Genomic DNA, 118,142 nt, shown 5'->3' on the forward strand with positions numbered 1-118,142 from the left:
CCGTAGTGGTGAGTCGGACGTCCTCGATACCTCAGCGTATCAAAGAGGAAAGTTTATAATAATCACCGCACAAAGTGCATCTTGGGCGATGCAGTTTTGTAAATATTTCTAATAATTTATAAACATTTTTTTTACTAACGGCCTCTAACGAAGAGGTCATTTAAAACCAGAAAACTCCTTATAAATCATATTCTAGTTGAGATATTCAAAATCTATTGCCTATTTGGTCTGTACATAAAGCACACATTCATGGTAATTATGATTAGGATCGCGCCACAAGTAACTCTGTAATGGCACGTTGGTATACGGACGTTGCTCGCACACACACCTAGCGGCGAACATCGCAGTACAAAGTTGCTGTACAGTTTCGAGGCGCTGGAATTCCCTAATATCGCGCTCCTTATTAAACCCTAAGCACTTCTCGTAAAAAGCTGTTTTGCATTACGTTGCTGGGCGGTAAAGCAAAAGAGAGGCCATTTTTTCTTGTTCGGAGTACTGGGGACACGATGTGAATACTTTTTCTTCATCCCACGTACTACTTCAGCTCACCGCCATCCCACATGCGTGACAACCTGAATGGAAGCGAAAAATAAACCGTGCACTGGCGTCTCACCGTAGTATGGCGTGCCAGTTGTGCATGCGGAGTGCTAGGTCTATGCCCTCAAGCGCCTCCTGGGTGGGGGGGGGGCTGAGGAAAGTAGCGAGTTACTGTAAGCGCTGTAAGGCCGTTTGAGTATGTTGAAGCTATTGACCAGCGACGACAGGATTGTTTGTCCATTTCACACAGAGACAGTAATACAGGGCTTAGGTGCGCGTGGGCTTCTGCTGTTCCAACTAGTACACGTTACATTTATTGGACGTAGGTCAAGGCACAGAGCAAGGGCATACGTATGTTTGCTAACATGAGACATGGTTCGCCTAGGAACCACTAACTGTGGCTGAAAAAGCTGAGGTATTCTCTCAATACCAGTGCTAGCTTGCTCCAGTCAAGCTGCACGTTCGTCTGCACCAACGCCTGCAGGCTTATTATGTGATACATTTGTCACGAGCTTGACTAAATGCGCTGTTATTGCCGACGACATGCTGTCGCTCTTTCGTGCTTTAGACCACTCGGCCGCAAAACAAGCATGGTGTAACACGCCTCTTTGTATTTTTCATGCTGGCTATTCCGGTACCTTTCACAGCCTTACACCTGATGTATGAAACGGAGGATTCACAGCCAGGTATACAGCATATAGCTGTGCCACATTCAGGTAGTGCACTGTGGCAGTTCATGATTGGCTGCTCGCATGGAGAAAGAATTCCGGAGATGTGGTTACGTCACATTCATTAAGCCAAACATGGCTCTCGTCGCTTCACGCTGCTTCCTGCAGAATTCAATCGTTCACTTCCAGCACATCGCCAGCGCGCAAACGCAATCCATGCAAAACTGCAACCTAGTCAAGCTTGCAAAAACACCGTCGGCTGGATTCTCCGACCGTGCCACCGATGCGCCCATTTTGCTATGCCAAGAGGACAATTTTTGCCTAATGAGGCAGTCACAACGAGACTGAGTTTTGCAGCTTACAAAGCACTGCCAGTCAATCTCGTGTCATTTTTGTGCATCTCTGGGAGCCTCCATCTATTTACTACCAGCTTATTTTACTTGGTGCCATGTAGCAAGAACCGCTACTTAAAGCCGAAGTGAACGAAAAACCGGCCTTTATTCCTCCATCCTCTCTATGCTAGTCTTCTCTCTCCCTTTCTGCGCCGAGAAATTTGTGCTGCGCCCGCTGGGGGTGGGTCAGTAATTTTAACTTCCGATCCTAAGGTCGTGGGTTTGGTTCACGTTTCAATGCAGGCGAAATGCAAAAGGCACCCATGTGCTGCGCGATGTCAGCTCTTCGAAATTAACCCGGAGCCCTCCGCTATGGCGTCCCTTGTTGACCAACCACCACTTCGGGACGTTGAACTTCACGTTATTTTTCTTTTGCAGTGCCGAGCCACAATACAAAAAGGTTCTCGGAAATCAAGCGCCGTTTCCCCCGATTAGCTTCATCAGCAGCACTACCAATGCTCTTGCGGTAAAGGCACCAGGTTGCATCACGAGATGCAACTGCCAGTATTCCATTTCCACTGAGTTCGTATCATCCCAAGAGGTGCAAGGGTTTCTTTGAACTGAGCGAACAAAGCTGCGCAAGTAGTACAGATGTTTGAAATATGGCGGTACCTGCCTGAAGCATTGTCTCCAAGACCGTCCCTTATGTAGGCGGGATTCCTGCACAGCTGCATTGTTACCACATACATATGAATCCGTCTAGCGACCTGCTCTGCTCCATTACAATTAATGTTGTCACATCTTCACGCTATCCAAGAGCACAGGTAGGACCAAGGTAAAACACGGCACCGAAGTCCTGTCCAGTCCATGTTTCTTGAACAATAGTGAGATGCAAGACAACGCAAAAACAACTAGCCCAGTTTGAAACGATATAACACTTATAACATTACATATCAGGCATAAGTGTTCAGAAATGCACTGAACCTCTACTCTGCTTAGCCTTTGAACCGTAGGCACCCGTGTTTTGCTTGAAGATGCAGGCAATGCATACTTAAAAATCTCCCCACCCCTCAATTCCCTCCTAATAAAAAATGTAAAAAAATGAACCCTGTACACCCCTCTTTTGTGTATCTTAGTCCTGCAAAACTCCTAATAAAAAATGTAAAAAAATGCACCCTGTACACCCCTCTTTTGTGTATTCTACAGTCCTGCAAAACCCGCCATAAACTAGGAGGCCTACTCAGTCTGTCCCCTTTCATGGCACAACATTCCTTCCAGAGCCACCAAGGGTTTTCAAGAGAAACTTCCTGCCTTACGGTCCCATCATGGAACATTATTAAGCGTAACGAAGATGATGAAAACATAAGCCGAGGTACTGTGCATCTACGTACACACAGCAATGCTTCAACAGAGTTCTGTCACCAGAAATAGGTGACCACTTTGAACTCAGCGGCTGGGATATATTCCCAACAGGTCAAGCTCAGATGAGGAAAATGATCAGCGTGCATCTTTTGCACAGCTCTATTTATTGAAATACATTCTCCATTTCAAACGGTTAGAAAAAAAAAAGGGGCGTCTTCCTTTCTTTTCTATCTAAAATACGCTGCAGACACTCTCCCATCAGCTGTGGTTTGGCAATGGTATTGGCATCGACACAAGACTGCCCTAAGAAAAGTGGAGACACACTAATGTTTGGTTTAGAAAAAAACATGCATATTGTAACTTTTTTTTTCTTCTTCAACAACAGTACAAGCCATATTTACATAGATTCAAAACCACACGCACTCTCTAGCGTGTTAGCGTGTATGCAGTACAGCGCTTTTTCTGGCGACACCATTTCTCAATTCACTGATCCCTTTTTTGTGTAACCTGCAAAGCCACTTTTACCGACCGAACAGAGCCCGCCTGCTTCTGCAGCTTGAGTTAAAAATAGGGGTGTGCGAATATTCGAAATTTTCGAATATATTTCGAATATTATTATATTTTTAGTATTCGCATTCGATTCGAAATCCAAGTATTCGTGTTCTTTCGAATATTGAACCCGGCGCGAATATTCGTATCTAGCCGAATATTCATTGTGAGCACCGGCGTTCATTTCGGTCCGCAAGCCCTATCGACAGAGACATAACAACACGGCGGCGCCCAGAGCAATGCACATGGATGAAGGAAAATTTTTCCTTCGAATTTTTTCTTCGAGGCAGGAAAATTTTTCCTTCCTCCAAGGGCCAAGCCGTAGCTGGCTGCGCTGGTGAGCTTTTTTGTGGCTATACCTAAGCTGCTATGGTCAGAGCTGTGCACGAAGTACCTTGCAATACGTGCCAGGTCAGTGCCAAGTGAGAGGGCATTTTCTGTGGCTGGAGGAGTCGTTTCAGCTAGAAGGGAACTTCCGCCTGACCATGTGGAGCAGCTGGTTTTCTTTCACGACAACCTTTTATGTTCATCCCAGCAACGCGTTTTTGTGCTGATGGAAAGCTAGCCTTTTGTGTTCATTTAATCATCGATAGTTGAACTGTGATGTTCTTGGGTGCCCAAATAAATGTTTTGTAGTGGTTAAATGAGTCTGTCCTTGATTATTCGATATTCAATTCGATATTCGGAATCAAGTATTCGTATTCGATTCGTATTCGAAAATTTTGATATTCGCACACCTCTAGTTAAAAAAAAAAAGTGAAAGAACAGATAGAAGGTTGGAAAGTACTGACAGAGTTGCCACTAGTGCATCAACAAATACCCAAAAGCAAGCAAGAAGAAAGTAAGAAAACCACCAAAATGACGTAGCTTTCATTTTCGCTGCTCCGTCCCTTCAAGAGAAAGGACCTGTCCAAGAAAAAAAAAATGGGTGCGACCTGTTTGCTTCGATGTGCATTGGTGAATGATGTGTGCACTTCGTTGACAAAAGTCGTCCAGCCCAATCAGGGTAGGAAAGGTACCGAGTGCAGCGTTCATACATAACTGTGTGAGCACAGCAGCAGGTCCGTGGAAAACCAGTGGCGCGTAGCTAAAAGCAAGAAACAATATGCGAGATCATGTCAAAAAGAACAACACGGCTGCATAGGTTGCTAGACAGCATCATCGTTACAGTGCAGTGATAACACACCAGACGCAGCTGCAAAATATGCACTGCAGAAATAACGACCAGACGCAGTCAGGCCACAGTAATGCTCGCATTTACACCAACTGCACCGGTTAGACGGCATGGGCACGAGCATAAAATCGAGCCTGCAACACCACTCTCTCCTGGAGCATACACGTGCATGACGACGATGACCACTTTCTTCATTCCATCGTTAACACTTAAAACAGGAACAAATGCGACAACTGGTTTGTATTGTAAGGCCTGTTCTTTGACACTCCGACATTTCAGATGCACGCGCACAAGTAGTCTACAAGGAAACTGTTAGGTAAAGACCCAAAAGATGTCTGTTGCATCAGGCATGCTACTCCAACGTATCCAAGAAAGAAAATGTGACGAAGTGGGAAACTACTGATGTGCTGTGCAATGAAAGCACACAAGCAGTGGCTCTGCAAGCCTTCTCCAGTCCTGTTTCAATGTCTCTACACACACATACACCACTAGTGATTGCTTTGTCAATTATTGCTAAGACCCATGGTTCGGCACCAGAGGGGTGCGCTGCGCGCAACTTGCAGTAAACGTGCACGGAAATCTACAAGACAACCACAGGGAACGCACCGCTAAACCTTGCAAAAGGAAGCATCAACACTGCATGTCAGGCCTTTCATCTCGTGCCCTATCCCAGTAACCACGCCCGAGTGGGCAAATTCACACGGCCAACAGTCCGAGAGGAAGAGAAAACAGTTTTGCATAGGATAGACTCTCCATTTGCTGCACATACACCAAGACAGCATCCCTATTTTTTTTTTCTTTTTTACAGGTTAGGAACAAATGTACACACGGAGGCAAGAAAACACGGCTTCTGCTGCTTGCCTCAAAAACGCCAAAACTGTCGACAACCCACGCACGCGCACTTACACAGACACAACATCAGAAACTGGCCGAGTGACCGGGGTGATAAAAAAGGAAACGACCAAACAGGGGGAAGAAGTTTCTGTACAGGTGGTGTTTGTGTTATTACTAATGTTGCTCTACAATGTTTCTCCTCCTTGCCTTACTTTTATTTTTACACTGTGGCTGACGCTTTGGCACATAATCTCTCCTCTTGCAACACCTCTTGGAAACCATCTTGACTGCGGTCTTCAACAAGGCCGGCCTGCAGCGAGTCCCTCCACAAACAAACAACACCTGTCCTGGCAGAAACATAGTGCACGTGTAATACTGCGTCCAACCACAGTTCTTTGAGCTTGATGCACCTACCTCTCGCTTTCATATAGATGCGTCGTTGCAAATGAACTCTGCGGAGTGAAATCGTCCGCACCAACACTGCCCCTTTTATGCTGCTGTAGCGGCTGACAAAATAGAAAACGCGAAAAAAAAAAATCCGCAGTGCACAGAGAGCATGAACGCATAGACGAGAGCTTCAACATTTGTACAGTCAAATTCAAAAGTAGGCAAAAACTGCGTCATTTCATACAAAGGTATGCACAAAAAGCAGCAGACACGTTAAACTGAGGCCGACTTGTAGCCATCTAAAACTAGCCAGCCCAGGGACGCAGATCAATTTTTCTTAGTCTCACGACATTCACATTCTAGAAACATTGATAAGGAAGCAATGAAACTTAAGCGCAAAACATCCAAAGTGTGCCACTGCATTTCTTACTCCCACACATCAGTGCTGATCCAACTAAACCAAAGGCAAAAAGCATCTGCAAACATCAGGCTTTAAGTCTTTTTCAAAAACAAGCCTGTGCTCACACTACAAGCAAAGCGCATTACCACCACGCACAACCAAGAAAGCCCACAAGAAAAAAAAAAACGTTTTCCAAACAGAGAAAGAAAGAAAATCTGGCTGGTGACAAAAGCACTGGCAATCGCATGCTGAACAACACTTGGCTGCTACTACAGGTGACGCGGAAATAAATCATCACACTGAAAAGCACGAAACAAAGAATATTCAGGAAGCAACCAGAGTATGTGCGATATCAGCCACTGTACATTAAAGGTGCACTGAAGAGGAATCTGAACTTGTCTTTTTGCCGCGGGAACTCGATCTACACGTTCCTAGCATTCTTAGAAACTGCGACTTATTGCCCTGTGTGGCCGATTTCCCAAATTAAATCGAATTAACGGCCGGCTCCCGCCCTTTTTTTTTAATTCTCCCCCGTACGGTGGGCGGAGTCGACCAACGCGTGGAGTGCCTTTCACCCAGTCCCGTGGCGGCTTGCCGCTCTGCCATCGGCGGAGTTATACGTAGTAGTCCGTAGAAGCAAATAGTCCGCGCGTATTTTTATTTCTGCGGGCTTATTTTGCGGATGTATCATCTGCGAATGAAACTATTTATTCATAGAAACCTAAAAAACAAAAAGCGAAAGCAAAGCCTCCACGGAGCTGGCTGAAAGGAACTTCACGCGTTGGTCGACTCTGCCCATCATACGAGGCAGAATTAAAAAAAAAGGGCGGGAGCCGGACGTTAATTCGATTTAATTAGGGAAATCGGCCATACAGGGCAATAAGTTGCAGTTTCTAAGAATGCTAGGTACGTGTGGATCGAGTTCCCGCGGCAAAAAGACAAGTTCAGAATCCTCTTCAGTGCACCTTTAATAGCCAGTAGTAAATGAAATGAAATGGAAAAAAACAAAAAACACAACTGACGTTTGCCTTCAACATGAACTTCCCACTGCAACGCGCAGTGCTACATGTCAAGAGGACATTATGCTCTTTTTATTTGTATATGTATACAATAGTAATAATAATGTGTGTGTATAATATATATATATATAGTATTTATATTCTATCGCATCTGCAACTATGTATAGTGCAGCAAGCAACGCTCTGTATGTGTCATATATTACAGCTGTCCACCGTCTTTTCCACGTATTATTACTTTCACAGGGCAGCACTGTGCACTGCTGCTGCTTGTCTCTATACACTCCTGCCGTTGTCAAGCAAGAGGGGCAGCCAACACTGGTATGAGCATTCTAGACTTCACTAGCCCGATCTACACAAATAAGCGAGACAGAGTGAGTGAGATTGTGAAAGAACTACAGAGCGACGAAAGAAAAAAGAAAAATTCAAACCTAACAAAGACAACCGCATGCTACAGCTTTGCTTGCATGCTTCAATGATCACACTGAAACTGTGCGCGCTCGCTCCGGAAACGCCACGAAATGAAAGTGTTCGGAGCAGATCGAACGTAAGGCAGCAGCGCTCCAACGAACTGCTCCCACCTAGATGAGTGTTATTGCCCAGAAGAAGATCCTCCCCATGTCAACTACAAAAACAAAACGAGACGAGAGAAGACGAGAGCTGCGTCCTGCCATTCTACTTAGCCGCTGGCAGGGACAGGGGGCTCTCAGGCGATGTTAAAACGAACGTATGGAGCTCCAACGGGAGGGACGGGGAATGAGCAAATGTGGACACTACGGCTGTGCGGCTAGATGAGGTGAAAGCATGCTAGAAAATAAGCAGAGAGAACGGAGAGAGTGTATGTGTGTGTGAATTTTGCCAACCTGCACAGATGTAAAAAAACGCAGACGCTTGAACGCAGGCACATACAGTTCAACCCCGTTATATAAGAGGCACAGCTGTAACGGACAGTCGGGACCAAGAAACCTTTTCCACACACCTGCCTAGCTGCCCTCTCTCTCCCATTAAGCAGACCTCTTCAGTAACGAAGATTGGGCATAAAAAGATGTTGGCAATAAAGGACAAGCTGTCTTTGAATTTTGACCAAAACCCTCGCTTATAATAGACATTTCAACTTTACTTGTTGGAGTTCGTACCAACTACGCGGATGCAGCAAGAATGCAGCGTCATCACTAGCAAACCACGGCCGCGTCTGGGCTCGAGGGTGACAACAAGGAGTAATCACTCGCATGGCGTGTTTATTACAACAACCGCAATTAATAAAGTGGTCCAGCTGCCCGCAAAGCACACACAAGGTGCTCCTCAACTGCAAGCGCTGCACAGAGAAGGGCTTCCAACTACCGGCAGGTGTATGAGTACGAGGGCGTGAGTGTCTGCCCACACCGAAAACGGTGAAGGCACACGGTGGGCTTTTCCGTTCGCGCTGCTCTACGATTACGAAATTTGAAACTCGGCAAAAAGGCCATCGGCCAGTGGTTTGCGTAACCAGCAAGTCACGCAGCAACCATCAAGCAAACTGCTACCATGTTTCAATGCACAACCCTCGCTGCCACTCACAGATTTCGGTGCCATGCTGGTAAGACTATGCGCGTTGCCTCCACACTGATTCGGCAAGCTACGAAGCCAGCAACAGACCTTGGAGAACCTGCGGCCGCCATATCATTGTCATCGCACGTCCAAATGTCGGCCATGTTTTCTGTGCTGCAAGCATAACATGGCGCTCCTTTTATTATAAGTTCCTGGTTTGCGTAACAGACTGCTTTGTGTAATAACCCCGAGAAGTCTGAAATTTTTACCATTCCTGATCAGTTCACTAAACAATTCTGTACTTCGCATGCCTCGGAACTATTCACCAGAAAATTTCACCGTTCTTGCAACTTCAAGCTACCGAGACCTAAATGTACTTCTCTGAAGCAGATCAGTGAAAAAAAAAGAGAAAAAGCTTGCCAACATGTCGAGCCGCAGAGCAGTGGAACGCATGAACTGCTCTCGGGAACACCACATGCCAAGCAGACAAAATTAAACAGCTATTTTCGCACCCAATAAATTAGTACAACATGTTTATATACGTCTTCTTTTGTGAAAGTCTTTGTCACTGAGTGACAAAATCAAAGTAGGGGCAGATCAGCAAATATTGAAACTATGGAACCAGAGCCTCGCTTTTAAGAGCCTTCTCATTCAACAGGAACAAAGACAAACTGCTTTGTGGTGTGTGCCTGTTATAAAGGGGTTCAACTGTACTATGCAAAATAATAAAAAAAGAAAGGAAGAAATATAGCGTTCACTGCTCGTTATCCCCCATATAAACAAATAAATAAAGTAAGAAAAAAAATCCAACACTATGAAGAGTCTGAGTTCAGAGAGAGAGACACAAAGCAATTGGTGCTTCCGCCACAGCACTGAAGCCAATATCCTGGGGAAAAAAAAAAAAAAACCTACGCGGAATCGGCGTCAGCGGACTTTAACAGAGCCCTTTCCTTTACTACCAACGGTGATGAACACAATTACACTTACTATCTGGCACGGAGGCACAAGTCTTCTGGAATTACTGCCTAGAGCAGATGTTCATCCCAACTCCACAAAATGAACAACTGCAAAAGTGCAGCAAAGTAAGCAGTTACTCACAGGCAGCTGTTAGCTTCGCAATTTGCAAAACTTCGAAGTGCAGCGTTTCTAGACAGTTGTGAAGGGGTTGGCACAGCTGAAGAGTCTCATTGCCTCAGGAGAATTCATGGGAGCGCACTGTTACAAAGATTTTGAAAACAGACCAACATAAGAAAGGTGGGGGGGGGGCACAACTAGTTTGGAACTGGAAATGGCGTGGGTATGTTAACGTCAGCAGTGTCTGCCCTTTTAGCCACATCCGTTGAAGAGCATATCAAAGAAACAAAGAGAATTAAAAACCGCCACAAAGAAAAGGCTGCATGTTAAAGTCTACTAACGCTGGCAATAAGCCACACACGGAACATACTACTAAGGAAAAATAAACAGGAGAAACAAAAGCAACGTGATGAGGACAATTACAAAAGGTCATAGCAAGATGAAGTGTCAAGCAACAAGCAAACAAACAAACAGACAGCACACGGTATGTGCCAGGGCGCGCCTCCAACACAAATGGGTCTTGCAGGTAAGTGTCCAGAGCGCCGCAAGAACCACATTCAAAAGGAGACACTAACACGCACTAACGCAGAGAAGGGGAGCGGTTGAAAAGAATACTTGTATTAAAAAAACTTGACGCATACTCAACGTCAAATCTGCAATTGCTAGTGTCATGTAAATGGTCAAATTGAACAAGCTTTGCTTCTTTTCGCTCCACGAGTAAAAATGCATGTGCACTTGCTTGATATGAAATGACACAAAATGCCTCCCGTGTCAACAAGTGACTCAAAATGCTTGCCACATCCACCCACAAATCATGCATCATCGCGTCAAAATAAGACATGATAAAAGGACTGTAGCTTTGACTTGACTGCTACCGTAAAACTGAGGTATCATTTGAGTCCGCTAGTGCACACAAACAGTTTGCGTCCATAAAGCTAACAATCCATCAACAATCCAACAATTCCCCCATTACTGCCACTCACTGACTGCGCTTACTACTTAATGCTGACTTCCTCACCACAGCAAACAAGACCTCTCCCACTCCACATTTTTACAGTAAAATAAAAATGTTTTGTATTCTATGCTACTACCTTTGAATGCAGGCGAAGAAACGAACGAGAAACAAGCAATTCGTTCTGCATTCTCGATTCCTTTTAAACACCTTGAGGCACTTAACATGACACTTTACACTTAAAACAAAAACTAGATACTGCCACCTCAATCTGGTTGTCCAGAGGTACGCGCAATCTCTGCTTTGATGAAAGGCCGGGAAGCCCTAAAGCAGGAAAATATAGCTCGAGCTGACAGCAGTCCGTCTCACAGCCTGCTCAAGAAAGGCAGCCCGAGCTAGTTTTTAGCTTTCCAGCCGCACCATTAAAGCATTGTGCCGTGTGCTACACTGAAACATTTGTACCTGAGGCAAGGGATTTGTGTCAGGCCATAACTGCAGTCCCAGCCACTTCCTTTTGAAGGTTACATAAAATAATGTTATAAAATAACTAAGCCCAGAAAACACAACACTGAGGCAAGGACAAAATGAAAAATGACAGCCCCACCAACAAAAGTGCAGCCTGTATACGATGGAAGCCTTTGCGCCAACCACCACCTCGTTCTAGTAAAACACATCAACAGTTCTTTTAGAAGTTAGCCCGGCTGCACAATGCCCCAGCTGTGACAAACCAGCCCCCCCGCTCCCCTTCTCTGTGCTCAGCGCTAGGAGCCGCTTCCTGTCACATCCCGACAGAAGCAGCATCGTCATCATCATCACCGGCCAATGGCATCATCACCGACGTTCCCGCGCCCCTGCCGATGAATTCTTGCCCTGCTGCAGTATCAGCTGCTGGCTGCTGGCGACTTTAGCAAGGTTGAGCAGAGCATGCGCCGCCCCTTCGGCCATGTCGTCACTCCTGTCAGCACTCGCGGATGAGCCCGGTGCAGCGCTGCCACCGCTGCTCCTGCGCGTAGTGGCGGCAGCGGTTGATGCGGTGCGCTTCGATTTGCGCGGAAGGGCTGCAGCAGCAGCCAGGGCGGCTCTTCGCTTGCGCGGAGGCACTGATGACAGCGGAAGCCTGCCAAGTCCCCCGCCCCCGTTACTGGAGGCGGCACTGCCGTTGCTGTTCTCCTCCTGGGGATTGTCGTCGTACGGCTGCTCGGAATCCTTCCGCGGGCCTGGCGCTAGGCTTCGGACCGACTGAAATCACAACATGCAAGGCGCGAGTGTTATGGTTCTCGTAGATCTTCTCTGATCGTAACTGCAGGCTGAAGGCAAGAACCATACCTGACACTTAAAAATGACTCTACCTATGAGATAAAACCCCCAGCAAAAACAGGTGCACATTCATTGCCCATATTCCATTTTCATTTCTCATGCAAGATTACGAGGTTACGAAATGCAACCTGTTCAAGCTGCACACACTGGGAGTCCCACACCATGTTAAGTTAGGAAGACAGCAAGCTGCAACCTGGGGCCGAATCTACGAGACTGTTTGCTTCCAAGCTGGCCGCCGTGCGTGATCGGCCGCGTGTCGTCGCCGGCATGACGACATCTCGTGGAGGCAGGACCGCGGTTTTTGTACACGTCATACGAGCTGTCAATCAGGTGAAAGTGAACCGGTGAACCAGCTGTCCACGGAATCAAGACGCTAGTGTTCGCTTCAATGTAAACACGGTGTCTCCTCCGTTTGCCTCCTCGATGTATGCGCTGTTGAGGGGTCGTTATCGGTGCCCGAATGTATGTGAGGATCCCTCCGACATGCCTGATGCTTTTATGCTGCATTTCATGCTTTCAAAGGGATTAGCATGCCGGCGGTCCACCAAACTACAAGACCAACTCGGGCCGCGATGACTAGAGAGAAATGTCATCAGTGCGCTTGTTTTTTACGATCCTAGGCTTCTGAGTGAACGTTATCAAGAGGACATTGGGCACTGCTTCGCATGAGCGTGCTGACGGCCGGCTTATACCTGTGATACGTGCAGAAAATGATATGAAGAAGGTGCCGTCGAGAATCTGCCTGTGCCTGTCCAAGTGTCTCCACCTGAGCTTGCCGAGTGAAGAACGTACGGTTAAGAAATCGCTGTCATTGAGCTCTGTGTCATCACAAACGCTTCGTCGTTGTGCGCGTTAAGGCTTTCTCTTCAAGAACTTTCGCTGTTTCACTGCAGTCATAGCAGAAGAGTTCATAGCGTTCCACTTATCGGTGGCCTCTTGACACAATTGAGTCTTCTAGGTCAACTGGTTGAGTCCAAAAGAAGCCTTTACCATGTAACGCTCCTGCTTTTCACTGAGCCATACTCTCTTTGCTAAGTTAACCATAAGGCATGGTAGATATCATGCGTCTGCCTGGTAGTAAATCAGCTCCTGTTTTCTTGCAGTAAGCATTACCTGGATCAGTTGTGTTAACGCTAGTCTCAGGAGTGTGTAAAAAGCGGATGCCGCACGCTTCTAGCGAAAACTAGCATTTCACATGACCGTAAGTGTAAGTTTCACTCGCGAGCTGATAGAGGCATATATAATCATACAAAGTAGCAGCGAATGTTTGGTTTGTTTTATGGGGTTTAACACCCAAAAGCGACTCAGGCTATGAAAGACATCGTAGTGGAGGGCTTCGGATAATTTTGACCACCTGGGGTTCTTTCACGTGCATTGACATCGTAAAGTATCCAGGCCTCTATCATTTCGCCTCCATTGAAATGCTACCGCGCGTCTTTCAGGTTAGCAGCCGAGCACCATAACCACTGTGCCACCCCATCGGCTTAGTAGCGAATGTGGCAGCCAGCCATCCATAGTAGACAGTGAGGTGCGATTCGTGGACGCTACATGAACTGTAATGGTACGTTACTTTGGGCCTTGTTTCCTGCTCGTCTGTTTTCTTTGTTCCTTAGGCGCAGTGTTAATATTCTGCGATATTCATACAGTTAAACCTGGATGTAACGAACCTCTATGTAACGAATTCCTGGATTTAACGAAATTTTTGAATTCCCCAACGCTGCCCCCATTGAAGCCCATGTATTTTCGACCTCGATGTAACGAAGACGTTGCGGCAGTTAACCTTGATGTAACGAACTTGCAAAGCTGATCAGTCATTACTTTTCGCACTTTTAAGGAAAATTCGACCAAATAAATGCACTTTATTAGTGAATATTAATATTGTACGGAGCCAACAGCTACGCGAACGCCTGGGATCACCGCGACTGGCCGCGACCAAGCGAACTTAGCAATGATGATGATAGCGACGGCTAGCGCGCGGCTAGCGCGCGGCTAGCGCCGCCCCGTGGCTAACGTAGCAGCCTGTTCAGGCTTTGCTTGTGTAGCGTGGCACCAGGTGGCATTTGTAGCGGCGGTTGATTTTTTGTTGCATTTTTTATGTATGGATTTGAGGACAAGCACTTTTATTTTGTGATTTCCATTTGTTTCAATGGCTCAGACACAGTTATGTGTAAGAATTAACTTTAAAAGCAACGCTGATGGCCGGTTCTTTCATTACCAGGGCCACGGCCGGTCTCGAGGGGGGCGCGCGCTCTTTAAAGAGCGAGCACGCCCGGCCGTGCCAGGGCAAAGGAAGGAGAAGGGGAAAGGAGAACGAGAGGGGCAAGGAGGACGAGACCGACGAGACGACGCGTTGCATTCACCATTTTGTGTTTGTCCTGCGTCTGCGCTTGTCAGCTGTGCTCTCGTGCTGGTTCGTTGACTTGTTTTGGAGGTGCTAGGCCTACCGTCGGCGTGTAGTCGTGCGTCTCCGCTTGTAACTGCATCGTCGGTTGGTCGTGATGAGTTCTGCTGCCAGAAAACGAAAAGTTTTGTCTTTCGAAGACAAACTTGCAATTTTAAATGCAGTCGCCGCGGGCGAGAAGAAGAAGGACATTGCCGCCCGTTTCAGCATTCCAGCGAGCACCCTATCAACGATTTTGAGTGCGGAACACAGCATCAGAAACGCAGTGGAGTCGGGAACAAGCTCGAAGAAAAAAAGGCTGAAGACGTCGACATATGCTGATGTGGACAAGGCAGTGTTCACGTGGTTTTTGGACACGCGAGCCAGAAATGTGCCCATTAGTGGCGCGATTTTGCAACAGAAGGCAAAGGACTTTGCGTGTATCTTGGGCCATGACGATTTCAAGGCAAGCAACGGGTGGCTGCAGGGTTTCAAGAGCCGACACGGTGTCGTCGGGAGAGTAATCAGCGGCGAATCTGCCTCCGCAGACAGCGATGCTGCTGCTTCATGGGTGGCTGACAAGCTGCCTGGAATACTTAGTCGCTTCGAGGCGGCCGAGGTCTACAATGCCGACGAGACAGCCCTGTTTTATCAAATGCTTCCGGGCCGCACGCTAGCACTAAAAGGCGATGACTGCCGCGGCGGAAAGCAGAGCAAGCTCCGCATAACGATTCTGCTGTGCGCCAACCTCGACGGCACAGACAAGCGAGTCCCGCTGGTTGTCGGCAAAAGTGCCCGTCCCAGGTGCTTTAAGGGAACGAAGCGTATGCCCGTCAAGTATGTGGCGAACTCCAAGGCGTGGATGACTTGGACAATATTTTCAGAGTGGTTAAAGGAATTTAACCAGGACGTCAAGCGGCAAGGCCGTCAAGTTTGCCTACTGCTGGATAATTGCTCGGCGCACCACGTCGAAGGTCTGCAGCTCTCGAACATCGAACTGCACTACTTCCCGGCCAACTGCACGTCCCTAATACAACCCCTTGACAAAGGGGTCATTAACAGTTTTAAATGCTGTTACCGACGCCGACTAATCCAGAAGATTCTTCTCGACATCCGGCTGGAACGAGAGATGAAGATTGATATTTATCAAGCAGTCGAGATGCTTGCTGCCTCCTGGCAAGAGGTCAGGGCAGAGGTTATTAGGAATTGCTTTTTAAAGGCCGGAATAGCAAAAAACGCACAGGCTGGTGCCGATGACGAGGAAGACGTTTCTACTCCGTCCGATGTGGCCGAAGCGTGGAACGAGCTACGCACTAACGGTGGTGTACCCGACGATGTTGAACTGGATGACTTTTTGTTTGCCGACAACGCCGCCGTGGCTACAGAGGAAATGACTGATGCAGCACTAGCTGAAAGCGTGCAAGATGATGGTGGTGATGGTGCTTGCGATGCAGATCCGTGTGACGTGCCTACTGCAAAGGAGGTGATGAACGCAATGGACGTTATGCGCCGTTTCGTCGGCTCGCGCGACGATGAAGGAGCTCTACACGATTTAGCTTCTTTGGAGCGGCGTGTTCTGCCTGCACTTGTACCGAAGAAGCAGGCAGCAATTACGCAATTTTTCAGTGTAAAAAATATTTGAAGGCTGCCTTCACCGGCCGATCCGTGAAAAAAAAAACTCCTCGCCCAACGCCGCCTCTCCTCCTCCCGTTCGCTCAAAGCTGCTTTGGCAGCTTTTTTTTTTTCAACGGTCCCTCTCGGGGCCACCAATCGCGCTTCGGCAGAGCATGCGGGCGTTCCCGCTGCGTCTGACTCGAGTTCCTCTCTCTACACCAAGTCGCCTGTGCGCAGACACATGGTGCAGTCGTTTCGCGCCACGCACTTTCACGTGCGCGGCGACGTAAGAACAGTCGTGTCACGTCATAAAAACAATTGTGATAATGAGGTATAAACAGTGTTGTAGGCATAGTGTTGTGGGCTATTTGATTTCGTTTCTGCATCATTCGTACGAGCCTTCACGCGAAACCTGCATGTAACGAAAACCTGCATGTAACGAAAAATCGGGAGCTTTCTTCAACTTCGTTATATCCAGGTTTAACTGTACTAACATTTGGTCCACGCGTTTTTTCGTCCCGCTTCTGTATACGAGCACCATTTTTTCTGCATTGCATATTGATTAACTAGCCTAACTTCAACTACACTGCTCCCTGAGCTCAACCGGCAGCTCAAGCTGACGCAGCGAGTAGTACAGACCCAGACTGTCACCGGATCATGTGAAAACAACAACAACAAAAGGTCTGCAATACCATAAGCTTCCCACGCAAGTTTAAAAATCAGCAGCGCCCTCTCGGGAATGCAAAAAAAAGCTTGCGTGAGTGTAGATTGGCTGCCGTCTCGCCCTTGTCTTTGCACAATGTTCGCTCCACCCATGTCTACGTCAAAATAACATAGCGGCAAAGCGAACCGGTTCCAAAGCAAACTATTTCGTGAATTCGGCCCCTGTGTTCTTACCAAAGATTACTTTCTGTATGCTCTGCGAGCGTCGCTTGAAACCACAATATTTTCATTTCGTTCCAATAAGCCAAACCTCCCGTTTCAGAGTGCAAGACAGATTTCCTTCAAGCACTGCCTCACTATGGTACCAAATCATTCTTTGCTCTTTGTTCGCATTTCTCTTTCTTCTCCACTGCGTTATAAGACAGTTGCTTTGTCGCGGTGTTACGGGGTCATGAACACATCAAGATGCCCTTCAGCAGCTTTTTTTACTTTAATTTTTACAGCAGACCCTCCATTTCATGTATTTCTAGAGCAGGAGTTCTCAAACTAGGTTCAGTGAAACCCTCAGGGAACTGAAGTGCTTCTTCAGTTCCCCAAGCCCCTAAATCCATGCATGCCTCAAATCGAACTCATTTTACGCACTTCATTTTGGAACTAATCATGCTGCATATGCTCATGGTGGACCCTTTCACTCGACAACCAGTCATTATTAATTGAATCTGACCATTTTTGAGGGGCCATGCTTCTGTATGCTCTTTTTTTTTCCATGCACGTTAGCCACGAAGAGATGGATGCCAAAACACCCTGATTAAAGAAGGACGAGGGTCTTAAAACTAATTTTTTATTTATGACTAGAATCTCATGAAATTTTGCACACAGATGCATTTTTCTCTTCTGATTCCGAATATGTAATCATAATTGAGCTGGTGGTCATAGATCTTACAGAGTCTAGAATGTAACTAGGTAATTTCATACGCAGCTTTAATGAACTTTCTCACTGCATTTTGTTGCTTTTATTTACATGAATTGATAGCCGGAGAGTTCCCATACCCGATGACATTCTTCGTTTTTCTCTAAAGGCATGTCATCCTGACATACTATGTCGAGAGTAAGAGGTTACAGTATTTTACACTGAAACTCGTTAAGCTAATTGTAATTGCTATATATATGTGGCCTAAACAAAACAAAGTAAGAATGTCATCGAGTATGGGAATTTGCTGGCTATCAATTCATGTAATTTAAAGCAACAAAATGCAATGAGAAAGTTCATTAAAGCTGGGTAAGAAATTGCCTAATTACACTCTAGAATCTATGATAACTTTTGATCTAAGATCAGCAGCTCAAATATGACTACATTTTTGAAATCAGAAGAGAAAAACGATCATTAAAAGCAACAAAATGCAATGAAAAGCTCATTAATGCTGCGTCAGAAATTACCCAATTACACTCTAGAATCTAAGATAACTGTTGATCTAAGACCACCAGCTCAATTATGACTACATTTTTGAAATCAGAAGAGAAAAACGCATCAGTGTGCATAATTTCATGCCATTCTAGCCACAAACAAAAAGGCCTGTTTTAAGACCCTCGTCCCCCCTTAAAGGGCTACCTACTGAAGCAGTTTTAGAATTCGATGAGTTTAAAGTTGCCGAATGTGTAAAACGTGCAGATAAAGCCTGCAAAATCGTTCAGCTCTAGCATTTTAAATGGTGGCGCAATTGCCGAATAAAGTCGTCATCGGCGTTCAGGCTTCTCTGAAGTGCACAGCGACGAGCAGAGGCCCCGATAATGACGTCACATATGACGGCACTACGTTTCCAGCGAAGAAACGGTTATTCCATGAAAGAAAACCGACGCCATCGAAGGTGAAGCTCACGATGCATTGTTTGGCGCCCTCTGACGACGCACAGCAGCATGCAGCCGTAAGCAGTGGACATCTGAAATTTTGGCAACAATGACGTCACTGCCGAGTTTCCCCGCACTCCTCCAACGTAGTGAGAAGAAGCCTAAACATCGTCGCGGTTTTAATCGATGATTACGACACCATTTTAAATGCTAGTGCAAAAATACTTTCCATGCTTTGTCTAGATGCTTGATAGATTCGAATTCCTGAATAACCTCGAATTCTCAAAAAACCCTTTCAGCTTCCCTTTGAGAGCCTCATTTCTACTGGGTGGCGGTAATGCTTCTGATGTGAACGCAGAGCAAGCCGGCAGACTTACAGAGATGGCAATGCTTGCGCCATTGCCCAAGTCCCCGCTGCTGCTGTTGCCATTGGCGAGCGAAGCGCTGTACGTGTGATCCTCACTGGGGCTGCTGGTGATCACCGCCGTTGTGCTGGCACCGCCACCCGACGAGGACTCGCCACTGCGATTTCTGCCCAGCAAGCAAAGATATGAAAGATGTGAGACTAAGGAGACATTGAGAACAACTCTTGCCAACAGACATTCCAATCACAGAGAGGCCATTTTCACTGAAAACAGGGAGCCTCCATAAAGTTGGAAAACTGAACACAGGCGTCTCCACCACTGGCTGTATTCACAAGCAAACTGCGATGATGTCAGCTGTGTTTTCTGACACGAATCATACAGTTCGAATTGTCTGGAAATTTGAATTAATGAGGTTTCAATTAACGGGCTTTTGCTGTAAACAGTGCCACAGCATTGATGGGGAAAAAAATGAGAGGAAAAGTGGAACCCTAGCAAAACACACTGTAGGGTAGGCAAGTTTGTGCAAAGCTTGGGGAAAACAAAAGGACAGCACACAGACAAAAAAAACAACGGGAAGTGCATGTCCTCTCGTTTTCTAATCTATGGGCTCTCTTTTAGCGCTTTATGTCATCCAACAAAAGGAGGAAGTGTTCATGTCACACCACCGTACTGTGCCAACTTTAAAGGGACAGTGAGGAGAGCACTATTATTTTTTTTATAGCAAAATCCGATAGTTCGGCATGTCATGGCTTTGTTGCCACTTGGCCGGCAGCGAAAGATGCATTTATTTCTAAGAAACTTGGATTCGAAGTTGAAAAAGTTTTTCCCGCCGCTCTGATTCAAACTTGGGATTCTCCTATGACGACACAGGACTAAGTGACGTGAAACATGACGTGCGCATGACGTACCGCAGACTCCGTGATTTCTGGCGGCCAGCAGTGCGGCCTAGCAGCAGCTGAAACGAAAGCTACCGCCGGCCGCACGTTGAAGGCATCTATCGGCTATTGCAGCTGTCGCTACAGTCGCTTCGCTTACATTTGCACTGGCGTTTTTTTGCCAGCGTTACGATGGATCTCGTTCTCGAAGCCGTCAACGAAGTTCTCGCAAATAGACACCTTTAGCACACCGTGTACCTTGTTACCGCTAGCGGAATACCGGGAGCCCCCCTAACGCCGGTGAGCAGGCGCTGATTGGTCCCGATGCTTCAGGCGCGCGCGTAGCTGCCGGGCACGTGGCGCCATCTGGCGACGTCAAGGAGATTTGCACATGCATTGGCTGCGCCTCAGTGATTTGTGGCTTCTCGGGTCCTAGAGTTGCTAGAATCATTGGTTCTAGCAACACTGCTTTGTCCTATGACGTCACCACGCTTGTACTTGCGAGTTTGGCCTGTGGCGGCGATACCTGTATTTTGGTTCTTGCTCTTTTCTACGTTACAAGAGCTTTGTTGTCAGCATGAGTGGCGTTTCTGTAATCAGGAGCTGGTATTCTGCCGATACAAGCCAACTTCAATTTCTCCTCAGTGTCCCTTTAACGCCTACCCGGATTTGGGGAAGTAGAGTTCAAACATGAGTAAGAACGGAATGCAAAATAAGTACCAGTTTCTGTCACGACTACATAAACAGGATGCGCATTAGAACGGGGGCATGCAACAGCTGAGTGAATTCCCTTTCCTCTCTCTACCTCAAACAGCTGATTAAATGAAGAAAAAAAAAAAAAAGGAGTCAAACTCACTGTAGCCTGAGGTGCTTCTTGGTGAACACGATGGGGCTTGGGGGGGAAGAGTCCCGATAACCTTCCTCTTCATCGTCCTCCTCCTCGTCACCTTCAGTATTGTCCAAAAGGCACAACCAAATGAGGAATTGCCGACTCCACCATTAAAAACAGCAGAGACATCAAAGCTCCAGCATTCGCTGCCATTTTAATTTTACAGCAAGAGTTTAGTATCGGGTGAAAGAAAGTGGGCGAGAGTGGAAGGGGAACTTGGCAGTGCAGGCCTAGCAGGTGAGAGTGAGAGAAGGAAGCCGGTGCGTGTGCACACTGGTGCTGTCAGCCAGCGAGCCTCCATCTGAGGCCTGACACTCTGTGCACGGTGATACTGCGGCCCAGAAAATCTAACGCGCGGCCCCAAGCTTGCTCACCTCCTCCACACTTCACAGACCCCACAGCAAGCAACTGCAGTTCGATGCTCCTTCTGACCAGACCCCACCACCCCACAGCTAAAGCTGAGCCTTCCCCACTTTCTCGCACTCTTTCTCTATCCTACATCCTCTTGTATAAGGCCTTATGTTTTATTCTGTGCACTAATGCGAGAGCATTAACGGCCCCGCGTCACAAAAAGGCCGGCAGTTTGGTTTATTAGAGTTTAACGTCCCAAAGCGACTCAGGCTATGGGGGACGCCATAGTGAAGGGCTCCGGAAATTTCGACCACCTGGGGTTCTTTAACGTGCACCGACATCGCACAGTACGCGGGCCTCTAGAATTTCGCCTCCATCGAAATTCAACCGCCGTGGCCGGGAAAAGCCGGCAGTGTCGTCATTAGCCATGAGCAAAGAATCCATGAAAAACCCTCAGAGGAGCAACCTAGGGGGCAGGTGGGCCGGTTAGGTCACGTCACCTTGTGACATCATCACAACCTGACAACTGGATTGTGAGCAAACTGCCCACTGCAGCAGGTGGCAGTTCAATAAATGATCAGCTGCGGCACCTGCCATTCCCCTGGGGCAGTGGTGCATCGCTGAACTGCTGCACCACTGCGTCATGAGTGGTAAGAGGACTCCCAAGGATCCATGAATGTAAAGTATAGAGAATGACGAATTCCGCATATATCGGCACTAACCCATTAACGCCAACCATTAACCCATTACGCCAAGGATCCATGAATGTAAAGTACAGAGAATGACGAATTCCGCATATATTGGCACTAACCCATTAACGCCATAATGTCATACCCTTAACGCGGAGCTCAAGTGCCCCCTCCAATTTTTATTGCGAAAGCAATACTACGCCAGGTCTAACCACTCGTCGCGTGGTCCATGGACCCCCCTGCTTTCAAAAACTAATTGGCCAACATGGGTGGCACATTCTCTACCGTTGGCTGGGATAGAAACAGCCACCGGCCAGTGCAGTAGTGCACCATTTAACCGCAGCGCCACTGGGATGGTAGCAGTATATGAGGGCTCTCCGCATCTATGAATCGTAAGTAGGAATTACCAATTCAGCATACATGGGCATTAACCCACTAAAGATATTATGCCACACCCCTAAGGCGGAGTTTAAGTGCCCCCTCCAACTGAAGAATGAACACCTGCTTACGCAGGTCCACTCGTTTTAACTATGTTAAACCCCTACCAATTTTTTACTTCCTTCATTCGCGCAACATTGTTGTACACTCCTAAACTTTCATGAACCAGTGTGCACTCTTGCTTCATTCCCCTACCCACTTCAATATCAATAGTTTTTGTTCCCACGTTACATACATTTATGCTTCAAAGCCTGCCTGCTGCAATTTATGTTGTCTGCTATTAAGCTTTGTTGCAAGTGGTTTTATTTGTTGCCGCTTGACTCAACGTCAACGATTCTGTTATCATTTTGCTGCCTCATGCCACCGGTTAGCAGCTGATTAGGCTTAGCGGCCCAAGCTTTTCTTTTTGGCATGCAGGGTGGAGTTGTTTATGCTCAACCCTCTCCAAACCTCAGGAGATTGCAGCGGTGGGCATGTCTTTATAAAAATTGGCACATTCTGACAGAGGGTGAGAGTTTGCACAGCCTTGAATCTAGGAGAGATAGTTTTCGTAAATGTAACACAAAGCTGTGAAAAGCACACAGCGCACTAATCCAGCAGAACTCTTGCCGAGCTCAGCACATTACACAACATGGCGTAAACAATGCATAATTTCTATGATGCCTGTACCCCTTTTGAAAATGTACAGCCTTTGTCAAAAGTTTGAAGCCCAGGGGGTTTGCTTCTGAGCCTCACTGTGTGATTTGTGATGCATCTCCAGCGCTCCAAATTTCCTCTGGTTTGGTTTGGTTTATGGGGTTTAACGACCCAAAGCGACTGAAGCTATGAGAGACGCCATAGTGGAGGGCTCGGGAAATTTCGACCACCTGGGGTTCTTTAACTTGCACTGACATCGCACAGCACACGGGTCTCGAATTTCTCCTCCAAAGAAATTCAACTGCCGCGGCCGGGATCGAACCCGCGTCTTTCGGGACAGCAGCCGAGCACCATAGCCACTGAGCCACCGCGGCGGCCAAATTTCCTCTGGGTAAGAATGAAGCATTCTGGGAAGTCCTACCCATTGAAGGCGGCAGGACCGGAAATCTTCTTACCGGAAATCAAATTTCCTCTGGGTAAAAAGATTTCCGGTCCTGCCGCCTTCAATGGGTAGGACTTCCCCAAATGCTTCAGGAGTCAAACTGCAAGGCTAAAAAGTAAATGGGCTCTCAACTTTTGACAAAGACTGTACATGCGCACATGTCCATCGCCATGAAGCTGCACATGAAAGCCATCGCCTCAGATGCACGGTTGGGCCAGAAACAAATGCAAATGACTTTAACACATACCCGGCATGATCTATGTTTCAACCCAGAAGACCACAACTAGTGCGCACTGATCTGGTGAAATGTCAATGTCAACAAACTGAGCACCGTGGTAATAAAGCATAAAGTGCCATCAACATTTATTTACCTATTCCTTTCATTCATAGATAACAATATCGGAACATGCATGCATGCCTGTTATCATTGACTAGGGCAAAATACCTGCGCAACTTTGACGATCACGTAAAGCCTTTCACACTCACAAAACGACAACAGCAAGAGGGAACACAAAAGGACAGGAGACGTGCATAGTGCATTATACAACAAAACCCCGCTGTTACAGTTTTCACGGGACTGCGGAAAAGGTTTGGCAAGATTTTAACGTGGTTAAACCGAGCAGACTTGGGAAAGCATGCGTTTAGCCTCGTTTGCTCATGGTTTTGCTTTGCTGGGTCGTCGGCACGCCTGGCGACGATACTAGACTCAGGTTAAGCTGACGTGATCTGTTCACGCAACACATGGAAGTTGGTGAAGACAACGATGTGCAATGCAACCACGTGAGTGTGTGTTGCAGTTTAACACGAGGCATGATCGGCTGCGGTGATTAAGCAAGCAGTAAGTAGTGCTTTCGTGCTAAAAGAAAAAAAAAAGTGCCGGCTTGGAAACTTTGTACCCAGGCAGCTTATGTGAAAAAATATGTACATCGTTGCCTGCCTTCTTTTGCATTTGTTAACGGCAACATGCTTCTCTTGAATCTGCAAGGCCTAGTGGCTCTTGCGACCATTCACGCACTGACAGAATGTCCTGAAAGCCTAGCAATGGCTCTCAGTCTGAATGAGCAGCTGTTGGTTTAAGGAACCCAGCAGTGAAGAAGGTGTGCACATGGATTGCACATGGAAGTTTGGGCATGCGTGCGCACTTGTGCACTGTTCTTGCTTTGCCCACCTTAACCCTACACAATCCTTGTCTATTGCAACCATGAAACTGCCTTTTTAAGCTGCAGGCAACAAGGAAAACACGGATGACAGAAACATGCCTCGGAGCCAACGCGCTCAACTGCACCTCTTCTGCACGTGCGGCATTTGCTAGGCCATAGTTTCGTTTCAATGTAGGTCGTCAAAATGCCGCCATGTAGTAAAGCACTATAGGGAACCTGTGCTGCTCAGGGGGTGCACCAAAATCTGACACCCAGCGCCATCTGGCTTCAAAATAAGTAATCAGATGGTAGGAAGAGGCAGATGAGTCATTGGAGCGTGGCTGGCGTGGTCGCTGCCTCATCAGCTTTCCGTTGGGTCCGTAGACATTCTGCCTCAGCTTTACTGTTCTGAAGAGAAAGCTTTTCGAGATTAGTTTAGCAACACGCCTTGATCACCACAGTTGCCTGCCAACTTAGATGTCAGCCATGTCGTTGCAGTATTGCGGGAAACATGCCACCGTTGATACTGCACTGCTGGTTTTGAACTAAAACTCCTTTTTAGTGTTTTTCCTCACTCTGGTTTGCCTGAAAACGACGGAAACATTTCTACAGCAAATTATGAGTACACCGGTGAGAAAACTCTCTCAAACAAGCAAGCTTCGTGCCAGTGCACGGGGTCAACGTTCAAGTGGACTTCTGCACACTATACACACTATGCACAGCAAACTTCTTCAGTTTTTATTTGTGCCTTAGGAAAACTACATCCTAGGGGTGTGCGAATATTCGATAATTTCGAATATTCGATCGAATAGCACGGTATTCGATATTCGCTTCGAACCGAATTCTCGGTATTCGAAATTTCGAAGTATTCGCCTCGCGCGAATAGTGTTTCTGGGGCGCTTGCTTCATGTGGTTTCAGTTCCGAGTATTGCCGCATAGATGGCTTTTTTTTATCGCGCTTTCAACGCTCGGGGGTCAGTCAATACACGAATCACAACCAGGTCGGGGTGCGAACCCAGCTACAAACGAAATAAAGGTGAGGGCGACGCGCTCTTGCGGAAGATCCTGCGTTCTGGCCGTCTCCGAGCCTCCGCACTAAGGCTGCCATAAGCCGCGTCGCTGCCACCGTGTCGAGGCAGACGCAAAGAAGGAAGAGCACAGCCATCAGTCGTCTAAGCTTCAAAACAAGAAACCTCAGTTTACTGTTGTTGTTGTTGCGACTGAGCGAAGGATGAAAAGGAAAGTGTACGAGCCTGCCGACTGGCTCTAGCCGAGCCACCACCGCTGCCACGTGCAGATAGAGGAGAGTTCAAAGATAAGAGGAAAGAAAGAAAAACGAAAAAAGACGCGCGTCACACAACGCAACAACCGCGTCCGCCGCGGCGTACGCTGGCTGGAAGATCAGATAAGCACCGAAGCCGCGCCCGCTCCACCGCCTCTCGATTTTTTTTCCCGTTAGAGTTGCGGAAAAGATTACCAGATAGGACAGATGCGAAGATAAACACGCAGCCCTACCGCGCTATCGCTTCACCCTGGTGACGAATCATGCGTACGGAACATGAGCGACCGTTCTCGGCAGCTTTCAAGCAAGCCATCATATTACCGGCGGAGGCGCGAAAAATTCAGCGGCAGCGCGGGGACTCGATGTCGCCGAAGTGTATACTTACGTCAATGGGAAGGGCGCCTTTAGCGTGTGATAACGCTAAGCTTATTGTGCACCCGTGGAGGATTACTGCCGTTAACGCTCGGCATCTACGACTGGCGTCTTTTCTTGCTATTCAGACTGCTTGCGCGTTGATGGGAACGGAACGCCGCCGTAATCAGGGCATTGAGCCATCTTCGGTGGTGTGCCGAACTCCGTCGCCGCAACTCGGGCACTCCCATACGTTGGAGGCTGAGAGCATTCTTGATGGAAGCGCGATGCTGAGTGCTGCTCGGAAGTACTACCGGGGACAATTTTGCCAGGACGCGCGAGCGGTGCGAATGACGTTTCGCTTGCGGCGCGAGTTTTGTACAGCCGTTTCCATTCTTGCTCGAGGGAATGCAAGTCTGGGAATGTAAAAGTTGTTCTTCCAGTATAAATTGCCAGTAAAAATTGTTCTTCACTCTAGGTGTTAAAATTTTGAAGTGTGGTTTTAAATAAAGCCTCAGTGCAGTGTGTAATGGCATCGTGTGTTGGGAAAATAAATGGTTTTGGAAATGCCTACTGTCACTCAGCCTCTTTTTAGTGCCAGAAGTACTATTCGAACTATTCGCTTCGAAATTATTCGAAGAAAATTGCTATGCGCTTCGAATTCGCTTCGAATCAAAAAACCACTATTCGCACACCCCTACTACATCCTTATCTTAACCAGGTCCACATTTGTCCACTTTGGTTGCACTTCGCGTGTCCTGATTTGCAATGTGTGCAGTGTGTGTGACGGTAAACCAATGAAAACATACCTGGGCCTGAAACAAATTCCTGCCCTTGGGCCTCAATACATGCGTACTAGCTTATGATTGTGTATGACTGCGCAGCATGGGTTTCACCCAGGATCTCGCTCTTTATGCTTTCAAGATTAACAGCACGCAAGAATATACGGGGTGTTTAACCTAAGACTTTACGGAATTTTTAAAAATAGGCTTTTTGAGTTAGAAGAGTGCTTTTTTCAGCATAGTATTGTCGGCGGTGTATTACATCAGAATACAGCTAACATGTGCTAACTAACTAGCAGGCTGGTTAACTAATATTGAATAGCTAACTTCTTAGGTTTGGTTTGGTTGGTTTATGGGGTTTAACGTCCCAAAGCGACTCAGGCTATGAGAGACGCCGTAGTGGAGGGCTCCGGAAATTTCGAACACCCGGGGTTCCTTAACGTGCACTGACATCGCACCGTGCACGGGCCTCTAGAATTTCTCCTCCAAAGAAATTCAACCGCAGCTAACTTCTTAACTACTACTGTTAGGCTCCTTAATTATCAAGAGGCGTGCAGTCCACTGTAAGTAATATCAATATCAGCTTTTTAAATTTCGAAAACGCAATTACCCTTGGTGCTGAGCACTTTCATGAAGCCTGCAGTCAAAGCAACCTACCTCTCCAGTGCAGGTAACTCGTTGAAACAGCCAGAATTTGTTGGGCCACAGAGCCAAGGGTAACTGCACTTCTGAAATTCTAAAAACTGTTATGGACATTACTTACGGTGGACACATGCCACTTAATTACTAAGAAGACTAACAGTAATGGTGAAAAGGTTCTCTATTCAATATTAGTTAACTAGCCTGCTAGTTAGCATGTCTTAGCTGCACTCTGATGTATACTACACCGCTGACAATGCTATGCAAAAAAAAAAAAGCTCTTCTAACAAAAAGTCTACGTTTAAAAATTGTCTTAAAATTGTCAAGTCTTAGGTGAAACACCCTGTGTAATGCCACTAAGATGCCGCTGCTGTGATGCACAGCTGTGGTCGGTCGCACCGAAAAGACGCAGTCATGCTCTCTTTAGGAGTCAAAAATTATCCAACATTGGAAGTCATTCCATTCAGTATCATACAATGAAATAATGAATCAGTGAAGACTAGGAAAACAGGTCACTGTGTATCATTTGCAGCGCTATGTGAAACTTGCGACTGGTATGAGAGACTGCCCCATAGGCCATGGATCACATACCAGTATGATCCAAGGATTTCAACGCGCTGCAGAACTGAAATTCCTGCATGTTGAAACACGCATCCTTTTCTGGGCAGACAGTATAACAACTCTATTTTCAGTTTTGGCGCAAACATTTTTTTTCGGCTGGCGGTGACGTAGGATGAATTTTTAATCGAACCTGGGTGGTCTCAAATGCCAACAAAAATAGTGTCGAGCTCACATAAAGGAAATTTGCCGTGCTTCGCGTGATTCCGCTGCTTCAACTTCAGTTTTCCTGGACGACAGCAGCAACAATGTGAAGACAACATCTCGAGCTCTGCATTCAGTTCCAATGATGGTTCAAGCGCCAATCAGCCGGGAATTTCAGCTAGCACTCTAAAGTGAGGGTACTTTCATATTAAGGCGGAAGCCTTTAATGTCTCATCGTTGTAAGCAGGGGTTGTTGACAGAAATGTCGCGCTTTTCAATTGGCCGAAATGGTCGTGACGTCACAGTGCGCAAATTTCAAATGGGGCCAATTGTACTTTGGCTAGTAACCATGCAACCAATTAAAGGGATCGTATAGTGATGCTCCAAGTAAGTGGGACTGAGTTTAATTAATTGCTTAATTAACCAATTAGCCTAATTAACCTTTCCAGTCAGACCAGATAAATAAATAAAACCTAGTAGGAAATTGGTCAAGTAGAGGAATCGAACCAGGGTCTCTGGAGTGCGAGACGAGCACGCTAACCACTCCGCCATGCCAGCTCGCTGGTTTGGAATGAACAAAGGCGCGTGTAGTGATACAGTGTCTTCGTTCACTCCCATCTTCCTCCCTTCCCGTTATCGTGAGGTTCAGCTGTCCACCGAGGTAAGCAAGACATTCCCTTTCCTCAAAAACCAATTTACCGACGAGCAAGGGGTAGAACCGAACAGGCGATGGCGTTCTGTGGACTCCCTGGCAGCGTTGCAATACACTGTCGCATTCCACTCTTAGAGGCGAAGCTTAACATCTTAACAACACATCAGTGACACAAGCAGCAACACCACGCTTAAGGCTTCCGCCTCACCGCACAGTGCCCCCCTGAATTTTTTTGGTTCACTCATGAGCGGTTACTAGTGCTAATTGCGTGTACTCGCTGTATTATCTCTATTTGTTAGGGTTTCAACCACCTATGGCGGTGACCAACTTTCGCCGACACAGAAGTGGAGGTGTCTTCACCACTTAGGGAACACAGCGTGTACCTGGGCTGTGATGGGAGGATTGCACTGAAAAGCAGGGCAAGGAAATTTCTGTCAGCCTTGGATTTTTTCCGTTTTTTTTGTTCAACTGGGTGACTGGGTGATTGAAGCCGTTTGTGTAAACACGAACAAATATGCTTGCACCTGGAATACGCCTTCACCTGCGCTTGACAACAGCACGACACAGTTTCGCTGCCTGGCACATGAGCCATAGGTGAAGCCCCCCTTCCGCAATCACCACAATAGGGGCCACCGGTGCTGAAGAGCACTAACAGGAGACACATACGGAAACACGAGCCATATCATCACATATGAGAAAAGAAGCACTGTGGCACATTTCTGTATAATCTGAATTTTTTATTACTGTTTCTTATTTCTACATTCATAGTTTTTCAACTGTTTCTTCATTTTTTTTTTTTTGCTCCAAAAGTTCGCACTGGAAGATCTTTTTTCATGGTATGTATAATGCCCAAGTTAAATATCTTTTGTATGAAAAAAAGCAAACAAGGGAAGGGGAATGAGGGGCTCGTTATAAATATGAAAGAAGCCAACAGCCACAGAAACCAAGGGGCACAGGGGATTATTTTTTTAAAGTTCATTTATTTATTTTGTGGTGTTGATCAATTTAGAATATTATTGAGTATGTTATCGCTTAAAGCTAATCGATTAGAAGAGCAGAAGAAAAAACCACATGCCGCCGGTGGGATCAGAACCCACGACCTACATTTTGGTACATTTTGGTATGTTATACTAGGGCTGTTTAAACACAGCTTTTAATGAATGTGTTTTTCAAATGCCCCTCAGAATCGCCCATTTTTTTCACGGTCCCGAAAGAGTTAACATGTCTTCCCATTTAGTGCACCTGCTACGGTCAAGAACATGTCTCCCCCGCCCCTCCCATCCCCAATTAAAAAAAAAAAGCGCGAAAGGTGTATGGGGGTTTAACATCCCCAAGCGACTCAGGCTATGAGAGACGCCGTAGCGGAGGGCTCCGGAAATCTCGACCACCTGGGGTTCTTTAACGTGCACTGACATCGCACAGTACACGGGCCTCTAGAATTTCCCCACCACCGAAAATGTAACTGCCGCGGCCGGGATCAAACCTGCATGGGGTTGAAAAACGCTGCAGTGCGGCCGTTAACGGCAAAGTTTCGTTGTAAAGCACAGCCTCCAGCAGCGCATTTAAATAGCGAAAAGTTGCTTGGGGTAGATGTAAAATGAATAAGGCTATGTAATCCCTGCAGATTAGCATGTATCGGGCAACAAATACTGCATGAAAGTTTTCGCGCTGCGTACACAAGTACTATATAACATTAAAGGTGCACTGAAGAGGAATCTGAACTTGTCTTTTTGCCGCGGGAACTCAATCTACACATTCCGAGCATTCTTAGAAACTGCAATTTACTGCCCTGTGTGGCCGATTTCCCCAATTAAATCGAATTAACGTCCGGCTCCCGCCTTTTTTTTTAATTCTCCCCCGTACGGTGGGCGGAGTCGACCAACGCGTGGAGTGCCTTTCACCCAGTCCCGTGGCGGCTTGCCGCTCTGCCATCGGCGGAGTAATACATAGTAGCAAATAGTCCGCGCGTATTTTTATTTCTTCGGGCTTATTTTGCGGCTATATTATCTGCGAATGAAACTATTTATTCATGGAAACCTAAAAAACAAAATAAAGCGAAAGCAAAGCCTCCACGGGACTGGGTGAAAGGCGCTCCACGCGTTGGTCGACTCCGCCCACCGTACGAGGCAGAATTAAAAAAAAAAAAGGCGGGAGCCGGACGTTATTTCGTTTTATTTGGGGAAATCGGCCACACAGGGCAATAAGTCACTGTTTCTAAGAATGCTAGGAACGTGTGGATCGAGTTCCCGCGGCAAAAAGACATGTTCAGAATCCTCTTCAGTGCACCTTTAAAGCAATTCAAAAACAAAAGTAATCTGAAGACTGCTGAAGCAATGTGGGTTTTATTTGCTCAGCGTGCAACCTGGTCAATTGTTTTCAGAGTGTACAGCTTACTTGTGCCTCTCAACAATCCCTAAGAACTCCATGTTGGAGCAACGAATGCAATAATGCGTGGGAAATTGTCAACACATGTCGGATGCACCACATCGCTTGGCATCCCCGACAAAATACTTGCTCCTTCAGGCGTCGGTCGCTGGCTTGCATGGTTTCCCGTCTGGTCTGCACAGTGATTTAAACACGTTACCTTAAATGCGCCACAACTGGCGAAGCCGTACTGCGTTAAGCAAACCACAGCTTGCGTGGCAAACCAACGAACAAATGAGCCACATGCGAATTTGCCATACTCGCCTAACTGCCTGAACCTCTGAGCCACTCTTATTAGCGTGGTAACGATGGAAACAAGTTGAAAGCACTCCTATCGTAGCCCTCTTCAACGCGGTATTTGTAAACGCCACGCTATGCCGATGATTTCGGCGTTTTTTTTCAGTTGCCTTTCCACACTTCTAGCAGCGGCAGCAGCCTTCGTCCTACCACAAAGTGCGGGGATGGCCACTAGGCGGCGCCAGACGTAGGCGAGAAAACTCCGGTTCACGTTCCGTGCTGGGAAGTGACATTCGTGACGTAGCATGCAGGAGAGCTGCCTCAGAGTTGACCTAAGAGCCGGGTTTGCATTGCTTGGGTTTCTATGGGAGCTTGGACGGGACTGGCTTATGGAAACGTGGGAGCCAGGAAAAACACGCTACTGGGGGGAATGTAACAGCGGGGTTCTACTGTAGTGCAAACAAATCGACCGTACTACCGACTGGTTCGACATGGAAACTCACTTGGAGGGGGCAGGATGTTGGGGCCGTTTTGCAGTGACAACATTGTCGCTGCAGCGTCAACGTCCTGATCTGTAAGGGAAATTGACAAGGTGGTGGTGGTGTTTGTCCCGTTTCCAAGAAGCACAACAAACATGCAAAACAAACAGACATAAATAAACAAGCGGTAGCTCATATTGTAGAAACACTGTTTTGGCAAGCACAGAAGTATGGAAAGGAAAACGTAATGACAATTCTACTTGTCACAGAGAACAGCAGCAACCAAGAGGTGTCTCATTTTGCAAAGATTTCTGGCACTGCACAGCTAAAATTAGCTGCAGAGCACTTGATGCTATCGCTGTACTCTATTTTCTGGCTTCAGCAGCTGTATACTGTTCTGCTACACATCGCGCAGTTTGGAGCAGCCAATCAATGGAAACTACTACTTCAAAAAGACACTACAAAGAAGGAAAACAGGCCCAAGGACAGTGCTCCGCCTTAAAAACGAAATATATATATATATTTTTCTGCCAACTGATTTGAACTTGCGACAATAATGTCGAAAACGACTTTATAATAAGCACAATGGAGGCATACGACGGTGCAGTCCAGCACCAGAGATCCGCATATAAAAATCATTCTTAATGTTGCCGCAGTTTGTGTGTAAGAATGGCCATTGGCAGCGACACTAGTGCCTTCTCATTCTTTAGCCACTTTTAGCTCGTATAACATCCAGTTCTGAGCAGAAGTAGCCTCTTTCCCATTGCAAGGTTGTGATCTATCCGTAGAGGCCAGCTAGTGTTCTTTTAATGCAACACTCCAATTCCAAGAATGTGGTAGGCTTACAGAAGTGCTTACAGCTAGCTCAACCTCATCTCTGCGATTTGTCCTCCTCCACTGAACTTTCTTCCTTGAGCCTAACCCTGTTCTCTGAACATCGTCACAGTGAATCAAGAAAATTCTTGCACTGTACTATAAAATCTGCAGTTAGGCTGTCAAATAACAGTTATATGAATTTGCAACAGAATCGTCAAATAAGAAAACATCACACCCTCAACTTGACACCTTACTGCACATGTATTGAAATAAGTAGAGCACTGCACGGGCCTTAGTTATATGGCCCGGGCCCGGCCTGGTCACAGTACCCTGTACCGTTACCCGCCAAAGCCCGGCCCGGTTTCCCTAATACATGCCTGGTTAGGTGCCGGGTAGGTGATAGCTTTCTTGGGCTCCAGCCCAAGAAAGCTATCACCTACCCAGCCCGGCCAGACAAGTGAGCAGGCTCGGCTCAGGTCCGAAATACCACAAAAGCTATAAGCGTGCTACAGAAGCGCAAATGTTGTTACTTAGAATTTTAGTTAAAAAGAGTGGGCCGTTGTTAGAACAGATGTCTAAAATTCTCTAGTTTCTGTTTCTGGTTTAGTAATAGAAAAAAAAAAGGTTTAGTTTGACATATGCAGCATCCTCATGCATTCCTCTATCGATCACAACCATTCATTTGATGCTAGCTCTTCTGAGAACATCACAACTGCTGCAGACATGTTTTGCAGAGATGTTTTGGTGACATATTTTTGTGACACGACCCCGCCGACATAGCCTAGAAATGCTTTTGCATTAAAAATTGACAAGATGCAGCAGAGCCTCATGTTGAGGAGTTGCACAGAAAAATGATGATGAAGCAGGCTGACCTTTCGTTGATGATGCAGCAAGCCTCTTTGACAGGAAGGGGAAGAGTGCTGGAAAAGCAACAAGCTCAAAGTCAGAGTTTGTCTCGACGAACAGGGACGATGACGAGTACTACCACTACATAAGACAACAAAACAAGCCTGTCTTGGGGTCTGCAGGGAATAGTGACTGCAACTTGTCAAGAGAAACAGCTGTACTCTCATACAATCACAATTGCCAACATGTTTATTTGTACAGTGTGACACAACCAGTGCACCGTGGTCAAGGACAATTGCACATGTAAAAACAAGTCTTACGTCACCAGCAACATTTCAGGAAAAAGCAGCGATGGGTCGGTTTGAGAACGATGGAGAGGAAAGATGCAATGAAAGAGCCCTTGTACATGGAAAGCAACTGCTGTGTGAGGAGTGCCACGAAGGAAGTGTCAATGTGATCATGAGAAGTGTACAGTACGGACTACAATTAGGTGGCACTGCTCATTCACTCAGTTTTTCAAATAAAATAGACGTAATTTGCATGCAAGCTCAACACTTCCCCAGTGCTAATGCATGTGTTCTACAGGACCAGTGACCCACGAGGCTATGGTGCCCATCTCTCACATGGCTCTGCAGCTTGTCCACTCTGGACAAAGCTCTCCCATAGCCTAGGTGTTTTTTGCCAGCCGTGAAACTTAGAAGTAATGACAGCTCTGTCCACCGTCGAGTTGATGATGCCATGCTACACTGCAGTGTGGACTGACACGGGCTGTTCCGCTGCGCTGCCAGGAAACAGTACCGAGTTGATGAAAGGCACTACAACACAAAGGCACTCGAGTTTGGTTGTGCTCAGTGCTGTGATGACGGAGGTCTGTGAGACAACGAAAGGCACGGCAACTGCGGGACGAAGCGCAAACACCGCACTTGGGTACTTGAACCGGGTGACTGCTACTGCAGTGAGGGGGAAGGGAGAGGCACGTGCACCCAAAAGTGCCCTTCAAAACCAAATGGTGGTGCGCAGCTGCCAGTTGCAGACATATTAAAGGTGCAGTGAAGAGGAATCTGAAATCGTCTTTCTGCCGCGGGAACTCAATCTACACGTTCCCAGCATTCTTAGAAACTTCGACTTATTGCCCTGTGTGGCCGATTTCCGTAATTTAATCGGAATAACATCCGGCTGTCCCACTGATTCTGGGACAATCTGTTAGACACTGTGTGTTCCGTCTGCAATCGCCTGAAGACCGGAAAAAAGCATGCAATGTCTTTTACTCTCTTTTGCTTGTGATGCCAATGCGCAAACCGGACAGGCCACTCCAAGGTCACTGTGAACGTTACTTGTGTCATTCGCAGGCTGTCACACGAGAAGTTCAAGCTACACCCGTGAAAACACTCACCAGAGTGCATGTCTGGTAAACTCAATGCTTCTTCTGACCTGCCATCTGAGCACTTGTCGGGCCAGCGCATAAGCTGGCTTGCACAGCACAGGTGCAACCAACCACTAAACCAGCTCGAAATTCTGTTGCAGCTCTTAGTGCGAGCAGCTAGCACCAGCAGGCTCGCCGCTCAAGAACACCACGCTGCGAATGCTAACAGTGCGCAAGACATATTCTTGAAATTAATGTTTTGTGAGCAGATAACGATGCAGGCAAATAAGCAGGTGCTACCGTTTCACATGAAATACGAACATCAGGTCTGCAATGTGATAATACGCAACCCCATTCACATGAACAACGCATGCTGTCATTTCCCACTCGCATGCTTTATGTCTGCATCGGCTGCTCATGCTACTAATAATGTCGCAGTGTTCCACTGCAAAAGGTCTTAAATCATTGTGAGTATTGGAACTCAGCATCACCATCCGTCTGACTAAAGACGAAACTGTGGAAGGCCGAGTGCTAACTCCATGGCGGGGGAAAAAAAAATAAAAAAAAATAAAGAAAGATTAAAAACTGTGAGTGCACGAACGTCTTTGTGCATGCATATCTTTCATCTAGGCTTTCTTTTGCACAGTGTGAGCCCGGTACTAAAATGAATGAAATAGGTTCGGCAACAACTTTACTTGGCAATGACGAGAAAGCTACAGGGGCAGAACGTCTGAAACTGTGTCACTCAGTCCACAGTTTGGCTGGCACCATCTATGCAACTTCTCTGGAAATGCACATGCATAAAAAATTTGTTGTAAATTCTTGCTGTGACTGTTTAATGCTGAAAATTTAGTGCTGAAAGGTGTACCTACTTCAACGCATGACACGCCACCTGTCAGCAGTGGAAGGTGACGTGTGAAGAACTGCGCTCACATCTCGCATTGCCGACTAAGGTAATCGACCGACAATTTTTTCTTTGAAGCATGAAACTGGTTTGGGTTAGGGTTATGGGGGATTAAAGGTGCACTGAAGAGGAATCTGAACTTGTCTTTTTGCCGAGGGAACTCGATCTACACGTTCCGAGCATTCTTAGAAACTGTGATTTAATGCCCTGTGTGGCCAATTTCCCCAATTAAATCGAATTAAAGTCCGGCTCCCGGCTTTTTTTTTCAAATTCTCCCTCGTACGGTGGGCGGAGTCGACCAACGCGCGGAGCGCCTTTCACCCAGTCCCGTGGCGGCTTACTGCTCTGCCATCGGCGGAGTAATACGCAGCAGTCCATAGTAGCAAATAGTCCGCGCGTATTTTTAGTTCTTCGGGCTTATTTTGCGGCTATATTATCTGCGGATGAAACTATTTATTCATGGAAACCTAAAAAACAAAATAAAGCGAAGGCAAAGCCTCCACGGAGCTGGCTGAAAGGCACTTCACACGCTGGTCGACTCCGCCCACCCTACGGGGAGAATTCAAGAAATAAAGGCAGGAGCCGGACGTTAATTCGATTTAATTAGAGAATTGGCCGCACAGGCCAATAAGTCACAGTTTCGAAGAATGCTAGGAACGTGTAGGTCGAGTTCCCGTGGCAAAAGGCAAGTTCAGAATCCTCTGCAGTGTACCTTTTAAGGTCCCAAAGCAATTCAGGCTATGAGCGTCGCCGCAGTGAAGGGCTCCGGAAATTTCGACCACCAGGGGTTCTTTAACATGCACTGACATCGCACAGCACACGGGCCCCTAGAATTTCACCTTCATTGAAATTCGGCCGCCGCGGCCGGGATCGAACCCGTGTCTTTCGGGCCAGCAGCCGAGCGCCGTAGCCACTGAGCCACCGCGGCGGGTGCTTTGATACAAAACAATTAAGTTGTCAGTAAGGCAGCGCCATAAGTAGACTATCTAGTATTGTGTTGGTCAATTCAAAAGCGCCGTCCACTGTGGCTTCGATACAAAAAAAGTTAGGCTTAGCAATGACTAGGGAGTCAGAGCACTGCCGCCCACCGCGCTCGCGGGCACCACCATTGCGGTAAGCGCGCGGAATCTGGTGCTGCGAGCGTTGCAACTGTGTCATCTAATTTAACGCTACGGCAGGGACCGAACATTTTTCGGCATAATGGCGGTAAAATGCGCAGCTTGAGCGCCGCACGACGTTGCTGTTGCACGCTGTTGCTGCATCTTGGGAGAAGATCAAAGGCTGCATAAAAGCGCCATCGCACGGCATTATACAAACTGCCTATATCTTGGTGCGTTGATCTTTAAACATGATTTAGTGCGAAGAGAGTACTTTCTTGAAGTGGGCCAGCTCATGCGCTTTTCGCTCTCTACTTTCTAAAGAAGGTTAACGATGTAAACCGAGGTCGCCAAGCTGTGTTCGCGATAACCGCGTTTAGCAGCGTAACCGCGGGTAGCGCACTTGTGTGACAAGGGTAGTCTGACCTGCAAGTTGTTTGTGTTTTCGGGGCTCAAATATTTTTTCTAGAAAATTAACCCCGCGTAATGATTGCACCCATAAACTTGCTGAATTTTTAAAAAAAAAAAAAAAAAAGTGCTATCATTATTAGAGTAAATACGGTATTTGCACATGCCTACATGAAAGTCGAGGTCATCTCAGGTACTGCTAAGATGGGTTGGCAAAAAGAGAAGGAAAAGTCTGTGAGGCTTACAGGGTGACGGAACGTTGTTCTGGGCTTGCGATGGGTCTGCAGACAACGTCTGATCGCTGGAAGGAGCACGAAAAAAAAAGTGGCTTACTATAAAACAGCCAGACCGTGGCACACACGATAGGTACAATAAGTTCCTATCAACAGGTACTGACACATGCTGAAATGACGTGGCAGTGAAAGAAACTACAGATGGCTCCATGAAGCCACAAGAGCACGAACCAACCAGTGCAAAAGTGTACACAAGTGTGTCAGAGCTCCCATGCAGGTGTTTATCTTATCTGTTTATGTTCTCATAGCTGCATCATGTCACCAGCAGTTTTTAGTTACTGAGTTGTCATTTCAGGTTTAGCTTGTAAATAACTCTACCTGTAATGACTGCATGCGATATACAGTATTGTGTGTTTTTATCGTGAATATTTTCAAAATTTTTCCCGCCTCAACCTCTAGCTTGTTTGCGGTGAAACTGCACACAGAGCTTGTGTATTATGGTAACTTTTGTATCGTAGCAAGTTTTACAACGGTACTTACTTAATTGAGCCTTGCATGATGCGAAAACGTAATCGTCTGCATAGAGATCGGTGAACAGAAACCCGCAAACACAGTTTTTTTCGCTGTATGGCGACAGTGGCGCCATCTGTTTCCTGCAGTGGACAGTGTCATGACAAAATGCCGAGGGGAGCGTTGCAAGATGCGTGACCCTTTGAACATGCCATTCCGGCATTTGCGTCCGTTTCAGCTGTAGCGCTTCCAACGTTTTCGGCTAACTGAGCAGAAGAAAATATCATAACTGATTTAATGAGTCTTTACAATTCAAAGGATATTGTTTGCAACACTCACCTCGGCGTCTTGTCGTGACACTTTCCACTGCAGAAAACAGATGGCGCCACTGTCGCCCTACAGCGAAAAAACTGTGTTTGCAGGTTTCGGTTCCCCGATCTCTACGCAGACGATTACGTTTTCACATCATACACGGCTCAACTAAGTAAGTACCGTTGTAAAACTTGCTATGATACAAAAGTTACCATAATATGCAAGCTCTGTGTGCAGTTTCACCGCAAACGAGCTAGCGGTTGAGGCGGGAAGAATTTTGAAAATATTCACGATAAAAACGCACATTACTGTACATGCTCTCAGAGCGTATGTTGGGCTGGAGCATAAGCTGAGGGCACAGACCAGGTGCCAACAACCACTAAACCAGCCAATATTGTGTCGCAGTGTTTGGCACGAGTGGCTGGCACGACAGCTATGCCACTCAGGAACCTCGCACTGCAAGTTTACTCTGTAAAATTCCTTGTCCACGACCTTAAGTAATAGGTAATTGGAACATTAAAATGATAATTAAGAAATAAAAACTGATTCCCTGAAGCTTCTCAAGCAAAAAATAATGCTGTGAACCTTTGTAATGTTTGCTGTTCAAGCTTGAACCCGCCAGCACATGGCTTTATCCCCAGATAGGCATCGACAAGCTTTCATGACACACATAGAAACCAGGCAGGGCTATTCGTTAGAGAGTTTCTGAAGATTAGCACCTAGAAAATGTGCCACAGTCTACTCCAGTTTCTCCTTAACTGGAACAGGCTGTGGCAGACTAAGTGCGCTTTAAGCGCTTAAACTGCTACGGTAATGGTGGAAAATGCGATTTTACAACTGCCTAAGGCCAGCGTTTGACCAAAAGAGTAGACCTCGCTGTGCAACCATACCTCTACCACAGTTTAGGTCGCTATATATACCAAACGATATCAACTAAAAGGCAAAGCTAGTATAGCGACGGCAAACAGTCAATGAAAGCCAGGTGAGCCCTCATGTGATTTTGCGTGCAGTGCCGCCATTTGAGAATATGAATGTGGTGGAATGTTTTGAAGGCGCAAGCCTTTAGTGCCTCATCGTTGTAAGCAGGAGTTGTCGACAGAAATGTCACGCTTTTCAATTGGTCGAAATGGTAGTGACGTCATATGGCGCGAATTTCAAATGGGGCCAATTGTACTTTGGCTAGTAACCATGCAACCAATTAAAGGGATCATACAGTGATGCTCCAAGTAAGTGAGACTGAGTTTTGTTATTTGCTTAATTACCCAATTAGCCTAATTAACCCTTCTAGCCAGGCCAGATAAATAAATAAAATCGAGTAGGAAATTGGTCGAGTTCGGGAATCGAACCCCGGTCTCCGTAGTGCGAGACGAGCATGCTAACCACTCCGCCATGCCAGCTCGGTGGTTTGGAATGAACAAAGACAGGTCTAGTGAATATGGTGTCTTTGTTCATCCTCATCTTCCTCCCTTCCTGGTGAGGTTCGGGTGTCCACCGAGATATGGGAGACAGATACATTTCCTTTCCTCAAAAACCAATTTACCACGAGTAAGGCATAGAACCGAATGGGCGATGGCGTTCTATGGACTCCCTGGCAGCGTTGCAAGACGCTGTCGCGTTCCACTCTTGGAGCCGAAGCCTAACATCTTAACAACAATTTTGTGACTTTAGTTTTCTGCATTCTCATCTTGGAGCGAGGACACGTTCCGATTTTGACAACCAACTGTGACAGAGAGGGGGTGGTGTGCCTTGGCCCATACTGAAGGCTAATAGGGTTCCTTGAGGCAAAAAGCTTGAGAGCCCCTGCTCTATGCGAAAGCGATGCCCACTGCAAGCAGGTGTGGTGCGTACCCGTTGTCTTGAGAAGGCACTGAGTGAGGTGTCGAAGGAGCGCCAGCCCAGTTGAGCTGGGTGTAGGGGAAGCAGGGGGTCTTGCGCATTGCCTGCAGGAGGTTGGGCCGGAACTCCGGGTCAATGCACCACAGGGATCCCTTGCCAATGTTCTGCACACACACACACACAAACACCTGCTGTGAGGAAGGCCACGGGCAGACCTCTGCAAACACAAATCGGGCAATCACACTCCGCCCCCACAATTTGTTGACACCAGAATGGAACTCTCGTAAGTTGCCGATTACAGTCGGGTCCACTTATAACAATACTGGTTATAACAATATACCGTATTTACCCAATTCCAACGCGCACCTTTTTTCGGGGAAAATACGTCTCAAAATAGCATGCGCGTTGGGTTCGAGTGCAAACCGAAACTGCCCCATAGTTGCCCATCGTCATCGCCATTATGCGATGTGGGAGCTCACTAACTGCCGGCAAACGTGGGAGCACGCTTGCTCGTCGTTTTCTGCGTCGCAGGAGCCGTTTTCAATCGGTGTGGCGCTCGTCATTGGTCGCGTGCTCAGCGACCACGGACCACGTTCACGGCGACGGTATCCCGTGCACTGCCGCGGGCGGACGCCTCATCACTGCCTTTGCACGATCGAGATACGCGGCTCGAAGAATATGTTGATGAAACAACGGTTGTCGGAAACGCGTCATTTTGGCGGTAAAGTTCCAAAAACGATGAGAGTCCTTTCTGTTTTGCGGCCAATTCTCTGACAGAGATTACATCGTCCGCAGGCGGGACACGCCGCGCCGCTGACGAGGTCGTGCATCATGCCGATCTAACAGATAACAGCGCTTCCGCGCTCGTTTTTTTTTACGCTTGTTTTGGCCGTCGAACATCTTTATCTTTCGCTCAGATGCACTGACGAAGTCATGGATGCTCCGCAAGAAGCTTGAAGGATCCAAATGGTGCATCGCCGCTGCCGCAGTTACGCCTAGCAGCAGACGAACCTCCCGTCACCGGAGCTATCCGCTTGCGCTTGGGGCGTCTTCCTTTATACTGATGCTTTGTCAGGAACTTGCGTGAAAAAAAATCTCGTTTCTCAGTCGCATCCATAGCGGAGAAAGGAGAAAAACCCGGACAGAAGCGTTGTTTCACGTCTCGGTGGCGGCAGAACGAAGAAAGAGCGTCAGCGTCCGACCGTGCGGTGGAATGCTCATAGCCAATGGAAGGGCTCCGATCGTACCACGTGATTTGAAGGGCCAGTCGCGACGCTCGACTCGGGCGGGAAACGATCTTTTTCTTCGTATTTTTATCAAGAATGCGCCGCTGCCGAAGTGGCTTCTGGTAGGGGTGGGTTAGGCCTACATCCCCGCGAAAATTCAAGAGCGGGCGACGCCGTGGAGCGAAATGCCGCGTTCCCGAAATTCGGTCAAATTCGCACTTTCGCGAGCCACCGCGAGTGCTTAAATTGCATTATTTACTAACTTCCCATTGATTATCGGCTTGATTTTTTTATACATAAATGAAGAGTCTTGGGGGAATACAAAACGTAAGAAAATACAAAATCGACTTTATCGAAAAAAATCGCGGTTTTTTCACCCGCATCTCTCCTTAAAATACAAAAACGGTTGCAAATTACTTTCATTCGTGGAAGTCACATGCACGTTAGAAGCGGGGCTTGTAGTTTTTTTTTTTTTTTCATTACCAATATCGGGCGCGCGTTAGAATCGGGGCTCGAATTATTTTTTTTTTGGTGCCGTAAATTGGGTGCGCGTTGGGATCGGGGGCGCGTTGGAATTGGGTAAATACGGTACTCGATATAACAATGGTCAGTCGTGGCACCATCAGCTTTACCATGTATTCGATGGTAAAATAAACTGCTTATAGCAATGTTGTCAAGGCAAATTATTGGTTATAACAATTAAATCTTCTAACCGAGTGTCAACCATTGTAGAAAAAAAATACAAGGAAATGCTACAACCACACCTGCAAAACCACGCTTACAACATAAAAGCGTGCGCGTGTGGGGCCAACCAACGGACTGAGCCGGTGCAGCGACGTCACGAAAGCAAAAGAACTCGTGACCACGCACCCAGAAACGATGCTACCGGGCGTGCCGAGGATGCTTGCGTGTCGCAAATACACAGGCAGGAGAAATGACGGATGCATTCCCTTGAGCAAAAGACCCATGCAGAGAAGAAAGTAGGGAGCATGGTAGGGAGTCTTGGCGGAGCAGTCCATTATTAACGTTTTTGAGGGGTGCGCCGCTCACAGAAAAAAATGCGCAGACACATTTTTCTTTGTTTTTACACTCCGAGCTACGGCTGACACCGGCAGCGCATACGTTGCCCCATCTTCCCCTGTTCTTCACTAACTTCCCTGCGCTCCCAGCTTCACAAATTTCACGCGTCCCAGGGGCAGGGGTTATTATGCCAGGCGAGCTGCTGCATTGCTGCATTGGCTACGTGTGCCATGCATACTCCCAATCAGTCAGTGTAGTGCGCGTGCATGCAGCCAGCGTGGTTTTCCTCTTGTCAGCTGTCACCACACCCTTGGTTCTGCATGCTTCTTGAATTTCCCGTAAGAATCACTTCCAGAAAGCCGGCTTGATTCGTGTGACGTGGAGGTGCGCGAAGCTCCCGCCGGTGCATGCAGTGATGGCGGTGCTTTGGTCATCGGTGAACATTGTTCCGGTTCCGTGAAGTTCAAATTAACGAGCTTTTACAGGCATTATAACAAGCAAACCGCTCCAGGTATTTACTGTCAATAAATGCTCTGAAGTTTGTCATCTTTTCTTTTTTTTGGCACAACCCTGTTATAACGATTACTGGTTATAACAATGGTATTTCCATGGCACTTGAATATTGTTATAAGTGGGCTTGACTGTACCGTATTTACTCGCATAATAGGTGCGCCCCAAGTTTGGTGGGGAAAAATCAGATTTTTTTCATTTCTGCGCATAATAGGCGCACCTCGAATTCGGCACTCTGATCTATACTGTATTTACACGATTGAAAAACAACGCAACCCCACAATCTTTATTTTAAGTGACGTTGTTTGCCATCCCAAGCATATCGCTACTAGTACATTTAATAGCACTGCAGGGCCTCTTTAAAGCTGCTGAGATGCCAAGCTGACACCCACCTGACCCTTGTCCTTGTCGACCTTGCGGAAGCACTTGTTGAGGGAGAGGTTGTGGCGGACCGAGTTCTTCCAGCCAGTGGGGGCCCGCTGGAAGTAGGGAAAGTGGCCCAGGATCCAGGCATAGATGTCCTTGACGGGCAGGGCCTTGCCGGCCGACTCCTCGATGGCCATGAAGATGAGGCAGCTGAACGAGTAGGGCGGCTTAGATGTCACGTGCACCTGCGCAGCACGTGGCACAAGATTCTTTGCAATCAACACCAAAAGTGCCTGCAATAAATGACAGTTACTGGCAATGTCAGTGCAAGTCTGCCATGCAAGCCCCAAAATGCATTTCTACTAGGGGTGCGCGAATATCAAATTTTTCGAATACAAATCGAATACGAATACTTGGTTCCGAATATCGAACCGAATATCGAATAATCAAGGACAGGCGGATTTAACCACTGTAAAACATCTATTTGAGCATCCAAGAACACACAGTTCAACGATTAATGAGTAAATTAACACAAAAGGTGTGTGCGGTTGCACAGAAAGTATCAAAGTCTAGAACATTATTCTTAGAAGAGTGGAAATATCACCGAAAATGGCTAGTACACAGCATTGATTAAGGCTAGCTTGCCATAAGCACAAAAGCGCGTCGCTGGGATGAACATTAAAGGTTGCCGCGAAGGAAAACCAGCTGCTCCACATGGTCAGGCAGGAGTCGTTCCCTTCGAGCTGAAACGACTTCTCCAGCCACAGAAAATGCCGTCTCACTTGGCACTGAAGTGGCACGTATTGCGAGGTATTTCGTGCACAGCGTTGACTATACCAGCTTCACAGGCAAAGCCACAAGGACGCTCACTAGCACCGTCAGCTACAGCATGGCCCAACATTACACATGGCTCTGGGTGCCGCCGTGTTGCTATGTCTATATCTACAAGACTTGTGGGCCGAAATGAACACCGGTGCTCGCAACAGAATATCGGCCAAATTCGAATATTCGCGCTGGATCGAATATTCGAAACAACACGAATACTTTGATTTCAAATCGAATACGAATACTAAAAATGTAATATTCGAAATGTATTCGAAAATTTCGAATACTCGCACACCCCTAATTTCTACACTTGAGAAGTGCCATCGGCTGTTTCTAAGAAAGTCCCACCTGAGGGTTGTAGGGCACCTGACCCGGGGGACCCCATTCCCGGGACTCCTCTTCCTCGCCAGCCGACATGACTGATGCCGCACTCCCCGAGCTTCGGCCGCCCGCCGCCATCATCCCATTGCCCTGATGGTTGGCCGCCGATGGTGGCCCCGCCAGCTTGCGAAGCAGGTTTGTGTCCTGAGAGGGAGTGAGTAGTGAGAAGCGTAAGAAACCCGCAGGCACACATGCCAAACGTTGGACGCAATGTCTGCAGAAGCCCCTGTATTCTGTCAAGGCTGACTCTTTCGTGTGCTACTATGCCTCCTTTTCAGCTCTGCCGGACAATGCTTCTTGGCTTGACGCTGAGGTTGATTATCTTCAAAGAGCATTAAACTATGATAACAGTTAGATTCGTCGTGATGAACGTGTGTTACTGCCTATCACCTTTGTAACCTTGTTCTGACTGTGCATGTAACCATTTGTTTTGTCTATATATTTTGTGCTTTTAATAAATTTGTCAGTTGTTAGTGAGCACTTGTGTTGTCGTCACTCCGTCTCCGTCCCTGTCCTCGTGGTGCCACAGTAGTATGAATTCGTACCAACTCACCCAATTCTCAACCCTTTTGAACTTTATATCTGCTAGATAACATGGATAACCTATCCTCCCATCTTCGTAGCTGTGTATACAGTGCATTCCTACAAAAGCACAGGGTACTCCTTACCACTAACCTGACGAACTTTGCAGTGCAGAACCCAAGTGGACGCAAATCTGGCACGCAAGCCATGGAATGCATTTCTGCCTCAACGTCATCCAGCCTGTTCTCTCTTAAGCCCACACAACAAAAGAAATACTTATCACTGTTACTACTGCGATACAATAAGAATACTTATCACCAGCCCCGTACTCCCAGCCACAGGTGTCTCTGACATGAACATATCATGGTGTATTTTAAAAACACACCGCCTTTGCAATGCAATTTCAAATTTTCAAAATCAGCTCTAGGATACATAATACCAGCTATATGCAGGAATTTAGCAAAAATTATACCTGCCGTTAGTGCTGCCCAAGAGATGTGCGCCATAGTGCTAGATGCAATAATGTTTATTGCACACTGAATTCTGCACTTGAGGTCCTGGCCCTTTTTTTCTTGAAAAGGGCCTTTAGCTCACACTCGGCTCAGCACAGCTCGAGCTTACATTCTGTCATACTGTAGCAGCACGCAGCAGGGTCAGCCTTGTGGTGCAATTGGTACATCACCCCCAAGAGTGCAGGAACAAGACCAATTCAAATAAGAATGTACAGCCGGCCAAATCTTTAGCTGGCGTGCGTGACGGCTGCTTTTTGCTTTCTCCTGCACTTTATGACGGAGCAAGCTTGCGAAAATGTCGAATATAAGGACAGGCTCAGCAAGCAAAAAGCGGCCGTCACGCACACCAGCTAAAGCTACACCACTCCTTGCGATGGTGTCAAAGTGGAAAACAACAGCCTTAACAAGTAAATGAAACTGCTTTACTCGCACAACCACCACACAACAAGACAGCTTCCTATTTAATAGTTAAGTTGCACATAACGCCTAGTGACGCTCGTTCCACTCTCCTGTTCACCAAATGGCATAACCAAAGCAAAACTGGTGAATTTGTGTGCACATGCAAACGAGGCCATCACAAATCCAACAGCACTTAACACAGTTGTACAACAGGCAATGGGGATAGGGAAGCCACAGCTGGGGGCGGGGTGGATGCAGTTGCCAGGGTTAACCAGTATCAATGGGAGACGCCTGGAAGAGTGGATGATGATGATCACCGACCTGCAGCCAACTGAGGCTGGTGAGCTCGTCGTCGTGGCCGGCCCCCTTGGCGCTGCCGTCGGGCAGCAGGGGGGCTGGTCCGCGGGGGGTCAGGGCCCCCGGAGGGGTGGCGCCCCCTCCTGGCACCCCCTCGCGGTGCTGGCACGGGGCCACCTGCGCTGCGTCCTCCCGCATGGGGGGCTCCTCTACCGCCATGCCCTGCGCCCACCCACCTGCAGAAGAGGACAGAACAGTGTGAAAATCCGTCTGCTACGCAAAAACACCTACCGTATATTGCCAATTATAAGTCGGCTTGGAGCATCACTATACTTCCTGCTTCACTATACGATCCCTTTAATTGGTTTCATGGTTACTAGCCAAAGTACAATTGGCCCCGTTTGAAATTCGCGCACTGTGACGCCACGACAGTTTCGACCAATTGAAAAGCGTGACATTTCTGTCGACAACTCCCGCTTACAACAATGAGGCATTAAAGCCTTCCGCCTTAAAAGTTAGACTCCGAATTTAGGTCGATGCTGCCGCACCCTGCGGTCCTAGCTCGCGCCAAAAAGTTCTTCAGAAGGCCGAGTCACAATGAAGCATTCATTCGTTCAAGAGACATCTCTGACTCGTCCTCGCTTGTGAGGACACGGCCGCGATCATCATCTTATGAGCCACTGCTGCCGCTGGTTTGTCGGAAGCGGTGCCGAGATGCAGCACATGAAAAACACGCAAAGACCATGTCTATTGGTAGTCCATACCAGGCATCGTTGACCCATTGCGCCTTTGGACGTTTTTCCGTGGAACGCCCACGGTTTGTCGATAACAAGTTGCTATTGTATTAAAACAAACCTTTGGTGCATATCTCAATTAAATTCAAGTTCTTTTAGGCAGATCCACTTTCGCACCGTGTCTGACAACTGTTACGGAATTACGAACGCACGGGGCGTGATATTATCTGCGACTCGGTCGAAATTACTTTTGACCCCACATATAGCCTGATTTTAAGACTCCGCATATACGTCGACTCTGATTATAAGTCGACCCCCCAACATTGGAAGGACATTTAAAAAAAAACATCGACTTATGCGCGGCAATATACGGTAGTTCAAGACACAAACGTGTGGGTGCCACAGGTGTTATTCAGTTTCACGGGGAGTCATCTGCACATACAGTGAGGCAGGTGCGTGCTGTCTGCAGCTGGCACTCACACACCTGTCACCAACACAAACAGCACATGTGCGCTAGAAGCGAACAGTTTGTCTTCAACCTGTGATATGTGGGAAACAGCTCAAGAGGAGAGGTGCACACGTGCAGAGCGGCCATGTGAAAAGGGCTCCTAATCGATGGGCCAGTTGGAACACGCTACTTTCTATCAGGAAAAATAGAAAATAATAAATTTATTCCCACAGTGTATGAGGCTTGATATAAGCTGTCCGTGTGTCTAAGTTCTTCCTGTGGCTTATTTACTGAACGCTAATGCATGAGGCTTTACATGAACCTAGCGCATCTTGTTTCTCCTTGTGAGTTACGGAGTGCTGGCCAGTAAGGTTGGACATAAATGCTCTGTACAACTAATTCTTCACATTTTATTTTCGTTACTGCGTGTACAATGTTTAGAATAAATGTCCAGCTGTTACTCTACACCATGTTTTTAACTCTGCTGTCTGTCATTAGGTCTTCTGAGTGCAGTTTTCTTGCAAGAGTTGTAAGGCAACAAACTGCCTGCATGCAACCAATGATTAATACCTAAGGTATGGGAAACAGATAGGAAGGGTGCACAGTCTCGTCCAATACGAAAGGGAACACCTCACCACTACAGAGCCAATGAACATATATCCTTAAAGGTAGTATGGGACATGCTTCCACGCATTTGCAAGAAAGTTTCACTGTGAACAAGTGCTGCTTTTAAACTACAACAGAGCAGAGGGCGCCTTTGGCCCTCTAACGCCAAATAAAAGTTTCTTTTCCTACAGGAATGGACAGCAGCCGAATGCTTGCATGCCTGTCTTCCATGTGACGTCAGTTACCCCCATGTGTCAAGAACATGGAGCATGCATTTATTTACAGGAGAAAAGAACTGCAAGTAATGCAGGCACAGGTGGCACCTAGAAGTGCAGGATACAAGCTTCGTGTGCTGCATGTTCCTGTGGAAGCCTCATCTGAATGGACCACAAGCCATACTTTAAAGAGCTTGCATGTGCTGCCCTAGAAAGTGGTACCATAAAAGAAGCAACGACTGCACGGTGAAGCTCGGCTTCTTAAGCCAGCTAGCAGATGCTGCCACAACGCAACTGCTTCTGGCTCACTTCAAAGGTGCACTGAAGAGGAATCTGAACTCGTCTTTTTGAAGCGGAAACTGGGTCTACACATTCCGAGCATTCTTAGAAACGTCGACTTACTGCCCTGTGTGGCCAATTTCCCTAATTAAATCGAATTAACGTCCGGCTCCCGCCTTTATTTTTAAATTCTCCCCGTGCGGTGGGCGGAGTCGACCAACGCGTGGAGTGCCTTTCACCCAGTCCCGTGGCAGCTTGCCGCTATGCCATCGGCGGAGTAATACGTAGTAATCCATAGAAGCAAATAGTCCGCGCGTATTTTTATTTCTGCGGACTTATTTTGCGGCTATATTATCTGTGAATTAAACTATTTATTCTCGGAACTATAAAAAACAAAATAAAGCGAAAGCAAAGCCTCCACGGAGCTGGCTGAAAGGCACTCCACGCGTTGGTCAACTCCGCCCACCGTACGGGGAGAATTAAAAAAAATGAAGGCGGGAGCCGGATGTTAATTCGATTTAGTTAGGGAAATCGGCCACACAGGGCAATAAGTCGAACTTTCTAAGAATGCTCGGAACATGTAGATCGAGTTCCCGCGGCAAAAAGACAAGTTCAGATTTCTCTTCAGTGCACCTTTAAGCATCAAACACCTGCTGCTCTCAAACAGACAACAAAATTTCCACTCCACTGTGTTTTCTGCTATAAACAAGCCTAGTTAGGCACACTCACTAAGGAGTGCATACATTTTGCCTCTGGGTGTGGACAGATGAGAGTGTGAGTGGATGCGACAGTGAAGTTTGCCGTGTGTGTTTCACAATGACGGTACCTGCTCTTTTTTTTTCTTTTTTAGCTGATAGCTAAGAGAAGCTTTTTGATGCAGCCGAAGGCTACTGAGAGTGTGGTGATATGCTGGAGTCTTCGGATGAATAAAGCAAAGAATTCTTCTGCTGGCCTTTCAATCTGGTTCTCTTTGCTAATTCAACACGGCGTGGGTGTAGGCCCTTTGCTGGTGCAATGAACTGCTACAGGTTGTGTTGGGTCCTTTGAATTTCTAGTGGCACTGCTAGAAGGATGGGTTCTCTCTTGTCATGCACCCTAAACCGCTTAAAGGTGCACTGAAGAGGATTCTGAACTTGCCTTTTCCCGCGGGAACTCGATCTACACGTTCCTAGCATTCTTAGAAACTTCGATTTATAGCCCTGCGTGGCCGGTTTCCCTAATTAAATCAAATTAACGTCCGGCTCCCGCCTTTCTTTCTTTTTTTGAATTCTCCCCGTACGGTGGGCGGAGTCGACCAACGCATGGAGCGCCTTTCACCCAGTCCCGTGGTGGCTTGCCGCTCTGCCATCGGCAGAGTAATACGTAGTAGTCCGTAGTAGCAAACAGTCCACGCGTATATTTATTTCTGGAAGCTTATTTTGCGGCTATATTATCTGCGAATGAAACTATTTATTCACGGAAACCTAAAAAAACAAAATAAAGCGAGAGCAAAGCCTCCACGGAGCTGGCTGAAAGGCACTCCATGCGTTGGTCGACTCTGCTCACCGTAAAGAGAGAATTCAAAAAGTAAAGGCGGAAGCCGGACGTTAATTCGATTTAATTAGGGAAATCGGCCACACAGGGCAATAAGTCGCAGTTTCTAAGAATGCTCGGAACGTGTAGATAGAGTTCCCGTGGCAAAAAGACGAGTTCAGATTCCTCTTCAGTGCACCTTTAAGCCACCATTATGCAGAGTTGCTAAGATGCAGGGGTGGAAGCAGGCTCCAGCTTTTTGGAGCAGGCATGGGAGCAGCAAAAGTTTTATTTTGGAGCAGCTTTGGAGCAGCAAAGGTCCCATTTTGGAGCAGGTTTGGAGCAATTTTTAGGCTATTTTGGAGCAGTTTTGGCGCAGATTGGCGACATTTAAATTCGACCGAGAGCAATTTTGTTTGCAACTAGTCCAAAAACTGCATAAATATTGATCACGGATCCCACAGGCCAGAATTAATTAAAAGCACTGCAACTGTTCTGAAGATGTTTGCTAGAGTTCATAAAAAAAATAGACATGTGGCAGCTACTACAAACAGTAGTTGCAGTACATTAGCTGCTATTAATTTCAGTTCAGAAAAAAAAGAAAACAACATAATGGGGACAGTTCATCAAAACTGTCAAAAGAGTGCAGCAGAATCTCGAATATACTATGTCAGGACCGAAAAAAAAATCAATACCCGCCAACCGGTGGATTTTGAAAATACGGAATATTACCACAGCCAAACCAACAAGGAGGTACTCGCATAATTTGCGCCCTCGCGTAAATTTGCACCCAGAATTTATTACCCAAGCATATATGAAAAAAAAATGCACCAGTGTGCACGCGGGTGCACGCAAGGCAGGTTGTGGAAGATTGGCACAAACATGTTACGGTGTACGGCTGTGAAAGGTGAGAGTAGCGAGGGGACACCGGCCGCGTCACTGTGAAGATGTAACCACGTAACTGGCCAGGCCAAGCCAAAGCAATGTCAACTGCGTGCGAGGTGCTAGCACAACAGCCCGGTGTCCATTCCCTGGCAGCTCCACGTATAAGGTGTTCGTAATTCGTTTGTTAAATTAGCTCTGGTAAAGAAAATTATATTCGCGCGCTGTTTACCCAGCCCAGAGCCGTGTATTATGGCTCTGACCCGGCCCACTCGCGCTGGCGGCTGTTTTCCACGACAAGGTGTCTGAAATCCTAAACAACAGCGATTCGGTTTGCCGTTAGTCAGCCGGGTCCATCGCGAGGACGCCGTTTTAGCGTCGTTTATCGCCTCTGGCTCCTGACTGCTGGCTCTGTGATTGTATCGTTGCGCGTTTATTGCTTAGAGCAGCGCACGCGGCGTCATGACATCCCGCGGGTACGGAGGTTGCGTCGACAGCGAGGGGTGCAAGTGTGGGGTCGCAATAATGTAGGGCATATATGCGCGTTACGCCCTTTATAGAGTTTTTTTTTTTTATAACGTGTTTCACGAAATCTCCACATCTCTTTTAGCAGCCCTAAATTACTGAAAAAAGTGCACAAATTATGCGAGTGAACCTGGTACCTCGTCCGCACAATAATTACAGCTTGCTATGTGAGGTCATTTCCCAATACCGGCCACACTAGTGTTATATTACCGATAATAGTTAACAGTACTTTTACTCATGCTTGCACAAGTCTTTGGTGACAGCCGCGCTGACCGCCACGAGAAGGGACCACACCACGAGCGAACCCAACTGTCGATGCGAATGCGGTTGCGTCCGTTTCGTCACGAGCACCCAGTGTTGCCCAGCCGACAATAACACTCGGCTAACTTTGGCTCTGTATACTTGCAATGGGAGTAAATTGCAGTTTGGGCGCAGCTTGGCGCAGGAGATCAAATTGGCACAGCATGGCGCAATTGGCGCAGCACTTCCACCCCTGAAGATGACAACTGTCTGCTTACCAGCACTTATTAGCATAAGCTCAAACACTAAGCACTGCTGTGGATACTTGGGGTTTTCTGCGTACAGGCTTGTGCGTGGCACAGCACCATACGGGCTGTACTTGTTTGCCTGTGCCCAGCTTAGAATAGTCAATGGCCACTCGTCCGTGGAGCAAAACATTCACTATGCAACTCGCTTATCTGATGCGAGACATGCAACAATCCACACATCTCACCGTGACAGCTCTTGCCGCAACATATCGGACAACGTGTAGAGACAGCATGTGAAAGAGTACATGATGGCTTTTCTCTACATGGCTTTTGGATACAGGTGTGAACTGAAGCTTGGCTGATATAAAAAGCCTGCTTGCCACGTCTTGGAAAAACTCATCACCTCGCATGATGCACACACTCTAGCTGACACGACAGACCAGAAGATCGCAGCACAATGCTCCCACTAACTGGCCATAAAAACTGAGAACACAATTAGATATCAGCACATAACCCACAAGCTGACGCTGACAAGGTTCAGGAAAAACAGCAATTAGATGAGAAGCCAAATAAGGAAAACTTAAAGCACACATAGCGGAAGCGGGAAAATGTGCAGTTAAGCAGTTTAAGATTGTGCGAATAGTGGGGAGGAGAAGAAAACTCGAAAATTAAACACGAGGACGGCTCCCGAGCAGTGGTGGAAGGAGGGGGGGGGGGCGCTTGGAGACCGGGGTTCTCCAGCACGGAAACAAACCATTACTTAGGCAACCCAACAACAGAAACCGCCGCGCCGGCGATAATTCACCCCCGCGACACCGGGCACGTTCGCGCGACAGGGCTATCATAAATGACAGCTTCCAAAACGCAGGCGAGGACCAGGCGACGAGAAGCGCGAGCGATACGGGCTATAGCGTGAAAAGAAAAAGAAACCGCAACGCCTCTCAACAGCGGTGCTATGCGCGCGCCCGATTATTCTGGACAGCCAGCAGAGGAAGCGTGTTTTTCAACAACGGCCATGAGGTAGCGGCGCGCTGCCCTTAGCAACGGAGTCGAGCGTCACCCAGGAGAAGGAAGGCACACCTCTTGGATAAAGAAAAAAAAAAAATAAGTGGTGGGGGGCATGCGATCCAAGCCAGCCAGCCAGCCCGCCAACCCCGCGCACGCACTTCGCCGCCTCGGATCGCCGCTGCTCACCTACCTACACTCCACCCGAGATGGACAAAGATCCTCGAAGCCACGGCGGAAAACGCTCGGCTGTGTCGCGAAAAAGAAATCTCATGAAGACACACACGCACGGTAGCCACCACAACAACGGCGAGCAGACGAACGCCGAGCGCGTCCCGTCCTTGCGCGGGAGGGGAGGGCAGAGAAACGGGGGGGAATAAAAAAAAGAGAGCGCGGCGAGCGCCCTCGTCCCGCCGAAGCTCGCAGCGCGCGAGAACCCACGTGCATAGCGCGTCGCGGCACTGTTGTCATGGGAACGCGTGCGTGCGCCGCTAGAGAGAGAGACGAGAGGCAGCCTGGGCTCAGTGCGGGGAGGTCTCTTTTCAGTCAACGCGTTTGTACTACCCCCCTCCCTACTCTCAGACCTCACACTGCTACCTACCTACCCCACTCCACATCGGCGCCCGTTACAGAGAGATTCCGCCACTGCGGTGAAAGATGAGAAGTGGAATGCAACGGTATCTGTGACCCGAAATACGCGGGTTCGATCCCGGCCGCGGCGGCCGAATTTCGATGGAGGCGAAATTCTAGAGGCCCGTGTGCTGTGCGATGTCAGTGTGGTCGAAATTTCCGGAGCCTTTCACTACGGCGTCCCTCATAGCCTGAGTTTCTTCGGGACGTTAAACCCCAATAAACCAAACCAATCATTGCCCAAAGTGAAGCTTTGGGACGCATATCCTCGCTGGCCTACGCTACTGCCGGCTGTTTCAGTTACATAATGCGCCGCGTGGGGTGATGAGAGAGAGAGAGAGAGACGTGGGCTGCATGTGTTAGCGCTGACAACGATGAGCGAACTCTCGCGATCAACCATTAACTTCCACCTGACGCCCTCGGGACTGCAAGGAATTACTTACCACTTATGCGGGAGAACATCCCGTTCCTCACGCTCGTAACGCCTCCTCCCACGGCTGTGACAAACTCGCGAAATACTTGCGTAGACCCCGTCTTTGAGAACTAGGCATTGGTGCCATTTGGTGCAGCAAGTCGAGCATATATCCATCTATTTCTCCGACCACAAAGCTTCCTTCATGACAATCAAAACTGTAGGTGGAGCGTTTCTTGAAGAAGGAGTATGTGCGAAAAATAACAAGTTATCTATAATTGTACATTACATGTCTTGCCCGAATTCTTTGCCTCAACCTAAAACAGCTGATGAGCTGTGCTCAAATTTCGCATTAGGAAGTAACGTAATCGTCGGCATTTTTTTTTTAAATTCCCCCACCCCCGATGTAGTAACGCCACTAGTTTCTTTCTTTTTTTTTTAATAACGCGTCGAAGGCTGCGCACTGGGCATTTGACAAAGCCAGACTCCACAGCAACCAGGACCCAGCAAACCAAAAACCTCTCAGAGACGTCTAGCGAGACGTCTCTGAGAGGTTTTTGGTTTGCTGGAAAGGCGAAAGGGGGCTGCGGCTTAGTCAAGCTGTCTCTCAGCTTTTTCTGCGCCTCCGCTGTCTGTACCTTTACAAGGCAGAAATAAAGAATTTGAATTTGAAACTAGTCGGATACAACTCAAGAGCGAAGCGGCTTTTCCCTGTCAAAGGACCCCCTTCCAGCTAATGGTGTCGGCCGATCCTCATGACCCTGGCTAGCAAGACAATGCAGGGAGTGGCAGAAGAAAGCGATTGCATTGTCACGCTAGCAGGGTCATGAGAATCGGCCGACGCCAATAGCTGGAAGGGGGGGGGGGGGGGTCCTTTGACAGAGAAAAGCCGCTTCGCACTTGAGTTGTATCCGAGCGTAGGGCAATCCAGGCACAGCCCAGCAAGCCAAAAACCTCTCAGAGACGTCTAACCAAAAACCTCTCAGAGACGTCTAACCAAAAACCTCTCTGAGACGTTTTTGGTTTGCTGGGAGAAAAGGTTGCCCTGCAGTGCTCTAGACGATCTCTCCTGAACTGCATCTGCGTTGGATACACCGCGACACATTGGAGCGCTCCGCTTTTCACGATGGCGGTTTCCGAGCAGCCCGACCCCAGAAGAGCAAGAACGGGCGATTCTGCCGCGTCATCGGCCAAGAGAAAGTCTCTGCTAGCGCTCGTTTTTCCTCGGCGAGAGCAGCCACTCGGCAAACTCACCGATAGCGACGGCGCTGCACTCGGTTTGGCATACGCCAGCGGCAGATAGTGGACCACAAACAACCCGCTACCGCGAAACGACGCGCGCACGGGCGGCACGAGCGATGGCAGAAGAGGAGGCCAACGAAAACGTCTTATAGATAGGCTTAAGAAGAAGATGGGAAGGCAGGAGGAAGGAAACCGCCACAACCAGAGTACAATAAACAGTTCCTCCCGGCCCACTGCCCGGTTCGCGAGCAAAATGAGACAAAGAGGAGAAGGCGCCCAGCACATCACGTACGAAAAAAGGTGTTAAGAGTTCCTTCTAGGCCAAGCCGTGTGGTTCGTTATGCATTGCCATAAAGTGAGAGGAACTTTCATCCTCACCACTCCAAAACACAGGACTTTCAGGGCTCCTTGGGCTTTTTTACTTTAAAAAGAAAAGCTGTACAAATGCTGACAGTTTTCGTTCATGCCCTCAACAGAATGTCAAATTTCGCAGCATATTACACTGACACCGCGAGGTGCTGTAATCAAACTGTCATTCCACATTTTCACTAGATGAAGTTACCAAGGTTATCGCACACCGATATCCACGCATCGTGCCAGAAGACGATAAGACCAAAATGAAAAAGTGCGTGTAATGGAAAGGGGGCAAGAGGGGACACATGTATCGCTTTGCCACATGTCCTGAAATCTGCGTCTACGGCAGCACGGTTTCCGAGTTTCGACGTAAGCGGGCTGTCGCGAGACCCGCCGAAGCCGTTGTCTCTTTGGCCAGAGGGTGACAAAAAAAATTAAATAAAAATAAACACGCCACTTTGGCAGCCTCCCCAAGCGATTCGCTCTGGTCCCCTCTATAGACTACTCCTCCTGGCCTTCCTTTCGCCACTACCCGCTGGTTGCCGTGGCTACCGCGTAACCATGGCGACCAACGGGACGCCACAGAACCGCCACGACCACAACGCCGCCACTGCCGACTCGAGAGAGACGCCGATATATAGGGCGCGATGTCCACGGAGGGAGGGGGAGGACTGGTCAAGTTTTCGGGCGAGAGCCCCGTCAGTCCCGCGGCCGGCAGAGCGTTGTGAAAGGTCGTTTCCCTTCCCAATTTCTTCTCGGATGAGGAAGAGGCTGGGGAAGACGGGATAGGAGGAGGGGGGAGACAGCCAGGTCGGTTGCCAGGGGCAACCGCATTGCCAAGCGCTCCCCCGCCTGCCGATACAGAGCCTGTAGGAGGCCGAACACCAACAGTGCACCCTTGTAATACGCGAGATTCCCTCCCTAACCCCCAGCACCCAACCCCAACCCGTTATCCCCCGCCAGCGCGCCTTTGGCGGGTTCCTATCGGGAGACTGAACGGCTCGCGAGGAAGCGAAGCGGTTTTGCGTTCCCACGCCGTGGTGGCCTTTATACGCCACTTACTTTGCATACAAAGGGAACCGCTAGACTGAGAGCGATCAACAGCTCTAATAATGGCAACGTTGACCCCCAAATGCACTGTCTCCTTTCACAGCGGGACGAAGATGCGAGAAACGCTGACGTTACCAGTTAAGATTGTCATCGTACATCGTCGGTGGCACCAGAAGGAATATCTGTTCAGCACAAATATCTGAAGAAGCGCTACACTTAGTGTAGTCGTTTGGCTGTGTTCAGGTGGATGTTAATAGCTGCTACTGTTTCTCTCGTTCCAATTCTACTCCACTCTAAGAGCTTCCTTTATGCACATGGCGCAATGTGATTACACCTCGATAAAACGCGAAGTTGGGTTTACGACTACACAGTATCACCAAAAATCCACGCAGCTTAAAACTCCTTCTTGCTTGAATAATAAATCCAGAGGTCATTTGGCTGCTGTGCACATGCAGGAAAGTGTAAAGGAAAGGGATCAATTTGAAATTGAACCGAGAATCAATACGGACCGACTCTTTTTCACCCCTTCTTAAGTACGAACATAGTAAGACATCACTTGCCTTTCTCCAAATTATTGCTTGTCGAAGGCTTGTGTTCTCGGCGTGTCCAGACATAGGGGCCAGCTTCAGGACCGCTGCAACCTGTGTCGATGGAGAGTAGGGACCAGGAGACAGCGTAAATATTCAAGAATGTGTTGACAAAGTTAGCGGATTCCACCAATCAGGTGTAGCAGGTGACTAATGTTAGGTGTCAGAGCAACACCCTATAAATATACAGTTTATGGCTGTTTCTTTAATGACTCGACAAAATCATTACCTCCTCCAGGCGGATATTTGAAAAAGTCAACAGTTACTGAAAACAAGAAAGGCACAATGAAACGTTACTTTTGTTGTGGTGCTGAGTGGAGTGGAAAGCAGATGTGCGATTGTTTTTGGACAAAAGATAATTTCTTCAAAAATTCGAGAAGACAACTACATGCACTTGTGGCATCTCCACTCAAAGCTTTTGCATGCTGCATGTCACGTACAGTTGCTTACCAAATGAGTTATGGCAGCAGCTGTCACATCTGTCATGCAAATCGTCATTCATCTGCTAACGACTCGTGTTTCTGTCACATTATTTTAACAGGCTCTGGGAAAAGGTATAATTGCCCCATCTAGTAATTATAAAACATTTTGTGTTATTTCAAGAAAAAAAAAATCTGCACAAGCTGACTGGCAGCAACCAATCGCCTGTTTCGACAGCACTACCCTTTAATTTTCTGCATACTTTACTAAACATATTGCCCCCCCCCCCCCCCCCCCCTCTCCCAATGAAGACTATATTCATTTGCAAAGGTCATGCCCAGATTAGCCCTATAAGGATGCGTCAAAGCTCTACGCTACCAGAGTTGTATCGTGCCTTTCTTTTTTACATATAGAAAAACAGTTCAGGACCGGAGAGACCAGCAGAACGATGCTATCTCCAGTAGCCTTCCTCCAGACGAAGTTTAGGAATAAGCCCACTAACGATCAGCCGCAGTGCCGCGAGCGGCATCATGGCCCACACCAAAAACCGAGCCAAAATAATCAACAACAAACAGAGATGGTGAGGCGAGAGAAGGCGTACCGCTCCCTCATTTTCCAGTCTCCCAATACCGCTCCCGCATTCCCTTCGCGACCCGGAAGAACAGCCGTCGAGTAAAAAGGGGAGGAGGAGAGGAGGCGGCCGCGCGTCACCGCCCCGGCGCATGCGCAGACGCGCCGCCGTTGCCATGGCAACGCTCCGCGGCGTCCCTTTTGCAGAAGGGAACACAAACAAGACGTCACCGGCCGGGAAGGAGACGGAGGGAAGAGCGGGGCTGAGAATAAAGGGAGAAAATTTTCCAGCGCGCGCGAAACGGGGACCACGTGTCTGCGGCGGCGAGCGCCCAGTCTGATGACACGCGCGCCAACTGTCGAATCAAGGCTGGCCGACACGTCAAGAAGGCGGCGCCCAAGACACCGCGTCCTGCACCCACTGGAACGGGGTCTCACGTGGTTGCTCGACAGCACAGAAGTGTCGACAGAACGGGAGGCTAGGAGGACCATCCACACGTGAAGCGTCAAAATCGAGGGTAAAATCGAGCGACACATGGCGAAAAAAAAAAAGGAACAGATGGAGGAGGAACCAGCTATTTTGCTTTAACGCAAAGTACAGTGTTTGTCAAAAGTAACCAGGCTGCATGGTTTGCTTCTCATTTGTATAGTAGAGCCTTTACGGCTTTCGCCAAGGTCGAAAAGTTCTTTGAAGGTGAAGACGGGTTCTCCTTACCATACAGAGATTTAGAGCTTCAGGACTGGCATAATAGCTTTAATATACGACTGAGAAGCAAAACCATGCAGCCTGGTTACTTTTGACAAAGACTGTACACACCAGCAGAAGTCGATATTCTTGCTCGCTCACTCTCACCGACCGCTACTATCCATTACACGCGGCGACACGGACTTCTGACTTCCGCGCAGAATTTGCACTCTTCGTATCCTCTCAATTCGATGCAAAGCATTTTTTTTAACTGGCACGAAATGAGAGTGGACGTCTGGCGGAGGGATTCAGTGTCACACGGGGGGAGGGGGCAACCAATTTTGGCTTCCCTAATGCACTGCTATTTCGCAGCAATCAAGGGAAACCGTAGGGATTTTTTTTAGTTACATCTTGTTCCGCCAGATGGCGTTGTCCGTCTCAGCGGAGTCTCTTGACTTGGAACAAATTCGTCGCGTTTTCTGCGTTGCTCGGTGTGTGATGCACTGCACTTTCGCTGTCTAATCAGTGTTGCTGGCATAATACACCGCGAAGCTGTTTGCGCCTATAACAAGAGTCGCATTATTTGCAAGGATTAAAATTTTGGGCACAAAAATGCGAAATAAAATGTGTTTACAGCTTTGTCATTGAATACAGACTGTTTAACGGAACGCTTACGTAAACTTTTGGTACTTGGTTGCGGAGTTTTGGTTTTGGCGGTTTTCTCCCCGCTGTTTTCCCCTTCTGAAACGAAGCGCGCCTTATAATTTTTTTTTTTTTTTGCTGCAGGTCCCAAAGAACCAGCCCGCACTCCACGGCGTCGATGAGCCCCTCATTGAAGCCTTGGGATTGGGCGTGTGCCATGGTAGTGCAAGTGTAGTAACTACGAGCTCTCGAAAAAAAACTTGCCAACTCAAAATGCGGCACTTTCGAGAAAGCGCGCGAAATTACCGGCAGTGACGTACGCTGCCGGATCAGCTGCTATTGGCTAATCGCGTAAGGAACTTCCGGGCGACGAGCGAAACATTCTGTGAGTGCAGATCCGAGCAACACGACACGCGAAACCGGCATTTCGTTTCTCGCGACGGCGTCGCTCGTCGCTTGCCGCTGTCGCGTGAGTTTTCGCGTACATGGGAGTTCAGCCTTTACGGTTTAACGTCCCAAAGCGACTCAGGCTATGAGGGACGCCGTAGTGAAGGGCTCCGGAAATTTCGACCACCTGGGGTTCTTTAACGTGCACAGTACACGGGCCTCTAGAATTTCGCCTTCATCGAAATTCGGCCGCCGAGGCCGGGATCGAACCCGCGTCTTTCGGGTCAGCAGCCGAGCGCCGTAACCACTGAGCCACCGCGGCGGGGCCCTAAGCCTAGCTCCTACTGCTTGAATCCGGTGTGAAACGTCGACACGTACGCGTTAGGGAATGCAACCAAAACACGTTTCTGGCGCCATTTGCATGATTTGAACAATTAAAACCACCAAAGAAAGGCGGCTTTTATCAAGTTGACACTGCTCGCCCTCAGTGGCCTTACTTCCGGACGCCGCATGCGCCAGGCGTTTTCAAGGGAACCCACCTACGATAGGCTGGGCACCTGTTTAGGATGCCTGCATACGCAGAAGGCCGAGAATGCGGCTCGTCGATCTAGAGGGACTTCACTCTGATTTCCTTCCCGTCAACTCCCGTGTCCCACGGAGGTGTCCTTGAACTAGAGATGCAAAACTATTGGAAAAGTTAGGAGAAGGTAAGTGACGCCAACCAAGTAAAATACAGTAAAATACAGGAGGCTTCTTCTCGAGTCGTGGCACATACAGCAAACACGAGAGAATGTTAATCGTTCCCTGGGGACTCTCCCCTCATCCTACGTCCATGGGCTGCGGCCATTGACCCGCAGGTCCTCCACACAGGGGCTTAAAAAGCCAAGCTGCGCTCGCCCGTAGTCACACCGTGAAGAAGGGGCCGAGCCGGTCCCGAAACGTCGTGTTTTTCCTGTATTTTACTTGGTTGGCGTCACTTACCTTCTCCTAACATTAAATTTCCCAACCAGACAGACTTCTGTCGAATGTTTTCTTTTGAGTCTATTGGAAAAGTGACTATCGATAGTGTAAAAAAACTATCGATAGACTTATCGATAGTCTACTGTCGATAGTAATACTATCGATAGTAGCAATATTGATATTATGCATTTGTTGGTCAGCGGTAAAAAGCTATCGACAGTGCTACTATCGATAGACTATCAATAGTATTATCGATAGTCTACAGTCGATAGTAGCAATATTGATATTATGCATTTGTTGGCCAGCGGTAAAAAGCTATCGACAGTGCGACTATCGATAGACTATCAATAGTATTATCGATAGTCTACTGTCGATAGTAGCAATATTGATATTATGCATTTGTTGGCCAGCGATATAACCACAAAATTTGCGATAGCTAATTGGCATCACGGTCTCATGAGTATTAACGGTCCTAAGAGACTCATGCTATGAGGGATGCCGTAGTGGAGGTGTCCGGGTAAATTTCGACCAGCTGTGGTTCTTTAACATGCACAGGGACAGTTCGGAAAAATGCCTGGAACTGCATCCGATGAAAGAACAAACCGCACAAGCTGTGCTGGCTTACACGACACCATCGTGCACAGCAGACGCCGTCTTGCTGACGTAACGGCTGCAGAAATGCTTTTCGCACACATGCTTCGCAACTAGGACATTCGCACGCTAACATTTTATCCAGCAACTTTACGTAGCGAACGTCTGCAGAGCTCGGTGACGCGTAGGCCGCGAAAATCGGCGAGTCCTGTCAGATACTCATAATACCACCTCCATACCACACACTCGGGAAACCAAGTTTAGGATGCAGTGGGTACGCGTGGCTGATTTTATAGAATTAATAGACCTATATATAACAAGTGGTATCGATACGGCTATCGATTGTACTACCAACAGAACTATCGAAAGTACTATCGATACTACTAACGAAAGTACTAACTATCGATAGTACTATCGATAGCGCACTATCGATAGTACTATCGGTAGTCTTTTTTACCATCGATAGTTCGATAGTGAATCAACTATCGATAGTATCGATAGTACTATTGATAGTTTTGCATCACTACCTTGGACCGTTGCTTCTTCTAACATACATCACGATTTAACTGCCTGCATCGATGACGGTGTCACTATACGCTGCCGCAAGCTGGCCTCCAACTTGACTAGCACATGTAAGCTATATAAAACGAGAAATCGTACATCACTCGGAACGCTGTACGACAAACGGTTGGTTGCGTCACAATTTTGGCACGCGAATGTCCGGAAAACTGGCGCCAGATGGCGGTCAGCAAGTGGCGGGCACACATAGACCAACGACATGTATATGAGTGTCTGAAATGGCGGTGCAAGGCTTGTGCGTCATACGGCAGCTTGATGACGTCACCCTATTTTTCGTGCATCGCTGGGATTTCCTTTTCCACCCTCTGGGAAAGAAGAAATCGGCACCTCGCGGCTGTCATGGTCTCGATCCTGGCTAATAAAACCCATCACGGGTCGTCACGTCACGTGGGGTGGACTTTCTTATAGACAAGCGTCATGTTTGTAAACAAAGGTGGCGCTGCGGTGGGCAGCGACGCGGGGTGTAGGCAAAAACGTAGCATGCCTACCCCGCGCCAAGCGATGCTGCCTTCGAAACCAACTCGCGTGCGCGCATATTTCAAAGCGTGCGCGTCGTTTGTGGCTAGAAACATTTCTGTTGGTGACCCGTGAGCACTTCAGCACTTCTTCAACCTGTTCGCCAGACGGAATTATCTGGCGAAGCGCTGCACATGGCTTCCTTCCGCGCTCCTATGTTTGACAGCAACGGCGCGGCTACGGCGGTCGACTAGGTTGACTTATTAAATGAAACCGAGAAAGCACGAGGTATACAGGTCTGCAATCTCAACATTTGGGGCGATACAGCATACCCGATCGCTAAGTGCAAGAAGAAGGACGACGGGAGGCAGCTTTTTCCCATGACGAACCTTTAACTGTGATGTGCCTTGCTCTCGTCCAGCCACTTCAGTGCGGAAAACGCCGAACACTACTGGACACTGAAGCCATGCAGTTACTTTAAACGAGTCATGGAATCGTGATCTTCGCTGGCAATGTCAGAAAAAAATGATTTTTTATTCGCTTGGCTTTAAGAGAGGTGCTTAGGCGAATGGATAGAAGTTTACCTCGAGCTACAACGAATTTAATTTTGCTCTGCAGAGCTAAATATTATAAGTCATTCTGATTGCAGGCCTTATTCTGCTTGATAACTGGTTTTGGTCTGGTATTTGCTGTTTTCGCCAGATTCTGATTGACCAGTAATTGTAAAATTCAGGTAAAATTGGAAATAACACTGCATGATTTTGTTGATACCTTAGCGACGTTTAATCGTTTTCTAGGATAGGTGGGGAAAAAACGTACTGTAGTGAATTACAATGAACGCGCCTGAACTATGATGAACACGCCTCATGTTGCCTCGATGGCAGACGAATAAGTTGACGACGAAGTGCCGGCGCGCGGCTCCAGCTCTCTGGCTGTCTAGACTGACTGTGATTTTGCTGCCGTCCGCTCAGCTGTTTGGTGAACTGTATCGCCGAGTTCACTAGTACGCGAACCCCCTTTCAGTACAAGTTGAAGCTCGTGGAAGCGAAAATAGAGAAAAAAACTACGCGTCGTATATTCCTACTACCGGACTACAGTGCTGCTTCAAACGTCGCGCTTAGTGGCCCGATGAATGCTGAAGGCGACTGGCAGCAGCTGTTATTTTTCTTTTTTTTTTAGCGCGAAGAGATGGCCGGGACGTAGTCCGGGTGATTGTCACCTGAAAACGATCCCCTGCGTTCAATTTACGGTCACACCCACATGGAATGTCGCGTCCAGACTTCTCATAATGAGAGCCCGACAGAACGCGAATAAGCTGCAGACGTTGATTCTTGCACTGTTCGCCGCGCGACTGAAGAGCAAACATGCGGATTAAGAGACGCAAACTATCATATTTAGATGCAGAAATGTAATACTAGCCGCGCAGCCGATCCGTCGCCGAACTTTTCCCGCTCCACGGCCGCTGCGCATCGCTTTGGCCCATATCTAAATGCGATAAATTTGTGGAAACTTGTGCCGCTGCCTTTCTTCAACATTGTGGTTCAACCACCCGCACCACAGCTCGCCGGAATATTGCAAAATGCGTTCAAAAACGCTCAAGCGTGGCATACCCCAGGCACACGGTACTGGCTTTTGCCTACACAAAGAAAGTCACTGCTGACTCCAGCGCCGCCGCATCTCCGTGACGTCACGGCCTGACGCTTGTCTATAAGAACGGGATGAAATTGCCACGTGACGCTCTCTACACAGTAATTTTTTTTTTACTGTTCCATGAAAGAGGTGACTGGAGCTAAGTGGCAAAGCACATTTAAGAGGAAAAAAAATCCCGAAATCTTCGCCCTCTTGAAACCGTATTTTATTTGAGATGCGTCACAGGACAGCAGAGTATGGGAATGAACGCCGAAAATTTTTAGGCAGGTGTCGCGAGCGTTTCGTCGCTTTCAGGGCACGGTCAATGTCCTCTGCAGAAAAACCCACTTCCAAAGCTTCAAACCCTGAAGAAGACAACAACCTCGAATTTCGCGCAACAATCGGAAACTTTTAACGCCCTGGCGGAAAATTTTTATTCCGGAAATGGCACCAAAATGGTCATTTAGTACTCGTGCTGCCATCTGTTGGAAAATCAAATAAAATGCTTTGGACAAGCCTTACTCGCCTCAAACCAGACACAGAATTCCAGAAACTACACGACAAGCTGGACTTAACATGAGCCAGAATTAAGAGTCTGCTTATGACGAGCTAGCTTGGGTCGCAACAGTGAGATATATATAATATATATAATCATCCTAACTGCGCCCACTGCAGGGCAAATGCTTCTCCAGTGTCTCTCCAATTAGCCCTGTCCTTTGTCAGTTGCGGCCACCGTATCCCCGCAAACTTCTTTATCTCATCCGCCCACCTAACTTTTTGCCACCCCCTGCTACGCTTGCCTTCTCCTGGAATCCACTCCATTACCCTTAAGGACCACCGGTTATCTTGCCTTCGCAATTACATGCCCTGCCGATTTCTTCCTCTTGATTTCGACTAGGATGTCATTAACCTGCGTTTGTTCCCTCACCTACTCCGCCCGCTTCCGATCTCTTAACATTACACCTATAATTTTTTCTTTCCACAGCTCGCTGCGTTAAACTTATGAGAAAAGCCAACAGCCACAGAAACCACGGGACGCAAGGGATTTTAATTTATTTATTTTGTGGTACTGATCAATTTTGAATATTACTGAATATGCTATCGCTTAAAGCTCATTGATTAGAAAAGCAGAAGAAAAAAACAACCACATGCCGCCGGCGGGAACCGAACCCACGACCTCCGAATAACGAAGATAAGCAAATGAAGATAAGCAAGCTTATCTTCATTTGCCTCTCAGTGGTGAAAAAAACTCATCGCATTTGTGTTTGTCACCTTTGGCCGTTTCATAGCTAACAATGCCCGACGCATTCGCTGCAACTTGCACCGTCACGCTTGCAGACTGGCTCGCGCGGGCGCCGCAACCACCGTTGACATATCGGCCTGCCGGAGCATTGAGGTCATCGCGCCTTGCCAGCAGCTGATTTCGTTCACTCAAGCCACGGCTGAGAGCAGCCCAATCGTGGCGCGGGAATGCGCTAGTGACGTGATTTTTTTTTGTATTTCGCCGGTTTTCTTTGGAGCCCGGAAAAAGATACACGTGATGCTTTCTTTATCGCAAATCAATGGAATGAGGGTTTCTGAAGGTGCTCTCCAACTTGCTATTCACACCTGCTGTCTAAAGCCACAGCCTCTGCTCGAATAAACAGGAATTAATAAGATTCCACTCTATATGAAAATTACATTTGCTCTTCGGAAATGTTACTTCGTTGATGTTGGCCATGACACGGACGCGGTCGACAGGTGCCTGACAGTGCGGGCATACATACAGACGGCCTAGACCTCATAAGTTCAGCCTTGTCGTGGGGCTGACGTCCCTTCACCTCAAACTTGCGCACACACTGAGTTTGATTCGAGGACGAAATATCTATAACTTCGCAAAGTTAATTTCTAAGCTGACAGTCCCTTAGGGACTCCCAGTGGAGTTACTATGTTTGCAGAGGAACTCTGTAAAAAACCGTCACCAGACTCGCATGCGTAGCACTTAAAATAACTTTAAAACAATGCACAGGTGATCACAATATGTGACGCAACAAATGTATTGGTAGTACTGAAGGGGACAAAAGTCACCAGGACGCGTCATCGGGAACTGAAGTTGATAGCTCTGTGATTATCCGCTGGCTGGAGACCACACTTGTCGAGGCAAAAGTCGTACTCGCGTGCTGTGACAGCAGGCGATACCTAACAAACATGGCAGCTGTTAGCCAAAATCGCTTGTCGTGCGTCCCGCACAATTTTGTCCCCAATAATGAGTTCCGCTTCTACATTGATAGCCTTTCGACAGTCTTTGAATTATATTTCGCCGTCACTTATTTGTTCTGTTGCTGTAGCAAGGAGATGCATTTTTACTGCGTATCGGTGCCCCGATCTGCTCAGATTTGATGGGGTGAAGGCTTCTCTCTCACACGCACACTTTTCACCAAAAGGACTATACTGCAAATGCAGTACAAAAAAAAGTTAGCGTGGCTAGATCAAATGCGCATTAGGTGTGCTAGCACGTAGGTTTTCAAGGTCAAGCAATCTTCAAAGATTGGCAAAATCTGTGAGTGGGGGGCCTTAATGCTGGCATTCTAGAAACCCAAGGTATGCACTGGCGCCTTGCTTGAGGTGCATGTAGCAGACGAGCTCCTGCTCCGCAAGCATGTTTTCATCGCGTGTCATACTGCCGTTTGGGATCTGCGCTCATCGGCAATTTGGCTACTAGTCGCCGGGCGCGACAGCCGCACGTAACTACCAAAACTGAGGTCAAGAAACCGCGTGTCTGGCTTACGTGACCGCAGATGGCACTCTTTCATTGTTGAGCAGGCGACCGAGGCAAATGCTCCGCTACCATTGTTCAGAAGAGGATCATGCGATTCCGTATTAGTGTGCGTGTGTACGTCAGTGTGTCGTCACTATCATGTGGTGTGACAATATTACATGTGTTAGCCGACGCCGAACCGTCGGTCCTGCCGATCCACTACGACTACCCGCAGATAACGGTGACCCCAAATAATCGTCAAGGCTGCCCCCGGAGCGCGCAAGTTCAGCCTGAGAGAAAAGTACGAATGCCGAGAAAGCTGCAAAGCAAATCTTTCTTCTTTTTAGGTCCATTCGATTCGCCTGCACTAGTGAACTGGTTATCGCAGTGTTGCGTGCTGCCCTTCGCCATTCGTTCCAGCGGTGCAAGATGGCGCCGTCTGCATGACGCCATTCGTTTCAAAAAAGTGCAGACATTGTGCAGGTCTAGTTCAGGAAAGTTCAGCAAAACCGTGCACCTCCTGAGTGGTCGGTGCCGAAATGGTGCAGCTGCAGCTGCCATGGAAGCAGACGATGGTTTGCGCGATGATGACCTGCGCTTCGCGATAAACGGTGGAGATACTCAAATTATTCCACTGGTCAATGAGAACGGTGCATGTGCCCGACTCTGATGGAACAAGACTGGCCACCCGAGAAGGCGGCAATGGAGGTGGGGATGGCAACCATGACCGGCACCTTGCATCTCTTGACCACCGTGCTCTCGACGCACCCGTCACCCGTGTTTCCTTTGGACTAATAAAGTTATTACACCCCTCGAAGCTGGTCAAGTTAACTAAAAAGTAAACACATGCACGCAGCATGATGCACGTTGTTGCAACAACTGCTCAACATGGAAGTTGGCGCGCGCACACCTCAGTCATGTTCAATAAAGAACACACGTGCGTTTCACTTAGCCGCCGCGAGGTTGCATCAAGGCTGATTCATGGCAACACTTCGCTGCGATGTGCTGTTTGAAAATTATTCACGCGGTTCGGGATGTTGGCGGCCGTTGATATGGGCGCCACGCTGCTGGCTGCAATTTGGTGGTGACGCCAAGGCTAGCAGACGACCAGCAGGCCTGCACTCGACCATTTGTTTTGGAACAGGCCAGCGTCAAGCTGCACTTGAACTGCAGGAACTGGCGCTGCACGCTCGCGGCATCACCAAGGCACGGCCGCAGAACTTTACAGAGCTGGTGCAGGGAGTGCAGGCGAATCGAAGGGATCTTTTTAACTGCGCCTGGGTATTCGTGCATTGTTCGCGTAATGCCAAAGAAACGGCATAATCTAATCTAATCGAATCTGGAACAACGGCAACCTGCTGTCATCTTCACGACAACACTGGTATTTCCACAGAAGGCATGGATCTTGCAGCCTGACGACACCCGAAGTCACCGTCTCCGGGCAACACCTGCTGCGTTAGCGAGTTGACCCAAGTGTGGAGGGGCTTTGACAACACAGCCTCTCAGTGAATCGCCACGCTAGCACGGCGCACGGCAGAAGAGCAACGCGAGGGCCGCATTCGATCCTTGAACACTCAGTCGACCCAACATTACAAGGTTACGACAAGAGGTGTGTGTGTGGGAGGGGGGGGGGGGGGGGTATGCGAGAGAAGAAGAGTTTAATTAACGCTCCGCGTGCAGCCGCCGCGTGCTGTCGTGCGTGAGAAGTTCGCTGAGCACGCCACCTTAGGAGAGCGCCTAATTTCAAGGCGGCTCGCCTGGCCTCACCCTCCCAGCCACTCGAAGCCCTGAGGGCACAGCGCCGAGACGGCACTCGACGGAGCACGGAACCACCTCCGGCACGATCACCAACCGGCCGGTCAGAGGGGAGATTCCGCCGGTTCGCGGTGTGCTCAGTTCGCTATGCAGAAGTCCAGCGGCCCAAAGATGCCAGGGAGGGAATAACGAGAGATAATAAAAGGAAGAGAAACGAAGGTAAAAAAACAAACAAACAAAGCACGCAAAGCGAGACGACTCCTCGCCACAGCCCGCGAAGAGGATCGACCAATCCAAAGCGCGCAAATGACCGTTACCCTGGCAACCACCTACGCGGCGCTGGAGGGAAGGCGAATGAGGAGGTAGAAGCTGCTGAGCAGCTGCAGTGCAAGGTACAAGGTACATGAGGAAGTGAGGACGCAGAAAACGATGACTTTCACGATGAAGCCAACTTTCAGTTTCAGTGAGCCTTGAACGAGAACGAGGGTGGGGGTACCGGTATAAACGGAGAGAGGGAGGGGGGGCTATAATTGCGCCTCTTCTCATAAAAACGCAAAAAAACAAAACAAAAGGGAAATCCCCGTCCTCATTGAGAGGGAAAATGGGAGGAGGAATCAGTGCGCGGAATCGCACGGACGCCGATGGTAGAGCAAGAACGACGCGGGGAGAGTCGTCTGATGACCGCACCATTTGCACAACGAGCTGTTGGCAGACCGCGCAACACGATAAACACTGCCGCCGTTTGAGAAGGGCAACGTATCTCCTGGAGCAGTACACCTGTAACCGGCACACGCAATCCCTGCGTCTCGACGCAATTACAAGACGAAGCGATTCGAAGAACACCGGAGGCGGTTGCCAGCTCATGCAAATTCAAACGAGGTGCGATGGTATTAAGGCGAGAGTCTAATTGGTCGCGGCGCGAACGAGGGCGAAAATGTGGGTGAAATGTCCGTCACCGCCAGGAAAGAGCTGGGAAGGGGTGGAGGGTGTGGGAGCGACAGGAGCTAAAACCGTCCTGGGCGCAAGTCGATAGATAGGCAGCGAAAAGTGAAGAAAAGAAAGGTTTAGAGCCGCTTACGACAGCATCCCGGATAGGCTACAGTCCTATCGGCCAAGCCCGCTAGTACATACTACCTGCCTTCCCGCTGAGGCGAGCAGAGAAGAGCAGGAAATCGGCATCGACGGCATGCAACGCCCGCACGCGCGCACAATCTAGCGACAAGACTCGCTTTTCAGGAAATGCTAGGCACTCTCCGAAGAGCAAAATAGTCTGAGGGGGACTGCTTTCGACAAACCGGCAGCGATAGTGACGAAGAGACAAAAAGATATGGAAAAAGAAAAGAAGCATCGCTAGGCGAAAGCTGACGACGACGACGAAGGCAAGAGCTGCGGAGAGAGAGACGGCGGGCGCGTCACCGTTCCCATAGCAACCAAAGATGGCGGACGCCGGAAAAAGACGCTTGTTGCCACAAAAGCACCGCCGGTGCGCAAAAGAGCGAGCAAGACCTTTTTTCTGTTGTTCCCATTCTCTCCCTCACACTAACTGCTTGCCCCGCGGGGGAAGCCACCGCAAGAACTCACACACACACACACCCCGTCGGCCCCGCTCGTTTACACCCGCACACTCTCTTTTTCTTGTCCCGAAAAACGCAGCGCAGCATGAGCTCGACCCGTTGCTTTTTAACGCGCCGTGGCAGGACAATTTCGGACGCTTCTTCAAGCGCGCCACGCGGCCTCTCCAGTCACGACGCCTCGCAAGGGCTTCGCCGATTGGAGGAAGGCCAAATCATGGGTGGCGCTCGCCAGACCAGCACGCACTGCCGGCTAACAACCACGCTCCGGCACGCACGCACCCCATTATTAATGCAAAAAGGGGTCAACAATGCGCATCATCCCCAAAATAAACCCGGCAAGTTGCAGACGACAATCACGTGTGAACGCTTCCAAAGTCACGGGCCGGCTTACTTTTTTTGCTTTTAAACCGCCAGAAGAGAAACACGTGGCGTCAGTACCGGACCCGATGCCAGTTAACGAACGTCGAACTTCGTTACGTTCGCGCACATTCACAATACAAGCACCACCTGACATTTACCAAGCTGCAAATCAAAGACCGGAGATGTCAACATCCTGCGAGTCAGCCAGCAACGCCGAAAACTCTCTCGACCACCACTTACCTCTGCGAACGTAACGAAATGCCAGAAAATAAAATGCGGTTGATTAGTCTTTTAAAGATGTCGACACGTTAAGGGAAGAAGGCCCAGGACCGACCCAGTCGCGAGTAATCGCGTCCAAATTGTCCCTCTATCTACGCTCTCACGAGCGAGGCTCGACCGTCGTAGCACAGCAGCGGGACGTTGTCGCCTCGATTATCATCAGGTCACATGGAGACGCCATAGGGCTGGTTCATTGCGCAAGCAACCCACCAACGCGTCTTGCGGCGGGTCCACACACCACGGAGAAGGCAAGGTTGTGGCGACGCAGCCCGATCAACCGAAAAGAAGCGAGACCGCATGCGAGCGCCGTAGTTTAGCCCCGACAGATCGGAACAGCTGTAACCGACGCCAGTTAACGCCTTCGCTAAGGCTGCGTGCAGCATGCCGTATACATATTTTTTCCCCCCCTTTCCTCGCGGTCAAGAGGCAGTTGGAGAAAGACTCTTCACACGGAGGCGTTTATTTTTTTGCTTCGTGATCGTCGTTGCTCAGGAAGGATTTTTACTGAACAGGAAATGTTTACACTCAATGAGGCGGTGGTGTGGGAAGTTACGCCGGCGCTGACTCTCGGCAGAGGCGACTTCGACCTAACTCGCGTTGGTTGGCGATCGTGGTAAGCCACGGACACACATTCGGACCAGATTCGACGCTTTCTATTAGCTTGACCTTCGGAGATCGCGTACCGGCAGCTCGTAAACACACTAGTGCAGCTAGACTTCACTCGGGACGGATGTGCAGACCGACTACTCTCAAAAAGCAGTGAAGGCGACAAATCGCGAGTAAATTACACGCTCGCGTGTCAACCGCTGTCCGTTGGATCACGGACAGCGGCAAAACGGGCAAGAGCTGACGCTTTTAATAGCTCGATCATCGAAAGGGGAGAAATGTTGTTTGGAAGGGGGGGGTGCGATCAACATTTAAGCCTCGACCCACATGTGAGAGCTTGGGGGCAACCGCTGCCTACGGCGCCGTTCGATTACTGTGACATTATTTTGGCTCGTGAACGGTTTATCGGCAGCGGCAAGGCGCAAGGAAAACATGTTGAGCACTTACAGCAAAACGGTTCGACGAAAGCGGCAAAACATTCCTAAAGTTGTTCCACCTCGTGTGATGCTCTGCTGGCTTGTATCCTTGTGTACGTAGCAGCGTTGGCTCTTCCGACAGGCGCCGCTCCTCACCCGTCCCCGGTTGTGCCGCCAAAAACAACCATTTTTGTCGCAAGAAAAAAGCGTGATTCATTTATAATAGCAAAAAATTCAATGTCGACGGAAAATTTGCAGTAATAAAAATGTAATACAGCCAAAGTCCCAAGTTCTTAGGGTTTACGAGAAAATGGGGAGTAGTACTCAGTTTACGGTAACAGCCAGAGTCGAGCGCACGACGCAGCTTCCGGGAGCCCATGTTTAACTTCCGGTAACCTGAGATCTAGAGATGTGGTTTGCGGGAAAGCCAACGAAGAGAAAAATAAAATAAGCCCGTGGAGCAGTAAGTTCAGACAGTGCGACATTAAAGCTATTTTGAAGCCTAAAAATGGCGTTAACCTAAAGATATAGTTCGTCAGAATTTGAACCGTTAAAGGTATATTATATAATTTTTTGCTTTTGATGCCCTTCGGCGCCTTGGGAACACGCGCTTGGAGACATTACCACATGCAGTTTATTGAACCCTAATCACCCGTATAAATCACCAAAAATAAAGTAGCTGGGATGAAAGGAAAAATAAAGAATTGTACAGCTGTACGCCTGATGACTGAAGACTTGCTGAGAGCTTTGCGACGCTATGCATTCTGGGTAGTCTGCCATCTTGTCGTCCTTTGTAGCAGCCGACGCAGCCAGGCCAGGCAGATGTTTTGACGCGGTGCCGTATCGACTTCCACAGTCATCAAAACAAACAAGGGGTTGCATATGCGCCGCCCCGGCGTACTTAGAAGATGTCGGCAGTTTCGTCAGAGACCTACGCGTCGACATTGCCCGAAAGATCGGGCGCACTACGAGGAGAAAACCGAACAGTGTGGTGTGGACCCATACACGCTACGCGCGGACGACTGCACTCTCGATTTCAACTTGTGGCCGCCCGTCGACATTGCCGATATTCACGAATTTCTAGTTCTGAGAACCAGTTTTGTTACTCGGCAGCAGCTTAAAGCCAGGAAAGCTTTGGAAGGGCACAACTTCCTCACAAGTGGTACGCGAGCCATGAATGAAAACAGTCGTAGCCGACACCGTGATCCTCAAAACACAGGTAAGGACATAAAACTTTTTTTGTTTGTTCGTGCAGTACTAATTCATTTCGTCGCCGTTGTAAAAAAAGTCGAGATGCAGAATGAAGGCAAACACGATTTTTCATTGTAGAAAACAAAGCGGGCTTACCAGCAGAACTGAATTGGCGATAGGATCGTGCTTTGCGACGATGATAGCGCGACTGATCTGGGGTTTTTAAGGCATAACCCATGTGCAGCGATGGGGTCCAGTCGGGGCTGGAATCGTCGAAAAGTTTCGACGGCTGACCTAGAAAATAAAATGTAGGCGTGTAACCAAGAGTGATCAGTTTCGGCAGCAGTTCCTAACTTTCAAACTACAAGAGACGCGTCGCGAGGTGCCTGTTTTGCAAAGCGTAAAACGCGGGTGCAGAAGTAAAAAACAAACTCGCAGTATGTCAGAGATCGTTGTACGCACCTGAAACGAAGTGGAGTGCACAGACTTGGTACTTGTCTGGATTGGCGTCAGTCTCACGCCTGTTAATACGTGCCAGCCACTCGCGTCGGCGTCGTTCTGAAAGCTGCTTTGCCTTCTCGCACTCGTGCAGGCGTATTTTTGGGATCCTGAAGAACCTGCAGTCGGCCTGTCCTGTCTTCAGTTTCTGCACTTTGCTTTGGGTTCTGCTGGTGCAGCCCACAACAGCACAGTACACCATAACGCCAGCACTGTTGCACGCACTACGCGACTGTAAAAACCAACGTGCGCTGCCTGCGTCGGCTGCTGTCTAGGACGACAAGATGGCGGACTACCCAGAATGCATAGCGTCACTTTTTTTTTTTGCTTTTGATGCTCTTCGGCACCTTAGGAACACGCGCTTGGAGACATTACCATATGCAGTTTATTGAACCCTAATCACCCGTATAAATCATAAAAAGTAAAGTAGCTGGAATGAAAGAAAAAATTAAGAATTATACAGCCGTATGCGTGATGACTGAAGACTTGCTACTACCTTTACAAATGAGTTGCGCACATTGAGGAGTTCTCAAGATATTCCCATCTACCTGTAAGGAAAAAAAATGGGAATAAAAGATGGAGGACTATCATATTAAAAAAAATGATGTCTAGTGAATCAAACCCAAGATGTCAGATAACCTGGCTTCAAAAATGCAAATATGACACCCTGAAAGCAACGAATGTACAAGAACATAGAAACACGACAATTGCAAAAAAAAAAAAAAAATGGTTCCCTTTATTTAGAGACAATTCCTAAGACAATGAACTACTTTGCAGTTTGGAAAACCATTTTTCAAGGGCAACTCCTGCAAATTTCATAAGGAGGTGATATAACCTCCAAATCTAAAATGAAAAGTAAGGTCCGACTACCACACATTACTATGTAGGTATGACAATTTGGCTGATACCGTATCTAATGACTGCATACGATGCGATATGCAATGAGCGATTAATCTTGCTAAAAAAGCAATTCAGAGAGCTATCACAGGAGACATTCCCTCCACCAAACTAAATGCGTATTCTACAGAAAATGCGAAATTTCATTCCTTGCGAGCTATAAGTTTATCCTAGAGACGTGTATTAAAAAATGTTTAATACAAGTGCCATGTCCATCCTGTACTACTGCTTCAGCCTGCAGGGGTGCCAGTTAGATAAAGCACTAACCATCAGCACCGATGACGTCATAATCAGCACTAGACAGAAGAAACACATAGCACACCTGTGCAATGAAGCAGAGAAAGATTGGACACTATTTTTGCAAATACTACACCTTTAGGGAGTCGACCACCTGCCCAAGGGACATCTTAGCATGCAACAAAAGCCACTTGGTTGTTAGTAATACCACAATCCAAATCCAGCACATCCTGCATATAGAGAGGCTGACCTGAAACTAAGCCACCACTGCAGTGTCTTTGTCTTGAGCACAGCAAATTTTTATCCCCGTGACACCGTTCAGGGTGAAAAAGCTTATTACTGTAGTGGCTTTGAATCATGACTGTGTTGATGTATTCTTTGGCCAAGTGAAAAGTGTAAGGAGCTGTGGCAGAAGTATTATAACAAAGGATAGCTTAGGTATTAATTTATTTCACTCATCCATTGGTGAGTTGAGCCTATTCCCTTGAAGACTGTGAGCTGCTGAAAAAAATGTATGATTCAACTTACACACTTGAACAAGCACATGATGCTCCATCAGCGCTTGTCAGACAGCCAAGAAAGTAGGCGACATCATTTGAAGAGCAAAAGCCTTAAGTACAGTTATAACATCTTCAAAAACCTATGGATATTTATGGACATCATGAAAAAGGAAAAATGCACGAATTCATTTATGGAATTAATGGAACGCACCTTTCTTCTGTATCGGAACACAAATACCTCGGCATATGCATCATCTCTAACCTAAGCTGGCAACGTCATGCAGACTATGCAACAGGAAAAGCTTGTAAAGGAGTCACTTTTCAAAGCTAATGTTCACTCAGTTTTAGACTATGCTTGCTCTGGTATGGGATCCTTGGTATAAAGCAGATATAGACAAACTGGGGAGGGTACAAAGAATGGCTGTGCAATATATCTCAAAATTTTATAGCAGGAACTTTAGCGTTTCATGTGCAAAAAGCGCTTTGGGATGGCAGTTGCTAGAAAAATGCTCGAAAGTCGCTATAAATTTTTCCACAGCATTTACCATTGCAAGACTGGCATAAACCATGATAAGTATATCCATGTTCCTAGTATGTTTTCCTACGATTTGACCGGTAGACCTGACACGTTTAAAACACTTTTTTGCCCAAGGTGTATAAGAGATTGAAATAGGCTATTTGAAGAGGTAGTGTTGATTATGTCCCATGATTCGCTTGCTTCATTTCTGTAAATCTTTTGCTCCTGCCCGGTTGCATTGTTTTCACAGCAGTTTGCTGCCTGTTTTCATTTGTATGATTTACTATTCCCCCTCACTCTAATGCCATTTTTTTGTGCATTGGGTATTACAATAAATAAATAATTGAGGGCCTACGAACATTTCTGAGAAGTCACCATACCGAATTCACTTGGCTCAAGCTCCGGAGAACCACTCAGGCTTGTATTAAATATTTCTTGACAAAATATTTCTTATTGTTGCCAGTGTCCAATCTGAATTTGTGCAGTATAAGCCGTGTGCTGACGGCTTCTAGCATGAACAAACAAATATTACAATACTTTGCGGCAATATTCTTTAAAGCCAGCTCATCTAATTGATTACAAAACATAAAACTGAGCAGGGGACAAGACACAGGAGAGAAGCAAACAGGACGAGCTCAGACCAACAACTGATTTATTGGAGTAAAACTCCTTTCCTTCAAAAACAAAACGCATGCGCGACAAACACTCAAAGCACCACACCCAACGAAATCATCTTATCAAACCAAGAAAGTGAAGCTCTTTCTTTTGCAGATGTATTGATGCCTCACTAACATATCAGTCCCACAACTAACAATGTGCAAGGCTTCAATAATCTTCATATGCGTGAAAAGTGGCGTGCACTGTTCTTTATCTTTTTTCTTCTTTTCACAAAACTGGCAGTGTCTTGCTAGGTGCTGCCCACAATGCGAAGTCGAGTTTCTGCGCTCTTGAAGACGCTTATTAATGCAACGTCCCGTCTGCATATGAAGGGGAGACAGGTCGCGCTCCGTCCTGTCTCTCTCGTCTTATTGTGACGTCTTTGTGTGCGCAAAAAAGAATTCTCATTGGGTCTTGCATCACGGTTTGCCAGCAGTAACGACAAAGCCAAGAGGTGTGCCAGTGCAGACTGCTCCAAAAGACTGGGGCAGTTATAAAATTTTGCCACTGCCATGCCATACACAGAGCAACAAAAACTTGTAGTATTGTGGTGTCAGTGGCAAAGATGCATGTGAAGTCAACACACAGCACATGTCCTTTCCAGAGACTATGAAAGGAGAGATTACATTTAGGGTTTTTTGCTCATTTTAACAAAGCAGCAAGGAAATGCTTTTCTTTACACTGCGGTAATGCTCCATTTAAGTGCTCTATACACCAATATCTTACGATAGCTTACCAATATCCCTGAAGAGAAAAGTATACAGCAGCTGTATCTTACCGGTACTCACCTATGGGGCAGAAACGTGGAGGCTAACAAAGAGGGTTAAGTTAATAACAATGCAGCGAGCTATGGAAAGGAAAATGATAGGTGTAACGTTAAGAGATCGAAAGCGGGCGGAGTGGGTGAGGGAACAAACGCGGGTTAATGACATCTTAGTTGAAATCAAGAGGAAGAAATGGGCTTGGGCAGGGCATGTAATGCGAAGGCAAGATAGCCGCTGGTCCTTAAGGGTAACGGAGTGGATTCCAAGAGAAAGCAAACGTAGCAGGGGACGGCAAAAAGTTAGGTGGGCGGATGAGATTAAGAAGTTTGCGGGGATACAGTGGCGGCAACTGGCGAAGGAGAGGGTTAATTGGAGAGACATGGGAGAGGCCTTTGCCCTGCAGTGGGTGTAGTCAGGCTGATGATGATGATGATGATGATGATACACCAAATTGAATTGATAAAAGTGATGGGAAGTATACTACACAAATACATCAAAAGATCTCTTATATAAAATACCATTATTTCTGACTTAGCAACAACGATTGTTACCAAGGAAACAGCAAGTCAGTACCAGTACCTTTGTGATTTTGAAATATTCTTAAGCATGTAGAATAATTCATTTATGCTTTCTCTGCCAAGAATCCAACAGTCCCATTAAGATGTGTGCATATGCTGCAAAAAGCTTAAATGTACTTATAAATACACGTACTTGCACACCCCCCGTCAAAAGTATACAGCCCACGGGTGCGGCCTGCAGCGACTGCAATCTCTCGAAAGAGTAATGGCTTTGAGTCCTCAATCTTCCCAAGCTTTGGACTGCTAGATAAGCTAGGAAGCCCGGCTAAACAACTCAGAAGCAAACCTGTTCGGCTGTATATGTTTGACAAGGGCTGTATACTGACGCGGGCTGTATGTGTAATTTTGCACACTGGGCAAAAATATTCACGGTATTTGCAACACAAAGCAATTTTCACATATTTTGAGTTCAGTAAAATTTTGGTGCGACCTGATCTCACTTGTGTACTCAGAAAGCAAAGCAATCAAGACAAGTGCCAAACTGTTTAAAGGGACAGTGAGGAGAGCTCTATTAATATTTTTTTTACAGCAAAATCTGATAGTTTGGCATTTCATGGCTTTGTTGCCACTTGGCCGGCAACGAAAGATGCATTTATTTCTAAGAAATTTGGATTCGAAGTTGAAAAAGTTTTTCCCGCCGCTCTGATTCAAACTTGGGATTCTCTTATGACGACACAGGACTAAGTGACGTGAAACGTGATGCGCACATGACGTGACATGCACATGACGTAACGCAGACTCCGTGATTTCTAGCGGCCAGCAGTGTGGCCTAGCAGCAGCCGAAAAGAAAGCTACCGCCGGCCGCACGTTGAAGGCATCTATCGACTATTGCGGCCGTCGCTACCATCGCTTCGTTTACGTTTGCACCGGCGTTTTGCCAGCGTTACGATGGATCCCGTTCTTGAACTCGTCAATGAAGTTCTAGCAAATAGACACCTTTAGCATACCGTGTACCTTGTTACCGTTAGCGGAATACCGGGAGCCCGCCTATCGCCGGTGAGCAGCCGCTGATTGGTCCCGATGCTGCAGGCGCGCACGTAGCTGCTGGGTACGTGGCACCATCTGGCGACGTCAAGGAGATTTGCGCATGCATTGGCTGCGCCTCAGTGATCCATGGCTTTTCGTGTTCTAGTGTTTTTAGAACCACTGGTTCTAGCAACACTGTTTTGTCCTATGACGTCATCACGCTTGTACTTGCGAGTTTGGCCTGTGGCGGCGATACCTGTATTTTGGTTCTTGCTCTTTTCTACGTTACAAGAGCTTTGTTGTCAGTATGAGTGGCGTTTTTGTAATCAGGAGCTGGTATTCTGTCGATACAAGCCAACTTCAATTTCTCCTCAGTGTCCCTTTAAGATCCCTTAGTAGCTGGAGGCAGAAAGAAGACAACTCTAAAATAGACGAGGCCTCCCACCTAGAGCGAAAAAAAGAAGAAAGTGTCCAAAGCAGTAATACAATATATATTCTTTCTCGTTACTTAACGAATTCTGTTCTTCCAGACCACACGCAACATCAAGTATGCTCCTTCTGGTTACAGGTCATGTGTGGCAAACTTGGACCGACTCTTCTCAGAGTTCTTAGATGTTCCTCGGCACCTCTCATTTGAGCAGACATAACAGACAAGAGCACTGCAACCTTCCTTGTGGATGGCATAAGGAAACACTTCAGCCAACTCTATAGGCACCCTGCAATGCAGTTTGACCGAACAGGTCGCGCCCTCTAGCGGCCCACGCAAGAAGCTCGAAGGCGTCGCACGCTCGGGCCTTGCATTGCTGAAGTTGCTAATCGTGGGATTTCTGGGCTTTTTTCTTTCGCGTCCGAAATAGGTGCAGCTATTTCTGCAGTTGAGGACTCGACGGCATCATCGGAAGCGTGCAACCACACCCCTGCCAAAGAGGCGAAGTGGGCGCAGGTATTGCTCTGTCAAAGACTGCCTCAGTCGCGAAAGAACGGCGGGCGTGAAGCTGTACAGCTTTCCGTCGAAGCCTTGGAAGAAAACAAGAAGACAGAAATGGATTACCGCCGTGCGACGAGTCGCGGAAGTGTATTCCTATTTGTAAACGGTAATTTCTGCACGTTACGAAAGTAGCCAAAGACGTGGTTCATTTTTCAGCTGGCTCAATCAGGTAACAGTTTTGTCAGGGTACGGATAGTTTGCACGAGGCGGCATATCGTCCTGTTGAAATAAAGAAAGTGCACCATGACCTCTGGCATGAGTTCGCGACGCACTGTTCTTCGTCTTTTGTGGCGTTTAAATTGTTTTCTGAGGATGACGACCGAACTACTCGTAGACATGTTCACCGCAACTACTACGAAAGAAGCCGTCCTCCGTTTTCGGTCGGCATTTATTTTGTCTCAACACATCACGCTCTTCGCGGTGGTGTGGGGTTCATGCCGGTGGACAAAAACTGCAGAGGATGTTTACTACATTTGCATCAGTGCGAAAGCACGGATTTGTGCTACGTAGAAGACGACAGTGAGCGGGCAGTGCCGCGAGACGGAGTGCTTGCGCTAGGTCAGCTGCGGACGTGCAAGAGAATATTTTTCTCGGGTCAGAACCGGTGCCAAGTAGAAGGCGATGAGCGGGCAGTGTCGCGGGAGGAACGCTCGCCCAAGGCCAGCTGCGAATAGACAACACGATAAGGGGGTACCCATCGAATTGGTGCTTACGCAATAAAAAACACCCAGTGCCCGGCGCTGTCAGGCGCCTTTAATGTCCGCTGTCGCTGTTCACTCATGCGAATTATCCCGAACTACTTATTCTATTAGTGCGTAATCTGCTGTCCATTCTTAAAACTGAAATATAGTTCCCGCACTCAAGCAGGGGAGAAAACGGTGTGTGTGAACCAGTGAAACACCATATCCCAGGGATATCCGAATTAGGACCGAATATCCTAGTCCCTGGTCGTACCTCCTTGGGATATACGTCGGATGTCCTCGCTTTATATGTCCCGCAGATGACGTCCGCTGGACACCGCATTTGGACTTATCTAGAGCACATTTTAAACAAACATTTATTGCGCAGTTAAGCTGCTTGGTATACATACCAACGGCCTTCAGATTTGTTCGCTTTTAAATAGACCACTTCATTCTACCAAGTAGACATACTTTGCAGCCACCTGCAAAAATCGCCGCAATAGTTCGTGCGATACAAAACACTGGTTCACACTGCAGTTTATTCGGCAGGATTATGCGCTAGCTTCTAGCGTCGCATCCAGTTTCATAAAATATCGTGGCTCCGCGCGCATCAACTACGTATGTATCGCGCTGGAGACGGCTGCATTAACAAAATATCGTTCCAGTGTCGACTGCGAAGCACTCAACGTGAGTACCGCATCGCTCTACCGAAACAACATTAGCTGAAGGCAGCAGAACATTAATATGCTGCACAATTTCGTGATTGCAACAACTGTCTGGTACCCTTTTGAGTGCAAGCACAGCGCCAGTCCCACGGCCAGTCGCCACATTTTGGCTCTGCAAGGCTTCTGCCTTGGCTTCAAACTACGCGTGTTCGAGCCAATTACGTCACATTATGCACATCGCAATGTCCAAAATCAAATTCAGATTCTTAAAAATTGTACAAAAAAAGTAGTTACTTGCCTATGCACTACTCAAATGTGAGCAAATTTGTTTCACATCTGCCACGGACGTGTAGCCGTTGGCTGTAGTAGCTCGCTAAAATTAGCCTGCTGGTCGCGCCCTCTCACTTTTTGTGCTGCTTGCACTGCCACGGCCACGGCTTGTCCATTGCCTGGGTCCATAGAGCCTTTGTTTATTTCGCCTTTCGCGCCGTTTGCGTGTCTGTTATGCGCTGTTGCTGCCGTTGAGACCTTAGCGCCGTTGCGTTGTTTGTTCGCGCCAATTTCGGACTTCCTTTGTCCGTGTTCTCAGCAAGCATGGACAGGAGTGTGCCTTCAGGTAAGCATGTTTTCTTTGCTATTATAAGCGCTGACGTTCCTTGCTAATACGCAGGGTATGGCGTTGCTCTCTCGAAGCGGACTTTTCGGCGCCGGTTAAAAGAGGCAGTCTCGGGCAGTATTGCAGCGGCTACCGCGTCCCGTGAACCATGCCCAGCATCATTAGAAGCAGACCTAATCTCAGTTTCTGAAATTGTTGCGGAGCCGTCAGATGATGAGGCGAGGCCGTGTCATACTCTACCAGACAATGCTTCTTCCCCGGCGTGTGGTTCGGTTGAGAGCGATGACTATCGCGGTGGTTTCAAGTAAAAGCAAGCATGTTTATACCTCCGTCACACGTTAGTCCTTAAAGGCCTTTCCAGCCAAAGTTTCTCGTTTCCCCAAAGGAGCAGTGACGCTGCAAGTAATCATTCACCTCAAAATGTTGAACAGCTGCACTTGTGCTCCTACGGTTGTAGTTGCATAAAGCGGCAGAAGCATATCTTTAAAGCTGGAGTGGAGCATTTTATTCATTCTTTGAGCTTAGAAATTACAAATTTATTTCATGATATTTCCTTCATGAAAAATAGTGATAGCTTCTCTCGTCAGCAGCAGCAGGGTTTGTTTATCGCTCTGGGCACCATTTACTCGGTGTTGCTGCTGCATTTTTACTGTCTTGAGATCTTAGCATAACATAGGACGCATCCAAAAACTAGATTTAGGCACTTTTTTTATATCTGATATGTTTTCAAAGTTGTTGAACTGCTTAGGTTTTCTCTTTGCGGTTAGTTTTCTAGCGTGGTGGTGCTGCAATCGCAGCTTCTTGAATGCTGCTGGCTTCAAAGGTCTCAGATGGCCAGCTTTGCTTCTAAGACCCGTTGAGGCGATGGCACATTACGCATGCTGCATAGACGCGCACCGTGTGCCTTTGAGCAGAAGGGCCCCGATTCTCTAAGGCCTTTGCAGTGCCCATGTGACAGGCGTATTAATCCCATTTAAAATATAACGGCATTAATGCAGTGGTCGGGTGTCATGTCAGATTCTCACATTGCGCACTCAGGTCAGGTATCATACCGGAATGCAAAATTAAGTGGCCTTGTCCCGGTTTTCATAAAAACTTTACTGCAACAGCTGTTTTTTTTTCGGCTTTCAGTTACAAAGCTGATATTCAACTCCAGGACGAAACTACAGACATCGGCACTGCCTGCTGATCCGGCAGCCTCTGAAACTGTGGTGGCAGCCTCGAGAGTTATGGCAGCAGCCCCTGCATTCTGCCATTCTGGAGATGAGTCTGACGTGTAGCACTTAAGCTTGTGGTACTTGCTTAAGAGGGGGGTAGCCTTCAACCAAAATTTATTATTGACGAAGTTTCAATTCTGGAGTCTTCAGGAAACGTAATTTTGTGTGTCTGCCCTAAATATGTCAGTTAATCTCATGAAAAATGTGCTTGTGCACTTCTGTAATATGTTGTGCTGGTTTTTGTCGAGCGTTTTCAAGAAGTATTGCTGTAAGGAACTTGCTGAAATGCTTGTCATTTATTTTTCTTGACAGCACGAAAAGCAGTTAGGGTAACATCATCATCCTGCCTTCAGCACTTGAATTTTAGGGTTTTTGTGATAGATAAGCAGGATGATAATTGTACCCTTATTTCAATCCCTGATGTCAAGAAAAAACAAATAGCCTGCATTTGAGCAAGTTTCCTGCTGCAAAATTTCTTGAAAATTTGATAAGAACTTGAATAGCATTTAAATTTAGACAAGCGCACAGGAACTTTTACATGAAATTAAATGACGTATTTGGACTCTGCACACCAAAATGCTTTGTGAAAATTTCATAATAGGGATTTTATGAATGAAAACTTTTCTTTGAAGGTCTTTGTAGTCAGAGCAGGCATGCTATCTATGGGCTTGCTTCTGGGGTAACACATCAGATGCGCTCTCAGTACTCTTTTGGGGCGCTTTCTTGCTGTGCCTGGTGGATTTGCCAGAGCTCCATGCCAGTGACACGTGCTCTGTTTTCATCATCATTGTTCCATTCATGGTAGGTTGAGTGCAGTATTCTCGTTAGGTTATGAAGTGCACTTACGTCATTTCTAGTCCGCGAAGCACAAGCATTGTTTGAAAAAAACTGTTCCAAGTCAGTATGCTGAATATGCTACAAGCTTTTACAGCATTCAGTCAAAATTTCCTTACAGTGTGTATTTTTTGGGTTCCCTGGTCTGTGTATTATAATGTGTGCATTCTATTATGTGTTCTAGTCTGCAACGCATAAGCAAGGTTTGCAAATATGTTTCACTTCTGTAGGCAGAACATGCTACAAGCTTTTCTAGCATTCAGTAAAAATTTCCTTGCAGTGCGTATTTTTTTTGTGAACTCTAGTCTCTATTATAACGTGTTCATATTATGCAATTTGTTGTGTGCAAGGCTTAAGGAAGGTTTGCATAAACTTTGTTCCACTTCTGTATATTGAACATGCTGCAAGCTCTTGCAGTTTGAAATTTCCTTAGTGTATATTTCTGTGATCTCTAGCCTGTATAGCGTATAATGTGGGCGTATTATGTGTTTTGTATACTGCAGGGCACAAGCAAGGTTTGTGTATGCTGAACATGGTACAAGCTTTTTCAAGTTGATATTTCCTTACTCTTTATTTTTCTGTGACTTCTGGTGTCTAGGTTATAACATGTGCATATTATGCAATTTCTAGTAGGTGTAAGGTACAAACAAGATTTTCCAAATACTTTGTTCTGCTTCTGTATGGTTACGGAAGGGTTGAAATGTGGGCCAGTTGGTACATTGTAAACGGAAAAAACCAGTCACACAAGACGACGGACAAGAAGAGTGTACACACTCTTCTCGTCCGTCGTCTTGTGTGACTGGTTTTTTTTTCTGTATGGTTAATTTCACACATTTTTAGCATTCAGCCAAAGGCTACTGCTGGTCAGCTCGACCATGCGGTTGTGTTTAGTATTTTCTTTCTGTATTTATAACATTTAACATAATTCTCTCAATGTGTAGAGCGTAAATTGTAAAACACTGTAAACTGCTATGAAAAGTTTTACGAAATCTGTGGAATGTTCCACTTCTGCACATTGAACATACTGGTAACAAGTTTTGATGGGTTGCAGTTTGCGTGTTGTCTTCATTTTAACAGCAGCAGTGTTCAGTAGTTTTCTGTAACTCGTTTTGTGGCAGATAGTTTGTGTACGGTTTCTTTCTAAAAATGTTCTTTTTGGTGCATTAACTGAGGAGGTACTCATTATTGTATTGCTATATTCAGTGAAATAAATTTCTTGATGTTGGAGCTACTCTGTGCAGTTTATGTCGGTACATACAGCTGCATATTTATTGGACACCTCCCATGGGCTTCCAGTGCATCCCTTCAAGCATACTGTGAGTGTCTAAATGCTGACAAAACAAAGAAAGTTGGGCTAGCCAGTTTAAAGTCACGCTGGGTCTAATGCAGATGACAAAGACTGAGATGGAAGCGCACGACATATTCTCGTGTTTTTGTCTCAGTTTTGATTGTGTTGGGCCCATATAACAAGAAAAATGTGACAATTTTGCTGCTATTATAACACTTCAAACACCCTAAACACTTCAGGTAGCAGAAAGCTTCGCTGTGAGTGTCATGTTGCATGGACGTGTTCATTTGTACACTGACCTGTGCTGTTTTAGCGCTTTGAAATACCTGTTAAAGAGCAAAATGAACCATAGCCACGACGACCCTGCCGAGTCCCCTGTATATCCCCAAGGATATTTTGTGGACCTCCGTGGGATACAGAAAAGGTGGCCAAAGTGATGTGTAAGGGATGTCCCCAGATGATTTTGGGATCTGCTGGGGATATCCGCATCTCCTGTTGCGACATCGCACGGATGTCCACAGAACGTCAGTGTTGTCACTGGGGTATGAAGTCAGTATAATACCCACAGAAATAATTTGTATGCATAGCGCATTTTCTTCTTTTAATAATGACTCTTTCGTTGGCTGACTTAGCTACATATGTTGCAGCAGATCGATGGTAATCACTCGTGTTTTACTCGTTTAAGTTTTGGGGAATCCTCAAGCTGGCAGCCGAATAGGGATTCGAGGACGTGCTCCAAGCATTTTGTGAATGGCGAAGAAAGCACAATTTTTGAAAGCCACCCTGGCTATGTACCTACAGTAATTAATTGGTACGACGAAACAGCGCTGACGTACGGGACAGAAGAAGAGAAAGACACATGCGCTCAACTAACAGACAGATGGTTTCTACGAGGTCCCATTCTCATGTGGCCGTTTTCACATCGCGGAGTTCTGACGGTGCGTCAACGAACGGCTACGCGAACAGGCGAAAGACACTGAAAGCAAGTCACGCCGAAATAAAATGGTCATTCATTCCGCAGATTGCGATGAATGTGAGGCTTTTCTGAACCAAACCACTCTCATCGCTAAGGATAGAGATCACACCTCGACCTCGCGCCTGATATCAGAGGCTTTTCACATGTGTAAGCCAACCATCGGTGGCTCTATTCCCACAGGAGCTCGCCTTTCTTAATCAGTGATACATTGATAGCTTCCGTATGTTCGTCCCGCATTTGCTTTCTATTTCTGCTTTGGCTTGCCATGCTGCTTTATATTGCCCCCCCCCCCCCCCCCCCCCAATTTTTTTTTTTCGCAATAAACCATTTGGTTGCTAGTTCAGCGCATGTGTGGTGTCTCTTCTTCTTTCGTCCCATCCGTCAGCGCTGTTTCGTGGTACCAATAGACCGATTTCACAAGCAGTTGCGCTACGCCACCGCTGCCGCGATGCACTCTGGGAGTTGTGGTACTCCGGCCGGCGGCCGCGTCGCCGCGGTGCTATGGCGGTGCGTGGCGCACGCGCAAGGAGCAGCCCTATTAGCGTCGCCACACGATGTTTCTCTGCATGAATGCTGCATTTGCGGCACAAGTATGGACACCTAAGGAGTGTCATAAGCTCCGACAACTGTGCGAAGCAGAGGGTCCCGGATTTTCCGTTTTATAGAAGAGAATAAGTGCCCAAGCCATTCCGTAGAAGCTGTTCACGAAAGACAGGTGAATAAGTCCTGTTCAGTGCATTTAGCCGTATTGTCCCTGTTGATCTGTGGACATTGACAAATGGCAAATTTTCAAGTTCTGAAGCTGTATGAAATGCCTTTTAAGCGCCGCTCAGCTTTGAGGCGGTCCCTTAAATTGTTAACAAGAAGGCGATAGGATTTACCTTCGTGCTGTGTCGTTAAGCCATCTCTGCAGAGATTTCTGCCCGGTGCAAGGTTGTGAGGGAACAAGTGTTCTCAGATTTATTGTTATATTCAGGAATCCACAATGTTCGTTTGATACATGTATTCACTCGTGATGTCTCGAGCTGCCATACTAGTGATAATGCTTTCTCTGTTTCACGGAATGAGAAAGCGAGGCTATAAAACTGTAGAAATGTAGAATAATTCCTAACGTTTTGTTGCTCACTGGTACTTGAGCATAAGTGGGATTCCAGTATCAGCCACATGCTATTTATGCCGGGATATCACCCATATTTTGTCCGTTGTTTTCGAAAAAAAATGGGCGATCTACTGTACTCGTACTGCGAAAATAGCGAAAGTGAGTCGTACTGGAGACGCCCTGGCAAAAGATTATATTAACCTAAATAAAAAAGTAATTAGTGTAGCAATAATCAAAATAAAACTATTGGGCACGAAATTAAAACCCCCTAAACCCTAATTAGACGTACTCAAAAGCTCCCCAATTGGCTTTTCTTTTTCTCATTTTGCACTTAACACAAGCATTTGTCACATCTACATTTAGAAAAACGGCATAGCTCGCTCGAATGCTCACCTTTCCTGCTGGTGACCCGCCGAGCACGTCGTGAGTACACTTATGTGCTTACGTGAATAAAAAAAAAACTATCTCATGGCCAGTTTTCAGCAAGGGCTATGATGAAAAAATAGACAACAAACGCTGTGCACAACCTCTATAGCGAATACTGAAAGAGCTAAATGACGTGGCAAGAAATGTAAATACTGTCCGAAGACGTTAATTAAATCGCGTGCATCGCTATTCGTTGAAATATTCTGCTGACAAAAATAACGAAAGTGGCGGTCAAGCGCGTTTGCATCGTCACCTGCAGCATTTTAAAAAGCAAGGTTCCAGTAACAAGCGCAGCGTCGCCACCGCGTTCACTCCACTTCAAGGGGCAACTGACCACCCTCTCTGCGCTGCTCCAACCGCGATCAGCATTACACCCCTCGAAACTTCGCCGTGGAGCCTCTGTTTCCTTTATAGAGCTCAACACAATAAACGAAACTGAGGAAAGTGCGGCCGGGTATAATGCTTGTCAAGGCGCAAAGTAATGTGGGCTGTCGTGCAGACGACGCCACGAAGGACTACAACCAATATGGCGGCTGGCTACTTCCGGTAAACGCGCGCATGCGCAGTAGGCTTTGTGAAATCGGTCTATTAACATCAACCAACCAGCCCGACTGAGCCCTCTCCTTGGACTTACAATAATCCCGAGAGTGTACAAAAAGCATTCCACTTCGCCTTCTACTTAGCTAGCTAGATTTAACAGGTAAGCTTGTCTGTGATGTGCTGCTTGGGCTCAAGTTTGCTGTGAAAACTGGGGATGCGTGTCTTTTTTATTTAGCTTTACCGTGAAGCGGTTGGCCCCTACCAAAAAATCTGAATGTGTGCGTGCACCAATACAAAAGCCGTGTGTGCTGAGAAGTAAGATTTAGTGGCATTAAAGCTTCTATTAAATGGGCAGGTGGAAACAGCGGCACTCTGGGTCATCTGGCCCTCGTGCTGCCACTGTATCACCTGTTGCCACTGCATCACCTGCTGGCCTCGAATCAGCTTTTTCCCACACAGCTGAGGCAGCAGGAGCCTATGACACCAGCAAAATACTCGTCGAGGACGTCGACTGGCTTGAATCCGCAATGGACAACCCGCGACAGTGCGGGTAGCTATCGTTTTCCGGATGCTGCCGAGTACAAAAAGAGAGAAAAAAAAAACGTCTCGAGCAAACGCACTTTTGGCGAGACGTTGAGGATGTTCGTAACGTTACAGACACGGTCGGAAGCCACGACGAAAAGAGGCGCTGCAACGGCGCCGACACACGAAGGAGCGCCTGCGTGGTTGGTGACTTCTCCGTTGGTGGCGCAGATGTCGGCGTGCTGGTGGCGCCGCCCGACGATTGCAGGTTCCCTATGGTTACAGGAGATCCAGACATAGCATACACCGTGTTTATTTATACAACAAAAGTCCTTGCATCGTGATTAAATAACGACGAGACCTACTAATTTTTGAGGCAGCCCTTGGCAAGTCCTTATCCCAGACAATGTTGATTTACTTGAGGTTGAAACAGATACCAGGCTACTTGAGCAGCCAGCAAACAAAAACACAACACGGCCACTGCAGTGGATGCTGACAAAATGGAGCAGAGACGCAGATTCTTCGATGGCATACTGGGACTAGAATGACTCAATCGACTCAGTGGCATTTCTACCATCATCACCATCAATCAAGCAGGAGAGGGGCCCTGCCAATTTGCCTTCTCTTTTCCAGCCCAACTGGTTTATGGAACAATTTCCAGTGGGTTCCAGTTGGAACCATCTGGGTTCCAGTTGGTTCCGACTGGAACCAGCTGGAAATTGTTCCATAAACCACTTGGGCTGGGAAAGATTTTCACCAGGGATATTAACCTAACCATAACTTGCCTCCCAACTCCCTCCTGCTTCTGCGTACATTCGTTGTTTTTTTATTTACCCATTAGTTTGCAGAAAACTTATATGTATTGATGTGCGCAAAAATAGGTTTAAGGCTAAAGTTATGCTTATGGTGGGAAGCTCGTGTGGAATCTCTGACGATGTAGTACTCGGGTCGGATACCAAGTTATTTAGCCACTGTTTCATTATAATTGTCTTTATTCCCCGACCGTTCCATGAGCTTGTCGCCATATCATTCATAAAAATGTCAAGTTATAATTTTGTTTGTTTCTGTACATTTTGTTCTGTACATTTGTTTCTGGATTGTGTTGCTTCGTTGCCATCAATGCCAGGGGGACCAAGATTTTTTTCAAGCCGTAAAGGAACGGCTTTTCTTCTTGGCCCCTTTCACAATGTGTACGTCATGTTGTGAAAAACAAATAAAATGAATGAATGAATGAATGAATGAATGAATGAATGAATGAATGAATGAATGAAGTTGGGAGTAGTATAATGACTGGAGAAAGTTGAGACGGGCTTTCTTTCTTATATCTACCAGTAGATTCAAATTTGCAAGCTTCAACATGGCAGAAGGCGAGTCAGTGCGCCCATAGTGATTGAAGATGAAACGGGCCTCAAGACATTGGATTTTTTCGAGTTTTTGTGTCATCTGTTGTGTAGGGGTCCATGCATATTCGAGGCTGTGCCTTACATTGGATGTATATGACTTCAGTCTTAATGCACTTAGGCAACTGCCTATCCGAAACTTAAGAAAGCCGAGCTTTTCGTGGGTGAAGGAACCTATGTTATCAATGCGTTTCGTCCATTTCAGCCTGCAAGTTACTGTGACACCTGGATACTTACATTCTTTTACATCTCCAACTAAATTATTATATATGCTGTAGACAAAAATTGCTTAAGTTTTTTTACTGATGCAAAAAGAAACTTTTTTCATCAAACTTAATAACCATTTCCCATCTGTCACACTATTTTGCAAGTAGCTGCAGATTTTCACTAAGACAAGCTGATCGTTCACTGAATTGATAGTGCTAAAAATAATACGGTCATCAGCAAACAGCTTAATAGACATAGAGGGTTCAAAAGCTTGTGAAAGGTCATGAATATAAATATTAAAACAGTACCGGTCCCAAAACCAGTCCCTGAGGTACACCTGAGTAAATCTCCAGGAAACATGAACGGGCTCCATTGATATCTACATACTGCTTCCATTTTGAGAAATAAATAATTTGATAAATATATCGAACTATTTCGCTATCCCTTTTGACTTCAATATATCCAGACCTGTCTCTAATGCAAGGAGTGTTTCTAGAGTATGGGACAGGGTTACAAAAGTTGGAAGGACATAGTTGGGTCTTCTTGGACTGTTAACACCAGATATTAGTCTTCAAACGCTTTGCTCTTCCATGTCTGTTATCACTGATGGCTTTCCTGCATCAATTCAGAAAAAAAATACCCTGACCTATCTTACTGCTACAACAATGTATAGCATCGGGTAGCTTAGGACCATACGGCACTGTGCAATAAACTTAATTCTACTATACCCAGGGGATGGACGTTACGGTTTTTATTTTTTGAAACCCCAGCGAACTTTTTTCAGTTTTCACTTCGGGATGCTACTTTAGATTTTTTTCGGCGAATAATATTTTCGATGAATGAAATACTGACTTTTCTGGTGACTTAACGTACCAATTCGGTGTGGTCAAAAGTCATTTAAAGTATATCTCATAATTTTTCTCATCCTGAACAATTTATTTACCATTTATACGTCCTAAACTAGAATACGCAGCATCAATATGGGACCCTACACATGAAAACCTCGTATATTCCTTGGAACTAGTCCAAAATAATTCTGTTCGCTTCATTCTTTCAAATTACAACTGTACGGCAAGCATCACAGCCATGAAATCTAACGTGTCAATCCCACCGTTACAATCTCGCCGTAAAACTGGTCGCCTACCACTATTTCACAAGCTATATCATCACGTTGCGCTTCACGACTATTTCGTATCACCCCCAGAATACATTCCACGTCGCATCGATCACCACCACAAGGTTGGCATCCCAACATGCCACACCAAATCTTCTTTTCAGTCATATCTTCCTCGCACATCTGTGGAATGGAACCGCCTTCCCCCGATATTGCAGCCATTGCAGATAACAAAACCTTTCACGACGCAATAGCTAACATTGTTTATTCAGAAGGAAGTTGATCATGTGTTATATCTGTTTCCACTGTGTTGTGTACATTGATTTTAAGTTGTTTGTTTTATTCTGGAGAAAATTTATTTTGTACTACCTGTTTTCACTGTATTATATTCATTGTTCTTTATCCTAATTAACCCACTCCCCTCTGTAATGCCATTGGCCCTGAGGGTACAATAAATAAATAAAGACCAGTAATTAATGTGCAAATAATAGTACTTGGAGCTTCACATGTGGAAAAAATTGCTACCCCCATTAAAAGAGCAATTAAAGTTAAATAATATAGCCAGCAAACGAAAACAGAAACGGATGTTATAAGAGCTAGGCTGACATGTTATCGTCAGAGTGCCAGGCTGCGTTGAGTTAGAGGGCAGGGCATCATAAGGTCAGCATGTTGATGGCAGCAATGGAACTGCCGCTCAATCATTGCAGTAGCCAAAACATACTTTTTCGCGACACCTATTCGTGGTTTCGTGCCGATGCCCCAGATGCGTTTGATCAACCTAATTAACCGAACATCTGCTCTAAGCAGATGATGATAGTGAAGAACCAGTACTTAGCCAGAAGACGGCAAGCAGCTGATACTTCCCGGTCTGCAAAGGCATGTAAGTTAGTGGAACAATACCTCAAAACGCATAACTGTGCTACTTATCTGACAATACCACCATTCCACCATGGCCCTGGCTTCCCTACATAGTTTTTTAACTGTGTGTGTAACACGCATTCAGCAGTCAGCTAGCCACACTTTGCAAGCCAAAAATAATGAATTTTTTCGGTTAAAACCGAATTTCGAAACTTGAATTTGACATACTACTTTAATTTTTAATTTTTTTTTTTTTCGGTTTAAACCAAACAGTCCAACCCCTAACTATACCCAACGCTGTTATGGTAAAAGTCCCTGTTCCTGCACTCTTCTGTGCTTCAGCTGCTTAATGAGTCTGCTGTTGGCGTTTGTTCAACAACATTTCTTGGAGCCTTGATCAGTCTTGCTTAGAGGTTCCTGTATGAAAGAGAGACCTGGCATTTTGCTAAAACGTGTGTTTGGAATCCATATAGGAAAACTGACGACAAATTGAGGTTGGCCTTTGTCAACTGATTAGCACATCCTAATGGCAGTGGCTAGATTCAATGAAAATGAAGGTTTTATAAGCTGGAAAAGGCAAAGAACATGCAATACAGGTATTGATTTTATTGGCCATTTTCACAAGCAAAATGCAATGACGCAAATAATTTCCGTTGTACACAGACCCATTTTTTTTGTATGCTAGAACATACCACCCTCCACTTCCAATCAGCAGTCACGGAGTGCTAATGTTCTTGACGTCATCATCGAGGTCACGAGTGGGCGGCAAAAAATAATCCACTTTCAAGCCCAAATATCTCGGCATTATAAAGCATTTCTTGCTGCTCATTCAACACCAACAAAGCCACGGAAAGCCAATCAAATTTTACCAAGAACAAAATTTTGTTTGGGTAATCCTCAGAGTCCCGTTGAACTTTAATGCGGTCTACCAGAAAAACACTTCATCCAGAATAAGTGCTTGAAAAGAAGGCTGAAAGATGGTTTGGTTTGGTTTATGGGGTTTAACGTCCCAAAGCGACTAAGGCTATCAGAGACGCCGTAGTGGAGGGCTCCGGAAATTTCGACCACCTGGGGTTCTTTAACGTGCACTGACATCGCACAGCACATGGGCCTCTAGAATTTCTTCTCCAAAGAAATTCAACCACCGCGGCCGGGATCGAACCCGCGTCTTTCGGGTCAGCAGCCGAGCACCATAACCACTGAGCCACCGCGGCGGCAGAAGGCTGAAAGAGAACCATTCTGATGTGGATAGTGTGCTTTATTACAATGACCACTAGTATGGCGAATTATCGGATACACTGAAGTAAATGAGAAGTCTAGTAAACAGAACAGCATTCTTTAGCAATGCAGGTGTGCACCGTTATGAACACGCAACCACTCTGTTCATTAAACGCAACACTCTTACACGCACAATTTGATGCACACTGGCAAACGTTACTCTTGCAACATAGTGGTATCTTAATGGCAGTGCCTAGAATCAATGAAAATGAAGGTTTTATAGGGTGCGAAAGGCAAAGAATGCAAACAGCCTTATAAAGCTGCTGAGCAGTCCAGTGTGTCTTAGCCTTTGCCCTTCTAGCCCAACATGCCAGGAAAAAAAATCGGAAACGTGGTCCTTAGAAAATATATGACCAAATTTATTAACTCATTGTAGAGTCAAGTAGATCGCTGCAAGTAATTACAGTATGGTCAGTCCCAAACTAAAGTGATTAACAGAAAAAGCAGGGGTTGAAGCTTGAACAAATTTAGTTGCTTGAGGAACCCAAAAAGTGCTTCAAGGAACCGAGGCTTCCAAGGAAGCCAGTTTCAGAATCCTTGCGGTACATGAAGTCAAATTTGGAAAATTCTTTTTCCAATTTCAAATTAAAACAAATGCTCCATCATATCTTTCCTGCCTCATTAATTCACCCTCATGCTAAAGCAATCCATACAACATTAGCAATTACATGTCAGAGGGTCTTGCTTTTTTTGTTATACAGGTTTGATGAACGTCCATTATTCTGTCATAATGTCAGATGGAGCCATTATGCAGCATCTGAGCTATTGTACAAAGACGTGACGAGACTTATTGTATTGCCCATCAACATTGTACTTCAATCAATCAATCAATCAATCAATCAATCAATCAATCAATCAATCAATCAATCAATCAATCAATCTTTATTTGAATTTTTAATACAAATAAAAATGAAAGGTAGCTCACATGACAGGTAGCTCAAAGTTTATCAACTGGCTACTTTTCACTTTTTCGTCAAGCCCTTTTCTTTTGTTTTTGTGGAAGAAATGAAGACCACATTGCTTTACCGACTCTACAACTGCAACCAAAGAACCTGCACAATAATAGTACAAGTAGTTTACAAACACAACCTTCCAAACATCTGAACTGTGCCATGTGCAAAAGTCTGCATTTTGCAAGCCCGAGCCATTTGTGGATAGAGGACTGTTTCTGGCCGATGCCTGGCGTGACATGGTGTTAGGTGTGCAACGCCAAAGGCTGTGTCTGCTCGCCTTGGTACACTTAAGAGTAGAACATAATAAAAGCTTCCCATAAGTCCCGCAGCACATCAAGCCAATGAAGCAGATTTATTTGCTCTCATACCTGTACTTCCATGTATGACGAAGTACAATTACCTTTAAGGGGGGATGAGGGGATCAAAGACAACTTTTCTATTTTTGGACTTAAGAGTGATGAAATTTGACAGACTGGCTTAAAACAGCATCAAACAGTCAGATATAAAGTTTCACAATGACAGCTTATCTAGGTTCCCTTTTATCCTTGTTCATATGCTGTCCCCATGTTGCTTGCTTGTGGAAAGCCTAGCATGACAAAAAAACAGGTTACAGGCATGTAAATGCTTGTAATACTTACTAAGAAGTGTGGTGTACATCAAGACACTCTCAATTTTTGTTTTAAATTTCTCTGGTCTTTTTATTAAAGGACACAAGATGCACCTTCTTTTATGTTTAGAATGTATCGTGCTCTAATTACCGTGTAATAAAAACATGTGAGCCTAAATGGTAAATCTGAGACTGTCTCAACGCAGACCACATTTCAGTGATCACAACAAAACAAACGGGGTAAAAATCCATGCACCCATTGCTGTGCTACGCTTTCCACGAGCAAGGTATGAAGCTTAAAACAAACTTTGGAGAAAACAAGCCTGAAAGTTCTAAGCTAACACACACTGTCTATGTGTGGATGCCGACAAATGTATTTTATTTGGAGTGCTTAAAGCTATTTTTGGGTGAAATATTGCAGTACAGCATAGAAACGGTGTTGGAGATGCCAAAAAGTGTACTTTTAAAAAATCGACTATTTTCGCGATTTTTGAGATCTGATCCCCCCATCCCCCTTAAAGGTGCACTGAAGAGGAATCTGAACTTGTCTTTTTGCCGCGGGAACTCGATCTACACGTTCCGAGCTTTCTTGGAAACTGCGATTTACTGCCCTGTGTGGCCGATTTCCCCAATTAAATCGAATTAACGTCCAGCTCCCAGCTTTTTTTTTTAATTCTGCCTCGTACGGTGGGCGGAGTCGACCAACGCGTGGAGCGCCTTTCACCCAGTCCCGTGGCGGCTTGCCGCTCTGCCATCAGCGGAGTAATACGTAGTAGTCCGTAGAAGCAAATAGTCCGCGCGTATTTTTATTTCTTCGGGCTTATTTTGCGGCTATATTATCTGCGAATGAAACTATTTATTCATGAAAACCTAAAAAACAAAATAAAGTGAAAGCAAAGCCTCCACGGGACTGGGTGAAAGGCGCTCCACGCGTTGGTCGACTCTGCCCACCGTACGAGGCAGAATTCAAAAAGAAAGGCGGGAGCCGGACGTTAATTCATTTTAATTGGGGAAATCAGCCACACAGGGCAATAAGTCGCAGTTTCTAAGAATGCTAGAAATGTGTAGGTCAAGTTCCCGCGGCAAAAAGACATGTTCAGAATCCTCTTCAGTGCACCTTTAAGCCATACTCAGCCATGAACCTAAGCGCCATTTTCGAGCCAGAAACAAAACTCGTGCTCAATGAAAGCCTCGAGGTGCAACTTGTTCAAGCGCACCTGTTTTTATGCTCAGCAATAATGTACGCCAAGTGGATTTGGGGACATCACCATGTGCCCTGCAGTTTTTATTAAACCAAAGTTTTCACACTTACATTGGCAGAGTGAAAAACAAGATAAAGCATGCACAGAGAGAGTACAGAAGAAAAAGAAAGCCTAGGGCAAACAGTATAACAGACAGTGATAACAGTGAAAAAGAAAGCCTAGGGCAAACAGTATAACAGACAGTGATAACAGTGAAAAAGAAAGCCTAGGGCAAACAGTATAACAGACAGTGATAACAGTGAAAAAGAAAGCCTAGGGCAAACAGTATAACAGACGGTGATAACAGTGAAAAAGAAAGCCTAGGGCAAACAGTATAACAGACAGTGATAACAGTGAAAAAGAAAGCCTAGGGCAAACAGTATAACAGACGGTGATAACAGTGAAAAAGAAAGCCTAGGGCAAACAGTATAACAGACGGTGATATCAGTGAACTGTCCTTTCTACCCTTAGAGGGGAAAGTACTCAGGAAGAAGCTTTTCATACAACCTGACGTCCACAGCCAAAAACAGGCAGAAGATGATCCTGTCCACCTGGAATAAAAGGAACAAATTAACATGGCAAACACCAGACAGCTTCCGCTGATCGGTTAAATCTGAAGCGTCGTGGGTTCGGATCCCACCGGCGGCATGTGGTTGTTTTTTTTTTCTCCTTTTCTAATCAATTAGCTTTAAGTGATAATATATTCAGTAATAGTATTCTAAATCTAACAACAGCACAAAATATATAAATTAAATAAAAAAAATCCCCTGTGTCCCTTGGTTTCTGTGGCTGTTGGCTTCTCTCACTACACAAAATGATAAGTTAGCAACAAAGAGTGAAAATTACATCACTCGTAAAATGTAGGTTTGGTGGGGCTAGAATTTCTGGCATAAATGATGAAACACGACCACATGCCATGCATGTTTTGCAATTCACTTCACAGGCAAATGAAAGAGCTTGCCTCTATAACTTGTTCCTAGACAAAGAGAATAAAACTGTCACATCAGCAACTTTCAGAAAAGTTTTTTGTAGTACAGGTTTCTGCCAGGAATGCCTATCATATGCAGCCACCCCACCGCAGAGTCAAAGGGGCTTTGAAACGGGCTCCCAATAAAGGTGCGGTATCCCTGGGATGTTAAAGGTGCACTGAAGAGGAATCTTAACTTGTCTTTTTGCCACGGGAACTCAATCTACACGTTCCTAGCATTCTTAGAAACTGCGACTTATTGCCCTGTGTGGCCGATTTCCCAAATTAAATCGAATTAACGTCCGGCTCCCGCCTTTTTTTTTTAATTCTGCCTCGTACGGTGGGCGGAGTCGACCAACGCGTGGAGTGCCTTTCACCCAGTCCCACGGCGGATTGCCGCTCTGCCATCGGCGGAGTAATACGTAGTAGTCCGTAGTAGCAAACAGTCCGCGCGTATTTTTATTTCTCCGGGCTTATTTTGCGGCTATATTATCTGCGAATGAAACTATTTATTCATGGAAACCTAAAAAACAAAATAAAGCGAAAGGAAAGCCTCCACGGAGCTGGCTGAAAGGCACTCCACGCGTTGGTCGACTCAGCCCACCGTACGGGGAGAATAAAAAAAATAAAGGTGGGAGCCGGACGTTGATCCGATTTAATTAGGAAAATCAGCCCCACAGCGCAATACGTCGAAGTTTCTAAGAATGCTCGGAACGTGTAGATCGAGTTCCGGCGGCAAAAAGACGAGTTCAGATTCCTCCTCACTGCACCTTTAAGGTCTCTGATTCGGCCACGGAAGCTGAACAGTGTTCTGGAGCAGGCTTCTGAATGCTTTACTTTACATGAGGCCTCTCGCATGTGGACTGCACACAGTAGCTCTCTTGGTGCACTTCGCAGTAGACTGTGCAACACTTTATCAAAGAACCTAGCCCCTAACTTCATTCAGTGCAGGGCCTAAGAGCCGCCAAGACATTGGATGATCTTTCCGATGTTCTTGGTGAAATACGGTACAGAATTTACATCCAGCACACAGCAGAAGGTTGGCGTTCTTTCTTTTAATCCAACGATCTTAAACTTCATCGAAAAACAAAAATAAACAGACATTTGGTCGACTGTATACACAGTGTGGTAGACAGTACAGCAGAGCTCATTTATAATGAACCCAATGGCTGTGCGGAGTTCGTTCGTTGGAATGGAGGTTCGTAGTAAGTGGACTTCGCATGTTAGAGCCAAAAATACAAACTCGGACTATGTGGTGCTTATTTATTTTTTTAAAGTTCGTTATGTATGTCTCCATACTCAAACTACAACCTGCAGTTATGGTGCTTTCCAAGCTGAGCAGTCGCATGCTCCTTGTCGATATACAATATGAACTAGCAACTTTAGGGATGTGATATACAAATCGCGGTGGAGCTCACGGCAGCTGGTAGTAGGCCGACCTCATTGTCTTTAACAAATTCCTGGAAGTAGAAGTGTTTGTACTCCGCATGCTATTATTTTCTTCCATATACCGGGTGTCCCAGCTAAATGTAACCAACCTTTTAAAATAGACGAAGTGTCCTAGTCCAGTGAAACCAACTAAAGGTTGTTCAGAGTCGCATGGCCTAGTCTCGAGTATTTTTTTTGTTCTTCAAAGTTAATTAATTAGTTAAGCTTAATTAGCTAACTATTTAATTATTGGCTTCAGGAAAAAGTGTCAATGAGAATGTTTTAGACCGCCCTGAAAAACCGCTAGTAGTGATGTTTCCATCACGGTATGATTTATGTAGCTTCATTTATCGGCCTTAAAAGAAAGTTGTCACGTGACCAGCTGCTCGCTCGCATCTCTGCCCCAATGTGCACCCAAAGTCTCATCGAGAAGAAGACTTCCGGAAGACAGGACTTTATTCTCTAAGGTGCATCTTGGGACGTTGAAGTGGCACGGTTGTCATGTGGAAGCTTTTTTTTATTGTCCGAATTATGGTTAAAGGCTGTTAAAAAAACTACTTTATGTATTTAGTACGTTGCTGCAAATGTTTCAGTCAGTTGTTTTTCAAAGCGATTTACAACTTTTCCACTGACACTTTGTTCATCAAGTCAATAATTAAAAAGTTAGTAATTAAGCTTAACTACTTACTTAACCTTGAAAAACGAAAAAAATACTGCAGACTAGGTCACGTGACTCTAAAGAACCCTCAGTTGGTTTCAGACGGCTAGGGCATCCCGTGTTCTTTAAAACCTTGGTTACATTTAGCTGGGACACCTGGTATAGCTCTCTGATGTCAGCGTACTGTGCTGTGGATGCTGTGTGTGTGCACATGCCTGCTTTGGCACGAAATGACGAACAGACACTGCGTGTTCTATTTAGCCCCGTCGGTCAGCCTGTGCTGCAGTTTTAGAAGCATGCACAAAAACAAAACACCCAAGAGCTATGCTCAAATTTTGCATTAGGAAGTATCGTAATCACCAGTGAATTTTTATAGCGAAAGCTGTAATAGCTTTGTACAAGCCATTTAGCAGAAGAAGGGTACAGCCTCAGCCGTGACATCACCGCCTCAAAGCACGACTGATAGATAGATAGATAGAGAGGGGAAAGGCAGGGATGTTAACCGGAAAGGATTACGGTAGGCTACCCTGCACAGGGGAAGGGAATGAGGGGATTAAAGCACGACTGAGGTGTCCATTGACCCACGGAGCCAGTTATGCTTCTTTCCTACCCTCAAAACCAACAGAGGGTTTAGACTGTGAATAAGGCAACAGTGGGAACAGTCCGTGAAGTGTGCCAGAACATGATCGAACCCAAGTCCGCAACCGGAAGGCTGAGTATGTGTACAGAGCATACAGACGCCAAAACGGGCCCGTGAAACGCCCAACCAGGAAGTCGTTTGTGAAACACCAAAATGAGCCTGCCATTCCAGACCTCTCAACTGCTAATGCCAATCAACTTTTGCTGATTAATGCACTAAGCTAGTAAGCTAAGCGGTAAGCCAGTTAGCTAATAATTTTTTTGGGGGGGGGGGGGGGGGGGTCAGAGTGTTCTTTCCACATGAATGGGGGAAGGGGGTGTCACGAAGGCTCGGAAATGCTCGTCACTCTGTGCCCCTACAAGCAGTGTGGGTTTTCGAGCGCGGGGCACAGTTTACAGCTCCTCTTCATTCACTCTAACAAAGCTGTGGGGCCCCAGTTATCTGCTGTATCTGAAACGCAGTGCCATTGCCCTGATACATAATTTGATGGCGCCATTATTATCTGTAATAGGCAAGTGTTCATTGTAGCTGCGGCTGTCCAAAGTGAGGTTGACAGTATATAACGATGAACAGAGAAAATGCTTTTCAATGAAAGATTGGTTGGTTTATTGCGGTTTAACGTCCCAAAGCGACTGAGGCTATGAGAGACGCCGTAGTGAAGGGCTCCGGAAATTTCGAAAGGTAGGAGTGTACAGTAGTCTAACCATTAACATGACGCTTCTTAACTGTTTGAGTTTGACCTGCGCTGGTATTCCAAGCTTAGTATGAGAGCTGTTCAACAAGTTTTGTACACTGGCCTGTAACATTTTTATCATGTGATGAAAGCCGTTGCACTGATATATGGGATTTTTTAATGTCGTCTTTCACACGAGCATACCACATTTGAAAACAGTCCCCACCAGCAACAATGTGCACATTTCCATCTCCAGTGCAGTAGTCACTGTAGAAAGAGGGCTGCTGTTTTGCCTCATCCACATCAAATGTAGAGCTTGCACCATTAGACTGTTGGTAGTTTTGTAAAATGAAGAAACGGCTCAAGGGTAAACATTTAGTGTCTGACGAAGAATCAGTAATTCAGTGTGCCGCTACAGTCAACGGAAGCCCTCACTCTTATACAAAGGCATGCAGGTGCTAACATAACATAAAGTTATACTCTCTATGTAACATACATACACATCATCATGTATTCAACGTAAAACGTACTGGTTACCAAAATGCATCACTGCAGTGAGTAAATTCGGAGATAGGCATTCTCAACTCTTCATGGAATGCAGTGCCTTCCAATTTCGTTGTTTGACAAGGAAGTCGCAGCTCAGGAGGTATAAACTACAGAAACACCCCTCATATTACAATGTGGCTTCTTTCCTTTTCAGCTTCTTTTAACCAATAAACTCTCGCTGTATTCAGTTCAGTTCTGCGCAGAAAAAATGGTTTGGTTTAGTTGGTTTATGGAGTTTAACGTCCCAAAGCGACTAAGGCTATGAGAGACGCCATAGTGGAGGGCTCCGGAAATTTCGACCACCTGTGGTTCTTTAACGTGCACTGACATCGCACAGTACACGGGCCTCTAGAATTTCTCCTCCAAAGAAATTCAACCGCCGCAGCCGGGATCGAACCCGCGTCTTTCGAGACAGCAGCCGAGCACCATAGCCACTGAGCCACCGCGGCGGCGCAGATAAAATGCACGAATACCTTGTGAGCATTCTCGTCAGCTTCGAGCCACTCGCGTGCCGTTGAGAGTGCTACGTGGGCTGCCTTCTCATTGGGATAACCTGCAGCCGAACAGAACACAGAAGAAACACAATGTCACAAGGATGAAAAGCTTGGCCAGCCTGTATACTGCCAGGAAAAGGCGATATTTTGCAAGGTCCTTTCATTTCTATTCTCCACTATCTGTATTTGCACACCTCTTTCGCAAGAAACGCGATCTTCTGCAGAATACCAAAACTACCTGCATGTGCTAGCCGCACACAGTTCCGTGAATCCTACGTAGAGAACCACTGGTTGAATTGTTTTGTCTGAGTAGAGCACTGCAACCTTAGGAAATGAAATGGCACGTGTGGCTTCTAAATGCTACAAAGAAAAGTTGTGCCGTGGTTTGTGACGCTGCATACAATTTCCCTGTGCTCGATGATACTGCAGTTCCAAGCTCCTCTCTCTCTTCTCACAGTTTTGAGTTAGTACATATGAAACTGCATAGACATCAGGATGCAAAGGCAAAACAATGCCTCCAAATGAGCAGCATATGATTCCACCTGAATTTAGATACTAACAAAGAAATGGAATGGAACAAGCAGACAACATTAATGAAGAAAAACTTTTCACATATGTAGCAGTGAACGCTGCCTAAACTAGCACACCTGTTTGTACAGGCTAAGTCCACACATAAAAAGTAGTTAGCCATACAACCAAAGTGACCACAGGCATATTTCGATGCGACCAATCTCAAGTACCGAGGCTGGTATCTCCTGCACTTCTTTTTACCTCTCGACACGTTTTCATCCTGCGACTTGTCGACACTTTGAGAGTAAGAATGACAAGTGGCAGTATGATGCGCAGCCAGTACTGCAAACAACTCATACTAAATCCATGCCTAAAAAGTAGTTTGGGCTAGAGGACTTGAAGAGAAAGTACCTCGCACAGCGTTTTTTGTTTTTGCCCAAACACTCACCGAGGTTTTGAGAAGAAAGAGCGATACATGATGGAGTAATACAGTTTTGCGAACGCACTACCTCCACAACCTCCGCAGCGTTGCCTGCTATGTATGAAATGGAGCATAGTCGTAGTGTGACAGCTGCATTGTGACATCTAACTTCAATGAATTTCTGATGAGTCAGTGACTAGAAAAATGCCACGACAAACCAACTGCGTCTGCATTTGTGGTGCCCCTTAAATAAGGTAGGTAATTTATTAATTAAATTAATTAATTAAAGTGCAACCTTTACATTTGCACAGCTGATCACGACAGACAGCTTGACCTGAACGACCGCTTCAAAAATTCCATGCATTCAGCACGAAGATAAGTACATGCACAACACAAAATAAACTACAAAAGTTACACCTTTCCTCACTACTTAATTATATGGATCTGCTACTATGGACTTCATGCACATTCATGAACTGCAACTGAACCACTTTCCTACAGGATGCATGTACTGCAATTTTTTTTTGCAAGAACTTGTAACACTGTTTAAAAAAAAAATGAACAAACAAAAAAGCTTCCTTACCATAGACACCCGTGGAGATGCATGGGAACGCCTGAAAAAGTAAGAGAGATTAAACATCTACTTTATTTATTCATTTCAGATACCCTCAGGCCCCTGCAAGCATAACATAGGGGTGGGCTCATCAAGCAAAAAAAAAAAAAAAAAAAAAAACTGCAAATTCACAATGCCACACAAAGTGTTAAAAATAGTATCAAGCAGACAAAGAATGCCAGGTATGAATGAATGAACACAAAGGGACTGGCCCAAAATTTCCAAGGACCGCAGAGCTAATGAAACAGTCCTAAACGATATGAAGTGCCGCAGTTTCTTTAGCCCAATCGAATCTTCGTTCGCTGAACCCAGTTCCGCAAATTTCACAAGCTGCTGACCAAATTACGAATTCTTCACCAGACAGAAACAAAAAGTTTCTTGACAAAACAAAACCCTAAATGAAAAAACATTTGCCTGCACGAACAATTCAAGAACAACGCGAAAACAGCTCCCTCAGGCTTTTTAAGGGCAAGGCACAACAATACTGTCTTCAACGCTGGTTTAGTGGCTATGACATTCGGCCGGTGAGCCCAAGGATGCAGGATCGAGCACTGGCCATGGAGGCCCCATCTGGTGTTTGCGCTGGTGTTTGTCCTTCTCTTGTGTCGTCTTCCATTGCGCTATTTTTTCCAATTCGTGAAACATGTACAGCTGCAACGGAAAAAGAATGGCACAAGTGAATCATGACCAGAGCGAAAAAATCGCGACACGCGGCGCTATTGTTGCCGAGTACGCCGATAGCGAGAGTACCAGGAACATTCCATTTCCTAAAGCGGGGATGGCCGGCAGAAAGCAGCTCACCTAGACATTCACCCATCGGAAATGCAACATCTTAAACGAATGCCTTTAGATGTCTTATGAGCCAAACCATGTGCTAAGGCGGCTAAGCGCGTAATCTCGTTTTATTTATTTTTTTTTGTGCTAGCGTGGCGAGCAACGTTATCTTTATCACCATTTTCCCTTTAAAATGTGCTGGGGATGCACTGTCAAAAGTAACGTGTGGGAGTGCCTGCTTACGGATGGGCTGCTTTCTGTCGGCCACCCCCACTTTGGAAAGTGGAATGTGCCAGGCACTCTCGCTATCTGCGCGCGCGGCTACAATAGCGCCGCGTCTCGAAATTTTTCCGCTCCGGTCATGAGTAACTTGTGCTAATCTTTTTCCGTTGCAGCTGTACCAACCAGCCCATATTTGCCCTATTCAGGCCCAATCTCATCACCATCATCATCATCAGCCTGACTACGCCCACTGCAGGACAAAGGGCCCTCCCATATCTTTTCAATCAACCCTGTCCTGTGCCAGCTGTGGCCGCTGTATGGCCTTGGTTCTTGAGGAAATGAAATGGCGCAGTATCTGTCTCACATATCTCAGTGGTGGACACCTGAACCGCGCCGTTAGGGAAGGGAGGAAGGTGGGAGTGAAAGAAGAGAGAAAGAGGTGCGAGGTCTCTGGAATAATTTCGACCACCTGGGGATCTTCAACGTGCACTGACATCGCACAGGTGAAACATGGTAACCATGGCCGGGTTCAAACCTGGGAACTCCGGCTCAGTAGACAAGCGCCCTAAACACTGAGCCACCATGGTAGGTAGGCCAGCCTGCCCCCGCAAACTTCTTAATGTCATCTGCCCACCTAACTTTCTGCCAACCCCTGCTACGCTTGCCCTCTCTCGGAATCAAGTCCGTTGCTCTTAAAGACCTTCGGTTATCTTGCCTTCATTACATGCCCTGCGCTCGTGGTGTTCGCGCTCGTTAGCGCTCATGGTGTTCGTCTCTTGTCTCTTGTGTCCTCGTCTTTTGCTGCGCTACACTGTATTGGAATTATCCTGTTACCCTGACAGACCATCTGTTACTTATTCTCTGCATGACTGCCTTGTCATAATACTGGGTGAGGATGATGGCGGAACCTTAGTTTAGAGCCTATGGCCTCATTCATTCATTCTTTTATTTCCCATTCTTTAGGATGGAGGAGGTCGAGGTAGAAGCTGCATGAAAGCAGCTTGAGGAGCCCTCGACCCCATACAAGCAACAGCAATGGGAGCATACACGCTTACTTCTGGAGCACTTTCACATGGTAACAGATTACAATGGCTACAATGAACTGAAAGCAGAAATGTTTATAACGCAAAGTTCAAAATGTTAAAATACTAGCTTCAAAATCAAACAATTCAAAAACCTCCCCAATGTTCTGCAGGCATTTTTATAAAAAGTGACAGACAACATCGCAGCCGAACAGTGAAGAACCACTAAGTGGCTCCACACATCACATCAACTGCTGCATACCACACTCACCACTACCCCGCCGCGGTGGCTCAGTGGTTATGGTGCTCGGCTGCTGACCCGAAAGACACGGGTTCGATCACGGCCGCAGCAGTCGAATTTCGATGAAGGCGAAATTCAAGAGGCCCGTGTGCTGTGTTATGTCAGTGCACGTTGAAGAACCCCAGGTGGTCGAAATTTCCGGAGCCCTCCACTACGGCGTCCCTCATAGCCTGAGTTGCTTTGGGACGTTAAATCCCAATAAACCAAACCAAACTAAACACTCACCACTGTCCTCAGCTTGTGTGCCTTCAGAGTCTCAAGGCAAGTGAGGTAGCAACTGTGCAGCTTGGCTTCATTCTCACCAACTGGGCCAACCGTGTGGATGACATCTGAAGGGGGAACAGAAAGAATGCGGTAAAGTAGTAGCACGTGAAGAAAAACCTTTGTTGTTCTTCGTTGTTCCGTTGGATAAGACAAGGTTTCAGAACTTTTCTTTCTTTACCTGAAATCATGCTTGCACAAAATGAAGTTGAATGAAGCGCATTTGACAGCTTTTTAGGCCTAACAGGTTTCAGCCCCAAAATGGTCTTCAAGTATCAGTATTACTCCTCATACTAGACAGTACTAAGATGCTCTTTACTTTGGCCGTTTTTTTAATAAAGATGTCCTTGCTTTGAAAGAAAACAAAAATGTACACTTATCTAGGGAAGGTGAAATGGGACTGCAGTTTCACTTTACTACCGTATTTAGAAACGTAATTTGCATACATTTTTTTCTTTAAATTAAGGCTTCAAAAAGGGAGTCATAAAAATCTACAAAGGTAATAACACCCAATATATGCTGCATATCGTCGTCTATATGTCTACTCTCAACTTGCACCTTCGCTGGCCAAAGAGAGTGATAAAATAGCAAAGCCGGCAGTCAGGGGCAAATGGAGACATAAAAGGCGATAAAAAAGCGTTCTCTATGCGGCCCGGATGACTAGCGGCAAAGTGAACAGAAAACAGGTCGGTAGTTTCAGATTCTGGCGCATGCCAGAGGTTACCGACAGTTTGCTCTTCACAACTGTTCATCTGGGAAAGCCAGCGCAGATGAGGCGGGTAAACAGCGCACAATTCAAAATTTTGGGACCACAGATGAAGCTCGCAGGACCACAGCTGACATTCAAATAACCCAGAAGTTAAGTTTGAATTGATGAGAAGCCACTGTACCTCACGAGCCATAGGCATTTTATTTGCTGGGCTCGCCGTCAATAGGGCATCTTTCTGCGATATTTACAGCCCACTTCAATGGGTCTTCCCGCTAAGGAATACAAGACACGGCATCACTACCGACACTTCAAGACCATGGGAAACACAAAATGGCCAGACTGAAAATGCTTTCTTGGAGAAAGAGACGTGATAAAGCTTGTGCCAAATGCTCTGAAAATGGCTCAGAGATAGTGAAGTTTTTCGGCTAATGCATGGTGCATGAAATTGCTTTTAGTGTCCCTGATGAGTCGACAGCAATGGACCGAAGTACTCAAACAGCACTCACACTTAGCTGGCAGCTTGTATCCGCCAGTGATCTTTGCTTCCCCAGTTGGGCAACCATTGAGGGTGGCACACTCGGCTTTGAGCTTGGGGCCTGCGGCACTGTGGATGGCGCCATCCACTGCAAACAACATGCATATCTTAAAGCCAAGAATTTGGGTCAGCACAGTGCAAACAACAAACGTGGCAACAATAACAATTGCTAGCACTTCACGTTTCACAGAGGCACTCAGCCAATAATGCTGCTGAAGTGGAACAGTGGCTCTTATACAGTCAAACCTGGATATTATCACGTAGTGGTGACTACAGTCCGGCGAACAGAAAAACAGCGAGAATGTCTTCGAAACGAAACTCTTTATTCGGGCTGACTTGCGCCCGCAAAGAACTGAATCACTCGGCGGTCGTCGAACGGAATGACCGCCGCTGTCGGCCGTGCTCTTTTTAAAGGTGATAGCGAACATTCGAGATAAAGCTTGGAAAGTTACTAGAACATTCTGGCGCAAACTAGAACCGGCTCCGCCTGGATGTGATCAATGGAGATAAATCTAGGCGCGTCTTGCGTCAGAAACGAAGTGGTAAAGCGGCGTATCGGCAGCCTTGAAGCATGAACAAACACTACAAACAAACACTACAAAGATTCGCGGCAATATACTGAACTCGAAGTTGATTGTGAAATAGTTCAATATATAGATGATTCGATATATAAAGAAAGGCAACAAATAAGCTTATCTGTGATGTAGAGATAAAAATACATTGCGCTCATGCTAGTGACATACTTCTTGCAGCAATGTTCTGTCAACTGGCAGCGCACTGCTCGATAGACGGTCCAGCTCAAACTGAGGACAACGCAGTGAGCTATGGAAAGGAAAATGATAGGTGTAACGTTAAGAGATCGGAAGAGTGCGGAGTGGGTAGGGGAAGAAATGCAATTTAATGACATCAAAGAGAAATCAAGAGCAAGAAGTGGGCTTGAGCAGGGCATGCAACGCGAAGGGAAGGTAACTGCTGGTCCTTAAAGGTGCAGTGAAGAGGAATCTGAACTAGTCTTTTCGCCGCGGGAACTCGATCTACACGTCCCAAGCATTTCTAGAAACTGCGACTTATTGCCCTGTGTGGCCGATTTCCCTAATTAAACTGAATTAATGTCCGGCTCCCGCCTTTATTTTAAAATTCTCCTCGTACGGTGGGCGGAGCTGGCCAAAGCATGGAGTGCCTTTCAGCCAGCTCCGTGGAGGTTTTGCATTTGCTTTATTTTGTTTTTTAGGTTTCTGTGAATAAATAGTTTCATTCGCAGATAATATAGCCGCAAAATAAGCCCACAGAAATAAAAATACGCATGGACTATTTGCCACTACGGATTACTATGTATTACTCCGCTGATGGCAGAGCGGCAAGCCACCACGGGACTGGGTGAAAGGCACTCCACGCGTTGGTCGAATTTTAGTGTTTCTGGTAGCCCCGCACATGGGTCATAACCATTACCATTTGACCTAATAACATTAACTGAAAGACAAGGATCTCTCCCAATGGTCTCTGATTAGCACTATCCTGTGCCTGTTTTGGCCACTTCATCACTGCAATTTCCCCCATCCCACCTGACCCTCTGCTGTTCCCGGCTGTATTCCTGCCTTTGGGATCCACTCCATTCCTCTAGGGGGGGCCATTGATTATCTGCTCTCCAAACTAATTTCCACCTTTTTATCTGCATCAAGGCTATGTACAGCCTTTGTCAAAAGTAACCAGGCTGCATGGTTTGCTTCTCATTTGTATAACAGAGCCCTCACGGCTTTCCTAAAGATCAAAAAGTTCTTTGAAGGTGAGAGCACGGGTTCTCCTTACCATTGCAGAGATTTAGAGCTCGAGGGCTGGCATAATAGCTTTAATGTACGACAGAGAAGAAAAAAAAACGTGCAGCCTGGTTACTTTTGACAAAGACTGTACATGGGTAAAACTTCTTCACTGTACCTCCTGTGGCCAGGCTGTCTCTCGTACAGTAGAGCCCGGATATACTGAACCCAGATATTAAGGCGAAAGCCTTTAATGCCTCTCAGCAGAAGTGTCCACAGACGTGTCGACAGATGCGTCGGCAGATCTGTCTGCCTTTCGACGTCACTGCTTAAAAAGAAACTGCGCCGAGGGTGGGAATCGAACCAGAGCCTTTGGCATTTGAAGCGGAGACGCTACCACTCCGCCATGAAGGCTCAAGGTTCGGCACATCTAGTGAATGCATGGGTTTCATAAATAAAATACAAGGAATAAAGTCAAGAAAAGGAAAAAAAATAAGAAAATAAAAAATAGAAATATATGAAAAATAAAAAAGTAAATAGAACTTGTATGTATGCATGCACGCATGCATACATACATACATACATACATACATACATACATACATACATACATACATACATACATACATACATACATACATACAAGTTTTATTCTCCACAAAGAAGTGGAAGGAGGCGAGGAAAAAGCCGTACATTTGCGGCTTGAAAAATCCTCCGCCCCCTTACAGTGTATACAGCCGCAGAGTGGGGCAATAAACAGTCGCATTTTTGTTGCAAAGAGAAAAAAAAAAAGAAACCAGCCCATCACAAAATAAAATAAGCCTAAATAAGAGTTTCAATAAAGCACTGGTTTTGGACGCCTGGGAAAACATTTTTTTCCCCCTTTTTTTTTTAAACGTAAACAATGCAATGTAATTGAACATAAGGATAGACCTGTGCGTTCATTCACAAGAAGAAAAAGTATGAGTAGCAAAATATTTGTACATATTTGGAAGAGACATATTGGATACATCAGCGGCTTCTTTTTCTGCAGCATTCAATAATCGCGGAAGATTATACCGGAGTGTTTGTTGTCCATAGGCAGTGCGACATTTTGGAATTTTCCATCGTTCTGGAGTTCTGGTGCTGTAGGTGGGATAATTGGGTCTTAATTCTGCCATTTCAGTAAAAACTATCTATGATCTATGAAAAAGATCTATGAATGTAAAGTAGGGAATGACCTTCCGCATATATGGCAAATTAGCCCACAATGCTATCGCGTCATACCCTTAAGACGGAGCTTAAGTTAGAAGCTTAAGGTGGCAGGCGGCTGTTAAATTAATGATCGATTACGAGAGGTTGCTCGGGAAGAGCAACCTGGTCCACACAAGGTCCACCGGTGGCAGCACCTGCCATCGCAGGGCTGCACCATTGCGGAAGGAGTGGCGTGAGGACTCCCAGGGACGTATGAATGCAAAGTAGAGAATGACCAGTTCTGCATTTAAGGGCATTAACTCATCAACGCTATCACATCACACCCTTAATTAAGGTGGAGCTTAAGTGTCCCCACCAATCTTTTTAATGAGATTTTCTATTTGTAGTTTACTTATAAAAAGCCTAGCCATTTTATGATGAAAAAACGAAAATAAAAATTGGTTTCTGTGGAAAGGAAATGGCGCAGTATTTGTCTCATGCATCTCGGTGACCACCCGAACCCAGCAGTAAGGGAAAGGATAAAGGTGGGAGTGAAAGAAAGAAAAGAGAAAGAGGTGCGGTAGAGGAGGTCTCCGGAATAATTTCGACCACCTTTAACGTGCACTGACATCGCACAGAACACGGGCGCCTTATGCGTTTTGAATGCACTTCCAGCCTACCAGCAGGCGGCACGTTGCTACAACAGCATTGCCAGCACGGGTGCAATGTATTCTTGCTTCTAGGCAACTGATAAGCTTAACTATTGCAATTTTTAATATATATATCGAAGTATCAGTATGTCGAAATATTTCGCCGTCCCCTTCGAGTTTGATATACCTAAATTAGAGTGTATTACGTCCAGGCTGATATGATGCATTGGTTAATAAGCTACCTGGCAAGCTAATGAGAGAAGGTTTCAGGATCAAGTGCCAAAAGGTCATACTACATCAATGTCGTCGCTTGGTAGAGCATACAAGTCTTACCACCACCTCCTCCAAGAAGACGGTTGTTTGCAGCATTTACGATGGCATCTATTTCCAGTGATGTGATGTCACCCACAAATAATGAAACCTTGGAGTTAAGCTCAGGGCGGACCTTGTACTTTCCGGAGCCTATAAATCCCGAAAACAATAAAGGAAAGTTAGCAACATGGTTATCGCTGTACATTGTTCAAAATGGCATTTGCTCAATTATTGCAATTTATTCCATTCAATGCCAAGTGCTCAACATTTCAATACCGAGCCCAGTTATATCTTTTCATGGGAAACACTGTGCCATCAATAAAGAGCAAACGCTTGGCAATTTTAACTTATTTAATTTGTACTGGTTTATTCAAACACAAAGTTTGCTCTCATCAATATCAAATTATTAAAAAGGCACCCATTTACTTCTAACTACGTACAAATAAAACAAATTTTGCATCCTTGAAGTTTGAATCATCAAAAGCCGACTGCATTCTACTGTGATTAAGCTCGCATGTACTTTCACCAAAGAGGCATTGAACAAGAAGGCCAACGAAACAGCGCAGTGTTAGAGATAAACTAATGCCTTTCAAGCTGTTTTGGATAAACTCTCCTATCGGTTTCAGAGTGTTAATCAAGGATCAAAAGCATGCGAACAATAAATATGGAGCTTTGATGCCGTGGAACAGCTTTTTGATGAACAGGCTTGCAGTGTGGCATATTGGCTAAAAGCGTTGTAAATGATGAATGAATTGGGACGTTTACGTACCACCTCCCGAGATGTTTTTTGCAGCACAGTATGCTGGCCAGTCCTCGATGTCATTGATGGTACGAAACTTATCACCACACTTGTATGACGCCCTTTTCTCTACGAGGGGGAGTGACAGGAACTTCTCTGCAATTCAATATGACACAGAAAGCATGGTCAGTGGGTGCATGCACTATGCTCTACAACCCCATTTACACCATGTTTACACCATGTTTACATTCTGTTTACACCCTGTTTACACCGTTTACAGGCGCGAAAAAAGACAGAACACAAGGCAGAAAGATGGGACGTGTTCCTTGTGTGCCTTGTGTTCTGTCTTTTTTCATGCCTGTGACCACAGATGAACAGTTACCAAATTGCCCAGCAAGACGTTCTTTTAAGTTTACATTATTTTACATGCTTTACAAACCTGTTTACCCGCGTAAAAAAATGGCTGTCCCATTGCAAACTTGATAGGCCAATCTCACAGTTGCTAACGTATGATGGTTCCCACATGGCAAGACCAAGACTCGGTAGCGATAATGTGTACGAGACTTACTGCATCGCCCACTCTGCATCGCCCACCATTATAACAAGACTTACTGCATCGCCCACCATTATAACAACACAAGTCGTGCACGGAACTTACGTGTCCATTTCCACTTAGCAAGCATTTCGTTGCGGAATTTGGCTAGAAATGATGAATCAGGAAGTGCAGAAGCGGCGCTACTATTGAAATAGGTTAAACTTGAAAAAGCACATTGGAAAACGATCGAGTCAGATAGCCTGCGTAATCTCGTAGGCACGAGTGCTGATGTCGTGTGCACTCTCGCGTTTCAGTGTGTCCCAAAGGCGGCCTCACGTCGCTATAACTTCCTTCGTTAGTTGTGCTCAACGGACACAACTTCCGGCTGCTCTATCACAGGGTTTCCTGTGCTCCCCCTCCCTCGTCATTGCGACACTGCCTCAGATGATATAGCTACGAGCGCTATCGTCCAGCTCATGCCAGTATGAAAGAACAACTAAATCTTCCAGGAACAGAACCAAAATTAGAGGAACCAGTTGAATTCAAACAAGTTCCCATTTTGGTTCTGAAAGTTTTAGCTGGTTTCTTTTCGCATGGATCCGAAACTGAGTTGGGCGTTGGCGGTTCCTAAACTCAACACCGGTGTTCTCAAAGACGCCCGCTGGTTTAAGTCGCACAGTGAACGATCAGCCTAACCAAAAGTGCCGACAAGAATAGCACCACTTTGAGACAAGGGGGCATTCACCTCTTTCTGCGACGACGTCGGGATCCGTCTGGAGCGGATGTACTGTCACGCCTTCCATCACGAGGTGCGTCACAAAAGACCTACAAACCGAGAAAGTGGGAACGCTGACGAACGCGAACGACGGTGCGCTAAGCGCCGATCGCATTTTATAGCGACCGCCATCGCACGACGGCGGCTGTTTACAGATCCGCGAGAAGTGTTGTGCCACCACAGCAGATGCACGTCCCGGGGCCCGCAGCTTCCGACACAGTAAACACCGCGACATCGCACGTATGTACGTGCGCAGCAGGCTGTTAGTGATAAGCGGTTAAATCTTGCTCTTTTCTGTACCTTCTCAGAAAACAGCCCGATAGGAATGTTGGTATACAGCGACCGATTCAACGTAGGAATGTAGGAAACACACTAACCGGTACAGAACTGGAACAAGAACGGCGGCAAATAAACACAGCCGCCACATAGTTGCTAGGCGCGACAGCGAACCCGCCGCTTTCTAGCGGGAAGCAGTAGTGGTGCTACTGCGGTTTATGTACGAACCGCTATTGCGGCTGAGATGTTGTAAAATAAGCAAAACACCGCGTGTACTATCGGCCACAAGAGTTTACGAGACGTGGATACCCTGGAAAAAAATATATCACTGTCATTATACCAAGAGATTGCCTGAAATTCATGCCAGTGCTCGCTATTTCCGCTGATATCAATCCGAGTGCTGAATCCAGGGGAGTGAGCCAATGAGTCGCAAGGCTGCGCAGAAGTGAATTTGTTTCCGAATGCATGCGTCTCTTGATGGCGACTGCACACACCTGCTTCCAGGTTGATGTTTAGAAAACTACAAACTAGAAGGAAAGACTAGCTAAGCTGCAAACGAAGCAAAGATGGTACTTACAATTACTTTATTTTTAACACAGCCATCTATAATTACAGCCAGAACATTAGTACTGAAGTAAGAAAGACGAAACTCGCCTTGGTCTCCCTTTCATGTGCCGCAGCATGACGCGCACGACCTGTCACCTTCGCGAACAGGAGTGAACTGCTTCTCATGCCGCTGCTAGTATGAGGACCTGCGTTGCGGTGTGGCATATGCAGTGCATATTTGAGCGAAAAGCTTTCTTTGTTCTCTATTGGGACATCTCGGGTGCTTCGATCTTCCATAATGTATTAACCGCCTTTCACTGTTATCATAAATGGAAACGCGTGATTAGAAGCAGTTTCTAGTCACGCCTTATGCGGAACGGCCTACATATTATCGATTTTATGAATTGATGTTGGTTTCTGTCGATATAGAAACCAACATAATTTCATGAAATCAGCATAACTTTTGCGAGCCATTAGGTGTGGAATAATGCTCCCGCCCTTAAATGCACGAACAATTCCGTACAGTGTTGCCTACAAAAAACGGGAACGTGCCCAGAATTGAAGCGCTCCAGCATAGGCGGATCTGTATTCACATTTGGCGCACGAATTGCCATCCACTGTCCAAATGGCTTTTTCAGTCGTGATGTCAACAAAAAGATGCCAAAGGTGCATTATTTATGATCGAATTTCCAAACTCTATAGAGCTTGCAGCGAGCAATGAATCGCTCGCCTGCAGACTACAAGCTGCGACAAAGCTGCACAGAACATTCCGTACCGGAGGGGCCTAGCTAGGCCACTCGAGCAAACTACACGAGCGACATCTACGAAAAGGTGAGGCGGCGCAATCTGGGGGTCAAGCGAGCGTAACAAATCATCTCTGAACGCGACAACGGTGATTACGCAGATGGTTGCGTATTCACCCCACGCGCTTGCACCTCACAAAAGTTCGGCTTAGTGAGGCGTGACGCGCTGCCTACACTGCGCGGATGACCGCTGAGCGATGGAGCACCTCGAATTAATTGCAGCGACCCGCTAAAAACCGACCGGCCACACCCAAAACAAGGCGGGGGAATCTGCGAGCTATGCGAACAGACGTGCTTGTCTGACATGTTGCTTACTTCGATTTCTGCTCTTTTTGTTCTTTTTGGTTGCATGACATTGAAAAGCGTAAATTTGTTTCAGTGAACGCTGCCGGCGAGCCTGTACGTGTTTAGGGTAAAACGAGTGAGTTGTAATTAATAGCCAAGTTTTCTGATGGATTACCAATGAGAAAGGGGGCATTAAAGTTTGTTTGGAAGTTTAGGCCATCGTAAGCTGGACACATATACTGGACAACTGGGTACGTGGCTCATCTCATTCCGGGTCATGCGAGCAGACGATGCATGAAGAATACGCAATAACGTAGACTGATGGGCGAGTTGGTACGACATGCTAGGAAAAAAATTACCGACGATTACGTTACTTCCTAATGCGAAATTTGAGCGCAGCAAATAAGCTGTTTCACCTTTTCGATAGATTGAGGCAAAGAAATCGAGCAACACGTATGTATGCGCTATCACAGAATTTTTTTTTTAGCAGACGGAGGACTTCCATCGGTCGTCTCGCTCATGGCTCAGAAAGAACTGGCAGATAATTTCGCAGTGGCGAACGGCAGCGGCAATTTCGGCTCGGGCGGTGCACATATACAGATCCGCCGCCACCGATCTGGCTCTCTGATTGCCACCGCACAGGGCGAACGGCAGCGGCAATTTCGGCTCGGGCGGTGCACATATACAGATCCGCCGCCACCGATCTGGCTCTCTGATTGCCACCGCACAGGGGTTGCATTGGAGGAGGAGCGAAGAAAGGAATTAAGTTCGAGCCGGCGCTTTGACAACCGGAGACTCGCAGGAAGAGGGGGGAGGGGGGCGGCGTGTACACCCAGCGGCAAACGATGGGGGCAGAAGCGCGCGCAGCAAGCGGACAACACGATAAAGGGAGGAGGGAAGAGATAGCAGCGACTGACTGATGCCGCTGACGCCGATAGTGAGTCAACCCCAGCTGCGGATGAAAGTGGGGCGGAGCTGGTTACGAGGCCGACGATGACGCCGACGCGAAACCCAGGAACGGACGCCAAAGAGCTGCGCTCTAAAAGCAGGGCACTAGGACATGTATACTGAATACTGTATACTGAATTTATGTAACCAATATGTACCCAATAAATTCTTATCTTATCTTAACTAGGACAAACATGAGGGAACAAGGGCGCGCTGACTAACAACTGAAGTTTTATTCAGAGCGCCTCTGTTTAAGTACAAGTAGCCACATCTGATAAAACACGGGAAAACAAGACATCAAAACCTACAATGATACAAGAAACTCGTGTTCCTTTTTCGATATGGCGTTGGATGGAGTGCTAACGCATGCCGGACCTAGCTTCGCAATCTCTGAAGCCTCAATGATCTTTCTTGTGACCGTATCTTTGTGATATGCTGCAACTTCACATTTCTCGGCCTGCGGATGACAAGCACAATCACGGCAATGAATCCCGATGTTGCGAGCAGCATTTTTTACATTATTGCAGTGTTCCCCCAGCCTGTCGTTAAGTCAACGACTATATATAGTTTGACCGACATAGTAGTTGCCACAGACAGAGCTAGGGAGAGGGTAGACAATGTTACCTTTGCAGGGTACAAACATGTTTCGGTGCTTTTTCATGCAGACGGGGACAGTTTTTACGTGCTTTTCCGGCGCATTCACACGTGCGCACAAGCTACCCAATCGTAGCGGTGCCGAAAATACAACGTCCGCTCACGCATTTTTCTCAATCCTTTTCAAACTGTGAGACACGGAACGGCGGTACGGAATGACCGCCGCATTTGTTTTACTGCTAGGACAGGAAGTGCCACATTTCAACTTTTTTAACATCCCCTCAGGTACAGAGGCGAGAAGGTTGATGGGATAACCAGATGCAGTCAGCCTGTCAGCCTGGGTTGAAAAACTGTGACCAATTACTGTGCAAGCACGATTTCTTGAGGGCATTGGTAAAGCAGGAGGTAGCAATACCTCGTTTTACAAGTTCGGGATGGCTGGAACAGTACGGAAGTAACGGCTTTCCTCTCCTAGGTTCGAAGGACCAGCACACACGTTGAGCAGCGAAATAAAGAGTCAAATCAAGGAACTTGATGCAATCATTAACAGGTACTTCATGAGTAATAACAAGTGGCTGAATGACATCAGAGAATACAGAACAGATCGGATTCACTTCTATGTCAAAAACTGCACGGTCACATTCAATTAAAACCAAGTAATCATCAACAAAACGGAAAACCTTTGTGACGTTGGAACCCTGGAAACAAGCTAAGTTTTCGATCATACATCGCTAGATACAGGTCACTGAGCAACGGTGCGATGCACGCTCCTGTGCAGATGCCTTCTTTTTGGATGAAAATGCGGTCATCCCCTTCTGCATAGGTGGATTCAAGATAGGTTTGCAGCAAGTTTAAAAAAGTTATTCACGGAGAAGCCTGCAGCATTCTGAAAGACTACAGTTCCGTGACTGTCAATTGCGTCACTAATGCAAGTCATAAGTTTGTTATGACGAATAGAGTCATATAATTTTTTTTTCTCATTGGAAAAAGCACGCAACCGCTTGTCTTGGTTATCCTTTAGAATATAAACTGCGTCGTCAGATTTCTCGACCTGGAAGGGACCGTCAATAGTTAGCAAAGGAAGTTTTTTTTTTGTAGAAATTTCCCCAAGCACTTTTGCCACGAGCCTGTCTCAGACACAATGACGCGTAAGGGGACGTCAATTTTGTGAGTTATTGCCGCAAAGAACATATTCAGGCTTAGTTTTCGACACTTGTCAATTGAAGATGACAACTTCTCTAAATTGAAACTTGAACATAGTTTTTTAGCTCTTTTTTAGCTGTTACGAGACAGTCATGTCCACACTCTTTGAAAACCGAAAACACTGCTTCGTATGCTTTTTTTCTTAAAGCCATCTTTAGAGAGTGCAACAAATCCCCCTTCCTTGTCAGCTGTCAAGAGAACCAAGGAATTGTCTCGCAGATACCTGATGGAATGTTCAATTGGTAGTTTCTTGTCCCGCTTCCTCGGTCTCGACACAACATCGACTCACTCAGTGATACACCTGCTCTCTACTGATTCAGGTCCACGTCGAGATATGCGCCTTACCATAGCTAACAGTTCAGGTGGACGCGAATTTGGCACAACCGCAAACTTTGGCCCG

At 46.6% G+C, this 118,142-nt stretch overlaps 2 protein-coding genes and 1 long non-coding RNA gene across 5 annotated transcripts; 1 reads left to right on the top strand and 2 right to left on the bottom strand.

Moving 5' to 3' along the window:
- Positions 1–7,116: 7,116 nt before the first annotated feature.
- LOC149332776 (uncharacterized) lies at positions 7,117–72,218 on the bottom strand. Its single transcript, XM_089558358.1, has 12 exons — positions 72,093–72,218; positions 57,389–57,469; positions 46,471–46,682; positions 44,684–44,860; positions 43,537–43,755; positions 40,401–40,552; positions 37,743–37,798; positions 33,752–33,799; positions 32,088–32,156; positions 20,728–20,818; positions 19,009–19,162; positions 7,117–12,051 (listed from the first exon to the last, which is right to left on the bottom strand). Exons 3-12 carry the CDS (start codon positions 46,663–46,665, stop codon positions 11,644–11,646), a joined length of 1,569 nt encoding a protein of 522 aa, XP_089414484.1. The 5' UTR covers positions 46,666–46,682; positions 57,389–57,469; positions 72,093–72,218; the 3' UTR covers positions 7,117–11,643.
- Positions 72,219–81,661: 9,443 nt separating this feature from the next.
- On the top strand, positions 81,662–84,620 carry LOC149332777 (uncharacterized). The gene is made up of 2 exons (XR_016285261.1): positions 81,662–81,815; positions 82,947–84,620. It is a non-coding gene; the product is annotated as an uncharacterized LOC149332777 (long non-coding RNA).
- An 11,764-nt stretch (positions 84,621–96,384) lies between these two features.
- LOC149332778 (uncharacterized) lies at positions 96,385–113,594 on the bottom strand. 3 transcript variants are annotated; one of them, XM_089558360.1, is made up of 9 exons: positions 113,465–113,594; positions 113,058–113,137; positions 111,808–111,933; positions 111,060–111,188; positions 107,121–107,237; positions 105,870–105,973; positions 103,296–103,326; positions 101,761–101,840; positions 96,385–96,926 (listed from the first exon to the last, which is right to left on the bottom strand). In XM_089558360.1, exons 1-9 carry the CDS (start codon positions 113,512–113,514, stop codon positions 96,843–96,845), a joined length of 801 nt encoding a protein of 266 aa, XP_089414486.1. In that variant the 5' UTR covers positions 113,515–113,594; the 3' UTR covers positions 96,385–96,842. The 3 variants fall into 3 exon arrangements, with proteins under 3 accessions (XP_089414486.1, XP_089414488.1, XP_089414485.1); XM_089558362.1 differs by having other exon boundaries at positions 113,388–113,465; XM_089558359.1 differs by lacking the exon at positions 113,465–113,594 and having other exon boundaries at positions 113,058–113,458.
- Positions 113,595–118,142: the final 4,548 nt, after the last annotated feature.

This window comes from Amblyomma mixtum, chromosome 8 (assembly GCF_055824585.1).
Source record: "Amblyomma mixtum isolate Tamu chromosome 8, ASM5582458v1, whole genome shotgun sequence".
Taxonomy (NCBI): Eukaryota; Metazoa; Arthropoda; class Arachnida; order Ixodida; family Ixodidae; genus Amblyomma; species Amblyomma mixtum.

Coding starts and splice junctions, on each gene's coding strand:
- LOC149332776 (XM_089558358.1), bottom strand. CDS start 46,665: ATGGCGGTAGAGGAGCCCCCCATGCGGGAGGACGCAGCGCAGGTGGCC. Junction 33,800..37,742: donor GAACAACGTTCCGTCACCCT/GTAAGCCTCACA, acceptor TTGCTTTTCCAG/CACTCTTCCCCTTCCTGTCA. Junction 19,163..20,727: donor AAGAAGCACCTCAGGCTACA/GTGAGTTTGACT, acceptor CTTGCTGGGCAG/AAATCGCAGTGGCGAGTCCT.
- LOC149332778 (XM_089558359.1), bottom strand. CDS start 113,322: ATGTCGCGGTGTTTACTGTGTCGGAAGCTGCGGGCCCCGGGACGTGCA. Junction 111,189..111,807: donor AAAAAACATCTCGGGAGGTG/GTACGTAAACGT, acceptor CGGGATTTATAG/GCTCCGGAAAGTACAAGGTC. Junction 105,974..107,120: donor ATACAAGCTGCCAGCTAAGT/GTGAGTGCTGTT, acceptor TTCCCCCTTCAG/ATGTCATCCACACGGTTGGC.